Raw genomic sequence first — 144,179 nt, 5'->3', positions numbered from 1 at the left:
CCATGGCGGAAGTACGGCCCTGCATATAGCCGTTGAAAGGCAAATTAAAGACTTAGTAAAATATATTCTTGGAAGAAATCCTGAAATTAATAAGGAGTCCGATAGCCATCAGAATACACCTCTTCATGATGCAGTTACATTGGATAGTGTTGAAATAACGGAAATCCTCCTTGAAAATGGTGCCAACATTGAGGCTAGAGATATCAAAGGACAGACACCACTTCATTGGGCTCTTGATCATAATAACTCCTTTGATCAAGTCAGGATGTTAGTTATGAACGGCGCAGATGTCAATTCAAAAGACAATGGTGCAAGAACACCATTACACACACTATGTTGTAATGGCTTGCCTATAAATTTCGCAATATATGAACTTCTACTTCAGAAAGTGTCTGACATAAATGCGGCGGATGAAAGAGGGTCTACACCGATACTGAATTTGATATGGACCCTAAAGCCAGATTCACCATCGGACAACGAAAAATTAATAAATTTATTATTACAATGTGGCAGCAATTTGAACCAACAGGACCATGTGTTTGGTAGCGCATTACATGCTGCCGCTTTCTTCGGACGTTCTGTCTCTTTTATCAGATTCCTAATAGAAAAAGGGGCAGATACGTCTTTTTTGAATAGGTTCAATGAAACATTCATAGAGTGTATGCTGAATCGGGACAGTAGTTCAGAAGTTGAGGAGCTGCTGAAGTGGATGTTTCTTGAGGAGAGCAGAAACAAATTCGAATTTCCTGGATCTCTCTTAGATTTAATTCGATCAGATGAAGAAATGTTGGAATTCGCGGAGTTGTGTAAACAGGAATTGCGCAGTATGAAGGAAATAAAATTAAATAAAGATGATTATTTCTCATTATACACAGTTATGACCGTAAATGAGAGGGTCTTAGCGAAGTTTTTCCGCATCGACCCATCTAGAATCAGACTCTCTTCGGAAACGGAAAGATTTCCAATTTACGGGACTGATTTGGAAAGAAATCATTTATTGGGGTGGAGGAGATATAACACAGAAATTTCAGTTCGCAATTTACTAACAGAAATAAGTGATGGAATTTTAGATTATGATGCTATTGACGAAATACTGAAATTTTTGTCAACTGAGGATATAATTCTATTTCAGTGAAGGAACAGATTTGTTTTTATTTTACAGAATAAAAAAGCGTTATATCAACAAAAATTTGTACAGTATTCTTTTATTATTTATATTATCCTTTGTAAATAAACTATAAAAGCTCCGATATTTTCGCCTACCTGTATATTTTATTTCGCACAATTTTGTATGATATTTATTTTCGTATAGTAGAATTGTAATATTTGTAATTTTTCATATCATATTATTGTGTTAAAAATAATAGAAAATAAACTCTCTAGTCATCGATGAATAACTCCTATGGTTTCATTTAATTTTTTTTTTCCACACAAGTTGCAACCCTGGAAATTGTCGTCAATTTATTATTCTTCAAAAACATTGGAAATTTTTACTGAAATATGTGAAAAATTTGGGCCTCTGCGTTGACAAATTATGTAAGGAGAATACGAATGAATACAGAAGAAAATATACTTTGACTCGTACAAATATTTTAACAGTAGATTCTTGATGTCAAAAGAAACACTGTTATAGAATTTCGTTAAATAGTTTTTCATTTATTTTGTGGTTCTTTTTCGAAAACAAGGTATGACCCACGATTTCTAGTTTTCCCATTATGACCGTATCGTACCAAAAAATACCAACAATTCAAAGAACCCAACTGCTGAAACTAAGTTGGACGCTATCTAATGAATATTTGAAAGTTTTGTAAAGTAAAGTAAAATATTTTCTTGTACAATCCGCTGTTTTCGAGTAATTTGATGTTCAAAAATTAAAAAGTATCTGTGAAATTTGAAAAATTGGGTATTTTGGCTGAAAACAGCTCTGTTCAAAAGATCCAAAAATGTGTAGTGTCACAGATTTAGCTAGTTATTCTGAACGTAATTTCTGTTTCTCCAGGGCTCATTATGAAAATATAAATGACTAATTATTTTTATCAGGGCCGAATCGGAAAAATGGTATAGGAAAAAAAGTGTTTCCTTCGACCTCAAGAATACACTGTTGAAATATTTTAAGGAGTCAAAGACTCACCCTGTTTATAGTTCTCGATTTATTGCTGATAGAATCAGAGATGAGCTATATTACCTTAAAAGGTAATCTGAAATTTGAGATTCGGTAAAGGAATTTAAAAAGTTCCCAATTAAGGTTGATCTCCACTATACGTTCAGTATCCTTTCCATATCCATACCATATAAGTTTCACTATACCTTCCGTCTTCTTTCCATATCTACACCGTAATATAGCCAATATATTTTCGACGGCAGAATCGCTAAGAATAGTGGAAATAGTCAAACTACAACATGAATGAGTAAAGCAGATGGATATTGGAACGATGGCCTTACTCGGATCTCAGTGTGGATATCAATATATTAGAAAAAAAAAATTAGCAATACCCATGAAAGAAGGAAAAAATGAAGAACCTTATGAAAACATTGGGATACACGGTAGTTTTTAATAGTGAACATGAATTGAATAGTATTTGTACAAGAATTAAGGATAAGATAAATGGGATCAGCAAAATTCGGTTTCTTCAATTCCTTGTAAAACCTGCGATCTTTTATATGTATATACAATATATATTGGAACAACAAAGCAAAAGTTGAGAAACAGAATATCTGCACATAAAAGCACGATTTGGACAAATAAGGAGGAAAATATGGCTTTAGAGAAACATGGATTTCGAGCAAATCAGCGTTCTATATGAAGAGAGAAAATGAAGACCAAAAGAGAAATAGCTGAATTTTTTTATAAAACGATAAACTAACTCAATGAACAGAATGACAGATTGTGCGAATTTCAGTTCAATTCATTCAAATTTGATAAAGGATAAAAATAAACGAAGTAGATAAGCTAACATACAAGAACGACTTATGATTGTTGATTAAAAACTGAGGGAAGATGGATTATTTTTATCTGACATTTGACAGAAGATCGATTTGTTCATAGCTTAGAGAATGAAAGTAGATAAAATAACAAACCGATTCGAAATAGTCCAGTTTGTATTCCCCTCATTTATAAATGATTAGAAGAAATAATCGGAATCAATAAACGTTCAGAACCATCCTGCAAAATCTTGGAGAGCTTTGCGTGATCTCATCGAAGAATTTTGGTAATTTGGCAGAGAAATCTTTGACAATACCTACCAGACGAAGCCAAAACAACGGCGAAAACGAACAGTGAGACGTTAACATGATTATCATTTTTTTATATTATAAATGTTTGTTTGATTTTAGATGTCCAATTAAGAATTTTATATATATACTCAAGGAGGCGGATGCGCCGAAACGTTTATACAAAATAAATTTAGAGTATTTGAATCTAACATAGATACCCAATTCATTGAAAAAGTAATTTTGTGAACTTGGATTTTGACTTTCAATAGTTATCGATAACACCCAAGATAACAAGGAAACTTGTCTTCGACATTCATTGTCGCCCTTTAAGCCCGTTTGCAACAGCCGAGAATTATCTGTTCTCTGCAGAATTCTCTACAAAATTCTAGCAAGAAAACGGCAGATATTATTTTGTGCGTATGCAACGGTAAATAATTCACGGCGCATGAATTTTCGAGTAAATTCTCTAGAGAATTCTCGGCTGTTGCAAACGGGCTTTAAACATGAGAATCGCAGTGTAGTTTAAGCCATTTCTTTACTGAATGTAATTTGATAACAAATTTTATTATTATTATTAAATTACAGTAAGAGTGGAGGTAAACCTATGCACTCAAAATATAAAAAAGGAAAACAACAATTCTGCTATCATACTAGTTAACTGAACAGAAATAATAATATGAGAAAAAAAACAAACAACTGATGCTCACACCTTTTGATAATTTTAGAATCACTACTGATTTCATATGAGGTATATTTAATTTTCATTCATAATGAGAAAATACACGATTGAAATACAGAAATGCAAACAATGCCTGTACAAAAGTGAGCACAAATGTGGTACAAATTTGAAAACGTTTTCATTAAATCCGTTGTCATTGTGAAAAAAAAGAAAAAGTTCTGGACTAACATTTTCCCTAATGGTTCATTTTCAGCGGTACAACATGGTACATCTATATAATGTCTACATCGGCAGTGGAAACCCACTTTTTCAGAAGTATTGGGCTTGCCCATTTTAAGCAATTTCTGAAATATCCTGAGAAACGCAAACAAATAATATATTTTTTATTTTCGAATACATATGAAAATGTTAGATCTACAATATGTTGTTTTGGTATCCGAAAGAGTGGGGATAAAAATGGTTTTTGAAATATAAAAAGAGTGCCACGAAAATTGCACAGAGTTTGGTCACGTTTGTAATAAACTTTGCTGATAATTTTATTAATTCATAGCGTGAAAAGCAAGTGGAAAAAGTCTTGATGCGGAGTACAGGAAATCGCATACAGACAAGCATCTAAAAATGCGGCACTTCAGTTCATCCCTTTCGAGAGGGTTCAATTTTTGACCACTTTTATTGTTCCTTAAATTATAATTTTATAATGTAGTACTTTAAATTGCACAAATAAGATTTTTTATAAGCAAGTAGAGCCAATAAATCTTGACGACCGCCTACCCTGTACCGACTAGTCTTTTCGGACAAGAGTATATGGGATGTGCAACTTATTTTTTCAAAAAATTTTCAGCCATCAAAATTAATGCCCAGTGGATAAACCAGCACTGAACTACCATCATGCATAGGTATATGATGCTCAGGTATCGTGAGTGTGATGAAGCGATATTGAACCCATCATTTTGAAAAGGACTTGCGTACAGTAATAAAAACTTTTCAGGAGCAACAAAAATATATTTCTTATGAAAAATACAATGGTTATAACGGAACTGAACGTGGAGGATGATAAAGAGAAAACATAGGCTTATTATTTTGTTGGGATACATTTATTAAACAAAAACTTCAATCATAATGATTTTAAAAAAAATGTGACTCGTGCGCTTTTCGAAATTAAGGGTTCAATTATTATGCTTTATGCTTGTGGATGCCAAAGATGGAAAAAAACGGAAAGGCTGCAAAATAGTGATCTGACTGAATAATATCAATAATGAAATATTTCATGAATGGTAATACTTTTCTAATTTATGGGTAATGCACTTTACCTTATCTGCCTCTGAATACAAATACAATTAAACAAATGAATCGATTTCTCGTATTGACGTAGACTACTCTAAATTTCTTTAGAATAGCCCCCAGAATAATAGTGTAAGAAACAAATCGTCTTTCACTTTTGACATCAGTATGGCAGGTATTCACAATTACCTACAAGGACGTTGATGACAAATTCTCGGAACTTATTCGCAAATCGTTAAGGGCTCTACCTGAAATATTTAAGTACCCTTGTCATACTGGATGTTTCAGTTGTGAGTCATGTGACTAGCTTAACTTTATTCTTCCATAAACTGTCCAGTGCCATTTCATTTCTTGAGTTCGTCAGAAGTAGTTAGAAGTCATGGAGAACAACACAAAAGTTTCATTTATCGCATTCGTCGAAAATGTTAGAAATCATTGGTCGGTCGAAACTGTGGCCGATTTTCTGAAGAATCAATTGCCACATTTAGATTTTCATATTGATACCTTGAATCGTCAAAGAAAAACTGTCCTGGAACTGTTGGTAGGTGATAAGAAATTTCACTGCTCCAGGGACAAATTAGTGATGTGCCTTCTTCTTGAGCATGGTGCAAATCCATTGCATGAATGTGGAGACAATCAAACCATTATGCAGAAAGTTTTTCGGAACAAAGGTGAGTTCGTAATATTTTTCATTCAGGTACTAACAATAAGTTTGTCATCGCTATGTAAAATGCTCACCTCTTGAACAAGTTTATCAAGTTTGAAATAAAAACGTGGTTTGTAATAAGCGAAAGAATTAACTCTCCTACACTCCTACACATAAGTTTTGTGCTATTTTGTATTTAGGAAGACATATTATATCCCTTAGCTTAGCTTATTGTTTGTTCATTTGAATTACAGCGAAAGAAGTTGAGGGTGGCATATGTTTCACCACGTGGGTGGAATCGACTTCTGCGCATGTGCGGAAATACTAAGAATTAAAATACCTGATTAGCTCTGTCTCTTTCTGATACATGGTTTTATGAACTGACAGGAATGCTATGATTTTACTTCACAACCATTCGAATCAAAGATTATAATCTTTGATTCGAATATTTTCGACCTTAACCTATCAATATGTTGATATTGGATTGAATCAGGTTCAAACTCAGATTTGCATTACTTAGTAATTTCTATTTCATCGTTGACTTCAAATAATTAGAAGTCAAAATTCATCAATTTGCACACTAGACGCTCGGATTCATAACAATAGTGAAATATTATGTGTTTTCCACAGAAAACCTGCGGAGTGCGGAGATTAACAAGAGGGACGTTGAATCAACAAAATTTTAGGACTATGAAAACATTTTTCTAGATTGTTCACTATCATATATTATCTGCATTTCTTCTAGATAAGTCTGTTATTATTGTCTTGAAATTCAGTTGGCAGTTGAGATAATAATTCTATAATAGTTCAATTTATGATTGTTTTTTTCAGCACTGAAATAGTGAAACATCTAAATCGACATCTTTATTTATAAAGCTCAATTGTAGTTACTAATATCTACCAGTTTCTCATCTTCTAAATATTTCTATTGCCAAATTTATTATTGTATTGCTTCTATTGAAGCATGGCTCTTTCAATGAGCACTCTGTACTTTTATTTATAATATAACTACAACTCTTACATATTACAGTAAATGTTGACCCAAAAATATTTTTCATTGAGTATTGAGTAGATTTACAAGAGGTGAGATGAGTATGATGTTTACAGTAGGTACACGCTATATTGAAACTGGTATGAAACAGTAATATAAAACGAACTTATTATTATATCACTCTTGTGTTTACTGAGTACACAATACCATTTCTATTCGGCACTTATCATTTCACAAATCATAATAATATTGGGTGAATTGTTTTTATGCACTTATTCGGTTTGATCTCTTTTCGTTGATTCATCTGAATGTTGAAAAAAACGGATACATTCTCGATGAATTTAATATTAACTTTCGCCTCATATGAAATTCTTCCCAAAATTTGTACAAGAGTTTGAAATAAATCATCATTCGAATTCATTCAATATTCAACGTCAAATATGAAAACAAACTAACCAATATCTTGATTGTCATTTTCGAATTTCTAATTCTCGCATGCGTACAAGTGTATTCCTTCCAACGATTTGGCTTCACTTTTTGTCGTAGTCTAGAACGCGTGTTATCAATATTGGTATAATATATGGGGATGGTGTCATCTGGTGAAAAACTAGACAGTACGCATCTGACAATCGACGAGTAGAGATTCGCTGTTTTCCGCAATATTATACAGACACTTCTCAAAAAAAGTAAATGTGCACGCACAACATTCGATATCTTTTAATAACTTCCGCGACATATGACGTGATTCTACAAAGGAGTTAGGATAGGAAAAGGTAACCGGGATATTACCGTAAGCAATGGAGAAATATTACTCAATCCTAAATATCCAACTGATATACTTTAGAAGCTGAAAAATGAGCGATAATTTCATTGAAAAATAATAATTACCAGATATCAGAATAAATCACAATCACCGAATGAAGAGTCCTTATAACATTTTTGCCGTGAAACTTGTATGAAGTTTGAGTACAAATATTTGAAAGAACTAGTTATTTCGCATTAGCTTTCTGAAGAATTCAGAGTATTCAGGCCCGGTATTTTCACCATAGAATAAATTTTATTCAATGTGAATAAGTATCTGTCAAATAATTTCCTATTAGTCGATTCTTGAGGTGAGGTTTTTTCCAATTTTCTCTCAAAAATGCTCTCGGAAATTCTATCTCTTCTCCTTTTCTTTCCGATGCCAAAAAACTCTCACACTAGCGCATGCTTCAACATTTCACCATGGTCATTTTATTTATTTAGCTTATGGCGTATATAAGATGTCTAAAATACTGGTGTGTGCACTTGTCACTTTTTGCAAGCATCAACATTTCAGAAAATCGGAGATATGGGATCAGTCATTTGCTTCGTTCTATCCTTGTTCTACCAAAGGAAGTCCAATGATACTCTCTCGTTTTATTTTGTTTTGGGTTTATATCGAATATCGATCAACGAGTTCAAAATATGAACTGGCCCATTTTGTCAGCTGTTAAGGAATATTTGTGATTTACAGTTTGATTTTCGTGGTAAAAACAAATCTGTCAATACTTCAACACTATCGAATAAGGGTTCGAAGGGGTATTTACTATTCTTAAAGATAATTTCCGTTTGATAAATTGAATTCATGAGGGGGTAATTCAATATGATTTCAATAAAACAGGTTTTTATTAATGGATATTAATATATCTAATATATTCAGTTGACGGAAAGGGAATTTTCACTATATCTACTTATGAAGAATATTTGAAGAACAGACTAGAATAGATTTACAATGTATTTCTGTTTCTCGATACATGCCCACAATTCACATTACGTATTTCCAATACAGGTCCTTTGAAATATTGCCATAAACCTTAGCTACCTATATACGTCCCGAATGTTCGTTCATCTGATTTGGTTCTGCCCCTAATTCCAACACTGAATTCTTGGCTGTAGTTCTTGATTGTACATATAGAAAACTGAACTTACTGAACGACATGTTGAATGAATTAATGTTCTACATCCCTTTCTCAAGACTAATACATTTTTAGACACCAATAATCGCTTATATAAATACAACATATTCGTAAGTCGTAGGGATGTATTCAAATTATTTTCAAATGTCAATTGATAATGCTCTGTCAAATTCTACACAGCGCTAACTACAGTGGGAAAAACTAAACTGATCCCATATCCCCACGAATTTAAAAACAAAATCGAATCAGTGAATACACCAGACACCAGACATCTTAGGCGTATACAAACATCCACAGAAGTTAAATGCACAAACACAAGAAAATATAGAAATATTGTAAAAAAAAACAAATACAGTGTACAGACAAAAAACCATGGTCATATGTTGTTCTCTTATCAAAAATCGAAAATAATAATATTCTTATCATCTGTCACCAGGAAAACTCAGCCAACTTCAACTAGTTTAAATCAAAATTTCGCCATCAAGTGATGGCCAGCGCGCCTATTGGCAAAAACATGAACTACCATATTGGAACATATTTTAGGGGTCAAAAAATCTATGGTCTCAAAGCAGCGATCGTTCTCCTTCTCTCTACTCCCTACTGAATGTGAAAAGACTGCTTATTCACTCAAGGCGGATTTAGACGGACGGATCTTTCTATACATACTTGAACTCTTAAAAATGAAAGTGAAGTTCATTTCCCACAGTTACTGTTGATTTTTTTGCTCGTCTGCCGGTTGTGCCCCCCCAGAAAAAAATCCTGGATCCGCCCTTGTATTCACTTATACTAAGAATAAGATTTATCTAATAAATTTAGTTATTCGCACGTGAAAGTACCGGGCCTCAGACGCATATCAACGACTGATATTTATGTGTGTGAATTTGGCCCAGCACTTTTTGATTTTAGAAAAAAAAAAATTTGTGCTGAATTGTGCTGATTTGTGCCGTTGAAATTTTTTCTTTATTCCACACGGTTCTCAAAATATTTCACAAAATGTATTGAATGGGCCAGCCCAGCACTTATCGAAAAAATTAGTTTCGGCAAACGCGACGCGACCCGACGAAACGTGATACGTGTTGAGTAGAATCAAATGTATTGTTTTCTATAGACAAGAATCATACTATGAACACCCGACGGATGCCACTCGCGTACAATTTACGCGTCAGCTCGTGTCGCGTGTTAATAATGTGCTTCCGCCTTTATTTCTGTCAACACACATCTATTTACTTGTAATCTCTGAGTGTTAAAAATACGCTATTGATCCATTAAGTGTATAAAAACTATTCAATTAACTAGTGTATCACTATTTATTACTTATTAAATATTTGACATTGTTTCGTTACAGATTCAAAATTGATCATCAAGTTCCTGGAATATGTAGAAGATGTGAACATATTCCTTGGGGAATTCACTGTACTGATTATAGCTGTCAGAAGACATTTGACAGACGTGGTAGAGTATACCATAGGCAGGAATGCGGAGATTAATAAAAAATGTAGCCTGAGCCAGTCAACCGCTCTACATGAAGCGGTTCAATATGACACTGTGGCTATAACGAGAATCCTCCTTGAAAATGGGGCTGACCTAGAGGCAAGAGACAGAACCGGTCAAACACCGCTGCACTGGGCCCTCGGAAATAGTCTTGATCAAGTCAAGATATTGGTCGAGAACGGTGCAGATATCAACTCAACGGATATATTCGGAAGAACTCCATTGCATACACTCTGTTCTGAAGGTTTAAGTACAGATTTCCATACATGTGAATTTCTTCTACAGAAAGTAGCCGACACAAATGCAGCAGATATTAATGGAGCTACACCCCTACATACCTTGATGAGGTATTTTCCCGTAGCTTGCACATCCAGGAACGAAAAATTGGTTAATTTGTTCCTGAAATATGGTGCCAATTTGAACAGACGAGATAACTTCTTTGGTACCATATTACATGCTGCCGCATTTCGCAATCATTCTGTCCGTTTTTTACTATTCTTGATACAGAAAGGGGCAGATACGTCGATTTTGAACCGAGCAAACGAAACCTTCATAAATTGTTTGGCACGCTGCACCCGTTCTGAACTAATAAGATGTTTATTTGTTGAAGAATTCAAAAAGAATTTTGAATTCAATGAACATCTATTAACTGAAATTCGATCAGACATACAGAATTTTGAACTTGAAAAGTCATGCAGAAAAGAATTAAGCATTCTCAAGGATCAAAAATTGAAACCCGAGGATTCGTTATCATTATTCATGGTGATGTCTGCAGATGAAAAGGTTTTAGCGAAGTGTTTTCGTTATGATCCTTCTAGAATCGAAATCACAGATTTGCAGACGAACCAATTTCCAATTTACGGGCTTGATCTAGAACGTAACCATAAAACTGGTATAGAGAGATTCAAAGCAGAAATTTCAATATGTGATTTTCTATCCAAACAAAGTGAAAATATTCTGGATCTTGATTCAATTGACGAAATCGTGAGGTTTATATCAACTAAGGAAATGAATCTATTCAAGAAATTGAAAAGGTTACTTTGATCTTTGGGTATACAATACCGTTTATTATCAATATAGAGGGTGGGTCAAAAGTGGAGAAATCAATTTATTCAAGGAAATGAACAGCATGTGTATTATAACTAAATAGAACTTTTTTATCCAATGAAATGTGTCTCCTGTCTGAGCTAAAGAATATTTTATTAGAAAATTTAGAAATTTTTTTGTCCAGAATTGGACAACTATTCGACTTTTCATTGCCATATCCGCTAAAAGTGTACATTCTACAAACCCCAGTAAATTATGTCACATTTACGTTCACTGTTCAATCCTTCCCAAATTCCAAGCCACTGGCGGAATTGCAATTTTAGTTCTAGATTGTTTATGACTTTCGTTGTGAATATTATACACACATCCTTTCACAGAAATGGAATACTAATTTTTCGAAATATATATACCTATATATATATATATATAAATATTAATTGGAATATAGGATGAATCTGAGTTATTTTATATATGTATTTTGAATATTTTGAAGTGAAACACCCTGTAATTCGGACAGAGTGATTTCTGTTGAATTTTCATATTCTTAGGTAAGGATTCAACTGTTGAAATATCTTTAACTTATAATACACATTGATGTTGCAACTAAATTGCGATGATATTTCTCAGTGAGAATTGTATTATCAGCAAGAAAACTCGATTATCTCTAAAATATGATATTTTTGTAGTCGAGTATTCCTCTATGTCAGAAATCTCAGGTAATTCGTTAAACTGCTATTCAAATGTTGAAAATTGATATTTTATTTTCACATCTATACTTTGTGTCTCATAATATTGAAGTTTGCACAGTTTTTGTTTTGCATTATGGAATTTATTTTTACTTATTCACTATCTTTTTCTTTGTATATATTATTGTTATATGTAAATGTAAATAAAATTTTATGTCATCCAGAGATTATTTCATTGCTGCAGGTAATCTTTGGTTCTTTTTACATCACACAAACTGTTTACCATATTTCTCCTGATATTCGGTTCACATAAGAATAAAAAGTAGCTCAATTGTGATATTTTCTGAAAGAAATATTGTCTTTTCAACGAGACGGCTGGACTTTCGACTGTAACAATAATTGCTGATAAACGTATAGTTGCACGAAAGTCCATTAAAAATTGATGCCCCATCAAAATTTAAAATTGTCATTTTTGCATGGAAAAATGGAGGATTAACATTTTGATGGAGTATTAACACTGTGTAGCGGTGTTACAAATTATATATTCGCCATATAGGGCACATCTAAGTAGCATTTTGAACATAATCAGTTCAAAAATGTGAAATTTTTATGATTTACTTCTGATCTTGATAAAAGTATGCTAATTTTGATAGAAAAAGTAATAAGTTGGTCAAAATAGTTTCGTGGTTGTGACGTCACTAATAGGCACTGTAACAAATTGCATAATTCTCAGTGAAACATTGTTCTTTAAGAATGACTCATCTAGTTGGAAGTTGGCTGTGCTTCTAAGCCGCCATATTCTTGCCAAATTTCCAATTGTCGCCGCTGTCTCGTTAGAGTCACTATACGACTAATTACAGTGACTCTATCAAACACAGTGGCGACAATTGGAAATTTAGCAAGAATATGGCGGCTTAGAAGCACAGAATTCAATGCTATGATCTCTAATTCGGAATGCGGATTGGCTCACGTCACGTCACGTGACCAAATTCGCCATATTCTTGCTAAAACGATGAAAAACGAGACCACAATTGTCGCCACTGTCTCGTTAGAATCACAGTACGACTAATGTGATGTGAGCGCCATTTGTGTTCCAAAAGTGTTTTAAGGCCCTAAAACTGTTTAAAATATTAATTCGAGAACATTTGCAGAAACATATGAAATTTTGTGAGATTTCAGATGGCCATTTTGATCGAAGATTTTCCGAATGTTTTGAATGATTCTCGTACCGCCTTATGATCATCAAACTCATTCTAGTTGGTGATTATTGAAATTTTCGTCTTATATCTTGGTGAAAAAACATCGTTCCAAAATTATTGTATGGTGAAGAACTGTGTATCAAATAAAAAGAAAAATGGGAATGTAAGTATCAAAACTGGTAACAAGTGACTCAGTCATTCATTGATTTGTATTTTCAGTGCTATGGAGTGGATACAATTTTCAGGGCATAAAGACCTGGAAACACTACTGACTGAATCATATGCAGTGAACATTTCACTGCAGGACCTGCAGGTCAATTGAGAACTGTTCATCCACGTAAATTGTTGTATGCAGGAAGCATCCCTTGCATGAAGGGCCTATTGAAGGGAAATTATGACTTTTATACGTGCATTCAAAGATTCTCAATTGATACTCCTTCAATATATTCAGAAATGCAAAGGTTTTATTGATTTCTTTTTGGGCATCGAGACTGTCAAATTGTTTGGAAAGTCAAAGTTTTATGAAACCTCCTAAAAGTGTTTTGTTCATTCATTAATCAATTTGAATATTGTGTCATAAAGAGACTATATCAGAAAGAAATTATAAAGAAACTATACTGACGGGCTAACATACAGGTCTTGTATTATACTTCTTTAAGTTTTAATTGCGATTCCGAATAGTTATATGAGTAACTGAAATGTGTATGCTATATGACGTTATAATGATTATTGGTTCATATTGATTTCTGATACAAATTGTACAAATTCCACTAAATTTATAATATCTTAAAAACGTATTTCGTAGAAATAACACCTTTGACGTATAGCAGATCACAAGTGTGGTCCTAGTCAAAGATCTATTCGTTGTGAATAATTTCAAATTTTTGTGAATGTTTGAAAATTGCAAATAAAAATATAGCATTGATCTCAATTGATTCCAAACAATGTTCATATGAAAACTAACATCCTAGTCACAAAAAAAACCATACTTTCATCTATGCATATTATAATAATAATAATTTATTACATGAAATATATCGCCAAAGATGCCTCAGCGGCGGATGATAGCTGTCTTTATGGCTGTGCGACACATGAAACTATCCAGCACATCACCGTGGGATGTCAGAAGTTCGCGGGCACGGAGTACAAAAACAGACATGATGCCGTTGCCAAGATTCTTCACCAAGAATTGGCACTAAAACACCAACTTCTAAGTTCGAAAAAGGTTTCTTATTACAATTACCATCCGGATGCTGAGTTGGAAAATGAACATCCCAAGCTCTACTGGGATATCGCACGGTTCTCACAGACCGGAAAATAACCCACAATAGACCAGACCTCATATTGCTCAATAAGGATGAGGACAGAGCACTATTCATCGACGCGGCCATTCCAAATAATAACAATCTTCTAGATAGGCACAGTGCACACTGAAAAAATTCCAAAATACAGAGATCTCGAGGAACAAACCAGAAGACAGTGGAAGGTATATAGACCATCCTTATTGTCATTTCATCTACAGGCCTTATACCGAAGAAACTACTGGAGAACTTGAGGAAACTTCAGTTGGACGAAAATATCTATAGAGTCATGCAGAAGGCGGTACTGCTCAGAACGGCGAGAACTGTACGCAAGTACATGGGGAATGCAGAGGAACACCGTCTGCGCCGACAGGAAGTGCGGGTGGAGCAGGAATCCAACCTACAGCAGGGAGGCGAGGAGCGACCCGGACCCGACCACCACCACGAGCCCGAAAACCTGGCAAGGGCTCCAACAGAGCTTAATCCTTTTGATATCTGAGATATCTGGGATAAGTGAATTTTCCTCTGGAGAGGAGTGTGAAAGCCGCAAGGCTAAAGTCATTTATTGATCCTGTAGACAACACAGTGTATAGGACAAGTCTTTGTACAAATTATTCAATCCTCATTAATGATTAGAGGACAATCCTGATAAAATTCAGAATAATAACATTTGGATATCAGTATGTTCTTGACTTTTATTTTGAATGGTGTTAAACTGAGGGACTTCAAAGTTTTAGGCAGGCAGTTGTACATTTTGATACTCTGATACAAAGGAGAGTACTCAAACTTACGAGTTTTATGCTTCGGTAAAAGTAAAATATCTTGATTTCTAGTGTGATAATCATGGTAATCAGATAATTTGGTCCATTCATCAATATTTTCTTTAGCATAGAGCAAACATCTGAATATGTAAATACATGGCATTGATAGTAAGTTATGTGCAATGAAAGTTGGTCGACAGGATGTGCGTGCAGACAAATTGAAAATTCTACGTATAATACGTTTCTGAGCGACGAAAGCTCTGTTGAAATCAACACAGCTACCCCAGATTAAGATATTATAGGAAAGATGACGGAAAACAAGGCTATAATAAACTTGAATTAACGAACTGAGGGGTAGCGTATCCCTTTCTCTTTTGATTGCATAAAATGAAGAATTTAGCTTACTGACCAGCTCTGAAGGACTGTCATATTTCACTCCATCCACCCTAATAACTACTGGGTCATAAGATCTTTTTTTTCCACTAGTGAATGACTATACTCCACTGTGCTTCACTTTTATTATCCGATTTCTCAATAACTGAACTGTAGTACCTCAATTTAGCAGATTTTATTGATGAGTTGTGAAGCAGTTTTGCATTTTTATACTTGATTGAAGTGGACGGTGAACGCACCAACGTATGGATCCAATATAAATTGTCTAAATTTCGTTTACTTTGTTGAATTTCAGCCGTGAACCAACTTTTTTGCGCATTAGTGGAAAGGATTTTCTTAACGGGACAACATAAATCTAAATAATATAAAATTTCATTACTGAAAGCTTGAAAGCATATGATTCAATGACTCTGAATGGAAAAGATCGAAAAGTTTTATGTTTTTTTTTGACAATTTCTCCATTGTTGAAATCCTAATATGATAGACGTCATATTCTCCTGTATCGAATTAATGCTGACTGTTTTCTTAATCAACAATACTCCAAATGAGAAGATGCAAAAAGTCATACTACAAGCAGCGATTTCAATATCTTATCCTGAAAAATGCGAAGCCATAAGTTTGAAAGAGAGAATTGTCGGTGGTACGGAATGTTCGGTCGAGGGGATACCTTTTATAGTTTCAATACGTTCTACAAGTCGTTTAACACATTTTTGTGGAGGTTCTCTAGTAACACCCCAATGGGTTCTTTCGGCCGCCCACTGTTTCACCCAACCAGAAAGACCCTGGGAAATCACAGTTCTCGTTGGACTATCGAAAAGACAGAGACATAAAACACAGGCAGTTCAAGTGGAAAAAATTTTCAAGCATGCAGATTACGATGAAATAGAGATCATCAACGATATTGCCATGGTTTTTCTCGAAAAAAGAGTTATCATGTTTATTGGGGTAATTGCGCTAGTCAAATTGCCCATAGAAGGGTTGGAGGATGATCTATCCCAGTACTGCAAAAAATTTATGGTTGCGGGTTGGGGATCAACCCTAGCCTGGTTCGCGAATCCTCCTGTTTACAAGCCATCCGTGTATTTGAAATGTGTCGATTTACCATACATTCCCAACCATGCATGTATGCGATATGGGTATGCTGCGAAAAATCCAGATATAATCTGCACACTTGTGCCAGAAGGAGGTAAGGATGCGTGTCAAGGAGACTCCGGAGGACCTCTTTATTGCGGTAGAACTCAATATGGCATTGTTTCTTATGGGGCCGGCTGCGCATCACCTAACAGGCCTGGATACTATACAAGAGTTGATAAATACTTGGCTTTCATAGAAAAAACTATAGAATCTTATAGAAGTAGATCTGATGAGCAGTGTTCCATTTTGTTGGGTCCAATTCTATCGATTATTATATTTATTTTCTTTAAATACAGAATTCGGAGATCGTATATCACCATATTCTGGCAGTCACCTAATAATTATTAGTATAGTATTAGGGCGATCGGCCACCGAATGCGAAGTTGCGCGAAGCTGTGCATTTTCAGTACTAATATAATTGACAAGCTACAAATCAAGTGACGTAGCTCGTGATTTAGCATTGAAAAAGCACAGCTTCGCTCAACTTCGCATTCGGTGGCCGATCGCCCTTATACTTCGGAAAAGCAGAGCTTTATTACGATACTAGATATCTACTCAGTTCTGTTGCAGGCTTATATATTAATTGACACAAGTATGTTTTCAATTCGTACGATAAACAGCTGTACAAAATTCAAATAACCGTCGGTAAGCGCATAGATTCACATATAATAAGTCTATAGCTTTATTCGGGTTCGGCTTTCGGACAGTCCGAGAATGGTTCTAGAACTGCGCAGAGGATTCGATACTAGGGCGCAACAGTTTTGCGCAGTCCTAGAACAATTCTCGGACTGTCAGAAAGCCGAAGCCGAATACAGCCTGTAGATCAATGTTCATTCGCAATACCAACCTGAATTCCGCAACACAAAATCTGAACTTATGGGCTATTACCAACTTAAATTCGATTTTCCACAGCTACTCGAGATGTCGATCATTCTTGAATGGACTATACCATACCTCATAATTGACTCAGTATTCGCGAAATACTCTATCCTCAATTCTTTCTCACTATTATAATAATAATAATAATAATAATAATAATAATAATAATAATAATAATAATAATAATAATAATAATTTTAGATTATTCCGGCCTGCAGATCTTGGGCCGAGATACTAGCGCACAGAATGCAGAAGGCGGTGTTGCTTGGGTCACTGCATATCATCAGATCCCATGAACTCTAGATGCCACTTGCAGCTCATCTCTTTTGTTAAGGGACGCTGCAAGGGCCGGACGAAGAACTTCTCCGTCGAAAGTGTGAGGGGTTTTTAGTGAGTAGCCAAACAAGATCTCGGAGTCTCACACTACCTAGAGTGCGGACCCTCTGGGCGCCCATAAAGGGTTTTCCCCTCACACGAAGGAAAAAAAAAAAATAATAATAATAATAAGATAATAAAAGAAGAGGAATCTTGCAGCGGTCTCAAGAGCAAGGAAGGTTGGAACAACAAGCTGAGGAGCAGGTGACAGATGCTTTGAGCCAACATCAGCAATTGACGGTTGACATAACTCAAGAACAAGCTGTAGCCCTTTTGAGTGATATCGCGGGCCGAACAAGGACTGGTACACGCTCCAACAGGCCAACAACGGAACATGTGAGAGATGTTCCAGATATAGAACGCGCTGAAGAGCAGGTGACAGATGCTCCAGGCCAACAACACCAAGCGATGACTCACAGAGGTGAAGCTGTAGCCCTAGAAGCAAGGCCAAGAACGGAACAAGTGAGAGAAGTTCCAGAGATAGAACTAGCTGGAGAGCAGGTGACAGATGCTCCAGACCGACAGCAACAAAGGCCAAGGACAGTGAGAGATTCATCAGAGTTAATCGACAATACGAAAGAGGCATTTGAGGCTGCCGTTAGAGACCCACTGATCAAACCCACCCGGATAAAATCCAGACACAAGGCTGAAGATCTAGCCGTTTTGAATAGCATCATTCAAGATCATCTTAACGAGACCTGTTCACTGGAAGAGGTGGAGGCTGCAGTGAGAGCAGCCGCTTATCTACTATGTCCACCGAAAAGTACAGCTCCGAATAATAATAATAAGCATAGGAAAAGGCTAAATCAACTTGACATCAAAATAAAATCGATGAGGCAGCAGGCATCTTGGTACCAATGTGTCATAGATGTTCTGAAAGGAAAAACTAAACCGAGCAAGAGAATGAAGGAGATGATTGAGGAGCTTCGTGCTACGCATGGTACCGTTAACTTGCCCACAGTCCATCTACTGAAGCAGAAAGCTGTAGATAAAATAAGATCACTTGCAGCAGCACGAAAGAAATTGATAAGGAGAAAAAGATGGATCGAAGATAACAACACCTTCACCGCGGAACCATCGAAATTATTTCAACCTCAACAGCAAGAGGTGCAAAACCCACCATCACCTCAGGACGTCGAAGAGTTTTGGAAAAGCCTGTACGAACAACCAGCAAAAACCAGGGATACTCCAGCACTTCCCAGATTCCAGCAGATGTGTGATCAAACCCTACAGCAGAACGACGAACTTTCTGAAATATCAGCCGAAGATATTAGACAAGCCCTTAAGAACAAGAATGATTTCACAGCACCCGGACCAGACGGTATTCAGAACTACTGGTGGAAGAGCTTTCCGGCTACACATAAACACCTGGCAAGATTATTCAGCGGAATGCTGATTCGCCGTGAGCCCATTCCTTCATGGTTAGTGGAGGGTAGGACAGTGCTGATACCAAAATCAGGGGACTTAGGGCAACCCAAGAACTATCGCTCAATCACTTGCCTCAATACACTGTACAAGATACTCACAAGTGTTATTCAAGATCGAATTCTGAGGGTCATTGGACCAGTGTGGGACAGTATCTACGAACAGAGGGGAGCAAAGAAAGGAGTACAAGGATGCAAGGACAACTTGCTGATCGACAAGAGCGTATGCCTAGACGCCAGACATTACAAGCGCGACCTACATACATCATGGTCAGACTACGCGAAAGCATTTGACACCTCGCCGCACGACCTGATCATACGGCTATTAAAAATGCTGAAAGTCCACCCTAACATCATCCATGCGATAGAAAGCATCATTGCGTTGTGGAAAACGAAATTTGCCATCCGAGCAGAGGGACGAACCGTTTATACGGGATGGGTGAGGTACAGAAGAGGAGTGTTCCAGGGAGATTCGCTAAGCCCGTTATTATTCTGCATAACACTCATGCCACTATTAATTGAGCTGAGGGCAAGCAAAATAGGATACAAGGCCGGTCCACCAGGCAGAAGGAACCACCTGATCTCCCACCTTATGTACGTGGACGACTTGAAACTCTACGCTCCCTCCAGGACCGCACTACAGCAACTATTGAATATCGTTTCCGACTACACCTCTGCAATGGGAATGTCATTTGGCTTGGACAAGTGTGCTGTTTTTCATCTCCGCAGGGGAAGGGTTGATGATCCAGGAGAAGATATCCAACTGGAAGATGGAATAACTTTTCGATGTCTCGAAGAGGGAGAAACTTACAAGTTTCTCGGGATGAAACAGAGGGGAGTACTGGAGACAACCCAAATAAAGGACGCCTTATCAGCCAGCTACAAGAAGAAGCTGAGAGACATCTGGAAATCACAGCTGTCAGGAAAGAACAAAGTATCAGCTACAAATATGCTAGCCATCCCGATACTTACCTACTCTTTCGGGGTGGTAAACTGGACGGTGAACGAACTCCTCGATCTTGATAGGTCAACAAGAAAAACGATGAACATGAATCGTAGCCTTCACCCAAATAGCTCGATTCAGAGGATATACCTTCCCCGAAGCCAGGGGGGTAGAGGATTGCAATGTTTGGAATACCAACACTATCAACAAACATTGGAAACAGCAGTAAGGGTCCTAAGAAGTGAAGATCCGCTTCTGAAGTTTGTAGCTCAGCATGAACTCGCGAATCACGGAGCCTTCCTATTCCGAGCTGGACAGAGAGCCCTGGAGAAGCTCGGTATAACCGGCGTGTCGATTGATCCTGAGCGTGCTGGAGCACCGATCACTCAAGCGGACCAAAGAAGGCTAGCAAGACTGATCCGGAAGTCTCAGTCGAATACATTACTCGAACATCATATGAGTAAGAGCCAGCACTCCATATTTTTCAGGAGTTTAAAAGACCAAGATCTGTCGGAAGAATTGTCTTTCGCCTTTCTAAATTCGGCTAGCCTTAAGTCAGAGACGGAGGGATTTGTGATGGCGTGTCAGGATGGAGTAATAAATACCAGATGGTATAAAAAGAACATCATGAAAATGGACACCCCAACAATGTGCAGAGCGTGCCATAGTCAACAAGAAACGATTATGCACATTCTTTCCGCCTGCAGAGTCCATGCTCCATCGGGGTATATAGAGAGACACAACGCGGCACTCCGAGTTCTCTACTTCCATCTGAGGGCGGCATATGAGATAGACAAAGAACCGGTGCTACCATATGTGCCTCTGGAGATTGAAGCGGTGGTCCAGAACGAGAAAGCTCGAATATACTGGAACTACCCTGTCTCAACAACACGGCAGATCACTGCAATAAAGCCAGACATACTTCTTTTGGACAAAGAGCTGAAGGAATTGTTCGTCGTGGAATTCTCATCCCCTGCAGAAAACAACATAGTGATGAAGGAAGAGCAAAAAAGGCAAAAATACAAAGATCTTGTTTTCGAGCTTGGAACTATGTACCCGGGTCATAAAGTCAGGATGGTTGTACTGATCATAGGATGTCTCGGAGGAATGAGAGCCAACTACGTGGAAGAATTGAAGATTATTCCGGCCTGCAGATCTTGGGCCGAGATACTAGCGCACAGAATGCAGAAGGCGGTGTTGCTTGGGTCACTGCATGTCATCAGATCCCATGAACTCTAGATGCCACTTGCAGCTCATTTCTTTTGTTAAGGGACGCTGCAAGGGCTGGACGAAGAACTTCTCCGTGGAATGTGTGAGGGGTTTTTAGTGAGTAGCCAAACAAGATCTCGGAGTCTCACACTACCTAGAGTGCGGACCCTCTGGGTGCCCATAAAGGGTTTTCCCCTCACACGAAGGGAAAAAAAAAAAAAAATAATAATAATAATTTATTCATCCTTTCAGATACCGCAGAGGTATATAGGAAATGTCAATACATAAGTAAGCAATACAAAACTATTATTCTAATACATCAGAAAAGAATTCCTTCAAATCATAGTATCCCCTGGAAGATAACATTTTTTTGATCTCCCTCTTGAACATTCTCTCATTCATGGACTTAAACCTATTCGGCAGATGATTATATAATGCGATACCGGCATATCTGGGGGATGACTCGTATTTGGCCGTCGAGTGCCTTGGCACACAAATCATATTTCGGTTCCTAGTTCCATAACTATGGAAATCAGAGCATTTCGTGAGACAATTAATATTAGATCGCACATACAAAAGACAATTTAGGATGTAAATGCAGGGTAGTGTAAGTATTTGATAGTTCTTGAATATCAGTCTGCATGAATCTCTAGGTTTCAAGCCGAATATAAGACGAATGATCTTTTTTTGAGTGATGAACACACGATCGCATTCCGACGATCCGCCCCATAGGATGGTATTGTAGTTTAGGTGACTGTAAACAATAGAATAATATATATTCAATAGGGTTTCTGTGGACACAGACCCCCTCAGACGATGCAGAGCATAATACGAGCTATTGAGCTTACGGCATAAATGGTCAATTTGAAAATTCCATCTCAAAAACCTGTCAACGTGCAGTCCCAGAAACTTGACATATTCAACAGTGTCAAGAGAATTACCCGCAACTGTCACCGCAAGTGGAGTAGACCCACCGAAATCGCGGTTTTGAAACTTAATTATTTGAGTTTTCGCCAAGTTTATAATAAGCGAATTTTTACGACACCAGTCGAGAAATCGCTGAATAAGTTCTTCACATATATGTTTCAATTCTTCAATACTTTTCGCCCTTACCGCCAAAGAAACATCATCCGCAAACATCACTAGAATAGCTGTAACGAGATAGTCTGGTAAGTCATTAATGAACAAGAGAAAAAACAAAGGTCCCAGAACTGACCCCTGGGGAACACCTAGCCCTGAGTGATATTTTTTAGAAAAGTTGCCATTGAGGTCGACGAACATAGTACGATCGGACAGGTAACTGGAGATCCAGTCAAGAAAAACACCCCTGAATCCGATCTGGTGCAATTTGTCGATTATGAACTTGTGTTGCAAACAGTCGAATGCACGAGAGAGGTCAAAAAATATTCCTGCGTCATGATCACCCTTGTCCAAACAGATATAAATAGACTCCATAAACTCGGAACACGCAGTTTGTGTGGACCTACCGACTCGAAAACCGTGTTGACAATTCGAAAGTATCGAAAATTTTGTAAGGAAATCACTCATTCTCTGGTACACTATTTTTTCGAATACCTTAGACAGTTGGCTTAGGATTGATATGGGGCGATAGTTGGCTATGTTTTTTGTATCCTCCCTTTTGTGAACGGGTATCACCTTTGCCAGCTTCAAAATTGATGGAAAACATCCAGAACTGATGGAATTGTTGAAGAGATGGGACAAATGTTCAGCTATAAAGGGAGCGATGGATTTCAGTAACCTAGCAGTTACCTATTATACTTTGACAATGTTCTTATGCCAAAACTGATTTTACTTATTCGTAGACAGACTGCGGTTATGAATTCCTGGAATAAATTCCAATCCTATCCCGACTCGTTCCCAATTCTATCCTATATTCCAAGACTGAAGTCGCGTAGACCTTTATGGGTCAACTCTTTTCTTAATTCGAATATAAGGGACAAAGACCTTTGGCAATCTGAATGCAATAGGTGCACTATTTTCAACAAAGAATTAGTTACTGATCACTCGAATAGAGTTCCTGGTTTTGATCTTCCCAGGAAAATATAGTGTATTCTGAATCGTATAAGAACAGGTCACGGACATTGCACTAGTATGTAACAAAAATAAATCGGAACAGACGACTGAATTTCATCAATTATGAAACATATAGATGTGACAGAATTACAAACACCGGAGGAGGGGTAGCAATATTGGTGAGAACAGATCTGAAACACAACTTCAAAGGTAGATCCGTCGAAACACAAGGAAAAACAGAAAAAATGACGATTGTTGCCGAATTAAATCGTCAAAGACTCGAAATTACCTCGGCATATAAGCCACCACAAAACAATTTATTGGAAGAAGAGATAAACAACATGTTGGAAGGAATAAACCCGAAAATCTGCATCAGAGATTTCAACTGTAAATCCCCATTATGGAACAGCATAACAGAGAATAGAAATGGCAAAAAACTCAAGGATTTCGCCGAAAAACAAAATGCCATAGTGATTGTACCAGAGTTACCGACATATCTTGCTTTTGGTAGAGGAATACCAGATGTAATAGATATCGCGATACTGAAAAATATAACTCAAGAATTCTCGATTGAAACTTTGGAAGATGGAACCTCAAACCACAATCCCGTGGACTTGACAATTGGAGAAGAACCAAGAGAAAAACTGCTGGAAATAAGAGAATATACCAATCGGGCTAAATACAGCCATTTAATACAATCGGAAATAACAGAAATTCCAACAATAAGCACTCAAGACGATCTGGAATGTGCGGTTAATAAACTGGAAGAGATTATATTGAAAGCTTACGAAAAAAGCACGAGGAGAGTGAAGAGACCAGCACCAAGTCATCCGCATGGCGATACGCCTAAAGAAGTAAAAGATCTTAAACGAGAAAATCGAAGACTCAGAAGAATATATCGGATGAATAAAAATTATCTGAATAGAAGGAACTTCAACCGACATAGCCAAGTTCTGAAAAATGCCCTGAGAGATCTAAGAACAAGCAGATTGTTCAAAAGGGTTCAAGAACTGAATACAATCGATCATTCTGCATGGAGAATGCAAAAAAGCCTACGAGGAGAAAAGACTAAAATTCCACCCCTACACGGAGAAAGGGGAATGGCGTATACCAATACTGATAAGGCAGATGCATTGGCGGACTCGATCGAACGAGAATCGAGAATAAATTACAGGATAGACGACGATAATGAAGATTTGGAAGAACTGGTTGGAGAAAATGATGAAGAAATGGATGAATTACCAGCTACTGCTGTAATAGACAAGCCCACATCGCCAAATGAAATCAAGGAAATAATTAGAAGTTTGAAGAAGAGGAAAGCTCCCGGAAGCGATAAAATAACGAATGTTATGTTAAAGAAATTACCTAGAAAAGGTATAGCCGCTGTAACAAATATCGCGAATGGAATTATGAGGACAGAACACTACCCAGAAAAATGGAAAGAGCAGAAGTCATAGTATTCAATAAACCATTCAAAGAGAAGAAGTTCCCACAAAACTACAGATCGATAAGTCTACTGTCGGTGTTAGGAAAATTAATAGGAAGAATTATCGCCACGAGGCTAAATGAGGAAACCGAAAATCTGAAACTAATTCCAGTTCGGATTCAGAAGAGAGCACTCAACAGAGCAACAATTATTAAGGCTCACAGAATACATTATAGAGGGATTCCAAAATAAACAAGCTACAGGTCTTGTTTGACTAGACGTCGCCAGAGCATTTGACAGAGTATGGCATGAAGGATTAATATATAAGATGAGATGTGCTGGATATTCGATCAAAATATGCAAGTTGATCAGGAATTATCTCAAAAATAGGAGATTTTACGTGAAAGTGGGAGGAGAATGCTCCTTAACAAGATATATAGAGGCTGGAGTACCCCAAGGGTCAGTGCTTGGGCCACTTCTGTACAACATATACATTCACGATATTCCGAAGAATCCAAGAACCATGCTAACGTTATATGCTGACGACACAGGCATAGCAACTCAACACCGCAACCCAGAAGTAATAGAACGAGTTCTACAAGAAACGATTGACGAAACAAATGACTGGTGCATAAAGTGGAAAATCAAGCTCAATGTACAAAAGAGCCAAGAAATATTACTACAGAAGAGAGAAGTGCGACCCACAACGTAACTGGAAGTTGACGGCGAAGAAATCGACTGGAAAAATGAAGCCAAATATTTAAGAATAACGCTTGACAAAGGACTTACTTGGAAAAGTCATATCAAACAAGCAATCGACAAAACGAAAGCAGCGATGAATAGACTCTGATAGGAAGAAGAAGCCACATGTCTAACGAGGCAAAATTGTAGATAATCGAAGCCGTTGCTAGGCCTCAACTGACTTATGGATCAGTTGCCCGGGGTTTCGCGGCAAAGAGCCATATCAAAAGAATTCAGGCCACTGAAAACAAGCTGCTTCGATGTGCAATAGATGCACCTTGGTTTGTCAGGAATAGACAGATTTATAGGGACCTAAAATGGGAAACCATAATGGAATTCGTGAACAGAAAAGCAGAGAAATTATTCGAAACAGCGAAAAACCATCCGAATCAAGAACTCAGGAGACTAGTGGACTACGACCCAGAGGAAGACAAAAGGAGAATGTGAATTTACCGAAGGGGACCAAGAGATCAATTTAAAAGAGATCAAAATAACAACAGAAACTTATTGAAAAATTCAATAAAGTGTTAATCCAATAGAGGATAAACACATAAATCCGAGCACGATAGTGGGCGAGAAGAAAACCGACTAAGAGATGAACGGTTTATAAACAAATGCCCGGAACCAAAATTCAAGAAGCAGTTGAGGGTTTTTAGTGGGTCTCGAGCTCAGGAGAGTGAGAAACCCCACACTTGTTCCCCCTCAGGAGAGGGTGGTTCGTCTGACTTGCAGATTTTCCCCCTGATACAAAAAAAAAAAGCACTAGTATGCTTTTATGGTGGAATTCAGTTGAAAGCTCTAGTTGTGAATGCGGGGAACCAGAAGAAACCATAAATCATCTGGTTAATTATTGTCCGATGTATAAATTTCAGGATGGTTTTAGAGCTATACATGCAGTTTCCGAATCTTTTTTGAATTGGGTTGTCAATTTTAGTTCAATCTGACATATTGAATCTAATTTTATTATTTTACCTTTTTCTGTTTTTTTTTTCTCTCTATTTCAAACAAAATCTTGCAGAAGACTTTCTGGATTTTCCTTTTTGTTGGAGAAATTGTTGCAATTTTTGCGGTGCGAGATGCTTTTCAATATGGAATATTTCACCTTATTTCGTGAACAATTACACAACACTCACGGGGTTTTTACTGAGGTGTTTCCCTAAGTTCTTGTATCATACACCAATGTGTATTGTACCCTGTTACGCTAACCTCTGCTAAAACTGTATCTCGTACACATGCTATAATTATTGTTTGCTGTTAAAGATTGTAATGCTCTATATCAAAAGAATATATATTTATACTTAGTTATAGTTATACTTAGATAAGATCTCAATGTGGTCGTACCATTTCAAGAATCTATCAACATATAGACCCAGATATCTTATTATGAAACAATTGCGGTATGATTTCGAAGGTATTCCATCTGAAAATTCAAGAGGAAATTTGAAATTTAGGTTATGTTATGGCGAAAACATATTCCACCTTTTTCTACTATAGCGCTATTTCACACAATTAGTTCCATCTACTGCTGGACGGGGCGCCACGATCAGCATTTTGAACGACCAATGAGAGTTGTTTATCTTTCCTTCCTTTGTCTATGATAGTCCTAAGGTAGGTGAATGGAATATGCTCATGTTGGTTATATGCCCACACCCCATAATTTCTATAAGCTTGCGCTAAAGACTATCAGATGGCACCGCAGATATTAACCAACACCATTTGTAGCCGTGTGCGCATGATCTGAAATTACTTTGAGATTTGGACTCGAGGGAGATGAATTAGGCTCATTTGCTACGCGTGTGTTATAAAAAAAGCGAAAGTTTCTCACGTTGTCACTCTTTATGATGAACTATTTTTGAGACGGTAAGTCTCACATCACATCTTAAAGTGTGTTCCCTTGCGATAATTTTAGTGTAATTTTTTTTACGAGTACTTGAAAATTAGTGTATGAATTAGAGGAAATACTACTTCATTATGCCCATGCTTAGATAGAAGTAATATGTACAGGGTGGGCAAAATTCGCTGTCTACTGAAGGGATCTCGGGAACTATAGCAGCTAGAAGAAAACAGATGACACATTCTCGAGCTCTTTTTTCCTTACTATTCCAAATCTGAAAACAGATCCAGCCTAACGGTCATAGATTTTGAGTTATGAACGAAAATTGAGAAATTGTCATTTTCAATGAAGCTGAATAACTCGCTTATTTGAACTCGTATTCGAAATCCGTTGATACATTCTACAGGCGCTTTTTTATGAGGAATTCAAATATGATATTAAAAAAATTTTCGATCCAGTCATCGAGATACGAAAGGGATTTCTGATTTTTCAAATGTAAACTATAGTTGAAAGTTCTTTCATCTTGCTGCAATTTTTTTGCTGATTTCAAAAATGTATCATATGTTGCTATTCACATGAATGTTACACGAGAAAAAAATTCAATTTTTTCCCTGCTTTTCGATTCTTTGTTGAATTATAAGTGGGCTGGGTTACCATAGCAACCGTTGAATATGCATTATATTTTGTGAACCTGAGCCTCTATGATTTGAATCGGGGATTGCTGAATAAAAATTTCGATGATTAATTTGCCATCGTTTGTTCTCGCGATGTTTGGCATGCTTATCTTACGATGGTTCACAATTCGAATACTACCGTTGACAGAAGTACCTATTTTTCATCATCTTATTTCTTCAAAAATTATAATTATAGATAGCTATCGTATTTTATTACTGACTCCTAAAGTTTCTTTCATAAATAGAAAAACGATAATTGAATAAATTTTCTTCTTTAATAATCAGACGAAAGTCTTTTACTCTGTTTAAAAAAATATCGATCTCGATGATATCGATATATAAAAAAAATGATTATTAGTCAGTCGGTGATTCCTACGGCAGAAGGTTGAGTTCATATGGGATTATGTGGAGTTTACGAACTACAATGCATTTTCAACGGTCGCTATGGTTACGCCGGCCTACTGAAAATTCAACAGTGAATCGAAAAGCTTGAAAAAGTATTGGATTTTATATTCATGTGAATAGCGATATATGATACATTTTTGAAATCAGCAAAAAAATTGAAGCAAGATGAAAGAACTTTCAACTATAGTTTACATTTGAAAAATCAGAAATCCCTGTCGTATCTCGAAAATGACTGAATCAAAAAATTTATTGATATCATATTCGAATTCCTCATAAAAAAGTGCTTGTAGAATGTAACAACAGATTTCGAATACGAGTTCAAATTAGCGAGTTATTCAGCTTCATTAAAAATGACAATTTCTCAATTTTCGTTCATAATTCAAAATCTATGAACGTTAGGCTGGATCTGTTTTCAGTTTTGAATTAGTCAGGAAAAAAGAGCTCGAGAATGTGTCGTCCGTTTTCTTCTAGCTGCTATAGTTCTCGAGATCCCCTCAGTAGACAACGAATTTTGCCCACCCTGTACACTGGGCGTGTTACCGCTACATGCAATAATTCATGTTAACATTTTTAAATTATTAATTTTTTCAGATGTCGCCTTACAACAGCGGTTTGTGATCCAAGTTTACCGAGAAAAATCTTCAACAAGCTTAACTGGCCATTCAAAATGTAGAGTTATATGAGTTTTGTTTCATTTGCGTTTCAGTTGTTATAAAGTCGGTAGAATCATGTAGGCATTTTGAATAAATATAAAAATAAAATATAAAGAATACTTACCTACTCTTGTTTGCTTTATACTGTTAGAGTTATGAATGAGCACAAAAAAAACAATGGGCATATTACCAGCTTAGAAAGAAAGATTTCAAAAAAATAAAAGAAAAACATATAAATAGATTTTTTATTTTTTTTTCTCCCAAGAAATTTATTCTATAGAACTATGAGAGTATTTCTGGCGATTTTTTCTGTGTTTTTGGAGGGATCTTCTTAACGTGGGCATATTCCATGTATTTGAAAAATTTTGGTGTAGATTATTGAGGAAACCAAGAATATAATTTTTTACAGCGAATCCCTACTCACTAAGTTCTACCTAATCTAAATCTGGTGAGAGCATATATAGTAACTTCCGGGACACCTGTACATTCATACCATCACAATAGTTTCAAAATATCTAAAGCTAAACTACTAATGGAATTCGCTATTAAAGCAAATTTCATTGGTTAAACTGATGCGCTTTGAATGTAAAAAATTTCAAGAGGATTGAATCTTTCGGAATTATTGTAGTGAGTTCGAAATATGGATACAGTGCTCACCAATTATTTTATGTGGAATTATCTCCCTTCAAATTCTTATAATTCATTCAAACATTTCAAATATGCTTTGGATAATGCAGAAACGCAGGGGCATAGATAAACTCAACTATTCTATGCATTTTGGCACAGACCACATGAGTAGTTTCTTTAATACGAGCACTTCGACAGGTTATCTATGCACTTCTGCACTTGTGACATTATTCTGATATTGTTGCCATGATTTTAATCAAATAACATTGGCATAATATAAAAATATCGATTCATTGAATGGTTTGCTGCAGAATTGTATGTTTGATTGAAGCAATTATCTACCATCTCATTTCGTCAATGGAATATCTAAGCGCTCATTTCGTCGATTTAAATATTAGCGTATGATTCAACAAGGAATCGAAGTCAACAGGAATAGAAATTCTTTTCCGTAGAAACTACTCAATGATACGCTAGTGAGCGTCAGTCACCTATTTCATGGCAACTGAACTCGTTTCCATCGAAACAAACTCAAACAACGAAATATTTTATTTTCAATATTACATACATTTATATTCAGAAGAATTTTATACTTATTTTTCGGTTTTAAATAAAACTTTTCGTATTTACATTTATATTTTGTTCATTTGAGTGATGGATTTTCGTCTTGAGTGGGTCAAATCGAAGGTAAAGAAATATTTTGGTCTGAAATCTGATAAATATTTCCATGATATGCTTTCCAACGTCGATGACCTGGAGGACCAGTTATATTCTTTTCTGGACGATGACATTGTGGCTCAGGACGAAAGCCAAAAAAGATTTTTTTATGTTTATAAAGAATCCTTCGAGACACTTGTTGAGGAGGAAATTTTAGTGCCTGAAATCGGTGAGAAAAAGGTTTACATTAGTTAGAATAAATTAATTTTTTCTGAGCAAAAACTTACCCATTAACGAACTTGACCACAAAACCATCACCTAACAAATAAACGAAACAATTGAAAAGAATTGGTATCCTAGTGAACAATCAATATATCACCATTGCTACCAACATTGAATTTTTCAGTGAGGAAGCCGAAAGCCCCTGCAGTTGAAGATTTACCCCCCCCAGAACCAGCAAAAGGAAAAAAGAGAAAAGGTAAAGGAAAGGAGAAAAAGGGAAAAGGAAAGAAACAATCTTTGCCGAAGGAAAAGAAGGAGGAACAATCTCCGAGAACAGTCATAGATGCAGGTAAACTACCAACAGATTGTAAAGAAAACTGTGTTGTTGCGATTTTTGGACTATTTTCTTATAATTGATGTTAGTTTTGAGGAATAGGTTCTCAAAAATGCTCCTTTCCCGAAGATCCAATTGAGTTCAGTTTCTCTGTTCGAATGAAGAGGATACCTATTTATCGAGCAACATATTTTTTGATATATCAACTGAAAAATTTTGAGAAACTCATTCCATTCAAACATTTGATAGATGAAGATTTGAGGGCCCTACTGAAGTCTTTTTTTTTTGAAAATTTATATTACTTGATAATTTCCCGTAATGAATATCCATTAGTATACCTGTGTTGTGAACTGCACTTACTGATAACTTTTGAAGTTGTGCAAGTCACTAGAATAATGGTCTGAAATCTGTATCGTAAAAGACGATATAAGGGTTCCCTTCTTTCATTTACGAATGTTGATGAATTCTTGTACGTAGTTTTGAAAAGTTTTCAAATGGTAAATGAAGGAATAAGTGTTTCAGTTGTTTGCTTTATTTTGGAAAGATTTTACTCAGTTGTAAATTTGACTGTACCTGAATATTTGCCTACGTTGTAGCTTCGATTGATTTGAGATTTGCATTCATCAACATTTATTGTTAATTGTCACATATATTAACATAACCTAGGTTGTTACTATCATGGTGAGATCTCCTTTTTGAATTACGATACAGCATGCTTTCTTTGCAGTCAATTGTTAATTAGGACTGCAAACAGAATCTCTTATTATACAGCCTGATATCCGTTAGTGTCGGAGGAATAAAATCAAACGTGGTAGATACGTGTAAAAAAAATTGTTTTATAGAATTCACAAATTCCGATTTTTGAGTTATACCGATATTTGGGTACCAAAGGCATTGATAGGTATGGAAAATTTTGTTAAGAGGAAAAACATTAAATGGGTATAACTCGGTCAAAACGACGATTTGACTCATACCACTAATAAGAAGAATAATATGCAACCTTTGGTACCCAAATATCGGTATAACTCAAAAATCGGAATTTGTGACTTATACCACTTTTCCTCTGACCGGCTCATATTATGATAGAAGAAAGTGATCTTTTCCTGAAATCTCGTTATCTTTATGGATTTACTATAAATGGGATATGAAATGAAGTACTGAGTTTCTTTCATTGGAAATCGAATAATGAAATATGGAATTGTTCTACTCTGGGAAAGTTTTGATGCGCTGAACTCTCAAAATAAGAAGTATGCATTGCTACAGCAATTTTGCTCGTCTTGCCCGGTTTAATATACATTACAAATAAAAATATATAACTGTTTTCCTACTGTGAATGTGCACATTTGGACTATGAATAAATCTTATTACCATCACGGGATGAAAGTAGATTAACAGAACACTCATGTTCAGATTTTTATCATTTTGTTTGGTATAATTTCAATACCTATTTCAATATTTGATAAATTTGAAAATTTTTGAAATTTCTATGAATTTTGTAGCGTTTTCATCACCATAGCCGCACTAATAATTCTTTTTCTCCGAATAATTTCGCCTATGGGTAAAAATAGAGTATAAAGGCAAATATCGTAGTAGTCTTAGTATTTCTTTTTCTGATGTGCTCAGTTCAAGTTATTGTTCATAACGATAGATCTTGTTATGTTTCTCTGTAGTGGCCCCAGCTAGAAGGAAAATTTCACACCATGGTTTAAGTGTTTTTACGAGTGTTTTTATGTCGAGTTATATCAGGACACTAGCCTACTTTTAGCATTGCAGATTAATGCTCAATGGTGATATTCACGCTTTCATCATCAGCAGCCTTTTTGACGAGTTTGTGTATCACTAACTCAAATATCAGTCAGGGACAAGTATCTTGTTCAGTTTTTAAGGACCAAAATTGTTAATTCTTTACTTCACATTCACTTCTTTCGTATTGTTTGTAACTCCTTTCAAAACAGACATATGGGATATTGGTTAGATGATTTGAATATGAACTTGAATGAAGAATTTGAAATAACTTTTTTGTTTCAGAAACTGGAGAATCAGTACAAAGACTGGGTAAGAATATAACATATTTTTCATAACAAAATAGTCTCCATTTAGATGACCTCAACTTTTGAATTGTTAATCGAATCGAACTAAAAATTCATTTTCAACCATACGGATGAAAACCATTATTATTCAATACCATACACCCATTCAGATTGAGTGGAACAAGATTAGGATATAACACTGCACTTATAACCATATGTTGCTTATAATCATATGTTGCTTATAATCATATGTTGCTATTCACATGAATGTTACAAGAGAAAAAAATTCAATACTTTTTCCTGCTTTTCGATTCTCTGTTGAATTATAAGTAGGCTGGGTTACCATAGCAACCGTTGAATATGCACTATATTTTGTGAACGTGAGCCTCTATGATTGAAATCACGGATTGCTGAATAAATATTTCGATGATTTGCCATCGTTTGTTTTCGAGATGTTTGGCATGCTTATCTTACGATTGTTCACAATTCGAACACTATCGTTGACAGAAGTAACGATTTTTCATCATCTTACTTCTGTAAAAATTATAATCATAGATAGCTATCGTATTTTATTTATAATATTACTGACTCTTTCATAAATAGAAAAACGATAATTGATTAAAGTTTCTTCATTAATAATTAGACGAAAGTCTTTTACTCTCTTTAAAAGGATATCGATCTCGATATCGATATATCGTCGTTAAAACCCGAAAAATGTTTAACTCCATTTTAGCTGATTTGACAGGAGAGACAAAAAACTTTTTATTATAACCCGTACTACCTAAATATTCACCTTTGTTTTCACAGCAAACCAGCACTATTTTTCCACTACTTCTTATGTTATCCACTGATGTGATGTGGATATATGCACTGACGCCGTGCTAGTGTAAGGGAGGTACACGTATTTCTTTTAAACAATTTCAAGCACGGAGATACACATTATTCTATTTTGCGCGGGAAAAATATTTAACTGTTCGATGGAACTACACAAATTTCTGAGCATGTAGATGTTGATAACCGCTAAGGGATGGCATCAAAATCTCTTTTTTGATTAAATTGGGAGTTACACATTTTTCGGGTTTTAACGACGATATAAAAGAAATAATTATTCGTCAGTCGGTGATTCCCATCGCAGAAGGTTGAGTTCACATAGGATTATGTTGAAGTCACGAACCATAATGCATTTTCAACAGTCGCAATGGTTACGCCAAAGTATTGAATTTTTTTTCTTACGTTATATTCATGTCAATAGCGACATATGATATATTTTTGAAATCAACAAAAAAATTGCAGCAAGATGAAAGAACTATCAACTGTAGTTTATATTTGAAAAATCAGAAATCCCTGTTGTATCTTGAAAATGACTGTATCAAAAAATGTATTGATATCATATTCGAATTCCTCATAAAAAGTGCCTGTAGAATGTAACAATAGATTTTGAATACGAGTTCAAATAAGCGAGTTATTCAGCTTCATTAAAAATGACAATTTCTCAATTTTCGTTCACAACTCAAAATCTATGAACCTTAGGCTGGATCTGTTTTCAGTTTTGGATTAGTCAAGAAAAAAGAACTCGAGAATGTGCCGTCCGTTTTCTTTCAGCTGCTATAGTTCCCGATATCGCCTTAGTAGACAACGAATTTTGCTCACCCTGTATAAAACTCTAAGATACGATATAAGAAATATATAATACCCTCATCTGTTATTTGATGATGACAAATGTTATAAGTTAGACAATATGTACATATTGATAGATCGCAAATGTGTTGCCTAGCTAAATAATGGGGCCAATAGGGTTAAATGTTAACTTTCATCAACTTTTTTTGATCCACTACCCTCATTTCTTATTAATGAAAATCCAGCATAAGTCGGCAGAATATCACACGAGCAATCGGGAAAACATGGCTTGCCTAGTTTCCATTGTAGTACGAGATACGATATAATAAATATATACCCTCATCTGTTATTTGCTGATGACAAATGTTATAAGTTAGACAATAGGCGATTTTTAGCGTGTTACCGGTTACTTGTGGTTATGTCATCTGAAGTTACCGTTGTATTTTAGCGTGAAACCGGTTATGGAGGGGAAGTGATATGACGTCATATCCTACGTCACTAGTATTTACCGCAAATAACCCAGCTCGCGATCAGAGTTATAAGCGGTGACAAGGGATTGTTTATTTGTCAAATGTATGACACTATTGAATGAAAAACGTTATCGAGAAAAAATCGCATTTTTAATTTATTATATTGTGTTCAAAGTGCTATTCTGTCTAGTTCTATTCCTGCCGTAATATACTTTTACGAACGAGTCCATGGACTTTACGGAATGTGGAAAGAAATAAACCATGAACCAGTGGAATGCAAGCAATGCTTTCTTGGAGGAACTGGATGTTGGCCACCAAAATATACCATTCGTTCATCAAAGAGAAGAATATTGATCTCCGCCAGTGTAGAACCTTATTCTTGGTAGAAAAAACATCAGCTGCTATAGAACCCATCGCTGTTTTTTTGAAAACGATTCCAGAAATAGTTCCGAGCATATACCAAGTTTCACCAGTATAACAGAACAGTCCAGAAAATGTTCTTATTAATGCATGTGCTGAAGAGTTCTTTTTTTTCACATTACTTGAGCGAGTACCATTGTACATAAGTATGAATAAATTATTCAAATATCTATTGTTCAGAACCAAAATATTCAGAATTTCACGAAGGTGTCCTCTTTTAAGCAGAAACGTTGAAAGAATATCATAGATTCATGATTCATGGTATTGTGTCCAATGTTCATTTAGGAATGGACGGTCTGTAATATTCTTTTCGTATCTCAAAATGAGGGCTTTTACTTATATTCAATCTACTATTCGTTATTTTAGAATACATTCGATCGTAATATCGGACATGGTATCCATGTTGAAGCAAACTTGTTCCGATTCCATTTCATAATATAAGAGGAAAAAGTCTCAACTGAGTATTGAGTTGAGGTTATTTTTGTTTTGACATTGTCGCCGACTGAGGCGCAACGATATTTTAGTGGACTTGTATGAAAGAAAAACGAATTTGACAAATCGAATATTGGCCAATTCCACCTACCTTTTAACAGCTGAATTTGTAGATCTCGCTGGGTAGTTTGGCTTGGCAGATCAGATTCACTGATTTTCTTGTTTGTGAAGACACAACAATGAGAATTGATGAGAATAATTAAGATTCGCTCGATCGAAATTTTCACTCTTCGGTTCAACAACATTCCAAGCATATGTCTTCTTTCTTCGCACCAGGTATTATATGAAAATTGGCCAACACACATGCGCGAAAAACTGAATGAACCGCGAAGTACGTACACTACACGCAACAAACACTTTAATTTGGAAGGAAAACAGAAAATAAATGAGGCGTTACAATAGTTCCATTGTAACAATAACAAAAATATATTGTATGAGAAAAAATTAGAAAGCAACCCATACATAAACAAAAAATGATGCCCGAACATTCCGCCCACCTAAAATAGAATTATTTTACATACATGATTATGATTGTCCTGGGAGAGGACATAATTTGACCAACGGTCTTTGCAGAATACCGCTAGAAGTGCGAACAGTAGCCACTCGTGCTATACCGTCCTTACCCAGATGAACATCAACCACGCGAGCTGTACGCCAACGTCGAGGAGGTTGCTGTTCATCCTTGATCAATACAAGTTGTCCTATAGATAACTGAGAATCGGCTGGTGTAAACCATTTTGTTCGTTGTTGCAAAGTATTTAGGTATTCAACATGCCACCGTTTCCAAAAATCCTGATGTAACCGAGTTAGCAGTTGCCATCTGGATAATCTGTTCATGGATAAATTGGATAGGTCAGGTTCAGGAAGGTCGGAAAGAGGAGAGAGGGTAAGAAAATGACCTGGAGTGAGCACAGATAGGTCATTTGGATCTGTACTCAAAGGACAAAGTGGCCGTGAATTTAATACCGCTTCTATTTGAACGAACACAGTATACAACTCTTCGTAGGTAAGCACCTGATCACCAACTAACTTGTAGAGATGCGTTTTAACGGATTTGATTCCGATTTCCCACAACCCTCCGAAATGAGGAGCTGAAGGAGGATTAAAATCCCAATCCATCTTCTCAGCTTCTGCGGCGTACTTCATATTATTGAGAAGTTCTCGTTGAGCACCTTTGAAATTAGTACCACCGTCACTAAATAACCTATTGCATCTACCTCTGCGAGCAATAAAACGTTTCAGAGCAGCCAGAAAGGCTTCACTAGACAAATCTGAAACGAGTTCCAGATGCAGTGCTTTGGTCGTGAAACACACAAAAAGACAGAGATATGCCTTGAGAACCTTTGCACCTCTACCTCTGGACATGGTAATGCGAAATGGACCGCCAAAATCGACACCCACACATTGAAAAGGCTTCAATTGATTAACGCGACAAGATGGAAGATTGCCCATCATCGGTTGTAAGGGTTTTGGATTAGAACGAAAGCACGTTAAGCATTTTGAAGTGACTCTTCGAATATGCTTTCTTGCAGATAAAATCCAAACCTGCCGAGAGAGAAGGAATTGTAATGTTTGTGAACCTGGATGAAGATATAATTGATGGAAATGCTTGATGAGCAGATCAGTGAATTTATTGTTACCTGGCAATAACGCTGGATGTTTATGGTCATATTGAAGGCCAGAAAACGATAATCGACCACCCACACGCAAAATATCATCATTTCCGATGAAGAGATTCAGTTTCTGAAGATATTTCATTGTGATAGGACGATTTGATCGAAGATTTTGAATTTCCTCACCAAAAACTCTTTGCTGAACGCATTTAATGAGAAAGTTGAGAGATTGTTTTCTTTCCACGGATAGGATGCTACCGACTCTTTTAGATAAAGGAGTTCTAAGATTGAAAATGAAACGATGTAAATATATTACAACTTGGTTGAGTTTAGAGAAGGAAGAATATTTAGCTATGAGCTCGTCAAATATATCAGATGAAGTGAAGGTACTCAGAACAACCCGACGCTCTTCATCAGTTGGAATTTCTTTGATTGGTGGACCACAAGTCTTCTCAATCGGATCCATAGACTGAAGCCATGGAGGTCCCGCCCACCATAAGGAATGGTCTAACAAACCGGAAGGAGACAAACCCCGTGATGCACAATCTGCTGGATTATCTTGGGATTTAACATAACCCCATCTATCTGGAGGAACCAATTCTTGGATTTGTGCAGTACGATTACTCACGAAACTTTTCCAGCGGTAAGGAGATGATCTAATCCAATGAAGTACTACGGTTGAGTCTGACCAAGCGAATACTTCATCCACCTTTAATGAACCTTCATAGGATTTTATTACAATAGAAAGCAATTTTGCAAGGAGGAGCGCTGCACATAGCTCCAACTTTGGTAGAGTCATGCGTTTGATAGGTGAGACTTTTGACTTTGCACAAATGAAAGAAACATTTATTGTACCATCAACATTTAAAAATCGGAAATATATGACAGCGGCATACCCCTTTTCGCTGCTGTCCCCAAATCCATGAACTTCACATTTAGAAAATGATTGCGTGAATATTCTGCGCGGTATTCGCAGAGTGGACAGAATGTGCAACTCTGATTTGCACTGACTCCAGCGATTCAATATATCCGTAGGAGGAACGTCGTCCCACTGTAGACCGAGTGTCCAGAGATGTTGAATTAGATGTTTGACAAAGAAAGTGAATGGAGTTAGAAAACCGATAGGATCAAAAATACGTGCCAAATCCGACAGAATGGTCCGCTTTGTAACTGGTTTTTCGTTAATATCGATAGAATACGAGAAATGATCTCCAGATGGAAACCACCTTAATCCAAGAATTTTCAAAACCGAATTATCATCGAAATTCAACGACTGTTGATGTCGATGATCTGGTGGTAAATGATTTATTAGCTCTGGAATATTACTGGACCATTTTCTCAACTCAAAGCCGCCTCGCCTCAATAAAGAAATTAACTGTTCCTGTAAACCTCGAGCTCCCTCCAAGGTATCACTACCCGATAAAATATCATCAACATACGATTCCGATTGAAGAACCGTTGCTGCTAAAGGAAAGTCTATCTCTTCATTTGAAGCCAACTGCTTGAGTACTCGAAGGGCAAGATAAGGAGACGAACCAACACCATACGTAACAGTGTTCAATTCGTATACTTGAACCGGATCAGAAACCGAAAATCTGAACAAAATTCGTTGAAACCGTCTATGAGAAGGGTGAACCAGAATCTGCCTATACATTTGTTTTATATCTGCGGTTAAAACAACATTATGAAACCGAAATTTCAACAGAAGAACCATCACATCTTTCTGAAGCTTCGGACCTGTCAAAAGAATTTCATTGAGAGAAACGTTTCCCGAAACCTTCGCAGAAGAGTCAAAGACCACTCTGAGTTTTGTGGAAGGACTATTTGGATTGAAAACAGCATGATGTGGCATATAATACTCATCAACAGAAGGACAAGCTTCAGGAAGTAACGTCATATGACCACAATCAAGATAATCGTGCATGAACTTGTTGTACTCGCAATGAAACTCGGGAGAATTTTTGAATCTACGCTCTAGTGAAAATAGACGACGTAACGCCATGGAGTAGGTATCTCCGAAGGAACTGGAAATCGCTTCTTTGAAAGGTAACATAACCATAAAACGACCAGTAGAATCTCGAGAGTGACTTTCGACAAATATTTGCTCACATAGAGCATCTTCTGCCGAAGACTGTTCGAAGTTAGGAATTTCTTCGATTTCCCAAAATCGCTTGAGAGTTGCATCAATCGAAGAATTAGTTGTGAGATGAAAAGAGTTAATTTTTGTTGATGGGCTAGAAGTATTTCCCATAAGTATCCAACCGAATATGGTTTCTAACGCCGAAGGTTGAAATAGGTTTCCTTGTAAACGACCTGATTTCAGAATTAAAGGAAAAATAGCTGCTCCCACAAGCATATCTATAGAACCAGGAGAATGAAATGATGGGTCAGCCAAATTAATATTCGAAATAGAGTCCCATTTATGATAGGGTACAAAACTGTTGGGCATATTAGAGCAAATTTTTGGTAATACCACAGCTTCGATGGTATAAGACGGATTTATAGATCCAACAGGACGAATCGTACAGGTAACGGAATCAGAAACAGATGATGATGTCTCACCCAAGCCAAAAATACAAAGTGGAGTTTTGAAACATTTAAGACCTAACCTTTTGACGCATTTCTGTGCAATTATATTCGTCTGGGATCCTGGATCCAAGAGAATGCGAATGGTTTGATATTGTCCTCGAGCATCTAAGATTTCAACTCTAGCAGTAGCTAATAAAACCGTAGACGGTGAAACAGAGGTGTTTGTTAAAACTTGAGGACCATATGAAGTGGAAGGAGATGAACTATCATTGACAGAATCATTAATGTTAGAAGATGGATCAATTGGTTTCAAATGTAACAATGTGTGATGATTCTTATGGCAATGGCGACAAGTTGACTTTGACGAACAATCTGATACTCTATGTCCCGAATGAAGGCAGTTAATACACCAGTTTTTATCTTTAACTATCTGTAACCTAGTTGAAGGAGATTTTTCCATAAAAGAAGAGCATTTATAAATTGTATGTTTATCGTTACAATAGCTACATGACAATTTGTTCATTGAATTCGATTGAGTGAAAAATGCTGAGCTTTTCTTATGAGGCTTATCATTTTGTTTCGATGTTAAATGCGCGCGTTGTGAAACTGCAAGCGTTAATGACTCTAGAGAGATGCACTGATTTTTAAGAAATTTAGTAAGAGCACGATAAGAAGGAATTTCTGTGGAACATTCCTGCAGTTCGAACCTCTTAATTGTAGCTGTATCTAATTTCTGCAAAAGTGAATGAAATAAAACGAAGTCCCATTGTTCAATGGGTAATTCCATATTCTTCAAACATGCTAAATTTTCAGAAAAAATAGCTAATAAATTTCTAAGACCATCTACTGACTCATTATTAAGTTTAGGTGCATTGCATATTTCCTGCCAAAATGAATTTGCTAGAAGCCTCTTATTTTGATACCTTTCAGTTAATGTTTCGAAAGCTGAATGATAATTTTCACTCGTTAATTGAAATCCCTTTAGAAGATTTCGCGTTGCAGGAGATAATGAACCGAGTAAATATTGGAATTTATCAATATCTGACAATGTGGCATTCTTGTGAATAAGACTATTGAAAATATCGAGAAACGTAGGCCAGTTTGTATAATTTCCATCAAATGTTGGTAAGGAAATTTTCGGAAGTTTGACATTTGGCGTTGTCGATGTTGTATCATTATTCGAAGCAGTTTCATCGGAAAATATGTTCGTATAAACAGTCTTAACAGTGAAGAAATTCTCCATGAAACTTGTTCTTATTGTTTTTTCAGCAGCCATATCCGGATTTTCGGTAGTTGACATTATCGAGATTATTGAATTATGCATTGTTTTGAATTCTTCGAGAATGTCATCTAAATTTGAACATCGTAATTTAAATCGAACATGCAAACTCTCATCAGTCACAGCCACATGAGCGAGTGCGAGAATTTCCTCAATCTCATCTACCTGCAGCTGACGAATCGCTTTTGCCTGCTTCAACTTATTACTACTCATTTTATTCGTAGGAATCAGGAATGAATGAACTTTGATATTCTGCAAAGATTCGAAGGAACAAATACAACAGATGAATCTCTATTATAGGTGTGTTCAATTACCCCCAGTTAAACCCGAAACTATTTACGAAATTAAGAATTAAATTGAATGACAATTTTATTTTCAGAACGAAAATGAATATGAATGTGCGAATCGATGACGTGAATGAAAATAATCAGTGATGAAGGAAACAGATTGTGATGTTTACGATAAGCAATCGAAATGTGGGATAGAGGTCTGATGCTCTCTCCGCTTCTTATCGGAAACAACACGAGAAAAAAATGAATTAGGTGAAACGAATATTTATGAATTGAAATGAATGAATTTCAAAATTAAAATGTTTGTTGGAAAGAAAATTCGGCTCCGTAAGGACCAATGTCGCCGACTGAGGCGCAACGATATTTTAGTGGACTTGTATGAAAGAAAAACGAATTTGACAAATCGAATATTGGCCAATTCCACCTACCTTTTAACAGCTGAATTTGTAGATCTCGCTGGGTAGTTTGGCTTGGCAGATCAGATTCACTGATTTTCTTGTTTGTGAAGACACAACAATGAGAATTGATGAGAATAATTAAGATTCGCTCGATCGAAATTTTCACTCTTCGGTTCAACAACATTCCAAGCATATGTCTTCTTTCTTCGCACCAGGTATTATATGAAAATTGGCCAACACACATGCGCGAAAAACTGAATGAACCGCGAAGTACGTACACTACACGCAACAAACACTTTAATTTGGAAGGAAAACAGAAAATAAATGAGGCGTTACAATAGTTCCATTGTAACAATAACAAAAATATATTGTATGAGAAAAAATTAGAAAGCAACCCATACATAAACAAAAAATGATGCCCGAACAGACATGTAGGTACGATCAATCATTTTATATAACCGATCTTATTTTTGCGATTCATACTGGTTATTCAAATCATTCTTCCCGTGGAAGAGTGGGGGGTAACCGCAAGATACCGCTAGTAACATAACCGGTAACACGCTAAAAATCGCCTAATATGTGCATTGATAGATCGCAAATGGGTTGCCTAGCTAAATCAGGGGCCAATAGTGTTAAATAATGTTAATTTATCAACTTTTTTCGATCTACGACCCTCATTTGTTATTTATCGAAATCGAGCATAAGTCGACAGAATATTACACGAGGAATCGGGAAAACATGGGTTTCCTAGTTTCCTCTTGGTACTCCTATGAGGTTGCCAGGTACAAGCAGGTTTACAACCGTCATTTATATACCCTCATCAGTTCTTCAATTAGTTTTTTTTCAATGAAAGGTTACTTTATCCCCTATATCACAGTATTAGGTTGCCTGGTCAAAAGTGGGGCACATCCATGGTTGCCTAGATTTTATATGTTAAGGTTTAAACGGCAGCAGGGAGAGCGACAGAGAGTCGCTTCATTGATCGAATGCTGGAATTAAAACAGATTGAATATCAACAATAATTCCAAATGTTTTTCATTCAGTCATTTATTTATCAATACTATAATACAACGATACATAAGCATGAAATTTTATTCTGATTGTGAGTCATCAGAAGAATCCACCTCAAAATCAATATCTTCTTCGTTTTCCTTAGTTTTCAAGGTGTCAAGTATATCCTGGACTTGTAAGGGTGTTGCATCCCCTACGAAGCATGTTGGCTTCAAATAGCTATCGAAAAACCAACCGTATTCTTCCGGGTTCAGTTTGACGCAACATTGATCAGTTGCATGAAGCCACATTGTGTTAACAAAAATTATACGCAAAATTCTTTATTTCAGTGGAATCCAGCATAGTGGGATCAAATTTGAGTAGATGGCCCTCACCTTTTTAATAAATATGTCTTTGTTTTCCTTGTCCATATGTTTTTTGAAACACCCAATATCCAGCATCATTAACGCTATACACTGTTTGATGCCATAAATAAAAGCAGTTTCTCTCCGACGAAAAAATCTGCTGGATCTGTCAATGATGCGAATATTTGCATTAATAGACTAATTGAACAGTTAATCTATGTTTCCATTCCGTAAACAAGCGTGCTCTCCAAGTACAGAGTTTCTCAAAAATATTGATTGTGACCAAAAAAAACCTGATGTAAAAATGAAGAAGTGTTTCGTGTGTGGTTTGAAGAGAAAATCGAATGCGTGCAGGAGTTTACTGCTCTTATTTATGGCATCAAACAATGTATAAGCATCAATGATGCCAGATATTCCAAAAAACATATGGAACGAGGGAGACAAAGATAAATTTATTGAAAAGGTTAGAGGCATCTACTCAAATTTGATCCCACCATGCTGGATTACACTGAAAATAAAAATTTTGCGTACAGTTTTTGTTACCGCAATGTGGTTTCATGTAACTGATCAGTGTTGCGTCAAACTCAACCCGGAGGAATGCGGTTGATTTTTCGATGGCTATTTGAAGCAAACATACTTCGTAGGGGATGCAACAACCTTACAAGTCCAGGATATACTTGACACCTTGAAAACTAGGGAAAACGAAGAAGATATTTATTTTGGAGATGGTTCTTCTGTTGACTTAGAATCAGATCAGAATAAAATTCCATGCTTATGTATCGTTGTATTATATTATTGATAAATAGATGTGTGAATGAAATAAATTTGGAATTATTGTTAGTATTCAATCTGTTTTAATTACAGCGTTCGATCAATGAAGCACCCTCCAAAGATCAGAAAAATCGTTTCTCTCTCTGTCGCTCTCCCTGCTAGCGTTTAAACCTTAACTTATAAAATCTAGGCAACCATTGATGTGCCCCACTTTTGACCAGGCATGTGAGATAGGGGATAAAGTAACCTTTCATTTAAAAAAAAGTCTATTAAATAACTGATGAGGATATATAAATGACAGTTGTCTATCTGTTTGTACCTGGCCACCTCATAGGAGTACCAAGGGGAAACTAGGCAACCCATATTTTCCTGATTCCTCGTGTAATATTCTGTCGACTTATGCTCGATTTTGGTAAATAACAAATGAGGGTAGAAGGTCAAAAAAAGTTGATGAAAGTTAACATTATTTGACACTATTGGCACTATGAATAAGAGCAGTAAACTAGGTACGCCTGTAGGTACGCATTTAATTTTATCCCCGATGAAAATATGTGCTGGATCTGTCAGTGATGCCTGGAGATCGGGTGCTCCAAAAAAATATGGAACAAAGGAAAACAAAGATAAATTTATGAAAAAGTTCAGAGGCATCGACTTAAATTTCATTCGTTAGTTTTGATTAATGCGAGTATGAGCATCTACAGTGGACCCAGGAGCAAATTATGTTGTTCCTGGAAACACTGCAAACGGAAACAATCATTTGGGATCCCAATGACAAATGTCATGTCTGTTTAGGTGCGCATCTGCGACACCTTGGGAGTCTGTGTGCCCGTTGAAGAATTGAAAAAAAAGAAGGGTTAAGGATTCGCTATTTGCAACATACAGGGGCCATTGTAGAAAGATACAAGCGTCTTTAAAATCTGGTGCCAGCGTAGACGATGTATAGGTATCGACCGGTTTGGTTTGCTTTTGATTTCATGGACAGCTATTTGGGATCGGTATTCAAATGCAAGCAAACAATTTACAAAGTACGCACGCTACTCAAAGCGAAAATGAGCTTCGCGAAGTTGAACGAGTGTGTAGCCTCACACTTCGGACTTCGTCAAACTTTCTAGGTTACTTCGCCGAGGAGCCATAACATATAAAATCTAGGCAACCATGGATGTGCCCTACTTTTGATCAGACAACCTAATACTGTGAGATAGGGGATAAAGTAACCTCTTAATTAAAAAAAAAGCCGATTAAATAACTGATGAGGGTACTTATATAAATGACGGTTGTACCTGGCAACCTCATAGGAGTACCAAGGGAAAACTAGGCAACTCATGTTTTCCTGATTCCTCGTGTAATATTCTGTCAATTCATGTTGGATTTTCATAAAAAACAAATAAGGGTCGATCCAAAAAAATTGATGAAATTAAACATTATATAACGCTGTTGGCCCCTGGTATAGCTAGGCAAACCATTTGCGATCTATCAATGTACAAATTATCTGACTTATAACATTTATAATCATCAAATAACGGATGAAAGTATATATTTCTTATATCGTATCTCGTACAACAAGTAAGGCTTTATTCAATAACGTTAACCCCAAAATTGTCTTTCAGAAGAAGAAGGTGGAGAAATTGGAGAAGATGTCTTTTCCACCCCGAAGGAAGGTGTCACAGAGACAAATGGTAAGGATTCAAAACAGTAATCGTTTATTGGGAAATTATCGTTTTGTATCTGTTCAAGTGTCTGAGGAAGAGTACGATGAAGATGGAGAACTGCTGTCGGTAGAGTGGGAAGAGGAAATTGTTATGGTTCCCGTAAGTTCCCACTGTTTTTTCATATGGCCATACATGTAATTTCCGAAATTATTGTTCTACAGGATTAGCCATTTTTATAACTAATTCGTAACCACGCCAGAAAGGCTTTTTTCCTCCATTTTCTTCCACTCTCTTATGCAGGTAACTCATGAGGCATGTTATCGGGACCTTCTGGTAGTCTGCTTCGATATCGATGCCGAAAAATACCATTTGGCAAACCCCATTCTGCTCGAGACTGGGAAGTCTAGCATTCAGCAAAGCTCATAAAATTATTATCATTGAGCATTCTGTTCAGCATCCGCATTCAAATAATATTTATTTGGTAAGAAGTGCAAAATGGACATATGAAGTGACACTTTTAAATTTATTGATGTTTTGAAATTTATTTTTCAACTGTTGTTAAAATGATACATGCTTCTATAGCAACGAAGGAAAAAATAAATATCCCCGAATTCAGTATGAATTCAAATAATGAAAATATTTAATTCAAGGACTCTCTGCTAACAAGAATAATAGGGGTAGAATTCGTCACAATACAAATACAATCTAAAACATTATTCATTTCTTACAAAAGCAAAGAATAAGACTCACAATGGACAATTCTTAAAGATTTTCAAATCAGATGTCAATCTTAGTCCCTGAGTCAAAGCATTAAAAATAACTTTAGACCCATGTATAAGGGTGACATTTCTGTTTGTGTCAAAGAGTGATGTCGGTAGTAGGTTTTTCGTGTCTGGTTCTTCGTGGTAAGAACATGAAAACTAGCACTTTGTAAACATATAGAATATAGACCATATAGTTACGTCCAGTTTCATAATCGAATTTAACGTCACATTAAGCTTAAAGCTTCCTTTACTGTTATGTTTAGTAGGGTTAAAAGAGGCTTTAAAATTAAAAGGACTTTAGGTTTGATTATGAAACCGGCCGTTAGTGGCCTCTACATGACTCTCTGAACCTCAATCGCAGTAAAATTCTCAAAATTAGTTTGTTTTGAAAATACATTCAAGAGCTCCTACCCCAAAATATTATCCCATATAAAAAAGAGAATGAGAATTTGAAAAATATAAAATCTTCAATCAATCAACCCTAGTCTTCAATACGGCCATTGAATATATTAAAATTCAAAAAAATATTGTATGAAACATGTTTGGAAACACTTTTTGTCGTATGTCGCGTAATTTTGCGCAACGAGAGAAGCGAATAACGCTATAATTACGAAAAATAATGCATTTCCCAGCTAGTTGCACAAATAACAATTTTTCCACGACCTTTGAATTTGTGATAATTTTCCTTCAATTCAGTATTGTAGATAATACCTGTCGAAACTGGAATTAATACGAGAAAGCGGGTAAAAATTAACTTTTTTAAATCATTTGAACTTTTCAGAAAATGATAACCAAAACATCCCAGGATTATACGTTGCATGCGAATTTTGGCCTCGTGAAGGAGGCGCTGCAACCGCAGTGTAACAAACGATTTGTATACTTTTATCGGAAAACTGAGGAGGGCATACCCAACTATGACTATGCCGAAGATGCAGAAGCAGAGATGTCCTATTTGTTCATCATTGGATGCTGCAATGGTAATTTTTTGATCAACGCCAGTCAGCTCATTCAAAATGTAAGTTTACAAAGTGTGCCGTCAAAAATTAGTGGGTTTCTTCGAGGAAAATATGAATGACTACTTATACAGTATACGCTAGGTACCTATAGTAGTATATGGTTGCGCTTCCGCGTTTTATATAAGTTATTGAAATGGTTTTTTTATGGAATACGGAATACCTAAAAAAATATTGCATAATGCTCTACCTACTTAGCCAATGAATCATAAACCTGAACACGTATGATCAAGAATATAATTCACAGGATTTGTTTGACGATATATTCAAGCCAAAAAAGCTTCCTTCATTCGTGGGTAAACGAAAGCAACTTACATGACTGTCCTTCTTTGTTGAAATATAATTTACTTTTACAAGAATTAACACAACATTTCTCAATCATAATTGGAAATAGTTTCTTCACTGTTCACAAGTTCAAAGGCTGTGTACTTACGGTTAAAAGGAAATCCAATATGAAAACAGTATTATTACCATATTCAGAAAAATGAATCACCAAATAAAAAAATCGAAAAGCCCCAAAATTTCACGAGTTTCACACATGTTTGTTAACCTACAACCCCACGCCGGCGCATAAAATAACCTACTAAACTAACCGCAGGCCAAGGGTATGATACCATAGGCCCTACTGCGACGTTGCATTTTAATCGTGAACAAGGCTCTGTGAAGACGGCTGTGGTTTGGCTAAGCTCCTCGTCACGTCCCGCACAAGAATCTTAAAAAGGCTGATTCTTCGATAAATGAATAATCCTTTTACTTACTCAAACAGAAAACACGACACCTCTACCAGCTGGGAGAGAAATGATGATGTTGCAGTCATTTTACCAACATTTATTACTGTGGAACACAATTGAATATATAAATTTTTTGGCAGACGTTTTGGCTGTTCCTAAATGCCTGACAGAAGCCATTTTTTTACGAAACATAAAGTGAAATTTCGAACCATTTCAGGAAGGTTGAAATTTTAATATTATATAATTTCAATATTTAAAAGTAAAACATGAAATTGGTTGTCAATAATTCGGTAACTCAATTCTTTTAGCAACTTATACACAGCAGGTTTCATAAAATTTCGATTGTCCGATCAACGATTTGACACTCACCCGATTTCTAAAACGAAATCACCGAAACCATTTCATTTCTGAATATATTGAAGAAGTAGCAATTAAGAATAATTGAATGGACGTATGAACTTTTAAATTTAAAGCGAGAATGATATTCTGAATGATCATGACTGAATTATCGATTGAAAACAAATTGACGTCTATTCTTCAGTTAAGCGTTGATTCCCCGATCAAGATTTATGATACCCGGGGTTAATCTGCCTTTTGGCAGACGCCCCCAAGTTTTCGCGATAGGTACTACGTTATCGGACAGAGCAATAATCACAAAAAAGTAAGTGAATACAGACAAAAAGCAATATATTAAAATAAAAAAAATCCGATGTATTTGAATTATCAGGATTTCAATGACACATATTTTGAAATTTAGAAAAACAACCAATCAGCCAGGGTGTTCTGAAAGTAAACTGCCGTACATTAACTTTATATTCACAATCGAAGAATAACTCTTCTTTTCTTAATAATTTATAAGCCGAAACGGCTTCATTTCAGAGTTTAATGAGAAAAACGAAAAAAAAGCCGAATGAATAATTCGAAATAGTAATTTCAAGTTTCAAGTAACTTTTAATACAACAGTCATCCCTACAAAAACTGCTTCAAATTCTGTCCGTTACTTCTGATACGCGCTTCTGAGCGTCTAACTATTGAGCATTCAGGAGAGAGTGTATGTAGACAATTTGTCCATTAAACTTTAACTATATAGACCGAGAGCTGGCAGCAAAAACAACTACCTCATAAGTTACCAAAGGTTTGGTTCGGCACTTTGGTTCAATTTTATTACGAAAACTTGAACCCGCCCGTCTGCAGGTCTCATTCATGCATGAGAATGTGTTTTATTTTTTTAACCAGAAACGGTGCCTCGTACAGCAAAAAGTCAAGAGACCGAATTTGCTCCAAATTGAAAAAGGATTTAAAAAGTAATTTTTATTGTCGGAAAAACCAGTGGCGTATGATTTTTTTTAACTGAAAATATTCAATCTCGCTGCAGTACGGACGCCACTGGTAGAATAGAAAAGAAATGATATTATGCAAAAAGTGCTCCTTTACGCTCAAAACCTATGTCTCAAATTTCATAAAAATATTTCAAGCAGTGTGAAAGTTATTAATAAAAAACATTTTTTTTTTCTATAATTTTAACACCACGTATCTCGGAGAGGAAACATTTCTCGACATATGTTTATATGACAAACTAGGGCTTATTTTTGATGTAGAATACGTGGTCTGTTTCGAAATAGCGACCACCCCTGTTGGCAGACGCTTACGATTTCAATTCAGTTAAGATCCTATACCATTTTGACACAACATTCATCTTGGTAACTTTTAGGAAGTTCCAATCGATTTTTTCTCATCTTTTCAATTTTTTTTTCCATAAGGAGGCGACCACTCACGCCCGGCAGACGGGCGGTTTCAAGTTCTCGTAATAAAGTTGAACCAAAGTGCCAAACCAAACTTTTGGTAACTTATGAGGTAGTTGTTTTTGCTGCCAGCTCTCGGACTAATAGTCCATTGAGAAAAATAAGGTTATTTTTCGATTCTGAATTTATGATGGTATAATTATGACGGGAATTACTTTCTATGCCGCCTGTGAAAGTACTTCATTAGAGGGTTGAATAATACGGCAAACCCAAAACCCAACAAATATAATAAGGTATATCTACTTGCTATGGCCGCTAGGATTTCATGAAGACCTCCTAAGAACTAAAACTTAAGAAACTGACCAATCTAATTATTATTATTATTATTATTATTAAATTACAATAAGAGTGGAGGTAAACACCTATACACTCAAAAAAAACAGCGAAAAAAAAAAAGTATTCTGCTTATAAACTAGTAGTAATAGGCAGATAACAAACACATTAACGCCGTCTACCAATTAGATTGGTCCTTTTCTTAGGTTCTGATACTTAGTAACGCTGTGGAAACCTACCCCGGTTTAGCATACGGGCATTATTGACATAGAAATCGTACGGATATGGTATTTCGGGTATGGCCAAGAAAATTCAAATTGCTTTGAAACCATCATTCATACAAAAGATGATGATGATGATCAGCAAAGTCGCAGAGTACCGGACCACAATCGGCTGTTGAAGAGGTTTTCATGTTTTCATGTCCCTGAATAATTCCGGATGAAGAATAATAAAAAATCAACAATATTTGTTGATACATTACTTAATTATATTCCGTTCGCAGGTTTTCCACCCACTTTTTGAGGGATACTTTCAAGAGCCAGTAGTTAAGCGTGCTATCCCACAAAGACCAGAGGAGCAAGGAGACTCATTTCGTGTCTCGATTAGTTCAGTAGAGGCTGCAGATCTGAAGAGACCATCTGATTACAGGAGGATGTCCTTGTCAGTTAAAAAGGCTCGGGAGAGGAATGAATTGAGAAGTATAGTTGTAGGACATGAGGCAGCCTCTAGGCGTAAGAGGAAGGAGGAGACCATAAGTAATACTCCCATTAAAGATGACTTGATCACGGAAGTAACAGCTTTTGGAGAAAATTTGGACTGGTAATGTTTTCATATTCGTCAGTTTCTTTTTATGAAAAAGACGAAATTGTTTTCGGTCTGATGATGATCCGCATAAAAATGGGGAATTCCCCTCAATTTGGGTTATCACTTCATATGCAAGTTTAAACTGAATAGTAATGAGTTTCATTCATGATTTTTTCAAATTCAACTCGGAAACTATTCAAAATCATTCTTCAAATATGGTGTTTTAAAATCCAAATCGCTTGGTTTCGAGTTTACGATTTGGCAACAGCGCCTACTAGACAATGAAAAGAACAATGTCCGATCAGCTTGTTTATAAAATAACAGCTGTTAATTTACAGGCGCGTACTTACTGGCGAGCTTCAACTGCAACCGGCCATAAAAATCCCATAAAATTTTACGACCTTCCTCGTTCGTTGCAGACTTCATAGACAGCCATCTTTGTCTATCTCATCAAGATAATACATTTGTTGTCCTTTATTATCAAGGCATATTTCAGTCGATGTTACCAACTTGTGCAATCGAGATAAAACGCTTTAAACTTTAAATATCCATTCTCATTTTTCATTTCTAAGTGCTTAAAATAATTTTTTTTGGGAAACGGTTGAAATGGTTATTTCAAAATGAGACGTTTCAAAGATATTTCATAAAGAATACACAATTTTCGTCAGAAGGAGTATTCCCTATTATATCTACGGTAAGTCAGTACGGATTGACGTATATGAACGTTAATGAATGTCGACAAGATCCTTTTACTGTTCGAATAATGTTTTTTTTTTTTCGTTCTTGTGAGATAATCTCCAAGGAGTGTGCGACTCCAAGCTCTTGTTTGGATACTCACTAAACCTCTCATAAATTCTGGATATTGTTTTTCATCCAGCCTTCGTTTTGGTTTTTTTCCTCTTTTGTTTCCCTTTTTTCTCAGTTGGTTGTTCATCATTTTATTGACTCTCGAACTGTTAATTTTCATTCATTATAATCATTCACACACCCTTTCATTTTGTTCTTGATATCTGTAGGCAGAGGCCTGATCTCTTTCTGTTTGTATGATAATATTAAACTATAGATGTTTCCGACTTTTGTTTGTTGGGATATTGCCCTTTCGAACGTTTGTTGATGGTATCGAAAAGGATTCATGCCACGATTCATGTTCATCATTCTTTTGCTGAATCTGTCGATTTTGAGAATTTTATCCACTGTCCAGATAACTCGGAAAGGAAACAGCAGGGAGCAACTGCCAAGAAGTGCGTAGCAGAAACTTCGCTCTTACCAGATAACTATGACTTCCTTATGTCTTCGAGCATTTTTTACTGATTGACTGTCAAGGCGTCCTTTATTTAGGTTGTCTGCAGAGAAACTGTCGTCTCCTTTCAAGAAATTTTTAGGTCTCTCCATTATCGGGATATCGAATGATATTTCTCTCTTCTAGTTCTATTTAATCTATATTACATATTATTTTATCAGGGAAATCTATATTGCCAGAATAGTATATCAGGCAGAAGGTAAAGTCGGGATTGGGAGTTATGTAAAGACAAACTACCGAACACACGAATATTTATATTTATAATATTAATTAAGGATGATTTGGGCTTCAGGGAGACAGTTTTTTTAAAGGAGAGACTTCAAACTGAGCAATATTCTGCTTCAAATGAAATTCACTGCACTGATTCGTGATGTATTATAAATGAATGAATGAAGTATTTGGACCACTAAGCCATAAGTCAACAATTTCGTCTTAAGTAGATTATCCTCCTGTGTACATTCTCATTCAAGATTGAATGACCCTGTAGGTAAATTCATCAAAATGTTGCAAAAATATTTCATTAAGAGGGTTCTACACCGTCTTAGAGGTCAGTTAAAAAAAAAAAAATATCTTACGTCAGAAACCACTAATTTATATCGAGTTTTAATTATAATTCAATTCAATCAGTTGATCACCTCGGGAAGTCAGAAAAAAAAAAAAAATTTTTCATTGAAGAACAAATATTCATTCATGTTATTAACTTTCCGATGTGAAATTATCTTTTCCATGAATTTCCACATGAAATAATTTCTCGAAAAATCCCGCCATTGGCTACAATTCGTATCCGGGTGAAATTGAAAGAAGAAGTTCGTTAAGAGCTGCCATCTTTTCCACGAAAGTGAAAATTATTTTAATATTCGTAATTTCTAATTATGGTCCAACTGTTCTGGCAATACCCCACATTTCCCCATTAATTCACGCCTTATACAGATTTTTAGAGTTGAAATATTTCAAAATGATGAATTTATTGTCATAATTCCAAATGAATAACATCATCCAACATTATTGTCGAGTATTTTGTTTATTTCTCTATTATCGAGAACCTAGATCGTAATAATTTTTTGCTGACCGCTTCAGGTAGCCATTTTTACACTCAAATCGTTATATTTTAATGAAAACTGCGAATTTCGGAATATAGTTTTTCCTTTATTTGATTAATCTTTTCCGAACACAAGATATCACCCACGTCTTCCAGTTTTCTTATTATGACCATTACGTACCATAAAAATACCAAAAATTCAAAGAACCCAACTCTTGAAACTAAGTTGGGCGCTATCTAATGAATATATGAACATTTTTTAGAATATTAGTATTCCTCGGATTTTCTGGTATAATGGGCTGTTTTCGAGTAATTCCATATTCAAAAATAAAAAATATCGGTAAAATTAAAAATTGGGTACCTGGCCGAAAGCAATTCTTCTTAAAATATCCACAGATTCAGCTAGTTATTCTGAAGGTACCTCATTTTGTTTTTCAAAGGTTGGCACAGCTCCTTATGAAAACTGAAAATGGTTATATCTTTTTATCAGGGCCGAATCAGACGAAATGGTATGGGAAAAAAGTGTTTCTTTTGACCTCAAGAATCTACTATTGAAATATTTGTACTAGTCAAAGACGCACCCTGTATGTTCAACGCTGTAACTTATAAGTTATTATTTGTAAGGTGTCTTTTCATTTTTCCACAAACTTTAAGCAGGCAAAGCCACAGCAATAAGATTATTTTCAGGATCTGATACTTATTATTAATTATTTTATTATCTTCCATTCATCCGATATAAATCATGATTCAGAATAAATTTCAATCGATATGATTCAGTAGGACTAGATAAATAAATATTTTCTTGCTTATAGGGCTATGGAGCATATTGAAGATGAAATAGACCTCCCAATGAGTCGATTTCCTGAAGTTTTATTCAGTGACAAATCTGATGATGAAATTTTGCAAGAACCAGATATTGTTGAGGCTCTAGAGGCATTGGTGATGGAATGGGAGAGGCACATACTAAGGGTCATAGAAAGTCTGGAGAATAAGGTGAATTTCAACAGTTTATGGCACACCATATCACACTTTCTGAGTCAGCAGTCGCATGAATAAAATAAAAACAGATTCTTACAATTCATTACCTTTCTACTATCTTCAACCCTCCCTGAAGATTGCTCTACAATAAATTATGTTTCAGAAACCTGACGGTCCCGGTCCAATTGCTGAATACACTTATTGGCATGAGAAAGAAGCTGCACTAAGCGTAATGGTTGAACAACTCAAAAAACCAACGTTTTTGAAAGTATCGAAATTATTGGAAAAAACTAAGTCTCCCATTATAGACGCTTTCGTTCATTATCAGCTGGACTTGAAGAAGAATTATATACAAGCCAGGGACAATGTGAAATTCTTGTACACCATTCTGCGATATCTCAATGTGAGTATAGTATTGATCACTAGAAGCAGTTAGAGCAATCTTATGTCATGGTTCGGTTTTTCATCAAAAACGAAGGCTTGGGTTCAAGGTTCATTACAAAAATGGGAATTTTTTTTCAACAGTGCCAAGGAAAATTTCAGAATGAATTCTGATTCACTTTTTACTATCACAATACCCAATACGTGAAACATACTGTTTATGGCACCTATGGCGCACCAGTAAATGAGCCGCTTATTTTGAAAGTGGCCTAACTCCATTTATCTTCAAATCGAGATATTGAAAGTTTTGCTTTTCAATGAATTTAAAAATATACGTATAAGATACTAAGGAGTCATACTGCTTAAGCGTATGTAAGGATGTTAAATTTAAAGATCCTGTCAAAATAGTGGCAATTATTAAGTGAATAACGTGCGTTTTCTTATCAAAAATGGAGTTGGGCCACTTTCAAAATTAACAGCCAGATTCATTATAAAATTTGAAGGTGCCCAAGTCCATTCAACATAATTTGAGATGTTTCAAATTGAAAAAAAAGAATACGGAATTTGTTTTGCATATGTTGAAAACACTTCGGAAACATAATTTATGCGATTCAAAACATTTTTTAATTACAGAACATGGAAAATTACAAACATAAATTTATTACAAAACAATTTACTATTCATCTACATTTTGAGCGTGTGAAAGGGATTTGAAAAAATCATGATATTCTGGTGGTATGTATCGTAATAGGTCAATCATGTCCTTAAATTTTGCTGTTGTAACTTGCCTAATATTTTTATACAATGGTGCCAATACAATATTTTCGAACCTTTTTGGTCTACTTCGACGTGGTAATAAATTCAGAACTGCAAAATTTTCATTTTCATTCATGGATGTCTTATAAAAAATTTTAAATGGTTCATTTCTGACAAAACGCATCCAACATATTCTTAACCAGTTTACTGATTCTCCATCAGAATTTTTTACTTTTTTAAAAATTGCGTCTTTTAATAATTTTGTCGATACAAAATCTTCCTGTCTCATTTCATTTAGAATGAAATTATTGCCCTTCCGACACTTTTTAATAATCTTGTAATAATAACATTATTTTTTTTTAATGCCATTTCTACCACGGCCAAATCTCTATCATTTGGTAAAAACGAATGTCCTGATATTAAAAATTTATGATCTATAATTTCTACATTATTATCCAAAGCTTGGACAATTTTCAACCACATTAAAGCTACTTTAATGTTTCTATTTTGCCCGGTGCACATGTCACTGTAAGCTATGATGTGTTTTTCACTTCTTAATTTTTTAATATGTTTTAAGATGCATGAAACAACTTCTTGAGCACCTCTGGATGCAATAGTTTCATCCCAAACGTACATGTCAACATTATTGTTAGGAAAATTGTGAATAACAAAATTTAGAAGATACATATTGCGTTTGAGGTAGTCAGCTTGGGATACGGTAATGCTTTTTGTAAGTCGAACGAGAAAGCAAAATAATAATTCGAATTACGTGATACTTGCTCCTGAGCTTGTTTTAGTGAATTTCTAGCTGATTCTGCTAGTCTTAAATGGACATCGTGTTCTTCGGTGAGTTTATTCTTTTCGTCTTCATTATTCGATGCTTTAATTTTAATGTTTAATAAGTCGCATTTTTCGCATGTAACTATAAATGGAGTTGGGCCACTTTCAAACTACACGGCTCAGTTATTCAATTAATCAGGAAAACTTATGTGTAAAAAATGTATCGTATTTTCTCTGAATATAAGCAATCTGAAGTGCTTCACTGATAAATAACATGAAGTTGTACATGTAACCATGGTAACCGGCAAAAAATTGAAAAACGGAGTTAGGTCACTTTCAAAATAAACGGCTCAAATATTTTTTGCGCTATTTAAACAGAAGGTACTACTCTAGAATTTCAGACCGTTTTCACCCCCTTTCCTTATTTCTGAAAACGAAAAATGATGCAGCACCGTCCTAAACATCATTAATTTGTAGATAATCGCGTTTTTGTTCGTCAATGCTGATAATCCAGAAAGAAGACATTTTCCCTGGCGGGAATTTCAACATTTTTATCACATGTGAGACATTGTTTTTCCTCAACACTCAGGTATGATATAAAAGGGGAACTTCCTCTGACAGCATCATTATTAATTGAATATTGAATTGATGTTAATGATACAATGGCTGAAAATCCATAATTGAACCTGAAACATATTCTACGATTTTCACAAAATTGAGTTTCTTTAGGCCTGGTTGTATAATTTAATTTCGAGCCCAGTTAAATATTGAACCTAGTTTAGAATCAAGAATAATCTTGAACTGTACAACTGAGCCTTATTTTCTTTCCTGAGCCATTGCAGATAGCTTCTTACAAGTGATTGCGAGTGTGGTAACTTCCTATTGTCAAGAGTTGTGTGTTTCATTTGTGCGAAAGTCTAAAAACACTTCTGAGGTAAGACCCCGTACTGTTAAATATGAGCCTCACATTAACCGATTACTCTTCCTCTGCGAAATCTCACGAAAAGACCAAAATGAACTCATCCCGTCCTGTCCGAGTTCCCACGACATCGGAAGTAGTCAGTTGACTGACTGGTGGAGCCCGAGCTGTTCAAAAGACGAAAAGAAACGGTCAACTAATTCCGACCTGTACGAGGTCTCATGGTACCAGAAGTAGCTTGACTTGCAGAGCGCGTGCCCCTGGAAAGGCGAAAAGGAACGGAGAATCGAATCCTGTCATTTTTTGGTTCTCCGACCTGTTACTCTCTTATTTTGGAAGCTGAATTCCGTAAACATTTTCCTATAACTGAAAGTCGAAATCGAATCGGGAACAACCAAGACTAGTTCGAGATTGAACTCTGTTTCTTTTCGTTCATTTCACTCTTTGAAAAAACCATTTCTCTCAATGCTGCACATCATTTCCGCAGAATCGTGTGTGAGATAGTGTTTCCATTTATTGAACTGAGCTTTTATTTGACCTATACCTATTTTAATTTTGTTCAATACACTTCTTAATACTTTCACTATTTCTTCCTTGCTTTGGTGTATATTATGTGCCATTAAGATATTGAGTAAATTTGTGAACTAAGATATTGACCTTCAATTGTAATTTTCAAAACTCAAAACACATAATACGATTTTCACAAAATGGGTTTTCAAACCACGACACGTGTTTCGCTATCAAAATAGCATCTTCATTAGAAGATAGCAGAGAACCTTATCTTTCACTAGAAACCACCAGGGTAGGTTAGCTATTTCCCCTATAAAGAATAGCTGGTGCTCAAGTATTCCGAGGAAAAACCATCATAAGTTATATATGAGGAAAAGGACAAGCTCCTGTAAAGGTTGGGGAAAACATTTCAAACATTTGGTGCAATTTAGTTCCATTCTTGTGAATGTCAAATGCGTTGTAGCATCATAAGTTGCAGTTAAATAACATTATTATCCGTTTTTTCTCAGTTACATTTTCTTTTCATGAGTTCTTCTCAACTTTCGTACCACAGATCGGGAAAAACAAATCATAGAAACAAACATTCTTTCAATAGGGGAGACTGGGGAGGGTTGATACGTTTTTTGGAATTTTCATTTTGGAAACTGAATTATATGAAGAAGCAGGACTTTTCTCATATTATATAAGTCTTCTTATGATTTCTTCAATTAATCGTTCAACAAAATAAATATAGAAGTCTCAAAACATAAATATCTTATTCTGTACAGAACGTTGAACACAACAACATGCAAACTGTCTCAAGCCTCCCCACATGTGGGAGGAATGATACGATGTACTGAGAGGCATGAGACACAAATTGAAAATATAAGTCCCATTGGCATATCTTGCAAATGTCACATATAAACATTTTTGTGCCTTTTCTAACACCGGCAAGTTCTTCGTCGCGCCATTGCGAGCACACATGACACCTGATCCAGAATTCGTTTGATCTAGAGTATGAAAATGAACCATTGTAATATATATAGGCTATATCTTCGCCCTCTCAGTCATATTCTTCAACCGTGTCATCCTCATTATCCGAAATACCCCGGTCTACATACCCTTTTTATTCGTATACCCCTTTTGTTTGATTTTCTTGGTTCTTGTTCTGCCTCGGCTATGTATACTGCTGGATGTACTAGGATTATTTAGCTCAGTAGGTAGGTCAGCAATGATACTGGTTTGTTTTGGTCCCATAGGTGTAGAAAAATCAGGAAATGGTCGGTTAGTCACTTCCGCACAAGAAAAGTCGGCCTCGTTAAATACATTGGGATTGTACGGTTAAATTCTACTTGTTAAAAATCCCCTTGATATGTTGGATGGTGAAAACGCCTTCATGTTGGCCTATCCAACTAGCTACGGAATATTTTTTGAAGATGATACATGTATCAGGCCTCCCCACGAGAAATGTCTCAAACCTGAAAGAAATTTTTATAGTGATTTATGTTTTCATCTTAATAATAATAATAATAACTGTTCTTTAATGGCCATCGACCGAAGTCCTTCAGCCTAGTGAATTATACGAATACAAAAAAAAAAATTCATTCTATTTCAGTTTTTTCACTGCAGCTCAGATAGTCTGTCCATCACACTTCGAGTTGGAAATTTTCTGTGTGGGTTAGTTACCGGGGGGTCCTTGTGGAACATGATTTCATATATTTTGAAAACCGAATTAAACTGTAGATTGAATAGTTTTGTGCATATTTCCCAGTGAAATGTTTGTTTATGCCGAAGAATTGATGCATGATCATAAAACCCTTTTTTTTTGAAAAACTTAGACTTTGAGGGGCCCCGATTGTGATTTTCATTCTTGATGTCATCCAAGTAATTATCCTCCATCGTTTCAAAGTTTTCAAAGTCAATTTAAAAATATCATATAAAAAATTATTGATTCTTCTCTTCACATAACAAAAATATTCCACTTTATACAGTCTATAGAAGAGGAGGATATATAACAAATATATTGAGTGTTATAATAATCAATATCCATTTTTCATTTGAATGTCGAATCAAAGAATTAACTTTTTTCAGATTGTAACCCACTGCGACGATTTCGCTACTGTTAAAGGAATATTGATGGAACTGATGGATGGCTTACAACTTATTTGGGTTTTGTCAAGGTATTATTGTACAGATGAGAAAATGATACCCCTGATGGAGAGAATTGCTTACTGTCTCAAGGACAAAGTTAAAAGAGCCCTGAATCCTGAATTCTTGTTCAGGTGAGTGCTGCGCTTAGTAATATTGTGAAAAAACTAAAATTTCAACCGTTTCAGAAATCCTATATCAGAAATAAGATGTCAGACAGAAACCGCAAAGGATATGTTGGAAATGTGGAAGACTGCCTATCTTACCATCAGGCAAAAAATAGAGGATTCTGGTAAAGGACAGCGATGGGAGTTCGATAAAATAAGATTATTTTCTGAATCGGATTACATAGCCAAAGTGTGCGGCGATTTGAGAGATGTAGCGATGGTAAGTTTTGAATATTCAGTTACACAACGAGCTGCGTGCGGGCGAGCATTGTTTTGCATCAAGAGAAAATCTGCCACGATAAATGGGGCAAAAAGTATCACATGATCTTGCAGAATATTCCTTAGTGCCGTTAAAGCGCCGTCATCAATAACCACCAACCCTGTGCGTGCCCCTTAACATATGCCACTCCACACCATAATTGAGCCTCTACCGAAAGAGACAGTAGTAGTAAAATCAAATTGTTCGTTTTGTTCTCCTGGACGATACAATCTTTTCCTCCCATCTATCGAATTTACACAGAAACGGCTCTCATCCGTGAACAAAACTTTATCCCAGAGATCATTCCAATTTTGGTGTTCTCGAGCAAAAGTTAGTCGCGCTAATCGATGACGTCTCTGGAGTTGTGGTTCTTTTTTTGACCCATATGCCTTTAAACCAACTTCTTTGAGTCTTCTCCTCACTGTACGCTCACTTATAGTGGTTCCACGAACTTTTTCCAATTCGTTTCTTGCTTGAACTGTGGTTCGAAGTCTTTTGCAGAGTGTTCGCAATGTGATCTGCCTTGACCTCGTCTCCTCACACACTCTCCATCGTATAACACTACGATGGATAGTCGATTTTGATTTCCCAAACATGTTGGCAACATCATTGTAAAATCGACCATTTTCATTTTCGATTATTGCTACTGCCCTGGCGATTTCAGGTGCTGCTAAAGCACTCATTATTTACAGTTTCACAATCAAAGTGATGATTGTGAACATAAATCAACTAAACTCAAAACAATTACTCAAGAAAAAACTAAGAAATTCTACTTGGTTGGAGAAAATGCGCGTTTAAAATGTAATGTATCAATCGACAGATATTTTCGCTTTGATTTGGCTTTGACCTTGACTAAATTGATAAAAATGTGCAAAATGAATGACAATTGTATAAGAATGGCATGGCTTCTAGACATATATAGGCAGCACAAAAACCAAATATAGCAAAAATACTTTCCATTTGCGAAATTATATCTCTGTTCTTTTAAATTTGCCGGTGTGTGTATATTCGAGAGGGTTGATTTCACAGGGAGTTTTTTAATTTGAATTTATCATCTTCCTAGTGGACTCGATTTTTGAACACTCTGTGATTTAGTTGTCAGGGCTTAATACAGGATCGAAAATATAATGGATGAATAAAAGAGAAAATTCAATGTTCCGAAACTATTTCAGATTAGAATTTGTGGAATAATTTCACTCGTTTAGAATTTCCTGGCAAAAAATAACATTCACCTCTACGCTGGTTCTTACTGAACGATGAAATATACAGGGTGGCCATTTGAAAACGAAACAGACGAGATTACAGACGAAATAAATTTTTTCGATAGAAATGCTCGGACAGGTCGATTTCTGTTTCGAGGGGGACAACTTAAGATGTAGGTTACGGACGCATAGCGCTTCAACCCTTGCTACTACAACCCTCACCCCCAATTTTTGAATAGGGAAGATGGGGTGAGTGATACCTCATTTGAAAGGTATTTTTATACTGATTTCAGCACAGTAATTGTTTTTTCATTTTATGCATTAGTTCTCGAAATATTCTTAACTAAGTATTTGAAAATGAAGTGGTGTTTTCATGGCACTTGATCGATAGAAATCTCCAAAAAGTCCAAATACGTACATATCTCTAATCAGATTACCAGCTAAGAAAATCAAATCATTAATGATGCCACAGAAATATTCCAGTCCCAATTCGTGAAACGATTTCCGACTTAATTATGAAGTGTTTTCTCAGTTGGCTTCAATAATGTTTTCATTTTGTTGATTATTGAATTCATATCTTTTTCAAAAAAATGAGAATCGATATTTCTTTATTCATTACGAACAGATCATTAAGTTGGCTTACTGGTTCTTTGACATGTGAATTATTCTTAGTTTTGAATCGAGACTTGTATGTGTTCTAATACATTGTTCGACATGGTTTATTCAATTACAGAGCGGGTGGAAATAATTTCACTTTTTTTGCAAACAATCAATGTGCGAATGGAACCGCAGAATTCTTCAATCAACGAAATTTAGATGAACATGTTAATAGGAAGTATGTTTTGAAGCTCAAAATGTCGATTTTTCACAAAAAAAAACTACAAGTGCCATGAAAACACCACTTCATTTTCAAATACTTAGTTAAGAATATTTCGAGAACTAATGCATAAAATGAAAAAACAATTACTTTGCTGATATCAGTATAAAAATACCTTTCAAATGAGGTATCACTCACCCCATCTTCCCTATTCAAAAATTGGGGGTGAGCGTTGTAGTAGCAAGGGTTGAAGCGCTATGCGTCCGTAACCTACATCTTAATAAGTTGTCCCCCTCGAAACAGAAATCGACCTGTCCGAGCATTTCTATCGAAAAAATTTATTTCGTCTGTAATCTCGTCTGTTTCGTTTTCAAATGGCCACCCTGTATTTAAAAAACTGTATTAAAAAAATCACTTCTTATTGAATTGAAAAAAATAGAGTTTATTGAAATTTCGGCCTACTCGGTTAAAGGACCACGAGCCTCCACTATACGAAATGATGCATAAAATAAACATTCAAAAATCTTACACTATATACAGGGTATTCCATTTGAGAAACCGTAGTTTTCAGTTTTCCGTATGGCTACTTGGCAGAGCTGTATAAACATAACAATGTTTGATGAGCATTCACGATATGAGGGGTTCAGAGCTGAAGTGAACCAAGTCCATTCAGCCTTATTTTGATATGAATGGCTTAGAAGTTGTTTATCACCAATTAATTCAAAAGTGACTTCTTTATTTATTATTATTCTTATGTAAGCATATGCTTACATTCTAACCTTTTAAAATCTAAAGACGTCACTTTTGAATTAATGGGTGATAAACAACTTTTAAGCCATTAATCTCAAAACTAGGCTGAATGGACTTGGTTTACTTCAGCTCTGAACCCCTCATATGTAGGACATGGAAATACTTTTGAAATATGTGTGCAAAAATTTGAACAAAAAATAACCACATTACATGATACTTGTCTTCAATCAAAAATTTGAGCAAAAAATGTCAAAAGTAAGAAACAGGATGAATTGAAAGAAAAAACCACCTCTCCTGAGTGCGAAAATGCCATACCACCAAATTCATTATTTCCTGTTTTCAGGCGATGTTCCACTTTTACAACATATTTGGTCCGGAACTTCGTTCCATAGTCGTAGATCCACAGAGAATAGACAGCGTGTCCAAAAGAGTCGAAAAATTAGTTATCCAAATTGAAAACACCGACTTTGATATATTCATGGAGAGTTCCAAAGAAAACTGGGATCAAGTAATGGACAATTTTTATCATGAGGTGGAAAAGTTAGATATGGAAGCTGTTAATTTCATTGATCAAAGTTTCAAAATACTGAGGTGAGTAAAGTAGCTCGAACTATTCAACGGCAAGAAGTCTGCTTTAGTATTCATAGAGCATATTTATGATGGCTCAGCACAGATGATGTTTGTAAATCATCCAAGTGACTAAAAGATAAAATATGCGAGTGCAATACTGTACTTTATCCACAATTATTATGAATGAGTTATTTCCAAAGTAAATCATTTTCAATAATAACTGTATTCATTCAAATACCTCAGTACTCGCTAAGGAAACTTTTCATATTTGACATCTCACAACTATATATAGTATATTTCTATGTTCAGGGCTCGCTTCTTGTTGAGTCTTGGGTACTCCCAGTTGAGTTTTCTGTGACTTTGAGACGATTCTGTGTTTGTGGTTATAACCAGTGAATAATATCTTATTAATTACAAGTGATTATTGAATGTAGATAGACAATTAATGAATCCTTAATCACAAGAATTATTATAGTCAATATACATGATCTTTTTATGTTATAGCCGCACGAATAAAAATATGATATAATTTTTTTTTTCGCTCTTCATCAATTTGAATTGGAATATTTCAGATCTTCCGAAATAGCACTTGAAATGCTGTTAAAATTCAAGCATATGGAGACACGTCAGGTTATTCTTGATAGGCTGATGTGCAAATTCGATGTTATTTTGGATCAGTTCATGAAAGAAGTGTTAGAAGTGGACAATATTTTCACTGTGAGTATAATCCACAGAGATTTTTTTCAACGTCTGAAAATAAATTTGAAATTTTTTTAACGGCATGTAGATTGCAGATAATTATGGAATTCTGGAAAGAGTAACCCTCTCGGTCATCGAGCGGCAATCAGTAGTTTTATAAGAGGTTCAAGTCTTTCTCGAGGAGGTACTTTTTCCAGAATTCAATGAGCATGCCTTTAAAAAAAATTCGGTTCTATGACGAAGTCGTCAAAACTAAGAGGGCTTGTAAACGTTGAACTTGGTTTTAATCTGATCTGCACAAACGGAACTTAGTTTGGAATGTTTGGATATTATTGTAGAGAGTATTGAAAAAATTCATGAAATAACTTATGGTAGGTATTAGGTATAAACAACGCTTGCTTGTCTGATTTTCATAGTATAGTGCTCAGGGGGAAGTATTGCCTCCCTAAACAACTACATGTGAAGCGAGGATGTTTTCTAGGAGCACTAGGACTATGCCTATCACTCCTACCTAGAAACTAGGTGGGGAAATATCAGGTCATAGGAACTTGAGCTCTTGGCAAAACCCTCGCAGGTGTAATGCGAACTGTCTCAGTACTACGATTGAATATTGCTAAAAAACTGTTAGCTGTATCTAAGATGTCTAAAACACTAGCTGTTGTATGCAATTGTCACTTTTTGCATGCATCAACATTTCAGAAAATCGGGGATATGGGACCAGTTTCGTGGCGGCGCCACCATGTCATATGCTTCGGTCTATCCTTGTTCTACCAAAGGAAGTCCAATGATACTCTCTCGTTATATTTTGTTTTGCGTTGATATCGAACTCATGAAAAATATTTGAAGAACAGTCTAGAATAGATTTATGTATTTCTGTTTCTCAATATATGCCCACAATTCACATTACGTATTTCCAATACAGTTTTTTTGAAATATTGCTGAAATTGCCATAAAACTTAGCTATATTCATCCCGAATGTTCGTTCGTCTGATTTGGTTCTGCCTCAAATTCCAGCCACACCGAATTAGCCGTAGTTCTTGATTTTCCATACAGAAAACTGAACTTACTGTTGAATAAATGAATGTTCTACACCCCTTTCTCGAAACTAATACATTTTCACACACACAATAATCGCTTTATAAATACAACAATTCATAAGTCGTAGGAAAGTATTCAAATTATTTTCAAATATCAATTGACAATGCTCTGTCAAATTTTAAACAGCGCTACACCTACACTGGGAAAAACGAAACTGATCCCATATTCCCACGAAATTAAAAACAAAATCGAATCAGTGAATACATCAGAGTTTTAGACATCTTAGCTGTATCCGTCCCAAACTCCAAATTATATTCATCTATTACACAGACACAGAAATCTGTTGAAGAAATGAAAGTTTTTCACTCTTTCTCCGAACCTGATACATTGTAATACACTAAAAATCGCTTATAAATCAATAAGATTTCTTCAACATGTCGTTCAGTTTTCTGTATGGATACAGCACAGTCGTAGGAATGTAGGTATTCAAAGTATTTTCAAACATCAATCAACAATTTCTAAATAGCGCTCTACTTCGGCTCTATCTACAGTGGGACAAAAAACTTATCCTATGTTTTCCAAATTGGAAAAATAAAATCTAATTAGTGCATACTTACAACATGGTTTTTAAACAGAATAATAATAATTTTAACTGTTCTTTAATGGCCATCGACCGAAGTCCTTCAGCCTAGTGAATTATACGTATACAAAAAAAAATCATTCTATTTTAGCCATTATTAACTTATGTCGTCCTCGTTTTCAACTATGATCACTGCGTCGTCATAATATGATATTTATTAATTTCGCCGGTAGTGTGTATGTAAGCTCTGCTCACCTGCTTGACTTAAATTTTTTTATAGAGAAACCGTCGTCATCCGATACTATGTCGGAATTTTCCGCCAAAAGGAGGTTCCATCTACTGGGTGAGATTGATGTTCCACAAACTCAAGAAGATGATTATGAAATTTCAAAATGTTCCCGAATTGATCTCTTCAAGGATGAAAGAGAATGCCTTCAGAAGTTATCTTAAAGTAAGCAAGGCATTAATGGCTTTCGAACAGAGTAAATTTGATCAATGGCATGATGAATGCGCGAATGCCGTAGAGAAGGCTATGCAGATGGATATTTTGAAAGTTTCCAGTCTATTGTTCAAGAAGGGAATTGACGACGGTGAGAAAATTGCCGTTATTACCTAATATATCTTTGTTTTTTAATTTAACGAAAATTAGAGAAGGATTATTGTGGGCAAACTATTTGTGCGATATGTAAAGCGCGAAGCTTGATCGGGGAATCAACGCTTCAACGCTTGATCGACGAGTAAATGTCAATTTGTTTTCAATCGACAATTCAGTCATGAGTATTCAGAATATCATTCTCGCATCTATAGTCCAATTTTTGACACCCCAGTAAGCCCCGAAAGTTCATACGCAGCTTAATATCTGGTCACAAAAGATAATTTCTGTACTTTTATTCAGAGAACTATATGTATATGTTACCGGCAATGTGTATCATCCGGCATTCTACTATACAATACCTAGTTTTGGACTGGTGAAGAGAAGGTTCACTTAGTTAATCAACTTTAGTCACTGTTCTGCACAATGGAATAAATGATTGGTGAACGAATTAAAAATACAATGGTTGAAAAAGCTAATGAGAATTAATATAATGTATGTCAACGTAATCAACGGCGCCCTTAGGCTTAGATCCAGTTTCTCTTCATTTCATGGAAAGAGCGATGTTCTTTTACGCTGTCAGAAATCATAGACGTACCATGAATTTGTTGCACCCCAACACCTAGGTATTGTATAGAATGCCTGCAAACTTAAGGCAATGTATGAAATATTATTCATTTCATACATTGCCTAGGTATTCTATAGAATACCTGATGCCTAGCAGGCAGTGTGTTAGGTAAGATCTCATTGATGAGGGAAGATGTTGACGATTTAAGGAGCGCATTCGTTATTTGCGAATTCATTGAAATAGTGGCCGATTAAAGATTGCCTCTGATATTCATTTTGAATACAGAGGAATTATTGAACATATCATCTAGGATCTGAAAACTCAGTAATTTTTGTTCAGAATAGCTTTTCAGATATCTCTCTCTCTATCTCTTCAAACCTCTATCAGTAGAGGAAATGAAAAAAAAAAATTTTAATCATAAAATAATATCAATTACATATTACAAAACATAATACATAGAACAGGGTGGGGAATATTCGTTGTCTACTCAGAGTATCTCGCTTGTGCGCCATTTTTCGGGCCCAACTTTTCGTTAAAGGAAGACAACGCGCTCCTACACCGAACTAGAATCGTTACAGCCTATTAAAATGGAGTCGGGATTACACGCATGGACTGGCCAGCTCGCAGTTCTGACCTCAATCTCATCGAACATCTTTGAGATCGGCTAGGAAGATAGGTGCGAGTGCAGGTCCTCAACCAAACAACTTGGTAGAGGTTGCTAATGAGCTTCAAGAAATATGGGAGCAAATTGATAATGAAGACCTTAGGACCTCAATCGAATCTAAGCCTAGACGTTTGAAAGCAGTCATGAGGGCCCGAGTTGGAAATACCAGTTACTAATTTTGACGGATAACATCTGCTCATCACGATTTTCCCCTCAATTTTATGCGTGAATCGAATAGCACCTCTTTATTTTGCAAACACTGTATTTTGACCGAATGAAATGAAAAAAATTCTACAGCTGTTTATTCAATCTAATACAATGTTTGAGATTGTTATTGTTGCTGATTCGAAAAGAATTGAAACATTTGCTTTGTAAATGAAAATATGAATACGATTTTTTGCACCTGAGTGTCTGTCTGATATCTTTTCTGTCATGACAGTTTGGCAGCTAAAATAATGCTTCCATAATTGGTAACATTATATTCTTATTAGGTTTCTCTTTTAAAAAGTTTCGATTCTCTCGAAAATCGAAAAATAACTAAAATTGTATCTTTAACAAATGGAATCAACGTTCAGAAATACGTAACTGTTTGCAATCAAGTAATTGGATGATGTTTTTTCCAATAGATCTCAAAATGGAGGATATGAAAGCCAAAACTTCTAAGCAGAGCTCTAGCATTCAACCGACGAAACCGCCATCCAAACCAAGTTGGGTTCAAAATTCTGCATCTGCTCCCAAAGGTGAGAATTTTTACACAAGTTGACGTTTATCGAATTTATCAAGGTTTCCTGGTACAATATTTATGTGGAATATACCAATAGAGATGCACAAAATCATATGAAAAGCTTTTTTGTCATTATTCAGGAAAAAAACCAAAACTCGAAATTTCATGATAAAACGTGATGAATAGTTCATGTTATGAAAGCTTGAGCTCTCGTGATGAAACAAATATATGTTTGGCAGTCCAAGTGGCGAACTACTAAAATATTTGGTTTTTCCATGCAGATTTAAAATTGATACAAAATGCATCTTCATAACTTGTGTAAATACGATTTTCTTGCACAAGATATATAAACAATAAAAATTCACAGGTACAAATAATTTTCCATCAAATAATTTCATGGCTTTTCAACATCTATACAGAACAACACTCAACGTATACTTAAATAGTGTTTTCTGAAAGAAGATATGTACTCTCATACTGAATTCTGCCAGTGCCGGACTCAATTTCTTGATCTCTTCTGGCAATTAGGCAATTTATTGTTGTCCTAAAAATATAGCCTGCAAGTATGTTGTAATCCAATTCTAGATAAATATAGTATTAGCAGTTTGGCAAAGCTTGCAGAATCCATTATTTTTAAACGCAAACAAGCAAAATCCGTAGTGGGTTCCAATAGGAGACTGAAATGGGCCTTAAATTATGATGTTATTCGATATTCGATAAGATTCTGGATTTTGCTAGCAGAACCCAAAATTTTTTCACAAATTGGTCACGAAAAATTTTTCATCAGGGTAGTAAATCGGTCTTAATCAAAATGAGAACGTTTAAGGAGAAATGATATGACTTCACTATTGTTTTTAAATGTTCCCTCCACAGGTTTAAAATTTTCAATCGTTGCTTCTACACTAAAATGGTTGATGTCAGCGAAGACCACCAATATGCTTATGGATAAAATGAAATCATTAAAAAGCCTGACCTGGCATGAAGTTATGGGAGACAATATAATGGCAGAGCAAAATTTAGAATTCTCTTTGAATTTCGACTGGGAGCTTTTCAATTCTATAAGAGAAGGATGTTTCATGGAGTACTTCGGCTACGTGCTACCTGCTGATATAAGGATGGTTGCCATCCAAAAAGACAGATTACAAAGTGATGTGCAAGCAATAACTGACATGCTCGAAGCGTACAACGATATTACTTTGAAATTAACAGCACCACAGGTATGCAAAATTGTTGTTATTATAGTAGCTGATACCTACGGCTTTTGCACTCGTATATATAGATCAGAAAAGTTAAATGCTTATCACATAACGCAAACAATGAAATATCACCTGCTTACTATTAATACAGAAAAATTAAGTGTCATTCCTCAGCACCTTTCCATCTGTCTGAAGCATAAAGTAAAACTGTTTATCGATTAGAGCCTCTATACTCTATATATTTTATTTCTCTTTAATCATAAGTTTATTTTGTATATATTCTGATTCTTGATTTATTTCAAATTTTTCCAGATGAACTTGCTCAAGGAAGAAATAAAGGAGGTAGAACTTTATGTTCAGCAAGGACTGAGTAGAATTAATTGGAGGTCTCTTGGAATAGCAGATTACGCCAAAAACTGCGTTTTGAAGATCAACCACCTCAAAACGTTATTCTCTCAAATTGAATACATAGAGGCAGATATCGATAAACGGATCAAGAAACTCGGCAATTTCAATTTGTTTGATTTCGTCACTGAGGAAGAAAACTCCAGTCGTCTTCCTTGTAAGCTATTTTTCGGTGCCGTAGTTGACCTGCGCACCGAACGCCTCAATGAAATGATGAATATTTATGGAACTTTTGGACCCATACTCATAAAAGTGGAATATTTAGTTCTCAAATCGAACACCGGGATGGCACCCCAAATGGCGCCGTACTACCATCATTGGGAGAACGAAATCTTCCAATCGCTTATAACAATGGTGGTCAGAAATTTGGAAACGTTTACCGCTAAACTTGCTGCGAAAAATTTGTTGTTTCGAGTGGATGCTGTAGTACAATTACCTGAGGTCGTATTGTATCCCACTGCCCCTGAAATTTATAACACTATAGTCAGAAATGCCAAAGATTTTCTAGATACTTTGAAATCTTTCACCAGATGGATGGATAAAATGTGTAAACCTTGTAAGCCCATAAAAATATCAAAAATGGAGGAATTCACATACACATTTTATGACGATATAATCAAAATTCCTGACATCACCGATTTGATAGCCAAGCTTCAAGAAACTGCCCATAAAACAATCTACCAAGTACATAGATACGTCCAGAAATGGAGGAGATATAAGAGTCTGTGGGGTTTCGACAAAGAAGTGACTTGCTTGGGTTGGGTTCAGAAACATAATCTTCTAGAAGATTTCGACGATAAATTCAGTTTTTATCAGAGTATCCGAGCAAAGATGGAAGAGCAGGAACATCTAATACCTATTGGGGCCATTCAGTTGAATCTACATCCTCTTTTGATTGAAATAGGTAAACATTCTCTGGAATGGAAGACGATATTGGGTAGGCAACTCGAAGAAAGAACTTTCGCAGCCATGGAAGAACTAAGAGATTCAATAGTAGAGTTGAAGGCGCAGGTGAATCAAAACATCAAAGGATTAGACAAATTCAAGTCAGTTATGCAGGCCATCGGAGCCATAACGAAGAGAAATTTGCATGCAGAATTGGAATACCTCAATTTTCAAGAAACTTACAGTGTACTGAAGCAACATCAGTTACCGTACGATCCAGAACATGAGGAATTAGCATATAAGCTGGAGAAAGATTGGAAATCCCTTTTCATAACGGCACTTTACCGAGAACAGAAACTTGAGAGTACCAAAGATAGATTTGCTTTGATAACCTTGAACCAAATAAACGATTTCTGCAAATTGCTAGCAGACTTTGTGAAACGGTTCAATGAAGAAGGTCCCGGTTCTGTAGGCGAAGACCTTGACAGGGGCGTAGGGCTCATGGAGGAATACGAGAGGCTCTTTTTTGAATTCGAGGAGAGACGCCAAGAACTGCTTCAAGCTGAAATGTTATTCGATATTCCTTTGGCAGATTACAGTGAATATCTCAAGGCCAAAGATGTTTACGATGGTATGGAGTTGATATATAGGATATACAAAAATCAGAAGCACGCACGTGAAATTTGGGGAAAAACATTATGGGCGAATCTTAACCCTCAAGCTCTCGTCGACGGTATGGAAAACTTTGTGAAGGAATTCAAGAAGCTACCAAGAGTGGTAAAAAATTTACCGGTAGGAGCTACGCTCGAGAATAAGATGAAAATGTTCAAAAATAGCGTTCCCTTGATGGTCTCATTAAAGAATGAAGCATTGAGAGAACGGCACTGGAAGCAATTGATGTTGAAGACAGGAATTGAGTTTGATATGGCACCTGACAGGTTCACTTTGGATAATATGTTCTCAATGGAATTGCATCGATATCAAGATATAGCTGAAGAGATTATAACGAATGCAATAAAGGAATTGGCGATAGAAAAAGGGGTTAAGGAAATTGTAGATACATGGGCAACCATGTCATTCATCATCGTGAAACATTCGAAGGGCAGCGAAGACCGTGGATATCTTTTGGGGCCAGTAGATGAAATAATGCAAGTTTTGGAAGATAACTCGATGAATCTACAGAGTATGGCTGGTTCTCAGTTTGTCGGTCCATTCCTACCGATAGTTCAGAAGTGGGAAAAAAATTTATCGACCATCGGGGAAGTTATCGATGAATGGTTGCAAGTCCAAAGGAAGTGGTTGTATCTAGAAGGAATTTTTGTTGGGGGCGACATAAGAGTTCAACTTCCGGAAGAAGCTAAAAAGTTCGATGACATCGACAAAAACTTCAAGAAGATCATGGCGGATTCTGTTAAAAAACCACTGGTCTGTGATTGTTGCTTAGTACAAGGACGTTTATCGGAGTTTCAAATGTTGAGCTTAGGTCTTGATAAATGCCAAAAGTCTCTGAACGATTATTTAGATTCGAAACGAAGACGTTTTCCTAGGTTTTATTTCATTTCCACGGAAGAACTGCTATCAATATTAGGCAGTAGTGATCCTAACTGCGTACAAGATCACATGATCAAAATGTTCGATAACATCAAATCCTTGCGTATTGCTCCAGACAGTCAAGACAGGCTAGTCGCAAGTGCCATGATATCGGCAGAAGGTGAAGTTATGGAATTTAGAACAGCGGTGTTTGTAGCAGGGAAAGTTGAGGATTGGATGAACGATGTGCTGTTGGAGATGAGACGATCCAATAGGTTCATAACAAAAGCTGGCATTTTCTACTACGGAAAAATCCGAAGACCCAGAACAGAGTGGATGTTGGAATATCTCGGCATGGTATGTCTCGCTGGAAGTCAAGTATGGTGGACTGCAGAAGTTGAGAACGTATTTGTGAAGATCAAAAAGGGGAACAAAAGAGCCATGAAGGAGTATCTGACGCAACTGAATTCGCAACTGGACGAAATAGTAGTGAGCGTCAGAGCAGATCTGACTCCAAACACGAGGTCTAAAATGAGGACCATAGCAATTATCGAAGTGCACGCAAGAGACATCATAGAAGGCTTTGTGAGGGACAGTGTGACTGATGCCCAAGAATTCGAATGGGAGAGTCAACTTCGATTCTACTGGATCAACCACTTGGATAATCTCTATGTAAATCAGTGCACAGGTTCGTTCGAATACGGTTATGAATATATGGGATTGAACGGCAGACTGGTGATAACAGCTCTGACCGATCGTATTTATCTAACAATAACACAGGCACTTATCATGCATATGGGCGGGGCCCCAGCAGGACCTGCAGGAACTGGAAAAACCGAAACAACAAAAGATTTGGCGAAAGCCATGGCGCTTCTTTGCATAGTTACAAATTGCGGAGAAGGTATGGACTTCAAAGCCATAGGCACAACTCTTGCCGGCTTGGTACAGTGCGGAGCATGGGGATGTTTCGATGAATTCAATCGAATTGACATATCAGTTTTATCGGTAATATCAACACAATTACAGACAATAAGAAGTGCCTTGATGAACAAAGTGGACAAATTTATGTTCGAAGGCGCTGAAATTCATCTAGATCCCAAAGTCGGTATTTTTATAACTATGAATCCAGGTTATGCAGGACGTACAGAGTTGCCAGAATCTGTAAAAGCATTATTCCGACCTGTTGTTTGTATAGTCCCTGATATGGAAATGATTTGTTTGATATCCTTATTTTCCGATGGATTTTTGGAAGCTAAGGTTTTGGCAAAGAAGATGACGGTTTTATATAAATTAGCTAGAGAACAACTTTCCAAACAATTTCATTATGACTGGGGTCTCAGAGCCTTAAATGCTGTCTTGAGAATGGCTGGAGTTCTGAAGAGGGCGTCGCCAGATATAAAAGAAGCTTTAGTACTCATGCGAGCTCTGCGAGATATGAATCACCCTAAATTCGTGTTTGATGATGTTCCTTTGTTTTTGGGTCTCATCAGAGATCTATTTCCTGGAATGGATTGCCCCAGAGTGGGTTATCCGGATTTCAATGCAGCAGTAGAAACTGCTCTAGCTAGAAAGCAGTATATTATTCTGCCTTACCAAGTGGACAAAGTTGTTCAGTTCTATGAAACGATGATGACAAGACACTCGACAATGCTAGTAGGGCCCACTGGGGGTGGAAAGTCTGTGGTTATTCATACGTTAGCAGACGCTCAAACTATCATGGGGCTACCCACCAAGATTTATACATTGAACCCTAAGGCGTGTTCAGTTATAGAGTTGTATGGGATTTTAGACCCAGCTACTAGAGACTGGGTGGATGGACTACTCTCTAACATATTCAGGGAGATGAACAAACCTACTGAAAAACAAGAGAGGAGGTATATTTTATTCGATGGAGATGTTGATGCGCTCTGGATAGAAAACATGAATTCAGTAATGGATGATAATAAACTCCTGACTTTGGCCAATGGTGAAAGAATTCGACTGCAAACCCCAATATGCGCGCTACTATTTGAAGTAGGAGATCTGCAGTATGCTTCACCGGCTACAGTATCAAGAGCTGGCATGGTGTATGTAGATCCCAAGAATTTAGGTTATCAACCTTATTGGGACAGATGGATAAAAACAAGAACACACCCGCCTGATTTCGAAGCATTTCAGGAGCTATATGAGAGATATATTCCTGATCTTTTAGCCTACGTCATAGAAGGAACCCTAGCGAATCGACAAGTAGCCCCTTTGAAAACCGTCATTCCTCAAACAGGATTGAACATGGTGACTCAACTATGTTTCGTGATAGACGCCATTTTACCTCAACCAGCTGAAGACACCAGAAATCCAGAAGAACCTGCAGATACCGAACTGATTGAAGCCGTGTTCGTTACAGCCCTATACAATTCTGTTGGTGCTGCACTCTTACTCGACGGGAGAAAAGAGTTCGATGAGTTTATGAAAAGTTTGTGTTCAATGTTGAAAGCGGAGGATACAAAGGATCAACCATGTGATATACGTAAAATGCCAACATCTTTTCCGACTTTTTATGACTATTATTTAGACATAGAAGAAAGGAAGTGGATCGCTTGGGACTGGTTAGTACCACAGTATATTCACGAGCCCGAAAAACGTTTTGCCGAAATTTTAGTACCCACAATTGATACTGTCCGGACAACGTATGCTTTGAAGCTGATGAATCGCGTGAAAAGACCAATTATACTGATAGGAGAAACAGGTACATCGAAAACTGCTATTATACAGGATTTCCTGAGGAATCTGGATCAAGAATCCTATATTATAATGAATATAAATTTCTCATCACGAACAACCTCAATGGACGTACAAAGAAATTTGGAGTCATCTGTTGAGAAGAGAACCAAAGAAATTTACGGTCCACCAATGGGTAAAAAATTGATTTGCTTCATCGATGATATGAACATGCCTCAAGTCGATGAATATGGTACCCAACAACCCATAGCCCTGATGAAACTTCTATTCGAATTGGGAGGATTTTTTGATAGGGGAAAAGATTTGAACTGGAAATCTTTGAGGGATATATTCTATTTTGCCGCGATGGGTGTCGCTGGTGGCGGTAGAAATGAAGTAGATCCAAGATTCATGTCGATGTTTACTGTGTACAATTTGATATTTCCGACGTCTGAAACGCTGCAGCATATTTACAGTTGTATATTATCAGGACACCTTAGCACATTTGTTCCTGAAGTTCAAGTTGGTAGTAAGTTGATAACAATGACGATCAATCTTTACAACATATTAATTATTCAGTTACCCCCAACTCCCAAGAAGTTCCACTATATATTCAACATGAGAGATCTTTCAAGGATTGTAGCTGGAATGTGCATAACAAAACCTCATCTTTATACTACTATCCCACAAGTCGTTAGGGTATGGAGGAATGAATTCACGAGAGTCATTTGTGACAGACTGATAAACGAAAAAGACCAGGAAATGATGAGAAACTATATCATAAAACAAATTCAAACTGAATTTCCTCCGCCAGTCAAAGAAGTTGCTGCAGTTCCAGAGGATGAAGACGAAGATTTCACATTTGTAGCCGAAGAAGAAAAAACGCAAGAACAAGAGGAGGAACAGATTGATGTCACCGAATATGCAATGCGAGATCCATTACTTTTCGGAGACTACAGAAATGCCATCAATGAAGATGAGGCAAGATGTTATGAAGATTTGTTAGACTATGAAGCAATATATTTTCTCTTTCAAGAGATTCACGAGGAGTACAATGAGGTGAAAGAGAAACTTCCCATTGTTCTTTTCGATGACGCTCTGGAGCACTTGACAAGAATTCACCGTAGTTTGAGGTTACAGAAAGGTCATGTTATGATCGTTGGCGTTGGTGGAAGTGGAAAATTAAGTTTAACCAAACTTGCAGCTTTCACGGCTGGTTGTGATCTCTTCACCATTACCCTCTGCAGAGGTTACAATGAGACAATGTTCAAGGAAGATTTGAAAGTATTATATAACAAACTGGGTGTAGACAATAAGCCCACTGTCTTCTTCTTCGCTGCCGCTCAAGTTGTTGAAGAAGGCTTTCTCGAATTCATTAACAATATTTTAATGATTGGTATTGTTCCCTCACTTTTCACCGACGATGATAAAGACGCCATTATTGGCAATTGCAGAAATGCTGCAACAAAGGCTGGCTATGGAGTCGCTAAAGATAATGTCTGGCAATATTTCGTCAATACCTGCAACGATAATTTACACGTAGTGCTTTCAATGTCACCAGAAGGAGAAATTTTGAGCAAGAGGTGTAGAAATTTTCCAGGCTTGGTCAACAATACAACAATTGATTGGGTATTTCCTTGGCCAGTGCAAGCGTTATTCGCTGTTGCTTCCGTATTCTTGAAAGAAAATCCGAAGATACCTGAAGATTACAGAGCAACAATTATTGAACATGTTGTCAACTCACACAGGGATATTATGCATTTCACTGTTGAATATGCTTTAAGACTGAGGAGAAAGAACTATGTCACTCCTAAACATTACTTAGATTTCATACAAACCTACCTCAGATTACTGGATGAGAAGAATGCTTTCATCAAAAGCCAGTGCGACAGATTGATGAGTGGAATGTCTAAAATCGAAGAAGCTAGTGGCGAATTGGCTGTTCTGAATGAGAAATTGGAGAAACAAAAAGTAATTGTCACTCAAGCAACTCTTGAATGTGAAGCTATGCTAGTTGAGATAGATGCAGGTACGAAGAAAGCCACTGAAAAGAAGAACATAGCATCAGTGAGGAGTACAGAAATTGAAGAACAAGCCAAAGTAATCAGTGTTGAACAGGGAGAAGCAGAAGAAGCCTTGGCGGAGGCAATGCCTGCGCTCGAAGCAGCCAGAATTGCTCTAGAAGATTTGGACAAATCCGATATCACAGAAATCAGATCCTTCGCAACACCTCCTGAAGCTGTCCAAGTGGTGTGCGAGTGCGTTGCCATTATAAGAGGCTACAAGGAGATCAACTGGAAAACTGCAAAAGGTATGATGGCTGATCCGAATTTTTTGAAGACGCTGCAAGAAATGGACGTAAATAACATCACACAAGCTCAGCAGAGAGCCGTTAGAGCGCACATGAAAAAATCTTCTAAACTGAACGATATGGCATCTATATCGAAAGCAGGTTATGGTTTACTCAAATTCGTGTTGGCAGTTTTGGATTACTGTGTTGTTTACCGTGAAGTGAAGCCGAAGAAAGAAAGGGTAGAAGAGCTACAAAAAGAATACGATACCGCGAAAAGGAATTTGGAGAAACTTTATAATGAAATTGCAAAACTCGAAGAGGATCTAGCAAAATTGAATGAAAAATATGAAACCGCCCTAAAGAGGCGTCAGGAACTTCAGGAAGAAACCGATATCATGATGAGGAGATTAATAGCAGCGGACAAATTGATCACAGGATTAAGTTCCGAAAAAGCTAGATGGACTGAAGATTTGAAACAATTGCACCTGGAAAAAGAAAGACTCATAGGAAGTTGTTTATTGTCTTCTGGTTTTCTAGCTTATTGTGGACCCTTCACTTATGAGTTTCGAAGAGATATAGTATACGTTAAATGGTTGGAGTCCATAGTAACAAGAGAAATTCCATTGACACAGCCTTACAGGATAGAAACGAATTTATCAAGTGATGTCGAGGTGAGCGTATGGAACTCCGAAGGTTTACCTCCAGATGAGCTTTCGGTTCAAAATGGCATATTGACAATAAGAAGCTCAAGGTTTCCTTTATGTATCGATCCACAACAACAAGCCATAAACTGGATAAAGAAAAGAGAAGAACAGTTCAATCTCAAAATTCTCAATTTTAGCGATAGCGATTTCCTGAAACACTTGGATATGGCTATAAAATATGGATCACCTGTTATATTCCAAGATGTCGACGATTATATTGATCCAGTGGTCATCAATGTTATTTCGAAAAATATCAAGACTGTTTCAGGAAGAGTATTCGTGGAACTTGGTGATAAAGAAGTTGACTGGGATCCGAATTTCAGATTGTACATGACCACCAAATTTGCTAATCCTTTATTCAATCCATCTGTTTATGCCATAGCTAGTGTTATCAATTATACCGTTACGTTATCTGGCTTAGAAGATCAATTATTGAGTGTGGTAGTGAGGAATGAGAGACCTGATTTGGAGGAACAGAGAGAGATGCTCATATCGGAGACGAGCGTTAACAAAAATTTGCTGCAACAACTTGAAGATTCCCTGCTAAGAGAATTGTCGACTACAACTGGAAATATGTTAGATAACGTGGAACTTGTGGCCACTTTGGAAAACACCAAAAGTAAAGCAGGGGAGGTAATGGAGAAATTGGAATTGGCTGTGGAGACATCGAAGGACATCGACAGATTGAGAGATGGTTACAGATCTGTTGCCAAAAGGGGTGCTATCTTATTTTTCGTCATGGCCGACATGGCAGCTGTGAACTCCATGTATCAGTACTCCTTGGGCTCATATCTTGAAGTTTTCGCATACTCCTTGAGAAAGGCTTTACCTCACACTGTACTCTTGAAGAGATTGGGTAACATCATCAATAATCTAACTAAGAACGTATACGATTATGGATGCACCGGTATCTTTGAAAAGCATAAACTTTTATATTCTTTTCAAATGACATCAAAATTGGAACAACATGAAGGAAACATTACTCAGGCTGAGTTGGAGTTCTTCATCAAAGGCTGCGTCAGTTTAGAAAAGTCGGAAAGGCAGTGTCCTGCAGCATTCATCTCTGTTCAGGTAATATTTTTGTAGTAATTATGTCGTAGATATTTTTTTTGGTGCTTGAATTTTATTTATCTTTATGTTATGGTGGCCCGAATTACCCATTCAGATATTTTCACAGTGCTGACCTTCAATTTGATCGTAGGTAACGCTTTCGTTGTCTGTATTTTATTTTTTTTGGTGAGAACAAGAGAATCAATTTATTTGATCTTAGGCGTGATATCCAAATCGAATTTAAATAACTACCAGGTGTTTTTCGCAAGTACAAAGAAGTATCTAGAGAACAAAATGGAATTTTTTTATGGATCATTATAAATGGCAGAGATCTATGGATCTAAAATTGAAAAAAGCACTATGTCTCCGTAGTCCAAATATTCCAACAAATTCAAAAAAAATTAGTTGATCTATTTTTCTTCAGTTATGGTGTCGAAACGAAAATCTGGTACTGAAAGATGCTGAAATATTAACCCATGATGATACATATTATTTGTCCCCGCTTAATATCAATAATCGGTTATATTAATTAATTCGAGTAAAAATAAGCATTGTTGGCATTTCTGAAAAAAAAAATTTTTCAGGGTTGGGAAGATATTATGAAACTCTCCGGGGATTTTCCAGTATTCAACACCCTTCCAGATGATATCTCCAGAAACGTGTCCGAATGGAAGGAATGGTACGATCTGGATGCTCCAGAAACTTCTCCTTTTCCCAACGGCTATACAGATAAAGTCAACGCTTTCCAAAAGTTGCTACTCCTGCGATGTTTCAGAGTGGACAGAGTTTTCAGAGCTGTCGGAGATTATATAACAGATACTATGGGGGAGGAGTATATCATGCCACCTGTGATTAGTTTCGATAATATCTACGAACAAAGTAATCCTACAACGCCAGTTATATTCATTTTGAGCCCCGGTTCTGATCCAACTGCCGAATTGATGAAATTAGCGGATAGATACGGTTTTGGTGGAGGCAAATTCAAATACTTATCTCTTGGACAGGGACAAGAACCCATTGCTGTCGGTTTACTCGACACTGCTATCAGCAGAGGGCAATGGTTGATGTATCAGAACTGTCATTTACTCCTTTCTTTCATAAGACAACTAGAGAAACATCTAGAAAAAGTTAGTAAGCCACATCCGGACTTTAGGTTGTGGTTAACAACAGATCCAGTGGGAGCTTTTCCTATCGGTATGTTACAACGGTCACTAAAAGTTGTAACAGAGCCACCCAATGGTTTGAAACTGAATCTACGAAATACATATTTCAAGATGAGAGCCCAGACACTGGAGACCTGCAGTCATGAAATGTACAAACCTCTCGTTTACGTTCTGGCATTCTTTCACGCCGTAGTTCAGGAAAGAAGAAAATATGACAAGATCGGCTGGAATATATCTTACGATTTCAACGAATCCGATTTTAACGTTTGCGTGACCATTTTGGACACTTATTTGACCAAAGCGAAAAATTTGAAAGATACGAGAATTCCTTGGGGAAGCCTGAAATATTTGATAGGGGAAGTGATGTACGGAGGAAGGGTGATTGACGATTTTGACCGCAGAATAGTTAAAATGTATATGGACGAATATATGGGAGATTTCCTGTTCGACACTTTTCAGCCTTTCCATTTCTACCACGATGAATTTGTCGATTATGTGATACCCGAAAGTGGCTTGAAGGATGATTATATAGGTAAGTGAGTGTTCGACAAATAAGGCATCATTTTTATTAAAATTTTCGAAAAACAAATTTGGAAGGAATTATTTTTCTTATTTTCAAAATTATTTTCTATACAGAATTTTGCAGAATGAGAAGTCGATTCTTAAGGATGTGACTATTTAGGGGGTTTTCTAAGGAAAAATTCAATTTAACCTAATAACTTCAGGGCTACAAAGTCTTGGAATTCTTAAACAAAGTTGATTTTTAGCTTAACTCTGATGCATTCCCTGATACATCCTCTGAGCATCAATAGCTATTTTCAACTAGCTTTTGTTTGACCTGTACCTTTGGCATCGTGTATGGAGTCTTTAAGCGTAATTTATACCCATCTCCTATATATCTATGATTTTGAATTCGTCATGTCCTAATAATTCTGACAATGCATTATGGAATATTTTCGTATGAAAAATAACCCAAAAATAGGTGGAGATTTTCTGTGTCTCATAGAACATATTGTCTTAATTTCAAATTTTTAACATAGAGAACCGAGAACTAACGTGCGTTCAAAAAACTTCGTCGTCAAGTAGGCTATAGAATTTTGAAGGTTGATATGTTCTGTGACTGAACGTATGTCTTATGTTTTTCATCGAATCCAAAATGTATTAACAATGATGACATTAACTTAACCTAGCGTATGGTCCGTATATACACTTTGGTTACTTCTGGTTAGTAAGTGGGCGGTCCGTATATGTCGAATTCCTGACAATTTGGTTCAATATCAGTCACCAGAGTAACCGCTCTGGTAACTTGCGGTTACCAAATGTGTATATACGGACCATACGCCTATATATCGTAATTTGGTATGGAAAGTAGAATGGCACTTGTCAGGAAAAAGTTACTATCAGATATCAGATTTCCCCCAAAGTGCGAAAAGACTTGTATTGAGTCAGATCACAAGAATCTGAAGCAGTTGGAAAAATTCTTGGTAAAAATTGTAACCGAAGATGCAAATTTTTTCATACGTACATAAGAGTCCCGAATGAAGTTATTATATAATTATATATATTATATTATATTATATAATTTTTCTCTACTTTCAATTATGTAAAAGGGTTCAGTAACATGAATAAATCACACGAAGAATATTTATATGTTCAATTCACTATAAATATTGATATTGTGCGAAGAATACTCGATGAGAATCCATAACTCAACTAATGAAAATGAAAAACATGTTTTCTATAATGAAATTTGTTGCTAGAAATGTCCTCTTTGCTCCTTACACCTCTCACATCTTCTGACATATTCGAAACGTTATGTAAAATGGAAGAATCTTTGTTAATTTGATTCAATTTCTTCAATGATCCTAGCCTAGATATTTGAAGGATAGAATTCCTCAAATGAGACACTGTAGTAAACTTTAACCATGATGCTTTTTCAAATATTATTTGGCATATGCCAACGGAGAATCTTATTATTTGAAATAAAATATATGGTATCTGCTAGATGGGGATGGGTTATTATTATGATTCCAAATTCCAAGCATCTACTGGCATCTAGTAAGAGTCCGTCGGGTTGTGTTGCTCTAACGAGGTCAAATTTGACCAAAACCGTAGTCATCTCTCTACCCCTCAGCAGATTCTTAATTATCACGGCAAAGCCTCTTGCTTATCAGTTCCCATATGATACCCGTCGTGCAGATTCTGATTCACAATCAAAGTTGGTATCTATAATACATAATAAAAACAGCCACAAATGATTCAAAGCTTCAATAAATTTTCAAAATGAACATACAAATTAGTTTTCTTATTTGGATTTCATTCACACTGGAATTGGAGTTCTAATCCATTATATTTCTGCTTCATCTTTTCCAATTATGTATATTTTCTTCTGATTTCAAGAGTCTATATTACAATGTACTGCTGAGAAAACACCAGGAATGGATAAAAACAGCTCGCTTATGATAGGGATTGTCGAAATTCTACATTTTATTCTATATTATAATAGCAGAGTCTCTGATAATAGTTCCTTTTGTAGCTTTCATAGATGAACTTCCACTGACAAACAGTCCGGAAGTCTTCGGATTACATCCAAATGCTGAAATTGGATATTACACTCAAGCTACCAAAGAAATGTGGAAAATTCTCATTGAACTTCAACCACAGACAGGTGAGCGAAAACTATAAATTATGTATTTAGGGAATGGTCCGCAAGTTGAACAGATTCAGGAAAACGGTTGGCAGCGGTTATGTGTCAACCGATCTCGGTAACCTGAAAACTGGTATATGAGAGGGTAGCGGCGGTTTAAAAGTAAGCGTCCGCAGTTCCGCATCGTACGCAACGCACGTAGATATCACATTAAAATAGTCAAGCGATGCATCCGGCAGTACGATGCGTATCAATGGACGCACTTCTATGAGTTTTTATAAAAAGCATTCTAAAATACTTTCGATGCGATACGTGCATTGCGTACGATGCGGAACTGTGGACGCTTACCTTAATTATAGTGCACCAATATTTTCTGGAATTACGGACCACGCGATCAGAATTCTGCGTACGTTTAGTTAACTTACAGATCATAAGCTTACAAATACCCCCCAGAAAAACTGATCGTTATATCAATATTATATAAAAGATATAAATAAAGAATACTGAAAGATTATGAGGAAAAAACTATGGAAAAAAATATAACATTATCTGTACCTACATTCAGATAATCAATAACTAGAAAGCGTAACCTCCACCACCATCCAAATACAGCGTAGGTTGACTAGGAGAACGAAGAAGAAAATGTCAAAAATCACAAATACTCCGTACTGTTGTCACGACATTGAGAGCACCTCAATCAAGCAAATAAAGTGAAGTCGGCGACATTATTCAATTCACCAAAAAAATCGCAATCATGCGATAGAAAATTTAGGGATTAGAGGAAATCAAATGTCGTTTTCTGATCGGTTCCAAAACCGTCGTAGATTCAGCAGTTCAGCAGTGACGCGTGAAGTCAGAAATGGCTCGAAAAACATCGTTTTACTCGGATCATTAGAAATATAGAATTCATTTTTGTATCAAAAACAGGTTTCTTTCATTAGATTAAATTGTTAATATCATCATAAGTTTCATTTGAACTTTCCCTATAAAAAAAATTAGAAAGAAACAATTCCTGTCTTTCGTGCGAAGGGCCAAATCCCCATCCTTTCTAGAAATGAATCAATTTTTTGTTTCAACATCTTGAAAATAATCACCTCTTGTCCAGTAGAAAGCTTTTTCATTGATCACGAAGGGGGTGCATTTTTAAATATGGCTTCAAAAAGATATGAGACGTTTTTCAATTAATGCTCACTCTATTTTCAGCTGCTACTGGAGAGGGTATAAGTAGAGAAGAATTCATCGAAACCGTTGCGAATGACGTACTCAAAAAGATACCCGAGGAATATGAGATATGGAAGGTTCGGCGAGCATTCCAGAGAGTCATGTCGCCCACAATCATCGTTCTTCTTCAAGAATTAGAGCGATTCAATAAATTAATAACAACGATGAGAAGGACACTGCAACAATTACAAAAAGCGTTAGCTGGTGAGATTGGTATGGACAGTATCCTGGACAATGTAGCCTATTCCCTCTTCAACGGTCAGTTGCCAGAAGCATGGAGGAAGCTTGCACCTGCAACATGTAAGAATTTAGGAGGCTGGATGGAGCATTTTGAATCGAGACAAGCGCAGTATTTCCAGTGGGTAAGTATTAAGGCGGAAACACATTATGAACACGCGACGCGAGCTGACGAAACGTGATGCGTGTTGAGTCGAATCAAATGTATGGTTTTCTATAGACCCGAATCATACTATGAACACCCGACGCGACGCCACGCGCGTACAATTTACGCGTCAGCTCGCGTCGCGTGTTAAAAATGTGTTTCCGCCTTTAATTTCCTTTGTATTTTGTGAGAATAACCTCAAAATTTTCACTACAATGCGGTGTTCTATTTTACATTAATCAGTTAAAACTAGTATACCGTGTTTTCATAGAATTGTTATTCGTCAAATAATTTCATCTGAAAGCACCGAAATAAGGTATCCTTGAGATAAGATGTCTAAAAATATGGTGTATGCACTCGTCAATTTTTGAATGGAATGACATTAGTCTAAATCGAAAATAAGAGATTCGTTTCGTGGCGGCGCCACCATGTCCTTGTTCTATGAAAGAAAATCTAATGATACTCTCTCGCTTTTGTTCTGCGTTTATATCGATCACAGATTACAGTTATCTCTGTGTTCCTGATCCATCAAAGAATGAGCTATTAACGAATATTAGTGATTAACACTTGTATTTTCTTTGTGAAAACGAATCTGGAGATATTTCAACACTATAGAAGGATTCGAAGGAGTACTTCTATTTTTCTTCAAAATAATTTTTGTTTGACAAATTGTATTCTTGAGGAGGGCAATTCAATATGATTTCAATAAAACACAGTTGATTGGCGAAATATTCAATATATTCAGTTGACTGAAAAGCAATTTTCACTATACTTGCGAAGAATATTTGAAGAACAGACTCGAACAGATTAACATATTTCTGTTTCGTAATACCTACATGCTAACAATTCACATTACGTATTTTCAATACAGTTCCTTTATTGCTTAAATATTGCTGAAGTTGCCATAAAACTGTTAGCTCTATCCATCCCGAATGTTCATCTGATTTGGCTCTGCCTCAATTTCCAACAACACAGGGTGATAGTCCAACAACACCGAATTCTTAGCTGTAGTTCTTGATTGTCCATACAGAAAACTGAACGACATGTTCAATAAATGAATGTTGTACGACCTTTCTCGAAAGTAATACATTTTCATACACCAGTAATGGCTTATAAATACAGCCCATTCGCAAGTCGTAGGAATGCATTCAAATTATTCTCAAATATCATTTGACAACTGTCAATTCCTAAACGGCGCTACCTACAGTGGGAAAAACGAAACTTATCTCTTATTTTCGAAGCGGGAAAAACAAAATCTAATCAGTGCATACACCATGTTTTTAGACATCTTACCTTCAGATAGGAAATTATTTGACAGATACTTATTGTCATTCAATAAAATTTATTCGAAGGTGAAAATACCGGGCCTTACGGCCGTTTTCAATAAACCTATCTATCCATCGTTTCTCTTACTGACGATTAGTAAACATTGGTAACCATTCTAAAATATATCTACAGATAGATCATAGAAACGAAATCACATGCATTTTCTATCTTCAGTAACTGAAACAATGGATAGATAGGATTATTGAAAACGGCCGTTAATCGATAAAAGGATATGAACGTCTGTTCCTCAGAGATGAGATCTTTGTTCATTACACAGCATTTCTACACTCCATGTGAACATTAATGAACATACTTACTTGTTAATCCAGTAGCAGATGGGAATAACAATAACAATAATTTATTCATTATTGAATGAAACACAAACAAGTCAAAAAGTATACATAAATGACAATGAAAACAGAATGTAAACCCTACAAACTGCTCCCAATCAACAAAAATTCGGTCACAGAATATGGTTCCGAATCCATTAAGAAATTGAATATTTTCCTTTTGAAGGTTTTGAAATCTTTTATTTCGCGAATATTATTAGGAAGCAGGGGGTATTCTTTGTGGGAATAAGGACAAATACTTGAGAACTTTCAAAATATATTTGGCGACTTACTTCAGATTATTAGGAAGGCTGTTGTATAGTTTCACTACCATGTATGAGCATCCCCTTTCGGTAGAAGATAGTCTATGCACTGGATACACCAACATATTGTGACGGTCCCCAGATAATCAATCCGTATGGACTGAAAATTCGCATAATGAACAGCCATCAGAAAAGATTCAGAAGAGTCAGATCTCAATCCCCTTAGAGCATAGATCACTGATCTAAGTCTGGCAATTACATTCTCTGTATGATGCTGCCAACTGAGCTGTGAGTCGAGAGTAAGACCCAAAAACTTGGTCTGTCCCTTAGACAAAAGAAACTCTTTCTTTTGTCTAAGGTCTGTCCAACAAGTTCCTCAGGGGGGAAAACAGACACATCGACTGATCGGGAACGGCAATGAGAAAACAAAATGCGGTTGGTCTTTGATATGTTAACTCGCAAATTATGGGCTAGACACCACTCATCCATTGAAAAAATTATATCATGTGCCAGGGTCTTCAATGATAGTGAAGATTTGGCTTTTATCAGGACATTAGTGTCGTCTGCAAAATTGATGAAGAATTCTTTCCACATGGGAATGACATTAGGCACATCATTAACATTTATTGAAAACAAAAGGGGTCCAAGAATACTTCCCTGCGGAACACCCTTATTTATGATGACGCTTGATGAGCGGTATGTTTTTCCATCAATAGTTACCGAAACAATTTGTGGTCGATCCCTCAAATAGCTTCTAAGGAGATCAAGCTGTTTATCTCTAACACCGTAATGTTCTAATTTACTCAGTAAAACTTCATGCACAACAGAATCAAAAGCTTTTGTAAAATCTATAAATATGCCCAATGGCATAGACTCATCTTCAAAGGAGCTGATGATATTCTCAAGAAGCTCAAACATTGCAGTCTCCGTGCTTTTGCCCTTGATGTAACCGTGTTGTCTTTGATTGATCACTTTGAATTTTTTGAAGAAATGCAATAATCTGACACATAGAATTTTCTCGAAGACCTTAAAAAATTGTTAAAATGCTTATAGGACGATAGTTTTTCAGTTCGCTAGGATCGTCCTTCTTATACAGTGGTATGATTATTGCAGTTTTTAACAAATCAGGAAAAAATGCCTTCTCTGAAACTGTTGTTAATTATGAATTTGAGAGGTTCAACTATGAAATGAATTGATTTTTTTATCACATTTATGTCTATATCATCAATGCCATATATAAACTATTAAAATTCATGATATACTGTAATTTCGGTTCCACCACTACAGATCTCATTTTCCTTTTAGTCAACCACTGGAGAACCGCCTGTTCTATGGATATCTGGACTTCACATTCCCGAGACTTATTTAGCAGCTTTGGTGCAGATAGCTTGTCGCATCCACAACTGGCCGTTGGATAGATCCACACTATACACAAATGTTACTCAGTTTGTTGAACCGTCTGAAATCACCATGCGGCCACCTGCTGTGAGTATGTGAAACCGCGTATACACTAGATTAGAGGGTTGAATCAGTTTTTTGCTTTGAGCGTAGACGAAGGAGAATAAGGAGATAATCACACAGCTCGAAATGATTTCAAAGATGTCCATCAGGAAAGAAGATATACAAAGGAGACGAAATTCAGTTCAGCGTTTGTTGGAAGGGCGATGATATAGCGTCTAACTTCTGATCACCTATTGCGTCACCTTTCTATATCTTCTCACATCAAGGGGATGTTAGCTCGGTTAGTCCGTGATTGCACCGTGTCCGAACTTATTGATAGAGTAAAGAGCAAATCAATAAATTAGCACCGTTGTTAGATCAAATCAATAAAAGTTTTGAATGGTGTTCGTCCGCTAATTTTTTGTGACTGCTCTAACGTATACGAGGATATATTGAAAAATTATTAGCCTACTACAGAACCAAACAAAATTTCATTGTCAAAATATTTTATTACTCAACATATTCTCCTCCTAATTGGATTCATTCATTACAGCGAACCTACAACGTCTACAGACATTTAAAAAAAATGTTTCTTTCTGCTCTGCAATCCATTTATTACCTTCTCGGTGGAAGAAAATTTACGACCTTCTAAATTTTTTTTTCAGTTGAGGAAATAGATGATAGTCGAATGGAGCCAAATCTGGTGAAAAAGGGGGGTGTTCTAGTAATTCAAACCCTAAATCACGAATTTTTTGCATCGGAACATGAGATTTGTGTGCAGGGGCGTTGTCCTGCAAAAACAAAATACCTTTGGATAGCTTTCCGCGTATTTTCTCTTCAATTTTTTCCAGTAGAGTGGTCAGTAATGTCGAATAGAAATCTCCGATTATTGTTCTACCCTTATCCAAAAAATCAATCATGATTACTCCATGGCAATCCCAAAAACCTGAAGCAAAAACTTTCCCAGCAGATTTTTGGTCACGAAACTTCTTAGGACTTGGAGAACCAGAGTGTCGCCATTCCATCGATTGTTGCTTTGTTTCTGGATCGTAGAAATGTACCCAAGTCTTATCTATAGTCACAATTCGATTTAAGAAGTCTACATCGTTTACAAATCGAGCACAGATCGAACGCAATGCTTTTGCCCTTACACGCTTTTGGTCAACATTCAAACATTTGGGGATCCATTTTGCAGAATTTTTTCTCTGTCCAAATTGACGCGAGCTATATGATCAACGCGTTCGTATGAAATATGCCATGCTTCAGATATCCGTTTTAGCCCAATTCGACGGTCTGATAAAATTATTTCATGAACTGCATCGATATTTTCGGGGACTGACACAGAAACTCTGGCCTTCAAGATCATCTTCAAGGGAAAATTTACCTCTTTTGAAGCTTGCAGTCCAATTTTTAACGGTAGAATACGAAGGACATTGATCATCAAGGGTATTAAGCGTATTTTCGTAAATCTGCTTACCTCTTGACCCTTTTAAATACAGGTACATACTTGATGATGGCTCGATACTCCAATTTTTAGATTTTCACAATTTCGGTGGACATCTTCTTTTGTTTAAATTTATTGCGTAACTCTGGTTTAATTTTTGATCTCAAACTTCTCATTGACACTTCTAATGAGTTATTGTTCGTTGCTATGGTAACCCATTTTTTTTATGCATGGAACTGGTCTAGGCTAACTAGATATCAATTTATCAATACATCCTCGTACACCGCATGCCGCAGACGGTCAGTTTGTGAAATGACTAGTCAGTTTGTAAACTAACGAACGTTTCCTGAAATGCTATTGAAATACAAATATTTTTACAATGGGCTTGAAATTTTCAGTTAGTTTGTAAACTGTGAACAACACGTCGGACAAATCGTCAAATCATTAAATCAGTCTTATTCTTAAACGTTTTGTGTCTTGAGGTGACTGGTGAATTGAACTGTTAAGGCAAACGCGACGCGACCCGATGAAACGTGATGGGTGTTGAGTCGAATCAAATATATTGTTTTCTATAGACCAGAATAATACTATGAACACCCGACGCGACGCCACGCGCGTACAATTTACGCGTCAGCTCGCGTCGCGTGTTAATAATGTGTTTCCGCCTTTATCCATTGGCATTACCAGCTGAACTTTATTATCCTAGACCCAGAGAAGGAAAAAGAATAACCACACTTAGTTTTTCAATATTTTATTATCAGAAAACAACAAAAGGCAAAAGTTATGAAAAGGAATGCAACATCTTTCTGTTGATTTTGAAATTTTACCATTTTATGATTAGCTTTCGGATTTGGCACAGACTATCAAGTTGAAGTGACGTACGGTTTTACAATCGATGGTTAAGGATTCCAGTTAGGTTACCACCAGCCGATAATCAACTTATATCATTCGTTTTACAATAATTTTACGATGAAGGGTTCCGTAACCCTTGGATCCATTTATATATCATAATGGTGTTAGGAATAAATTAGTGATTATACCTTAAAGTAGGTCATTTGAATGATTAGTTTCTCTGTGGAAGATGTGACATTTGTTTGGACGTGGAAATGCACTTCCCACATCTCGTGTCAGATCAATTTGAACGCTTCCGCGCAAAACCCTAAGTTAGATAATGCGCATTATCGACGTGGTGCCACGTCACGTCAGAGTAATCTGTATGCACCTTAAGCCACCCAATTTTGGATGCATGACAAATATGACCTCAAATTGCATTCCTGATCAGGTTTCTGAAATTCTAAGGATTATTCAGGTGAATTTAAAATAAAAGATTTTTTTCCTCTCCTCAGGGAAACTGTTTCGTCCATGGACTGTTTCTGGAAGGTGCTGGCTGGGACGTGGAAAACAGTTGCTTGAGGAAATCCCATCCTAAAATTTTGGTCGAGAAGCTTCCAGTACTTAGCGTCATTCCTATAGAGGCTCACCGGTTGAAACTGCAAAACACATTGAGAACTCCAGTCTATACAACATCGCAAAGAAGAAACGCTATGGGCGTCGGTCTTGTTTTCGAAGCTGACCTTTTCACTACCGAACATATAAGTCATTGGATATTGCAGGGCGTTAGTTTAATGTTAAACACTGACTGATTATACCTATAGAAATATACTTGATATTTTTTCATGTGTTTCACTTCTTTTGGTATATTGGAAGAGTTTCCCACAAGTACCTGATTAACCTTGGAACATAGATACAAGGAATGGAAACAAAACATTTGTTTTTTTACAAAGACTGGAGTGAGATAGTTGCTCAGTGTCGCCAATCACAATTGAGATAGTTGAATCTGACATCATTTTTTTTTTAACCTTTATTCAGAGAGTATATATACATTTTAAAATATCACATTCAAAGCATTACAGAAATCAAAAGGCACTCCTCTCGGGTGGTCAAAGAATTAGAAGCAGAAGATTTCTCGTGAAAAAAGCACGATTTTTCCCCTTCAATTAGACGGACTCTTTCATTTCTCAGGATTTCCTCAAAATCCACTGTTGAAGTTTTCAAGCGATTCATATTATAGTGGACGAGGGCTGATATGAACCATACCCATGTTTTCCTCTCTTTTTCCCGCTCGGTGCGTCGGCCATTAATTCAAAGTGATTTCTCTCTTGAATGTCAATGGAGAACTTGATCATCAATTTCCTTCTAAGCCAGGTCCATGCCTCCTTTCCGGTTTCACAATTCTTCAATCGGTGCATTATTGAGTCATCTGGATCTCCACAAATTTGGCAGTTAGGTTCTGATACGACTCTATGATTGAACATCTTGCTCTAGACTGGCCAAGTTTCATTAATACATCTATAGAGGTCCGATTTCCACTCAGTGTTTATTTCCGTTTCGTTTAGGACCTTCCAGATTTTTTCCCAATTCATATCCGGGAATTTTTTTTCGATAGTACTCATAAGACTAGTATAGATTTCTTTGCATTTCATTTGGTGATCAGTTCTGAAATATTCCTTGTGTCTTTCATAGGTCGTCATTGTCACCTCAATTTTCCGTACAAAAAGGTAGGAGCGATATAAATTTATTTATTTTACGCCACTGCCTTAGTGTCGCGCTAGACAGAGAAGCATCGAATGTTTTTACCACAAATACATTCATAGCACGTCAATGTCCATTCCATGTATTTATTTATGTTCCAAGTGATTAACTAATTAGTAATGTGTTCCAACAAATACGCAACACACGGCCTCCATAATTGACAGAGTAGCTGACCTTAAATATGATTCAATTCGAAATTCTAAACTCAACAGATGAAGAGAGAGTTTATTCCTGCGGAAAAGCAAATGAATCAGTATTAAGTTGACCGCGCGCGTGGTCGGAAGTGTGTATTTCTGTAATCGAATTAATCGATTAGTAATATGTTTTTTCGTGATAAACTGTACACTAATCGTTTATTCCTGCAGAAAAAGTGTTTATTGCAGTGTTGTGTGAATAATTGCCAGTCATAATGAAACAAAAAATTCTGGGCGAACAAAGGATAATTATTGAATTGTTAAGTGTAAATTCTTTATAAAAATAAGCGGTCGTTTTTGATTCTAACCCGAATATTGTTGATTCACGCTTTTATGTAACTACGTGACGTACCTGTGGTACTCAGGGTGATCACATCAATACACTTATCAGCGATCCAATTTATTAATTTAACAATTCAAATAATCCCAAAATAATAACTTAACTAACACTTATAAATTCAGTGGTGAACTCAATGTATCTACAACCGCTGTCGTTATCATACTGCTTTTTCTTCACTGTTCACATCTCCTTCAACACTTGTAGTGAGTCATCGCTTATGACTATTCCTGACTAATCGCCGGTCTCCACAGTACCGATATTATTCAATTTACCCGTTCGGTGAGCAAATAAATCAGTATTAAGTTGACCGCGCGCGTGTTCGGAAGTGTGTAGTTCTGTAATCGAATTAATCGATTAGTGATATGTTTTTTCGTGATAAACAGTACACTAATCGTTTATTCCTGCGGAAAAAGTGTTTATTGCAGTGTTGTGTGAATAATTGCCAGTCATAATGAAACAAAAAATTCTGGGCGAACAAAGGAAAATAATTGAATTGTTAAGTGTTGATTCTTTATAAAAATAAGCGGTCGTTTTTGATTCGAACACGAATATTGTTGATTCACGCTTTTATGTAACTACGTGACGTACCGATATTATTCAATTTACCCGTTCGGCGAGCGAATAATTCAGTATTAAGTTGACCGCGCGCGTGGTCGGAAGTGTGTATTTCTGTAATCGAATTAATCGATTAGTAATATGTTTTTTCGTGATAAACAGTACACTAATCGTTAATTCCTGCGGAAAAAGTGTTTATTGCAGTGTTGTGTGAATAATTGCCAGTCATAATGAAACAAAAAATTCTGGGCGAACAAAGGATAATTATTGAATTGTTAAGTGTTGATTCTTTATAAAAATAAGCGGTCGTTTTTGATTCGAACACGAATATTGTTGATTCACGCTTTTATGTAACTACGTGACGTACCGATATTATTCAATTTACCCGTTCGGCGAGCGAATAATTCAGTATTAAGTTGACCGCGCGCGTGTTCGGAAGTGTGTATTTCTGTAATCGAGTTAATCGATTAGTAATATGTTCTTTCGTGATAAACAGTACACTAATCGTTTATTCCTGCGGAAAAAGTGTTTATTGCAGTGTTGTGTGAATAATTGGCAGTCATAATGAAACAAAAAATTCTGGGCGAACAAAGGATAATTATTGAATTGTTAAGTGTTGATTCTTTATAAAAATAAGCGGTCGTTTTTGATTCGAACACGAATATTGTTGATTTGCGCTTTTATGTAACTACGTGACGTACCGATATTATTCAATTTACCCGTTCGGCGAGCGAATAATTCAGTATTAAGTTGACCGCGCGCGTGTTCGGAAGTGTGTATTTCTGTAATCGAGTTAATCGATTAGTAATATGTTTTTTCGTGATAAACAGTACACTAATCGTTTATTCCTGCGGAAAAAGTGTTTATTGCAGTGTTGTGTGAATAATTGGCAGTCATAATGAAACAAAAAATTCTGGGCGAACAAAGGATAATTATTGAATTGTTAAGTGTTGATTCTGTATAAAAATAAGCGGTCGTTTTTGATTCGAACACGAATATTGTTGATTCACGCTTTTATGTAACTACGTGACGTACCGATATTATTCAATTTACCCGTTCGGCGAGCGAATAATTCAGTATTAAGTTGACCGCGCGCGTGGTCGGAAGTGTGTATTTCTGTAATCGAATTAATCGATTAGTAATATGTTTTTTCGTGATAAACAGTACACAAATCGTTTATTCCTGCGGAAAAAGTGTTTATTGCAGTGTTGTGTGAATAATTGCCAGTGATAATGAAACAAAAAATTCTGGGCGAACAAAGGATAATTATTGAATTGTTAAGTGTTGATTCTTTATAAAAATAAGCGGTCGTTTTTGATTCGAACACTAATATTGTTGATTCACGCTTTTATGTAACTACGCGACGTACCGATATTATTCAATTTACCCGTTCGGCGGGCGAATAATTCAGTATTAAGTTGACCGCGCGCGTGTTCGGAAGTGTGTATTTCTGTAATCGAATTAATCGATTAGTAATATGTTTTTTCGTGATAAACAGTACACTACTCGTTTATTCCTGCGGAAAAAGTGTTTATTGCAGTGTCGTGTGAATAATTGCCAGTCATAATGAAACAAAAAATTCTGGGAGAACAAAGGATAATTATTGAATTGTTAAGTGTTAATTATTTTTTTAAAATAAGCGGTCGTTTTTGATTCGAACACGAATATTGTTGATTTACGCTTTTATGTAACTACGTGACGTACCGATATTATTCAATTTACCCGTTCGGTGAGCGAATAATTCAGTATTAAGTTGACCGCGCGCGTGTTCGGAAGTGTGTATTTCTGTTATCGAATTAATCGATTAGTGATATGTTTTATCGTGATAAACAGTACACTAATCGTTTATTCCTGCGGAAAAAGTGTTTATTGCAGTGTTGTGTGAATAATTGCCAGTGATAATGAAACAAAAAATTCTGGGAGAACAAAGGATAATTATTGAATTGTTAAGTGTTAATTATTTTTTTAAAATAAGCGGTCGTTTTTGATTCGAACACGAATATTGTTGATTTACGCTTTTATGTTACTACGTGACGTACCGATATTATTCAATTTACCCGTTCGGCGAGCGAATAATTCAGTATTAAGTTGACCGCGCGCGTGTTCGGAAGTGTGTATTTCTGTAATCGAATTAATCGATTAGTAATATGTTTTTTCGTGATAAACAGTACACTAATCGTTTATTCCTGCGGAAAAAGTGTTTATTGCAGTGTTGTGTGAATAATTGCCAGTGATAATGAAACAAAAAATTCTGGTCGAACAAAGGATAATTATTGAATTGTTAAGTGTTAATTATTTTTTAAAAATAAGCGGTCGTTTTTGATTCGAACACGAATATTGTTGATTTACGCTTTTATGTAACTACGTGACGTACCGATATTATTCAATTTACCCGTTCGGCGAGCGAATAATTCAGTATTAAGTTGACCGCGCGCGTGTTCGGAAGTGTGTAGTTCTGTAATCGAATTAATCGATTAGTGATATGTTTTTTCGTGATAAACAGTACAATAATCGTTTATTCCTGCGGAAAAAGTGTTTATTGCAGTGTTGTGTGAATAATTGCCAGTGATAATGAAACAAAAAATTCTTGGCGAACAAAGGATAATTATTGAATTGTTAAGTGTTAATTATTTTTTAAAAATAAGCGGTCGTTTTTGATTCGAACACGAATATTGTTGATTTACGCTTTTATGTAACTACGTGACGTACCGATATTATTCAATTTACCCGTTCGGCGAGCGAATAATTCAGTATTAAGTTGACCGCGCGCGTGTTCGGAAGTGTGTTTTTCTGTAATCAAATTAATCGATTAGTGATATTTTTTTTCGTGATAAACAGTACACTAATCGTTTATTCCTGCGGAAAAAGTGTTTATTGCAGTGTTGTGTGAATAATTGCCAGTGATAATGAAACAGAAAATTCTGGGCGAACAAAGGATAATTATTGAATTGTTAAGTGTTAATTATTTTTTAAAAATAAGCGGTCGTTTTTGATTCGAACACGAATATTGTTGATTTACGCTTTTATGTAACTACGTGACGTACCGATATTATTCAATTTACCCGTTCGGCGAGCGAATAATTCAGTATTAAATTGACCGCGCGCGTGTTCGGAAGTGTGTAGTTCTGTAATCGAATTAATCGATTAGTGATATGTTTTTTCGTGATAAACAGTACAATAATCGTTTATTCCTGCGGAAAAAGTGTTTATTGCAGTGTTGTGTGAATAATTGCCAGTGATAATGAAACAAAATATTCTTGGCGAACAAAGGATAATTATTGAATTGTTAAGTGTTAATTATTTTTTAAAAATAAGCGGTCGTTTTTGATTCGAACACGAATATTGTTGATTTACGCTTTTATGTAACTACGTGACGTACCGATATTATTCAATTTACCCGTTCGGCGAGCGAATAATTCAGTATTAAGTTGACCGCGCGCGTGTTCGGAAGTGTGTTTTTCTGTAATCAAATTAATCGATTAGTGATATTTTTTTTCGTGATAAACAGTACACTAATCGTTTATTCCTGCGGAAAAAGTGTTTATTGCAGTGTTGTGTGAATAATTGCCAGTGATAATGAAACAGAAAATTCTGGGCGAACAAAGGATAATTATTGAATTGTTAAGTGTTAATTATTTTTTAAAAATAAGCGGTCGTTTTTGATTCGAACACGAATATTGTTGATTTACGCTTTTATGTAACTACGTGACGTACCGATATTATTCAATTTACCCGTTCGGCGAGCGAATAATTCAGTATTAAGTTGACCGCGCGCGTGTTCGGAAGTGTGTAGTTCTGTAATCGAATTAATCGATTAGTGATATGTTTTTTCGTGATAAACAGTACAATAATCGTTTATTCCTGCGGAAAAAGTGTTTATTGCAGTGTTGTGTGAATAATTGCCAGTGATAATGAAACAAAAAATTCTTGGCGAACAAAGGATAATTATTGAATTGTTAGGTGTTAATTATTTTTTAAAAATAAGCGGTCGTTTTTGATTCGAACACGAATATTGTTGATTTACGCTTTTATGTAACTACGTGACGTACCGATATTATTCAATTTACCCGTTCGGCGAGCGAATAATTCAGTATTAAGTTGATCGCGCGCGTGTTCGGAAGTGTGTATTTCTGTAATCGAATTAATCGATTAGTAATATGTTTTTTCGTGATAAACAGTACACTAATCGTTTATTCCTGCGGAAAAAGTGTTTATTGCAGTGTTGTGTGAATAATTTCCAGTGATAATGAAACAAAAAATTCTGGGCGAACAAAGGATAATTATTGAATTGTTAAGTGTTAATTATTTATAAAAATAAGCGGTCGTTTTTGATTCGAACACGAATATTGTTGATTTACGCTTTTATGTAACTACGTGACGTACCGATATTATTCAATTTACCCGTTCGGCGAGCGAATAATTCAGTATTAAGTCCAATCTAGTCTACCAGATCCCCTGCTTTAACTGTGATAAATCATACATTGGACAAACAAAACAATACCTTAAAGATAGAATAAGACAACACAAAAATGATACCAATAATCTAACCCATGACATAAAAACAGCTTTAGCCAATCATACACATGTGACAGGTCATAAATTTAATTTTGATAATGTAAAGATCTTAGACTATGAAGAAAAAAGATATGCAAGAAACATAAGTGAAATGATTTTTATAAAAAAGAATAAAACGGTTAACCATAGAGAAGATGTACAGGGCCTAAGTATTTTATACAGCCAATTGTTGTAGATGTCTTTGTATTGTCCAAATCTGTTGATGATAATTTGTTACTGTCAACTTAGATATAATCTAGATGACAACATACTATTCTAGTCTACATTCTGTGATCATAGAGGAGGGAGTTCAAGGATTCTAACCTCACGACCTCGTGTCTCGCGCCATTCACTAGTTCCACTCCAAATGTATCGCACGATTAATGCTTCCTTAACTCTACTTTTGAATAATTTATATGACTTCAACTTTTAAGGAATTGACTAGGTAGGTGCTGATAATATTGTGTATACTCTCCCATTAATTATTTTATGAAAATTTTTTAGCCTTGAAAAAGAGGTAAACTTCCTCGAAACGTCGGCATAGTTGAGAAATAAAAGTTAAAAAAATAGTCCAATTTCCCGATATTTCATTTCCAAATCTAAAGAAATGGACGTTAACCCACCAAATTCAGTATTGAGTTGACCGCGCGCGTGTTCGGAAGTGTGTAGTTCTGTAATCGAATTAATCGATTAGTGATATGTTTTTTCGTGATAAACAGTACAATAATCGTTTATTCCTGCGGAAAAAGTGTTTATTGCAGTGTTGTGTGAATAATTGCCAGTGATAATGAAACAAAAAATTCTGGGCGAACAAAGGATAATTATTGAATTGTTAAGTGTTAATTATTTTTTAAAAATAAGCGGTCGTTTTTGATTCGAACACGAATATTGTTGATTTACGCTTTTATGTAACTACGTGACGTACCGATATTATTCAATTTACCCGTTCGGTGAGCGAATAATTCAGTATTAAGTTGACCGCGCGCGTGTTCGGAAGTGTGTATTTCTGTAATCGAATTAATCGATTACTGATATGTTTTATCGTGATAAACAGTACACTAATCGTTTATTCCTGCGGAAAAAGTGTTTATTGCAGTGTTGTGTGAATAATTGCCAGTGATAATGAAACAAAAAATTCTGGGAGAACAAAGGATAATTATTGAATTGTTAAGTGTTAATTATTTTTTTAAAATAAGCGGTCGTTTTTGATTCGAACACGAATATTGTTGATTTACGCTTTTATGTAACTACGTGACGTACCGATATTATTCAATTTACCCGTTCGGCGAGCGAATAATTCAGTATTAAGTTGACCGCGCGCGTGTTCGGAAGTGTGTATTTCTGTAAGCGAATTAATCGATTAGTAAAATGTTTTTTCGTGATAAACAGTACACTAATCGTTTATTCCTGCGGAAAAAGTGTTTATTGCAGTGTTGTGTGAATAATTGCCAGTGATAATGAAACAAAAAATTCTGGGAGAACAAAGGATAATTATTGAATTGTTAAGTGTTAATTATTTTTTTAAAATAAGCGGTCGTTTTTGATTCGAACACGAATATTGTTGATTTACGCTTTTATGTAACTACGTGACGTACCGATATTATTCAATTTACCCGTTCGGCGAGCGAATAATTCAGTATTAAGTTGACCGCGCGCGTGTTCGGAAGTGTGTATTTCTGTAATCGAATAAATCGATTAGTGATATGTTTTTTCGTGATAAACAGTACACTAATCGTTTATTCCTGCGGAAAAAGTGTTTATTGCAGTGTTGTGTGAATAATTGCCAGTGATAATGAAACAAAAAATTCTGGGCGAACAAAGGATAATTATTGAATTGTTAAGTGTTAATTATTTTTTAAAAATAAGCGGTCGTTTTTGATTCGAACACGAATATTGTTGATTTACGCTTTTATGTAATTACGCGACGTACCGATATTATTCAATTTACCCGTTCGGCGAGCGAACAATTCAGAATTAAGTTGACCGCGCGCCTGTTCGGAAGTGTGTATTTCTGTAATCGAATTAATCGATTAGTAATATGTTTTTTCGTGATAAACAGTACACTAATCGTTTATTCCTGCGGAAATAGTGTTTATTGCAGTGTTGTGTGAATAATTGCCAGTGATAATGAAACAAAAAATTCTGGGCGAACAAAGGATAATTATTGAATTGTTAAGTGTTAATTATTTTTTTAAAATAAGCGGTCGTTTTTGATTCGAACACGAATATTGTTGATTTACGCTTTTATGTAACTACGTGACGTACCGATATTATTCAATTTACCCGTTCGGCGAGCGAATAATTCAGTATTAAGTTGACCGCGCGCGTGTTCGGAAGTGTGTATTTCTGTAATCGAATTAATCGATTAGTAATATGTTTTTTCGTGATAAACAGTACACTAATCGTTTATTCCTGCGGAAAAAGTGTTTATTGCAGTGTTGTGTGAATAATTGCCAGTGATAATGAAACAAAAAATTCTGTTCGAACAAAGGATAATTATTGAATTGTTAAGTGTTAATTATTTTTTAAAAATAAGCGGTCGTTTTTGATTCGAACACGAATATTGTTGATTTACGCTTTTATGTAACTACGTGACGTACCGATATTATTCAATTTACCCGTTCGGCGAGCGAATAATTCAGTATTAAGTTGACCGCGCGCGTGTTCGGAAGTGTGTAGTTCTGTAATCGAATTAATCGATTAGTGATATGTTTTTTCGTAATAAACAGTACAATAATCGTTTATTCCTGCGGAAAAAGTGTTTATTGCAGTGTTGTGTGAATAATTGCCAGTGATAATGAAACAAAAAATTCTGGGCGAACAAAGGATAATTATTGAATTGTTAAGTGTTAATTATTTTTTTAAAATAAGCGGTCGTTTTTGATTCGAACACGAATATTGTTGATTTACGCTTTTATGTAACTACGTGACGTACCGATATTATTCAATTTACCCGTTCGGCGAGCGAATAATTCAGTATTAAGTTGACCGCGCGCGTGTTCGGAAGTGTGTAGTTCTGTAATCGAATTAATCGATTAGTGATATGTTTTTTCGTGATAAACAGTACAATAATCGTTTATTCCTGCGGAAAAAGTGTTTATTGCAGTGTTGTGTGAATAATTGCCAGTGATAATGAAACAAAAAATTCTGGGCGAACAAAGGATAATTATTGAATTGTTAAGTGTTAATTATTTTTTAAAAATAAGCGGTCGTTTTTGATTCGAACACGAATATTGTTGATTTACGCTTTTATGTAACTACGTGACGTACCGATATTATTCAATTTACCCGTTCGGCGAGCGAATAATTCAGTATTAAGTTGACCGCGCGCGTGTTCGGAAGTGTGTAGTTCTGTAATCGAATTAATCGATTAGTGATATGTTTTTTCGTGATAAACAGTACAATAATCGTTTATTCCTGCGGAAAAAGTGTTTATTGCAGTGTTGTGTGAATAATTGCCAGTGATAATGAAACAAAAAATTCTGGGCGAACAAAGGATAATTATTGAATTGTTAAGTGTTAATTATTTTTTAAAAATAAGCGGTCGTTTTTGATTCGAACACGAATATTGTTGATTTACGCTTTTATGTAACTACGTGACGTACCGATATTATTCAATTTACCCGTTCGGCGAGCGAATAATTCAGTATTAAGTCCAATCTAGTCTACCAGATCCCCTGCTTTAACTGTGATAAATCATACATTGGACAAACAAAACAATACCTTAAAGATAGAATAAGACAACACAAAAATGATACCAATAATCTAACCCATGACATAAAAACAGCTTTAGCCAATCATACACATGTGACAGGTCATAAATTTAATTTTGATAATGTAAAGATCTTAGACTATGAAGAAAAAAGATATGCAAGAAACATAAGTGAAATGATTTTTATAAAAAAGAATAAAACGGTAAACCATAGAGAAGATGTACAGGGCCTAACTATTTTATACAGCCAATTGTTGTAGATGTCTTTGTATTGTCCAAATCTGTTGATGATAATTTTGTACTGTCAACTTAGATATAATCTAGATGACAACAAACTATTCTAGTCTACATTCTGTGATCATAGAGGAGGGAGTTCAAGGATTCTAACCTCACGACCTCGTGTCTCGCGCCATTCACTAGTTCCACTCCAAATGTATCGCACGATTAATGCTTCCTTAACTCTACTTTTGAATAATTTATATGACTTCAACTTTTAAGGAATTGACTAGGTAGGTGCTGATAATATTGTGTATACTCTCCCATTAATTATTTTATGAAAATTTTTTAGCTTTGAAAAAGAGGTAAACTTCCTCGAAACGTCGGCATAGTTGAGAAATAAAAGTTAAAAAAATAGTCCAATTTCCCGATATTTCATTTCCAAATCTAAAGAAATGGACGTTAACCCACCAAATTCAGTATTGAGTTGACCGCGCGCGTGTTCGGAAGTGTGTAGTTCTGTAATCGAATTAATCGATTAGTGATATGTTTTTTCGTGATAAACAGTACACTAATCGTTTATTCCTGCGGAAAAAGTGTTTATTGCAGTGTTGTGTGAATAATTGCCAGTGATAATGAAACAGAAAATTCTGGGCGAACAAAGGATAATTATTGAATTGTTAAGTGTTAATTATTTTTTAAAAATAAGCGGTCGTTTTTGATTCGAACACGAATATTGTTGATTTACGCTTTTATGTAACTACGTGACGTACCGATATTATTCAATTTACCCGTTCGGCGAGCGAATAATTCAGTATTAAGTTGACCGTGCGCGTGTTCGGAAGTGTGTAGTTTTGTAATCGAATTAATCGATTAGTGATATGTTTTTTCGTGATAAACAGTACAATAATCGTTTATTCCTGCGGAAAAAGTGTTTATTGCAGTGTTGTGTGAATAATTGCCAGTGATAATGAAACAAAAAATTCTGGGCGAACAAAGGATAATTATTGAATTCTTAAGTGTTAATTATTTTTTTAAAATAAGCGGTCGTTTTTGATTCGAACACGAATATTGTTGATTTACGCTTTTATGTAACTACGTGACGTACCGATATTATTCAATTTACCCGTTCGGCGAGCGAATAATTCAGTATTAAGTTGACCGCGCGCGTGTTCGGAAGTGTGTATTTCTGTAATCGAATTAATCGATTAGTAATATGTTTTTTCGTGATAAACAGTTCACTAATCGTTTATTCCTGCGGAAAAAGTGTTTATTGCAGTGTTGTGTGAATAATTTCCAGTGATAATGAAACAAAAAATTCTGGGCGAACAAAGGATAATTATTGAATTGTTAAGTTTTAATTATTTATAAAAATAAGTGGTCGTTTTTGATTCGAACACGAATATTGTTGATTTACGCTTTTATGTAACTACGTGACGTACCGATATTATTCAATTTACCCGTTCGGCGAGCGAATAATTCAGTATTAAGTTGACCGCGCGCGTGTTCGGAAGTGTGTATTTCTGTAATCGAATTAATCGATTAGTAATATGTTTTTTCGTGATAAACAGTACACTAATCGTTTATTCCTGCGGAAAAAGTGTTTATTGCAGTGTGGTGTGAATAATTGCCAGTGATAATGAAACAAAAAATTCTGGGCGAACAAAGGATAATTATTGAATTGTTAAGTGTTAATTATTTTTTAAAAATAAGCGGTCGTTTTTGATTCGAACACGAATATTGTTGATTTACGCTTTTATGTAATTACGCGACGTACCGATATTATTCAATTTACCCGTTCGGCGAGCGAACAATTCAGTATTAAGTTGACCGCGCGCGTGTTCGGAAGTGTGTATTTCTGTAATCGAATTAATCGATTAGTAATATGTTTTTTCGTGATAAACAGTACACTAATCGTTTATTCCTGCGGAAAAAGTGTTTATTGCAGTGTTGTGTGAATAATTGCCAGTGATAATGAAACAAAAAATTCTGGGCGAACAAAGGATAATTATTGAATTGTTAAGTGTTAATTATTTTTTAAAAATAAGCGGTCGTTTTTGATTCGAACACGAATATTGTTGATTTACGCTTTTATGTAACTACGTGACGTACCGATATTATTCAATTTACCCGTTCGGCGAGCGAATAATTCAGTATTAAGTTGACCGCGCGCGTGTTCGGAAGTGTGTTTTTCTGTAATCAAATTAATCGATTAGTGATATGTTTTTTCGTGATAAACAGTACACTAATCGTTTATTCCTGCGGAAAAAGTGTTTATTGCAGTGTTGTGTGAATAATTGCCAGTGATAATGAAACAGAAAATTCTGGGCGAACAAAGGATAATTATTGAATTGTTAAGTGTTAATTATTTTTTAAAAATAAGCGGTCGTTTTTGATTCGAACACGAATATTGTTGATTTACGCTTTTATGTAACTACGTGACGTACCGATATTATTCAATTTACCCGTTCGGCGAGCGAATAATTCAGTATTAAGTTGACCGCGCGCGTGTTCGGAAGTGTGTATTTCTGTAATCGAATTAATCGATTAGTAATATGTTTTTTCGTGATAAACAGTACACTAATCGTTTATTCCTGCGGAAAAAGTGTTTATTGCAGTGTTGTGTGAATAATTGCCAGTGATAATGAAACAAAAAATTCTGGTCGAACAAAGGATAATTATTGAATTGTTAAGTGTTAATTATTTTTTAAAAATAAGCGGTCGTTTTTGATTCGAACACGAATATTGTTGATTTACGCTTTTATGTAACTACGTGACGTACCGATATTATTCAATTTACCCGTTCGGCGAGCGAATAATTCAGTATTAAGTTGACCGCGCGCGTGTTCGGAAGTGTGTAGTTCTGTAATCGAATTAATCGATTAGTGATATGTTTTTTCGTGATAAACAGTACAATAATCGTTTATTCCTGCGGAAAAAGTGTTTATTGCAGTGTTGTGTGAATAATTGCCAGTGATAATGAAACAAAAAATTCTGGGCGAACAAAGGATAATTATTGAATTGTTAAGTGTTAATTATTTTTTAAAAATAAGCGGTCGTTTTTGATTCGAACACGAATATTGTTGATTTACGCTTTTATGTAACTACGTGACGTACCGATATTATTCAATTTACCCGTTCGGCGAGCGAATAATTCAGTATTAAGTTGACCGCGCGCGTGTTCGGAAGTGTGTAGTTCTGTAATCGAATTAATCGATTAGTGATATGTTTTTTCGTGATAAACAGTACAATAATCGTTTATTCCTGCGGAAAAAGTGTTTATTGCAGTGTTGTGTGAATAATTGCCAGTGATAATGAAACAAAAAATTCTGGGCGAACAAAGGATAATTATTGAATTGTTAAGTGTTAATTATTTTTTAAAAATAAGCGGTCGTTTTTGATTCGAACACGAATATTGTTGATTTACGCTTTTATGTAACTACGTGACGTACCGATATTATTCAATTTACCCGTTCGGCGAGCGAATAATTCAGTATTAAGTTGACCGCGCGCGTGTTCGGAAGTGTGTAGTTCTGTAATCGAATTAATCGATTAGTGATATGTTTTTTCGTGATAAACAGTACAATAATCGTTTATTCCTGCGGAAAAAGTGTTTATTGCAGTGTTGTGTGAATAATTGCCAGTGATAATGAAACAAAAAATTCTGGGCGAACAAAGGATAATTATTGAATTGTTAAGTGTTAATTATTTTTTAAAAATAAGCGGTCGTTTTTGATTCGAACACGAATATTGTTGATTTACGCTTTTATGTAACTACGTGACGTACCGATATTATTCAATTTACCCGTTCGGCGAGCGAATAATTCAGTATTAAGTTGACCGCGCGCGTGTTCGGAAGTGTGTAGTTCTGTAATCGAATTAATCGATTAGTGATATGTTTTTTCGTGATAAACAGTACAATAATCGTTTATTCCTGCGGAAAAAGTGTTTATTGCAGTGTTGTGTGAATAATTGCCAGTGATAATGAAACAAAAAATTCTGGGCGAACAAAGGATAATTATTGAATTGTTAAGTGTTAATTATTTTTTAAAAATAAGCGGTCGTTTTTGATTCGAACACGAATATTGTTGATTTACGCTTTTATGTAACTACGTGACGTACCGATATTATTCAATTTACCCGTTCGGCGAGCGAATAATTCAGTATTAAGTCCAATCTAGTCTACCAGATCCCCTGCTTTAACTGTGATAAATCATACATTGGACAAACAAAACAATACCTTAAAGATAGAATAAGACAACACAAAAATGATACCAATAATCTAACCCATGACATAAAAACAGCTTTAGCCAATCATACACATGTGACAGGTCATAAATTTAATTTTGATAATGTAAAGATCTTAGACTATGAAGAAAAAAAAGATATGCAAGAAACATAAGTGAAATGATTTTTATAAAAAAGAATAAAACGGTAAACCATAGAGAAGATGTACAGGGCCTAACTATTTTATACAGCCAATTGTTGTAGATGTCTTTGTATTGTCCAAATCTGTTGATGATAATTTTGTACTGTCAACTTAGATATAATCTAGATGACAACAAACTATTCTAGTCTACATTCTGTGATCATAGAGGAGGGAGTTCAAGGATTCTAACCTCACGACCTCGTGTCTCGCGCCATTCACTAGTTCCACTCCAAATGTATCGCACGATTAATGCTTCCTTAACTCTACTTTTGAATAATTTATATGACTTCAACTTTTAAGGAATTGACTAGGTAGGTGCTGATAATATTGTGTATACTCTCCCATTAATTATTTTATGAAAATTTTTTAGCCTTGAAAAAGAGGTAAACTTCCTCGAAACGTCGGCATAGTTGAGAAATAAAAGTTAAAAAAATAGTCCAATTTCCCGATATTTCATTTCCAAATCTAAAGAAATGGACGTTAACCCACCAAATTCAGTATTGAGTTGACCGCGCGCATGTTCGGAAGTGTGTAGTTCTGTAATCGAATTAATCGATTAGTGATATGTTTTTTCGTGATAAACAGTACACTAATCGTTTATTCCTGCGGAAAAAGTGTTTATTGCAGTGTTGTGTGAATAATTGCCAGTGATAATGAAACAGAAAATTCTGGGCGAACAAAGGATAATTATTGAATTGTTAAGTGTTAATTATTTTTTAAAAATAAGCGGTCGTTTTTGATTCGAACACGAATATTGTTGATTTACGCTTTTATGTAACTACGTGACGTACCGCTATTATTTAATTTACCCGTTCGGCGAGCGAATAATTCAGTATTAAGTTGACCGCGCGCGTGTTCGGAAGTGTGTAGTTCTGTAATCGAATTAATCGATTAGTGATATGTTTTTTCGTGATAAACAGTACAATAATCGTTTATTCCTGCGGAAAAAGTGTTTATTGCAGTGTTGTGTGAATAATTGCCAGTGATAATGAAACAAAAAATTCTGGGCGAACAAAGGATAATTATTGAATTGTTAAGTGTTAATTATTTTTTAAAAATAAGCGGTGTTTTTGATTCGAACACGAATATTGTTGATTTACGCTTTTATGTAACTACGTGACGTACCGATATTATTCAATTTACCCGTTCGGCGAGCGAATAATTCAGTATTAAGTTGACCGCGCGCGTATTCGGAAGTGTGTATTTCTGTAATCGAATTAATCGATTAGTAATATGTTTTTTCGTGATAAACAGTACACTAATCGTTTATTCCTGCGGAAAAAGTGTTTATTGCAGTGTTGTGTGAATAATTTCCAGTGATAATGAAACAAAAAATTCTGGGCGAACAAAGGATAATTATTGAATTGTTAAGTGTTAATTATTTATAAAAATAAGCCGTCGTTTTTGATTCGAACACGAATATTGTTGATTTACGCTTTTATGTAACTACGTGACGTACCGATATTATTCAATTTACCCGTTCGGCGAGCGAATAATTCAGTATTAAGTTGACCGCGCGCGTGTTCGGAAGTGTGTATTTCTGTAATCGAATTAATCGATTAGTAATATGTTTTTTCGTGATAAACAGTACACTAATCGTTTATTCCTGCGGAAAAAGTGTTTATTGTAGTGTGGTGTGAATAATTGCCAGTGATAATGAAACAAAAAATTCTGGGCGAACAAAGGAAAATAATTGAATTGTTAAGTGTTAATTATTTATAAAAATAAGCGGTCGTTTTTGATTCGAACACGAATATTGTTGATTTGCGCTTTTATGTAACTACGTGACGTACCGATATTATTCAATTTACCCGTTCGGCGAGCGAACAATTCAGTATTAAGTTGACCGCGCGCGTGTTCGGAAGTGTGTATTTCTGTAATCGAATTAATCGATTAGTAATATGTTTTTTCGTGATAAACAGTACACTAATCGTTTATTCCTGCGGAAAAAGTGTTTATTGCAGTGTTGTGTGAATAATTGCCAGTGATAATGAAACAAAAAATTCTGGGCGAACAAAGGATAATTATGGAATTGTTAAGTGTTAATTATTTTTTAAAAATAAGCGGTCGTTTTTGATTCGAACACGAATATTGTTGATTTACGCTTTTATGTAACTACGTGACGTACCGATATTATTCAATTTACCCGTTCGGCGAGCGAATAATTCAGTATTAAGTTGACCGCGCGCGTGTTCGGAAGTGTGTTTTTCTGTAATCAAATTAATCGATTAGTGATATGTTTTTTCGTGATAAACAGTACACTAATCGTTTATTCCTGCGGAAAAAGTGTTTATTGCAGTGTTGTGTGAATAATTGCCAGTGATAATGAAACAGAAAATTCTGGGCGAACAAAGGATAATTATTGAATTGTTAAGTGTTAATTATTTTTTAAAAATAAGCGGTCGTTTTTGATTCGAACACGAATATTGTTGATTTACGCTTTTATGTAACTACGTGACGTACCGATATTATTCAATTTACCCGTTCGGCGAGCGAATAATTCAGTATTAAGTTGACCGCGCGCGTGTTCGGAAGTGTGTAGTTCTGTAATCGAATTAATCGATTAGTGATATGTTTTTTCGTGATAAACAGTACAATAATCGTTTATTCCTGCGGAAAAAGTGTTTATTGCAGTGTTGTGTGAATAATTGCCAGTGATAATGAAACAAAAAATTGTGGGCGAACAAAGGATAATTATCGAATTGTTAAGTGTTAATTATTTTTTAAAAATAAGCGGTCGTTTTTGATTCGAACACGAATATTGTTGATTTACGCTTTTATGTAACTACGTGACGTACCGATATTATTCAATTTACCCGTTCGGCGAGCGAATAATTCAGTATTAAGTTGACCGCGCGCGTGTTCGGAAGTGTGTATTTCTGTAATCGAATTAATCGATTAGTAATATGTTTTTTCGTGATAAACAGTACACTAATCGTTTATTCCTGCGGAAAAAGTGTTTATTGCAGTGTTGTGTGAATAATTTCCAGTGATAATGAAACAAAAAATTCTGGGCGAACAAAGGATAATTATTGAATTGTTAAGTGTTAATTATTTATAAAAATAAGCGGTCGTTTTTGATTCGAACACGAATATTGTTGATTTACGCTTTTATGTAACTACGTGACGTACCGATATTATTCAATTTACCCGTTCGGCGAGCGAATAATTCAGTATTAAGTCCAATCTAGTCTACCAGATCCCCTGCTTTAACTGTGATAAATCATACATTGGACAAACAAAACAATACCTTAAAGATAGAATAAGACAACACAAAAATGATACCAATAATCTAACCCATGACATAAAAACAGCTTTAGCCAATCATACACATGTGACAGGTCATAAATTTAATTTTGATAATGTAAAGATCTTAGACTATGAAGAAAAAAGATATGCAAGAAACATAAGTGAAATGATTTTTATAAAAAAGAATAAAACGGTAAACCATAGAGAAGATGTACAGGGCCTAAGTATTTTATACAGCCAATTGTTGTAGATGTCTTTGTATTGTCCAAATCTGTTGATGATAATTTTGTACTGTCAACTTAGATATAATCTAGATGACAACATACTATTCTAGTCTACATTCTGTGATCATAGAGGAGGGAGTTCAAGGATTCTAACCTCACGACCTCGTGTCTCGCGCCATTCACTAGTTCCACTCCAAATGTATCGCACGATTAATGCTTCCTTAACTCTACTTTTGAATAATTTATATGACTTCAACTTTTAAGGAATTGACTAGGTAGGTGCTGATAATATTGTGTATACTCTCCCATTAATTATTTTATGAAAATTTTTTAGCCTTGAAAAAGAGGTAAACTTCCTCGAAACGTCGGCATAGTTGAGAAATAAAAGTTAAAAAAATAGTCCAATTTCCCGATATTTCATTTCCAAATCTAAAGAAATGGACGTTAACCCACCAAATTCAGTATTGAGTTGACCGCGCGCGTGTTCGGAAGTGTGTAGTTCTGTAATCGAATTAATCGATTAGTGATATGTTTTTTCGTGATAAACAGTACACTAATCGTTTATTCCTGCGGAAAAAGTGTTTATTGCAGTGTTGTGTGAATAATTGCCAGTGATAATGAAACAGAAAATTCTGGGCGAACAGAGGATAATTATTGAATTGTTAAGTGTTAATTATTTTTTAAAAATAAGCGGTCGTTTTTGATTCGAACACGAATATTGTTGATTTACGCTTTTATGTAACTACGTGACGTACCGATATTATTCAATTTACCCGTTCGGCGAGCGAATAATTCAGTATTAAGTTGACCGCGCGCGTGTTCGGAAGTGTGTAGTTCTGTAATCGAATTAATCGATTAGTGATATGTTTTTTCGTGATAAACAGTACAATAATCGTTTATTCCTGCGGAAAAAGTGTTTATTGCAGTGTTGTGTGAATAATTGCCAGTGATAATGAAACAAAAAATTCTGGGCGAACAAAGGATAATTATTGAATTGTTAAGTGTTAATTATTTTTTTAAAATAAGCGGTCGTTTTTGATTCGAACACGAATATTGTTGATTTACGCTTTTATGTAACTACTTGACGTACCGATATTATTCAATTTACCCGTTCGGCGAGCGAATAATTCAGTATTAAGTTGACCGCGCGCGTGTTCGGAAGTGTGTATTTCTGTAATCGAATTAATCGATTAGTAATATGTTTTTTCGTGATAAACAGTACACTAATCGTTTATTCCTGCGGAAAAAGTGTTTATTGCAGTGTTGTGTGAATAATTTCCAGTGATAATGAAACAAAAAATTCTGGGCGAACAAAGGATAATTATTGAATTGTTAAGTGTTAATTATTTATAAAAATAAGCCGTCGTTTTTGATTCGAACACGAATATTGTTGATTTACGCTTTTATGTAACTACGTGACGTACCGATATTATTCAATTTACCCGTTCGGCGAGCGAATAATTCAGTATTAAGTTGACCGCGCGCGTGTTCGGAAGTGTGTATTTCTGTAATCGAATTAATCGATTAGTAATATGTTTTTTCGTGATAAACAGTACACTAATCGTTTATTCCTGCGGAAAAAGTGTTTATTGCAGTGTGGTGTGAATAATTGCCAGTGATAATGAAACAAAAAATTCTGGGCGAACAAAGGAAAATAATTGAATTGTTAAGTGTTAATTATTTATAAAAATAAGCGGTCGTTTTTGATTCGAACACGAATATTGTTGATTTGCGCTTTTATGTAACTACGTGACGTACCGATATTATTCAATTTACCCGTTCGGCGAGCGAACAATTCAGTATTAAGTTGACCGCGCGCGTGTTCGGAAGTGTGTATTTCTGTAATCGAATTAATCGATTAGTAATATGTTTTTTCGTGATAAACAGTACACTAATCGTTTATTCCTGCGGAAAAAGTGTTTATTGCAGTGTTGTGTGAATAATTTCCAGTGATAATGAAACAAAAAATTCTGGGCGAACAAAGGATAATTATTGAATTGTTAAGTGTTAATTATTTATAAAAATAAGCGGTCGTTGTTGATTCGAACACGAATATTGTTGATTTACGCTTTTATGTAACTACGTGACGTACCGATATTATTCAATTTACCCGTTCGGCGAGCGAATAATTCAGTATTAAGTTGAACGCGGGCGTGTTCGGAAGTGTGTAGTTCTGTAATCGAATTAATCGATTAGTAATATGTTTTTTCGTGATAAACAGTACACTAATCGTTTATTCCTGCGGAAAAAGTGTTTATTGAAGTGTCGTGTGAATAATTGCCAGTGATAATGAAACAAAAAATTCTGGGCGAACAAAGGAAAATAATTGAATTGTTAAGTGTTAATTATTTATAAAAATAAGCGGTCGTTTTTGATTCGAACACGAATATTGTTGATTTGCGCTTTTATGTAACTACGTGACGTACCGATATTATTCAATTTACCCGTTCGGCGAGCGAACAATTCAGTATTAAGTTGACCGCGCGCGTGTTCGGAAGTGTGTATTTCTGTAATCGAATTAATCGATTAGTAATATGTTTTTTCGTGATAAACAGTACACTAATCGTTTATTCCTGCGGAAAAAGTGTTTATTGCAGTGTTGTGTGAATAATTTCCAGTGATAATGAAACAAAAAATTCTGGGCGAACAAAGGATAATTATTGAATTGTTAAGTGTTAATTATTTATAAAAATAAGCGGTCGTTGTTGATTCGAACACGAATATTGTTGATTTACGCTTTTATGTAACTACGTGACGTACCGATATTATTCAATTTACCCGTTCGGCGAGCGAATAATTCAGTATTAAGTTGAACGCGCGCGTGTTCGGAAGTGTGTAGTTCTGTAATCGAATTAATCGATTAGTGATATGTTTTTTCGTGATAAACAGTACACTAATCCTTTATTCCTGCGGAAAAAGTGTTTATTGCAGTGTGGTGTGAATAATTGCCAGTGATAATGAAACAAAAAATTCTGGGCGAACAAAGGAAAATAATTGAATTGTTAAGTGTTAATTATTTATAAAAATAAGCGGTCGTTTTTGATTCGAACACGAATATTGTTGATTTGCGCTTTTATGTAACTACGTGACGTACCGATATTATTCAATTTACCCGTTCGGCGAGCGAACAATTCAGTATTAAGTTGACCGCGCGCGTGTTCGGAAGTGTGTATTTCTGTAATCGAATTAATCGATTAGTAATATGTTTTTTCGTGATAAACAGTACACTAATCGTTTATTCCCGCGGAAAAAGTGTTTATTGCAGTGTGGTGTGAATAATTGCCAGTGATAATGAAACAAAAAATTCTGGGCGAACAAAGGAAAATAATTGAATTGTTAAGTGTTAATTATTTATAAAAATAAGCGGTCGTTTTTGATTCGAACACGAATATTGTTGATTTGCGCTTTTATGTAACTACGTGACGTACCGATATTATTCAATTTACCCGTTCGGCGAGCGAACAATTCAGTATTAAGTTGACCGCGCGCGTGTTCGGAAGTGTGTATTTCTGTAATCGAATTAATCGATTAGTAATATGTTTTTTCGTGAAAAACAGTACACTAATCGTTTATTCCTGCGGAAAAAGTGTTTATTGCAGTGTGGTGTGAATAATTGCCAGTGATAATGAAACAAAAAATTCTGGGCGAACAAAGGAAAATAATTGAATTGTTAAGTGTTAATTATTTATAAAAATAAGCGGTCGTTTTTGATTCGAACACGAATATTGTTGATTTGCGCTTTTATGTAACTACGTGACGTACCGATATTATTCAATTTACCCGTTCGGCGAGCGAACAATTCAGTATTAAGTTGACCGCGCGCGTGTTCGGAAGTGTGTATTTCTGTAATCGAATTAATCGATTAGTAATATGTTTTTTCGTGATAAACAGTACACTAATCGTTTATTCCTGCGGAAAAAGTGTTTATTGCAGTGTTGTGTGAATAATTTCCAGTGATAATGAAACAAAAAATTCTGGGCGAACAAAGGATAATTATTGAATTGTTAAGTGTTAATTATTTTTTAAAAATAAGCGGTCGTTTTTGATTCGAACACGAATATTGTTGATTTACGCTTTTATGTAACTACGTGACGTACCGATATTATTCAATTTACCCGTTCGGCGAGCGAACAATTCAGTATTAAGTTGACCGCGCGCGTGTTCGGAAGTGTGTATTTCTGTAATCGAATTAATCGATTAGTAATATGTTTTTTCGTGATAAACAGTACACTAATCGTTTATTCCTGCGGAAAAAGTGTTTATTGCAGTGTGGTGTGAATAATTGCCAGTGATAATGAAACAAAAAATTCTGGGCGAACAAAGGAAAATAATTGAATTGTTAAGTGTTAATTATTTATAAAAATAAGCGGTCGTTTTTGATTCGAACACGAATATTGTTGATTTGCGCTTTTATGTAACTACGTGACGTACCGATATTATTCAATTTACCCGTTCGGCGAGCGAACAATTCAGTATTAAGTTGACCGCGCGCGTGTTCGGAAGTGTGTATTTCTGTAATCGAATTAATCGATTAGTAATATGTTTTTTCGTGATAAACAGTACACTAATCGTTTATTCCTGCGGAAAAAGTGTTTATTGCAGTGTTGTGTGAATAATTTCCAGTGATAATGAAACAAAAAATTCTGGGCGAACAAAGGATAATTATTGAATTGTTAAGTGTTAATTATTTATAAAAATAAGCCGTCGTTTTTGATTCGAACACGAATATTGTTGATTTACGCTTTTATGTAACTACGTGACGTACCGATATTATTCAATTTACCCGTTCGGCGAGCGAATAATTCAGTATTAAGTTGACCGCGCGCGTGTTCGGAAGTGTGTATTTCTGTAATCGAATTAATCGATTAGTAATATGTTTTTTCGTGATAAACAGTACACTAATCGTTTATTCCTGCGGAAAAAGTGTTTATTGCAGTGTGGTGTGAATAATTGCCAGTGATAATGAAACAAAAAATTCTGGGCGAACAAAGGATAATTATTGAATTGTTAAGTGTTAATTATTTTTTAAAAATAAGCGGTCGTTTTTGATTCGAACACGAATATTGTTGATTTACGCTTTTATGTAACAACGTGACGTACCGATATTATTCAATTTACCCGTTCGGCGAGCGAATAATTCAGTATTAAGTTGACCGCGCGCGTGTTCGGAAGTGTGTAGTTCTGTAATCAAATTAATCGATTAGTAATATGTGTTTTCGTGATAAACAGTACACTAATCGTTTATTCCTGCGGAAAAAGTGTTTATTGCAGTGTTGTGTAAATAATTGCCAGTCATAATCAAACAGAAAATTCTGTTCGAACAAAGGATAATTATTGAATTGTTAAGTGTTAATTATTAATAAAAATAAGCGGTCGTTTTTGATTCGAACACGAATATTGTTGATTTGCGCTTTTATGTAACTACGTGACGTACCGATATTATTCAATTTACCCGTTCGGCGAGCGAACAATTCAGTATTAAGTTGACCGCGCGCGTGTTCGGAAGTGTGTATTTCTGTAATCGAATTAATCGATTAGTAATATGTTTTTTCGTGATAAACAGTACACTAATCGTTTATTCCTGCGGAAAAAGTGTTTATTGCAGTGTTGTGTGAATAATTTCCAGTGATAATGAAACAAAAAATTCTGGGCGAACAAAGGATAATTATTGAATTGTTAAGTGTTAATTATTTATAAAAATAAGCGGTCGTTGTTGATTCGAACACGAATATTGTTGATTTACGCTTTTATGTAACTACGTGACGTACCGATATTATTCAATTTACCCGTTCGGCGAGCGAATAATTCAGTATTAAGTTGAACGCGCGCGTGTTCGGAAGTGTGTAGTTCTGTAATCGAATTAATCGATTAGTGATATGTTTTTTCGTGATAAACAGTACACTAATCCTTTATTCCTGCGGAAAAAGTGTTTATTGCAGTGTGGTGTGAATAATTGCCAGTGATAATGAAACAAAAAATTCTGGGCGAACAAAGGAAAATAATTGAATTGTTAAGTGTTAATTATTTATAAAAATAAGCGGTCGTTTTTGATTCGAACACGAATATTGTTGATTTGCGCTTTTATGTAACTACGTGACGTACCGATATTATTCAATTTACCCGTTCGGCGAGCGAACAATTCAGTATTAAGTTGACCGCGCGCGTGTTCGGAAGTGTGTATTTCTGTAATCGAATTAATCGATTAGTAATATGTTTTTTCGTGATAAACAGTACACTAATCGTTTATTCCTGCGGAAAAAGTGTTTATTGCAGTGTTGTGTGAATAATTTCCAGTGATAATGAAACAAAAAATTCTGGGCGAACAAAGGATAATTATTGAATTGTTAAGTGTTAATTATTTTTTAAAAATAAGCGGTCGTTTTTGATTCGAACACGAATATTGTTGATTTACGCTTTTATGTAACTACGTGACGTACCGATATTATTCAATTTACCCGTTCGGCGAGCGAACAATTCAGTATTAAGTTGACCGCGCGCGTGTTCGGAAGTGTGTATTTCTGTAATCGAATTAATCGATTAGTAATATGTTTTTTCGTGATAAACAGTACACTAATCGTTTATTCCTGCGGAAAAAGTGTTTATTGCAGTGTGGTGTGAATAATTGCCAGTGATAATGAAACAAAAAATTCTGGGCGAACAAAGGAAAATAATTGAATTGTTAAGTGTTAATTATTTATAAAAATAAGCGGTCGTTTTTGATTCGAACACGAATATTGTTGATTTGCGCTTTTATGTAACTACGTGACGTACCGATATTATTCAATTTACCCGTTCGGCGAGCGAACAATTCAGTATTAAGTTGACCGCGCGCGTGTTCGGAAGTGTGTATTTCTGTAATCGAATTAATCGATTAGTAATATGTTTTTTCGTGATAAACAGTACACTAATCGTTTATTCCTGCGGAAAAAGTGTTTATTGCAGTGTTGTGTGAATAATTTCCAGTGATAATGAAACAAAAAATTCTGGGCGAACAAAGGATAATTATTGAATTGTTAAGTGTTAATTATTTATAAAAATAAGCGGTCGTTGTTGATTCGAACACGAATATTGTTGATTTACGCTTTTATGTAACTACGTGACGTACCGATATTATTCAATTTACCCGTTCGGCGAGCGAATAATTCAGTATTAAGTTGAACGCGCGCGTGTTCGGAAGTGTGTAGTTCTGTAATCGAATTAATCGATTAGTGATATGTTTTTTCGTGATAAACAGTACACTAATCCTTTATTCCTGCGGAAAAAGTGTTTATTGCAGTGTGGTGTGAATAATTGCCAGTGATAATGAAACAAAAAATTCTGGGCGAACAAAGGAAAATAATTGAATTGTTAAGTGTTAATTATTTATAAAAATAAGCGGTCGTTTTTGATTCGAACACGAATATTGTTGATTTGCGCTTTTATGTAACTACGTGACGTACCGATATTATTCAATTTACCCGTTCGGCGAGCGAACAATTCAGTATTAAGTTGACCGCGCGCGTGTTCGGAAGTGTGTATTTCTGTAATCGAATTAATCGATTAGTAATATGTTTTTTCGTGATAAACAGTACACTAATCGTTTATTCCCGCGGAAAAAGTGTTTATTGCAGTGTGGTGTGAATAATTGCCAGTGATAATGAAACAAAAAATTCTGGGCGAACAAAGGAAAATAATTGAATTGTTAAGTGTTAATTATTTATAAAAATAAGCGGTCGTTTTTGATTCGAACACGAATATTGTTGATTTGCGCTTTTATGTAACTACGTGACGTACCGATATTATTCAATTTACCCGTTCGGCGAGCGAACAATTCAGTATTAAGTTGACCGCGCGCGTGTTCGGAAGTGTGTATTTCTGTAATCGAATTAATCGATTAGTAATATGTTTTTTCGTGATAAACAGTACACTAATCGTTTATTCCTGCGGAAAAAGTGTTTATTGCAGTGTGGTGTGAATAATTGCCAGTGATAATGAAACAAAAAATTCTGGGCGAACAAAGGAAAATAATTGAATTGTTAAGTGTTAATTATTTATAAAAATAAGCGGTCGTTTTTGATTCGAACACGAATATTGTTGATTTGCGCTTTTATGTAACTACGTGACGTACCGATATTATTCAATTTACCCGTTCGGCGAGCGAACAATTCAGTATTAAGTTGACCGCGCGCGTGTTCGGAAGTGTGTATTTCTGTAATCGAATTAATCGATTAGTAATATGTTTTTTCGTGATAAACAGTACACTAATCGTTTATTCCTGCGGAAAAAGTGTTTATTGCAGTGTTGTGTGAATAATTTCCAGTGATAATGAAACAAAAAATTCTGGGCGAACAAAGGATAATTATTGAATTGTTAAGTGTTAATTATTTATAAAAATAAGCCGTCGTTTTTGATTCGAACACGAATATTGTTGATTTACGCTTTTATGTAACTACGTGACGTACCGATATTATTCAATTTACCCGTTCGGCGAGCGAATAATTCAGTATTAAGTTGACCGCGCGCGTGTTCGGAAGTGTGTATTTCTGTAATCGAATTAATCGATTAGTAATATGTTTTTTCGTGATAAACAGTACACTAATCGTTTATTCCTGCGGAAAAAGTGTTTATTGCAGTGTGGTGTGAATAATTGCCAGTGATAATGAAACAAAAAATTCTGGGCGAACAAAGGATAATTATTGAATTGTTAAGTGTTAATTATTTTTTAAAAATAAGCGGTCGTTTTTGATTCGAACACGAATATTGTTGATTTACGCTTTTATGTAACAACGTGACGTACCGATATTATTCAATTTACCCGTTCGGCGAGCGAATAATTCAGTATTAAGTTGACCGCGCGCGTGTTCGGAAGTGTGTAGTTCTGTAATCAAATTAATCGATTAGTAATATGTGTTTTCGTGATAAACAGTACACTAATCGTTTATTCCTGCGGAAAAAGTGTTTATTGCAGTGTTGTGTAAATAATTGCCAGTCATAATCAAACAGAAAATTCTGTTCGAACAAAGGATAATTATTGAATTGTTAAGTGTTAATTATTAATAAAAATAAGCGGTCGTTTTTGATTCGAACACGAATATTGTTGATTTACGCTTTTATGTAACTACGTGACGTACCGATATTATTCATTTTACCCGTTCGGCGAGCGAATAATTCAGTATTCAGTTGACCGCGCGCGTGTTCGGAAGTGTGTTTTTCTGTAATCAAATTAATCGATTAGTAATATGTGTTTTCGTGATAAACAGTACACTAATCGTTTATTCCTGCGGAAAAAGTGTTTATTGCAGTGTTGTGTGAATAATTGCCAGTCATAATGAAACAGAAAATTCTGGGCGAACAAAGGATAATTATTGAATTGTTAAGTGTTAATTATTTATAAAAATAAGCGGTCGTTTTTGATTCGAACACGAATATTGTTGATTTACGCTTTTATGTAACTACGTGACGTACCGATATTATTCAATTTACCCGTTCGGCGAGCGAATAATTCAGTATTATGTTGACCGCGCGCGTGTTCGGAAGTTTGTATTTCTGTAATCGAATTAATCGATCAGTAATATGTGTTTTCGTGATAAACAGTACACTAATCGTGTATTCCTGCGGAAAAAACGTTTATTGCAGTGTTGTGTGAATAATTTCCAGTCATAATGAAACAAAAAATTCTGGGCGAACAAAGGATAATTATTGAATTGTTAAGTGTTAATTATTTATAAAAATAAGCGGTCGTTTTTGATTCGAACACGTATATTGTTGATTCATGCTTTTATGTAACTACGTAACTAGTAATACGTACGACAACTTATTTCGATCAACGTGACGCCTCTGTCGCCCTGAGTTAGTTTATTTCGAAGTTCTCTTTCCTTACGATAAACACGCTACACGCTAGGTCGGCCAGCCGCAGTAGCCTAGCGAAACCCTTCAAGATATGGTACTATACAGCACCTACGTCGCACGCAGTTATCGCCAAGTTGAACATCGTATTACGTCGCTGCTAGATACATACACGGTCGGCCAGCACGAGTTGGGCCTACCTTGCTATGGTTTGGGCGTTTCGCTTTCATTTTTCATATTTCTAGATTTCCTCATTGTCTATTCCAAGATATTATATTATCAAATGAATAGTTAATCATTAAATATGATGTCTATTTTAGAAAAGAGCGTATTCGAAGAGTAGTTTAGTCAATGAAAATATAATATATCCCTAATTATAGTCAGATTTTTTGATTATTAAAGAACTAGTTAATTTTTGAAAAAAGGTATTCCGACCGTATAAGAGTAGTTTAGTGATTTTTTGACCATAAAAATTCGTAATTCCTAGTGAATTTATTAGGGCACGGTGATTTCAAAGCTTCTTGAATACGCGTAGATCGGCCGGCCGAGCCTCGGAGTGGGGATATAAGAATCGCATCCGCATCGCTGTTCCCATATTATGAATTGAATTAGGTCAGTGTCGTAGAATAAGAGAAAGGGGTGCACGTGTTTATCAGTTTTCTTCGATTCATTTCGTAAATTTTGATAATCTGAGTGGATTCTAAATTTCTTTAATTGTTGAATAACTGGAGTAGTAGCAAATCGAAACAAACTTTGCATCCTGTCACAAGATCATGTGACAGTAGAAGGAAGAATGGTGAAATAAAGAAAGGAAAAATTAGTACATTTTCACTTAAAATCAAAATTGTAGATGTGTTTCAGTGAACTTAAAATTTTGATTCGTATTGACGTTGATGTTTTGTGTTGTAATAAATTTGTTATCGGTATTCACAGAGAGACCCCGAAGAAGAATAAAACTATTATTCAAAAGCTGGGCAAGAACAAAGAAGTGTAGTACATTCTTTTTCCAAAAACAAGCCTTTATATCGCATTGAAATGAAACTTTTATATACTGTTGTATAAAAAAAATCAGACTATATCTACAGGATGGGGCAATAAGTCTGGAATAAAATTAATATTTCTTCAATATTAATCAACCACTCAAAATGAAGACGCTGAAACCCACCAATTGCTTTTCAATTACCTTCTTCTTCTATCAATGAGTAGTTTCTCAACCAATAACTTAACATCAAGATGCTGAAAAACATGTCAATTGATTTCTGATTGCATTTATTTTTGGAAAATAAAATTGAATGTTTTTTTCCACCTCTTAGCCGCAACCCTATTCAACTTATCTTTAGAAACTTAATCGACAAAAAATATATCAATATTTAATTTTAGAAAAACAGAGATTATGGTGGGATTCCGCGTTTTCATTTTCAGTTATTGGTTGAAAAAATAGATATTAATTTTATTTCGGGATATTCCCCTGTATATCCTGGGTCTGGCCGACCCACGCCTTATGGGCACGAGCCGTCACTGGATTAGTGTATTGTGAGTTTTTTCAAACCTTCTGCTGCCTGCCGATTAAACGAAAATAATGTCTTGATCCTATCAACTTTCACTGTCTCCATGTTTTTTCCTCGAGGTTTCTGTATCTCGAAATCTTTTCGACGTGTCATATCTAGTAGATGGTGTTATTTGGAATCGCCACGTCGATTAATTGTGCTCTGTTATCATCGTTATTTAGTAAAGTATTAGTTAGGTGTTATTTTCTGATATGTGACAACCGTGCGATCCCAGTTCTGATGATCATTTTCCAATTCAAAATCTGGATGGTGGCTGTAGTAAGGAGTAACTTTTTTTTACCTTAGAAGTTTGTATTTTATTGCCCAATCTTGGTCAAAAATCTTGGCAGCATTATATTGCTGGCATCTTCACGCTACTTATGCAGAAATAGGTATATGGAAAAAAGTTGTGACGCGGATAAGCTTTCATTTTAGATCATTATATAAATATTTTTCAATTTTTGAATCTCAAAATCTCAATTAAATTTTTAATACCTAGTAAAATTGTCAACTGACATGAATACAGGGGCGTTATGAAATTACGATAATTTCAATTTCCCATATATGTTCAGTTCGAATCAATATGAGGTAATCACAATAAACTCCTTGACGTTGCCTAGCAGCCCATCGAAATGACATGGGATAATGAAATCTCTCAACATCAAACATAAACAAAATTCGAGAATTTTTGACGGATTAACTGGATCCATCAGGATGTTACACAAGCCGTGTTAGTGGTTTCGTAGGTCTCTAATGAAAACACAAGTATCGGTCTGATCTTTTCATCGAAATCAAAAAACATCATAGAGGGATCATTGACGTATCCCTGAGGTGTGGAACTGTTTGCGCTTATTCATTAGCATTAACAGATTGAGAATTTTTTAATGGAACACATAAAAAAATCCGGTTAATTGAATTTATTTTTCAGAGAAATGTTCCCGGTGGACAATGAGAGAAGGACATTCATCGACAGCACAAAGTTCAAGTAGTAGATAGGATTATTGCTCAAAATAAGGCCCTTCAATTCTCACTTTGAACAGCTTGAAGTAGACAGCGCATTGAGAAAAAGAAAATAGATTGCACAGAACTTTCCCAGTCATAAAAATCATTGAGGTACAACAGTGAGGTAATTTTGATATTTCAAACATTTTGAACTGTCATTCTGACAAAACTTATAGGACACCAATACACTGCTCCAAAATTTGAGTGGATATTCGAGAGGAAACTCACTTTTTGCACTTGAATCGTAGTTTCAGTATTGCTCTACTCACAGGCAGTCCAAATTTCGTTGAATGTTGGTGTGGTAAGATCGGGGCCAACAATATATCGAACAATTCATGAAGCCAAAACTTCTTTTCGGTGGTGGCTCAGTATGCGTTTGTGATTTCAATATTTCCATTAATACAACTATGGACGGAGTAAGGTATCTTGATTTGATAGAATAGTCTATTATTGTTGCCTTTGCGAAAGCCATCAGCAGCAATTTAATGTTAATGGACGATAATGCTCGTCCACACCACGCCACAATTGTTAACGACAATGCTAAGAAATACCAATCAAGACATTAACCGAATGGATTGACTCACTGCCCCTCCAGATCAATATTGTATTGAGCATGTCTGGTCTGCAATATCACAGCAATTACAGCGGCTACCTGACCCACCTCAGACAATACAACAGCTCACCAATACTAAGACGGACAGTTGGCAAAATATTTATTGAATAACTAATTGACGATGGACATATGCCGAACAGAGTAAGAGTACTGCGAAGAGTTATACTCGATATTGAAATGTATGAAAGATACCTATATTATGTAATAAAAATGAATCCTTTCAACTTTAGGATTCAATATCCAAATGAATTATTATGTTTATTTGAAAAATTTTGTTATTACAATTCAATGAAGAAAAAAACAAAAATGTATCTTCCTTTGTTGTTTTGAAATATTTTCGGAACTGGCTTTTTCATCCCCCTTGTCTTCTTATGAAATACATACAACTTCGTTTCTATAATGGTTTCGGTCAATACAAAATAAAGGTCTATGTTTCAATTACGAAATGCCTAAATGATATCATCGCCACGGTCCCCTGGATAGGCCCCATTAGCGATCAAGGCTTGATCGCTGATTCACATTTACATCTGGATTTGAGGAATTAGAATTTGACGGCTTAGGCGCCTATGGTGCTTTGATGTATGACACAACAGATAAAAAAAATGATATGAGCTGGGGAACGCTGTGCATTTCACTCAGTGGTACATAATTTCCGCAGAGTCTCTTCTTCACATGTATTTCTTTCAATTTTCATATAACATGCGCATCTCTATTATAAATGAAAAGTATTCGCATCAAGACACCATACCTAATTCGGCACTTCTGAAGTAAGTGCTATTAAAAGGTTGACAAAGGAAAATATTTTCTAAAATTTGCTGAAACATAGTCTGTTGAATCTTTTTTCATTATTCGACCTCCTCCTACTATTCATTGAATTTTCATATGCGGTCATTTTACTCTCATCTGCTGACTGAAGACATGATTTGAGTAGTTCCACCATGAAAAAATTATAAATGTGAATGTTCAATTTTATATTGATATGGTCTAGTATATGGAATGAAATGTAATCCTAACTTTCAGTTCTTTGATTTGATTCGATTCTAAAAATTAAAAAATCTTTTTATTATTCATTCATATGCGTTGTTACTCAACTAACATGTTCCTTCCTCTTGTTCCCTATAATGTATAGGCTGATAAAGCCTGTTTTTCATCGTCCGCCTGCCTGGGCTCCAATTCCCGGAAGATTGTCACCCCATGGTTTTCTGGTTCGTCCAATGCTTCGGCAACCTGATGGTGATTTGTCCCTTGTTATTTTAAATTTTAACCATTCATTCTGATGATATTTGACTGATATGGTCGTTCCGTTCCATCTTTCTATGCAGTATCCAGTCGCCGATACAATCCCCCCCACACATTCTCCTGATGTTCTCGTTTCTTTCCCTGTCTAACAGCGTTTTGCCTGCCATCCTGCGCGCTACCTTCATCTCTGCTGTTTCGAAAATTCTTCTTGTTATTGATGTTTCCGTTCTGGTTTCGGCTGCCAAGGTCATCATGGGTCTTATGAGTGTTTTATAGATATGCGATTTTGCACATGTTTCTCTGACAAGAGTATCTCTTCAGAATTAATACATCAATCATTAAATTTATATTTCCATTCAAATAATACCATAAGAATATAAAATCTTCAAACGAACCAGTACTTCAATCCTAAGAATTTTTTGGGTTCATAAAATGAACTAATGAATTATATATATGAATGAATATTGAACAAGTGGTTTTAAGGCAAAAATGCCTTCATCAGCATGAATCCTGAACAGAACAAACATACGAAATTTTGGATGATTATATTTCAGCACAGTTTCAATTGAAAATATCCATGATAGTTATCGTTTTAACATGAATTCAGTTGGCTCTTTTTTTGTGAGCCTATAAAATAAATTTACCCAAAATAATCAAGAAAAAATTTCGAATTTTTCGTTTCATGATTGATAGATATTTGGAAATATATCGTTGAGGAGAATAATTATTTTTACTGAATGTAGAGAAATGCAATAGCGTTTTTACACCCTTACAACTCATGTTTTTTTTCCTGACTATTGATGGTAACACTCCCTGGTTCAGGAATTAACTATTTCTGACTTTGTGAAATGCCATTATGACAGGAAATTCGATTGACTGCAAAAAATTATGATATCTCAAAAATGCACAATTCCAGACATAAAAGAAAAAGCAAACAATATTATAAATTTTCAGGCCCTCGTCTCTCAAAGTCCAATATTTCAAAACGAATTATCAAACTTCAAAAATTCATTCGTTATAGTCCGAACAAAAAACAGTTCATTAATGTATAGCCACTTTTAATTCCTCATTTGGGACTGAAATGGCACTTTTGATCTCTCATGAAAAAAGAACACATATTTATTTCAAATTTGAGCCTAAACTTCTTCTGTTATTTTTTGAATGTTCATTTCTAATTGAATTATGTTTGAACAACTGAGTTTGCACCGTCATTCTTTCTCAAACGCCATAGCAACGATTGACACAGAACTTTTCGATGCTAACAACTCCCGACAAAGGGAGGAATTGAAATTGTCACTATATAATCCCTAGGTTTATAATATACTATTTTACTATGTGAAAAGCCAAATGCATAGAAAATATCCAAAGACATCAAATCTGAATTTTATGTTGACCTTCGTCAACGTTCATCCCCCTTTGAGTAGGTGTTACTTAAATTTCCAATTTTTTTAATGGAAGGTATACTTTGTGATATATCCACAAAAATCCAAAAGATCCAGATATTTTTCAGAAGTTACTAAGTCAAGGTAACCGAAATTCGCTTCTATATATAATTTATATGTAAAATATTGTTGCAAAGATTTTCACGGTGGCATTCATACTACTGGGTATTTAAATTGAGTAGGTATTCAAAATTGGCCTAAGTAGGTAATATCTTCGATTATTCAATACAATAATTTAATATAATATATACGGTGAGAACTTTTTAAAGAGAAAATACAGGAATATCGAAAACCGTTAGAAATACAGGGTGGCTTCAATTACAGAAGAGTAGTAGACTAGTAGAATCGCTATATTAGATAATGACTAGGTACAAACCGAAGTTTATGTAGTTATCTATAAAAACAAATTAGTTGAGATATCTCGGGAACCCACAGAGGTATTTGAGAAATATTTAAACCAACACACTCATCCTCAAATGAAGCAACTTTTTTGTAATCCAAGCCACCCTGTATTTCTAACGGTTTTCGATATCTCTGTAGTGTAGTCTCCCCCCTAAATAGTTCTAACCCTGATGTATACATGTAACACTTGTTATAATATACTCAATAGCAGGTAATAATCGCTGGTATCACATATTGGTTGTATTATACGGAATTTCGATAATCAGATGCTTAAATTTTATATGTTTTGTTACCAGAAACGCAAAAAGGACAAGATTTTCGGATAGAGAATAAAGCTATTTCTCAAACGATATCACAAGCCCATACTTTGCATTCGGTAATTAGGAGTCTTAATCGTCACTTCCAGAGGATTGGAGATAAAGATCCCATATTTTCACATTTGAGAATATCAATTTATAATTCGAATTTAACTTGTTTCAAGATATTCTATAAATATGTACACACAAATAATGAATTCAATCCATTTAGCTTTTTCACACTGCCTACTCGTACTACATGCGGGGATGTCTTTTGGAAACGAAATATTTCGGTCCTTGATTTTCGAAACTCAGTTTTATGTAGCCAAAAACAGCGTGTTCTTTATTGCTACAACTGTATTTTTTTTAAAATCGTTCACTCCAAAACGGTATGACAATAGAATAGAGTCCTGAAAATTGTACTTTTTTAATAATCTCATTGTTTTATCTCTTTGTCTTCAAGTTTTTTCTAACCAAATTTCCTAGAATTATGCTACAGGCAATTTGTAACAAAAAAATCCTCCTCAACTTTACTACGGGAAATAATGGCTTGTGTGTGGTCAACACTAAATTGATTACAATAACAATATTGTTCTAGTTGCTTTCGATTTACCGCCTATCAAAAATTCAATTCTAGGATTTAAAATGATCTTACTTAGGTTTCTTGTTATCGATGAAAAATCTATTTTCAATCTATTTTTATATTGCCTTCCCAATTCATTGACTCCTGAATACAAGTTTCCGATATTAACTAGAATTGATTGATATCTAATGAAGATTGAAATGAAACCATACGGAATAATTATATGATTTTTATATTTGTTTTTGTTCAGCTGAAATATTACATTGTTTTATCGATAAACGGGTAGTGATTCGTGCATCTCTATTCAGTGAAAATCATGTGTTAGGTCAGTGTACATAGTTCAACTTAACTCTCTCCTAGCAGGTACATCCTGTAAGGAGCTTATTCCAAAACAAAATTTTCAGTGATTCATATTTGTTATTTTGCTCGTATTTTTTTTCAATGAGCTTCACAATACGACGTCATTGTTGACTCTTCAGAATTGTGGATGCCATACTGTTTCTATATACTACTATATTTTTGTTTACACAAGAATTACTCAAAGCCATCTTTTTTCGAAACTTAGTTTGTAAATATTATTCATGTCCAATCTAGTTTGTGCATTACATTTTTCGTTTTCGATGTGTTCTCATCTGAATTATATATATATTATCGTCTGATACATATATTATATACAGGAAGATGAGAATATTTTGTGGGCGAATAGGTGATGCTCTACTACCTTCGATATTTATGATATGAAAAAAAACTTATTTCGAATATTGAAAGCTAGAGGTGAATTTCGATGATATCTCTCATATACTCAACCGTCATGTAATAAAAAATACTTCAGTGTATAAATAGTATGGCATTCCTAACTCACATAAATCTACGATGATGTTGTGTTAGGAGGCCTAAATGTTCAATAAAGAATAGAAAAATAGTGAACATTAATCATTGAAAATTCTTTTTCAATTCACCTGCCGATAACACAACTTAAATATACAATGTACACTGACTTAATACTTTATTTTCACCGAATAGAGTGTGATGAATCACTACGTGTCTTTCGATTCAAAAATATAAAATTGCAGTTGAAGCAAAAACAAACATAAAAATCATATTATTGTTCTGTATGGCTTCACTATAATCATTTATTTGATTCGTTCAAATCTGGTTAATATTGAAAAGTTTATTCGGAAATCAATGATTTGGAAAAAAAATATATAAAAATGAATTTTTCATGGATATCAAAATTTTTAATGGTTTATATTCATTATTTTCCATTTGGTTTTTCGAATAAGCATGATACGACATCATGGTGGGCTTATCAGAATTATGAATGCCATACTGTTTTTATACTACCATATTTTTATATACATAACTGGTCGAGATTATGAGAGATATTGTCGAGAATTACTCAAAGCTATCTGTCTTCGAAATGAAGTTTTTAAATATTATTCATGTCATATGGAGTTTGTGCATTAAATTTCTCGTTTTCGATGTGTTCTCATCTGAATTATATATATTATCGTCTGATACATATATTATATACAGGATGATGAGGATATTTTGTGGGCGAATGAGTAATGCTCTACTCTGTTCGATGTCTATCATGTGAAAAAACTTATTTCGAATACTGAAAGCTAGAAGGGAATCTCGATGGTCTTTCATAAACTCAGCGGTCATGTGTAAAAAGAAATATTTTAGTATATAAATATGGAATTTATAACTAAGATTGCTGTTTAGAGCTTTAATATTCAGATTAGAATAGGAAAATAATGGACATAAATCATTGAAAATTTTCAAATTTCATGTCAAAAACAGAGTGAAAATATACTGAAAGCAACAGCCCTGTTCCAGGAGAGTTGAAATTTCTGAAAACAAATTTTTCATCGATAACAAGAAATCTAGTTAACATTTTGAACCCAAGGATTCAATGTATGATAGGTGGTAGATTGAAAGCAACCAGAACCATCGTTATTGTGATCAATTCACTGTGTACTATACAGAACCCCAAAGTGTATGGTCCCATTATTTTCCGTTTCAAAGTTATGCAAGATTCCATCTTCCACTAAAAACATAACATAACTTGAAAACTTTCATCTTCATAAAAATTCATTTCACTATGGAAAATATTTCCGATAAGTATTGAAGTTTTCAAGATATGCTTTGTTTAAGGTGAAAAAATTTGAAAACGTCAGAAAATATTGCAATATTGAATAGCTTCACAATGTGAGATAATAGTACCATACTCTATAGGAGTTCTCTGTTGTTTACAAATTGTCTTAGAATAACTCTGTGAAATTTGGACAGAGATAGCTTGCAAATCCTGTAAATAAAAGAAACCAATCATGAAAATGATGGAGATAGTATAATTTCCCGGACACCATTATCATATTATTTCGGAGTAAAGTGAAGGTTAGCTTTCCTTGTCAACAAATACACAGATGTTGCAATAGAATATGTAATTTTCGGCTACCTAAAACTGAGTTTCTAAAATCAATGACGTAAATATTTCGTTTCCAAAAAACTTTCCCGCATCCATAGAAATTTCAATTATTCATTATTCTTAAATGTGAAAATATGGGATTCTCCATCTCCAACCCTCTTGAAATGACGATAAAGACCCCTTATTTCCAAATGCGAAGTATGGGGTTGTGGTATTGTTTGAGAGGTAGCTTCATTCTCTATCTAAAAATCTTGTCTTTTTTGAGTTTCTGGCAACAAAACATATAAAATTTAACCATCCGGTTATCGAAATTCCATACAATACAACCAATATTTAATACCACCGAGTATTACCATTGAGTATCGAACACTGAGTGTTATCTATATACAGGGTTAGAACTATTTAATTTAGAGGGGAGACTACACTACAGAGATATCGAAAATCGTTAGAAATACAGGGTGGCTTGTATTACAAAAAAGTTGCTTCATTTGAGGATATTGTGTTGGTTTAAATATTTTTGAAATATCTAAGGGTTCCGAGATATCTCAAAATAACTGAAAATCAACATCATCTTTTTTATAACTAATTTGTTTTTTGAGATAACTACATAAACTTTGGTTCGTAGTCATTATCCATTGTAGCGATTCTACTAATGTACTACTTTTCTGTAATTTAAGCCACCCTGTATTTCTTACAGTCTTTGATATCCCTGTAGTCCCTCTCTAAATTGTTCTCACCGTGTATATTATATTAAATTATGAATATTGAATAATCGAAGATATTACCAACTTTGGCCAATTTTGAATACTCAATTTTAATACTCAGTAGTATGAATGTCAGTATGTATATGAATGCCAACGAATGTTCAAAATGCGAACAGTGAAAATCTTGGCAACAATATTGTGCATATTAATTCCAAGTTTCGAATATCGGTTATAATTTTTTCAGTAACTTCCAAAAAATGTCTAGATCATTTGTATTTTTTTGGATATATCACAAGCTATACTTTCCAATCAAAAAATTTTGGTTAGTTAAGTGATAATGTCTCAAAGGGGGATGAACGGTGACGAATGTCAATATAAAATTCAGATTTGATGTCTTCTATGAATTTGACTTTCCACATTGTAAAATAGTATATTAAAAACCTATACTTCATTCAAATTTATTTTAGCAGTCGGTTGGCCATGAAATAATTTTCTCAAGTTTTGTAACTAGAACGAAGTTAGGTTGGCACTCATGAAATGTCGTTAATGTCATAACGACGTTGCCACAACTAATATCAATTTTTATTACGAAAATTTGAAAGTGATTAAAAAAAAAGCCAGGGTTTCAGGAAGTGCTATTTAGAATTCAGGTCCGCTCATTCAAATAGTTATACCCTGATATTCTAAAATCCACAATACGTCAGACGGTAGCGAACATATTCAATGTAAGAGAATTTATATAATGTTTCATCTGAATCTAAAAGACTTATATTTCAGCTGAATATTGCCACAATCAGAAAGATTGTGAATGAAGAGACAAAGAATTTCCTTCTATTGGGAGACCCAAAAAAGTGGTGGCATTTGAGAATTTTATGTTTGAGTGAATTAATCATAGATTAAATAGATGGAACATAAGCTATTTCCAGACTGTTCATTTTTCCAATAATTCCCACTCTATGCAACCACCAATGAAATGAATTTTCACTTGTATTCCCCTCCTGATCGTTTCAAAATTTCTAAGACGGCGTGTGTATTTGTAATTGTCAAAATATTATTTCAATCATTCACGTCGTAATATTTTGGAAAATATGCAACGATGTGCAGTAAAAAAGGGTTTTTGAAATAAAAGTGCATTTATACATGGAAGAGGAATGCGATTCACTTATTCCGGTAAGTTTTGGATACTTTATTCTTGTTTGAGTACACGACTTTATGAAATCAGGGGAGGGAGTTAGGGGACGCCAGGGTCGAATTCTGTTTGAATACGATCTAATGATTTGTGCTTACATTGAAATGATGAGTTTGTACATTAAAATAATTGATTTAAATTTTAGTTTTCCAAGAAATAAAACCAGACGACCAGACCAGACTGGGTCTTGAAAACAATTTACACTCTTCTCTTGTAATTTACACTCCAGACTTCAGTATAATGAGAGAAATCGACTTTTACTGTTAATTTCAAAAAGATGCCATCCCGAGTGAGGTAAGATAGGTACATTACCACTTTTTTAACTCGCTTTCTTGTCTGAATATCACTTTGTTTGGAATTTTGCAAGTGATTTCTGACAACTTCTAGTTTTGAGGTGAACTTGAAATTTGGTAGATTCTCTTTCTCCTATAATGAATCATGCTTTCTTATATAAACATCCTTCCTGGTTTCAAGATGAACACCCACCAAGGGTGGTACAAAAAATTCTCTAAACTACTATGGTTAATAGAACTCGTCTTAGGAATGAAAATCCATAAAAATGAGTAAAGGTCATGTTTTGAGGCACACGGCGTTGAACCTTTTTTGATAATCAAAAAAGTTTTCTTCATTTGTAATATGTATTTCAATGGCAATGTAAAAATTATGCTACTACTGTAATTATGAACACAATATTATGACTCAAATCGAGCTCGGATATTCCCATTATTTTTATGAGTTATTGAATGAAAATGTCTGTTATCAGGATATTTCGAAGTGAAATTTCAGTTGAAAAATTTTTGCAGGAATAAACACGCGGAGAACAGAAATTGAAGAACAGCTAATTGAAGTCGAAACCGATTTAAGACGATGAGTGTGTCGTCAGTACTTCAAGAAATAATTTGCTACCCTACAAGCCGTTGTCTAGTCATTGGGAGGAAAAATTGAAGATGAAAGCTTGAAAAGCCGAGGCAAATACCTTATAAATAATTTCTTTGAAGACAGCTGCATGCATAAAAAACATAAATATGGCAATGACCTCAAACAATTTGCTTTAAAGTAACATTATTATTCAGTTAAAGCTTACAGTTTCGTTGAAATTGCTCTTAATTATGATGCACTTCAACACCTAGAAGCACTTTTGAGGTGGTATGAAAATTTGAAGGGGGAAGCAGGTTGTTGAAGTATTTGAGTTGCCGAAAATGAAAGTTTAAAACACTGCCTATTAGTTGATATGCAATATAACTTAATTGAATTTATAACTACCCATAAAAGAAAAAAATGATGCTTTATCACGAATTTAGGGATTCTTTCATGGCTAACTCTATGCAATAAGAAATCATTTCTTTTTGATTGCACAATCATTGGTAGATGTTCATAGTATAACGTTACTTTTTCATGCCGCCTAATCTGTTCAAAAGACTTGAGAATTTCTTCAATGAACAAACTCTTTCAGATTCTCATTATACAAATTCCATAAAATTCAGCTGCTTCCACTTCTATTGATCTGAGAATTGACCATTTTGAAGGGAATTAATTTGATGAAAGTAATTTTTAGTTTTTAGTATATACTTAGTGAATAAAATTTCAAATAATCTGTATGGTAACATTGTATTCAAAATAAATTCTTTTTCACACAAGGTGTTTTGCTATTACTAGTTCTATATCCCTTTGAATAGTTGTCATGAAAAAAATACTCGAAATCTTTGCATTAAAACATTACTTATTTTCCATTCGATATAAAATTATTGCCGACTATCTGAAATATTCAGTATCACTAGTTCTGAATCAGCCCCTGTCCAGTTCCCCCACCCAAAGAATCCAAATTCATATTTATGGCAGTATTTTGGGAATGCGTTTTTGTCGAAATGCTCTATCTCCTGTTTTATTAATCTATGGAATTAATGCGAAAAGTTTACTACAGGATTTTCGATAAATGTCATCGGAGAGTTCCCTAAAATGGATTTTTCTATTTTTCATTTGACTTGTCCTAAACAATGTAAATGTCTTAAGGTACTAATAAATACCTAATTATTATTACATCAATGTATTAAGATAAATAGCCACAAATACGCGCAAGTTGCCCTGTTACTTGTTCATTCATGTGAAATTTTTGTTCAACGGTGAAGTTGCATCTTAACTTGAAACTTCCTTCAATTCCTTTTACTTATATTGATGCAAAATGATTTTTGTTGAAGAATTTAACATTCTTGTAATTATCTGTTAATTCTTTCGGGAGATACCCATTCCCACTAGATCATATGCATTGTATCTTCGGGTTAATATTTTTGAAATCTACAAATGATGTAAGCCAAAAAAGATAACGAACATCAACTCTCCTCAAGCTAGTGCATATTATGATATTATACTGATTTTTTGTATTTTCCATGCAAATAACTGGATTTGGTATGCCTTCAAACATTTTGTATAAACTTCAATTTTGTTCGTCACATATTTTCCGAAGAGATTCGACATTGTGATAAAATACGTAATAACAGAAACTTTTACGTAGAACGGGCAACATAGCGTTGATTTAAAACCCAAAAATGTTTTGACAAGCTTCATAACCCCACATTTTCGTACTATACAGAGTGAAATGTGTCAAATTTCCATGGCCAACCGACTGCTAAAATAAAATTGAATGAAGTATAGGGATTAAAGTGACACTTTCAATTCCTCCTTTTTTTGGGAGATGATAGAATCGAGTGCTGTGTCAAGGGTTGCTATGGCGTTTTAGAAAGAATGACGGTACAAACTGAGGTGTTTAAACATAATTCAATTTGAAATGGATATTCAAAAAATAACAGAAGAAGTTCAGGCGCGAATTTGAAAAAATATATATTTTTTTCTTCATGACAGATCATTAGTGTAATTTCAGTTTCAAATAAGGGATTGAAAGTGGCTATTTATTAACGAACGGTTTTTTGTTCCGACAATGACAGGTTTTTAAATTTGTTAATTCGTTTTGAAAAACATAGTGAACTTTGCTAGTCGTGGGCCTGAACATTTATTTTTGTTTGCTTTATCCTCTATGTATGAAATTGTAAATTTTTGAGGCATCATAAAATAATTTTAGTTGTCAATTGAATTTCCTGTCATAATGGCACTTCACAAATTCAGAAATAATTATTTTCTGAACCAGTGCGTGATAACATCAATAGTCAGGAAAAATCCACTAATCAGATTCCGGGCAAATACTGAAATGGGTGCGGGGGAGGGGGTAAAAACGCAATGGCGTTTTCTACCCCCACATTCAGTGGAAAAAATTATTTCCCTCATCGATATATTTTCGAATAACTATTAATACTGATTCGAAAAATTTCTAAATGCTTTTTTTTTATTTCCTTCCTTTTTTTGGATATATTAATTTTGTTCGACACACAATGAGTGGTAAATGAATTCGTGTTAAAACGATGATCATCATAATTTTCTTTCAATTAAAAATGTGCGGGAATATAATCATTAAAAATTCTTATATTTTTTCTGTCCAGCATTCATGATAATGAAGGCCTTTCTACATTGAAACTACTTGTTCAATATTCATTCAAATCTCTAATTCATAAATACATTTCATGAACTTAAAAACTTCTAAGAATTGCAGATTTGAATTTGAAGATTTTATATTCGTATGGTATTATTTGAAAGGAATTATGAGTTTGATAATGGATGTATTGATTTTGAATAGCCATTTTTTTCACAGCAAGTTGTAAGTTAAGCACCAATACATATAAATGAATAATAACAATCTTTTTCAATTTTTAGAATCATATCGAATCAAAGTTAGTCATTTTTTTTTCTATTTATACCATATCAATAAAAAATTGAACAATCACATTTGTCATTTTTTCTTGGTGGAACTCATATCATTTTTTATTTAATGAGTGAAAATGAAATGATCGTTATGAAAATTCAACGATAGTAGTATTGGAGGTCGAATAATAATGTCTCAGCTAATTTTCCTTTGTCACTTCCGTGGGCTTATTTTCTCAACAAACTCTTATACCACAATTCAGTCAGATAATTTTGTATATAAAATTTGCTGGGTTAACTAGGTATATAAGGTGACTTGATAAGAATAATACTTTTCATTTATAATAGAGATGCGATTTTATGAAAAATGAAAGGAATACATGTAAAAATGAGACTCTGGAAATAATGTACCGATAAGTGAAATGCGCAGCGTTCCTCAGATGATATCATGCTTTGTATCTGTTGTGTCATACATCAGAGCACCATATGGCGCTTCAGCCGTCAAATTCTAATTCCTCAAATCTCAAATACTGATGTAAATGTGAATCAGTGATCAAGCCTTCATCGCGAATGGGGCCAATCCAGAAGACCGTGATGATTATATCATTTAGGCATTTCGTAATTGAAACATGGTCCTTTGTTTTGTACTGACCTAAGCCATTATAAAGACGAAGTTGTGTGTATTTTATTTGGTGACGAGGGGTATGAAAGAGCCAGTTCCAAAAAAATTTCACGAACAACAGAGGAACATATGTATATCTTTGTTAATTTCTTCATTGAATTGTAATAACAAAATTTTTCAAATTTACAAAATAATTCATTTGTATATTCAACCCTAAAGTTGAATGGATTCATTTGTATTACATAATATAGGTATCTTTTATACATTTCAATATCGAGTATAACTCTTCGCAGTACTCTTACTCAGTTCGGCATATGTCCATCGTCAATTAGTTATTCAATAAATATTTTGCCAACTGTCCGTCTTAGTATTGGTGAGCTGTTGTATTGTCTGAGGTGGGTCAGGTAGCCGCTGTAATTGCTGTGATATTGCAGACCAGACATGCTCAATACAATATTGATCTGGAGGGGCAGCGAGTCAATCCATTCGGTTAATGTCATGATTGGTATTTCTTAGAATTGTCGTCAACAATTGTGGCGTGGTGTGGACGAGCATTATCGTCCATTAACATTAAATTGCTGCTGATGGCTTTCGCAAAGGCAACAATAATAGACTATTCTATCAAATCAAGATACCTTATTCCGTCCATAGTTGTATTAATGGAAATATTGAAATCACAAACGCATACTGAGCCACCACCGAAAAGAAGTTTTGGCGTCATAAATTGTTCGATACATTGTTGGCCCCGATGTTACCACACCAACATTCAACGAAATTTGGACTGCATGTGAGTACAGCAATACTGAAACTACCATTCAAGTGCAAAAAGTGAGTTTTCTCTCGAATATCCACTTAAATGTTGGAGCAGTGTATTGGTGTCCTATAAGTTTTGTCAGAATGACAGTTCGAAATGTTTAAAATATACCCTAATAGCACACAACGTCCATGGGACGTACAATTCATGTCCATTTAACGTCGGAACGTCCATGGACTTGATTTGTATGTCCTTTGGACGTCCGTTTCCGGACAGTTTTAGGACGTCCAAGATGGATATCCATTGTTAGTCCAATTTATGTACAATGTCCGTATCGGATATCCATTGGATGACCGTGATGGACATAATACGGACTATATGACATATGTCCGTATCATATAGTTCCAAAATAGTCCCTGACCGACTCAATACAGGCAATGTCAAAAATATGTCCTTACTGGATATCCATTAGGTGTCCGTGATGAACATATTACGGACCATATAACTTATACATATATATTACATGGTCCGTATAACGTCCATGACGGACACCTATTGGATATCCGGTAGGGACATCTTTTGAATGTCCATACCGGATATTCACTAGGAGTCCGTAATGGACGTAATATGGACCAAATAACATGTATATATTACATGGTCGCACGTTGATCAGTTAGTGCTTTCTGTCTCGAAGGTTTATGGTTTCATAATACGCAACTGCAGATATTTTACTCACACATCAACCTTTTTGTGCCTTTTCAATGCATTAATAAGAAGCAGGTTGGACTATGGCTCTGTAGCTTGGAATCCCATCTACAATTGTCACAGACAGCGCATTGAATCAATTGAGAAGCGCTTCCTGAAGTACCTTGTTTGGAGGGAGGATGGTGTCTACCCAGTGAGGGGTTCAGAGTATGGCTTGCTTTTGAACAGATTTGGGGTCTCCTCTTTGGAAGTTAGACGGAAAGTACTGGCGGTGAAATTTTTGTACAATGTAGTGAATGACATAACGGATTGTCCATCGTTACTAGCTATGGTCAACTTCATAGTGAGAAGGCAGAATTCGAGATCACAAGAACTTTTTTACTTGCGTACTCCCAGGACCAATCTTCTCCTGCAATCTCCGATTGAGTTTATGTGCCGGACCTTCAATACGATCTCTGCGGTTTGTGATATTAATTTTGACACTTTACCATGTATTATTGAAGTACTTTTATGCAGTTTGGAGTGTGAACAGTAGACTGAGTTTTCTTTGTTACCATCGAGTGGTGTAATGATCGGTTGTGAGTTTTTTTTTGTCTGGGTTCAGTTCATATTGCTTTAATGTTTAATTTTTATTCATTTCCTGTAATTGGGTTCTTCCTGTAGGAAATAAATGGCTTATTATTATTATTATTATTATTATATTATTATTATTATTATGGTCCGTATAACGTCCATGACGGACACCTATTGGATATCATCTTTTGAATGTCCATACTGGATATTCACTAGGAGTCAGTAAAGGACGTAATATGGACCAAATAACATGTATAAGTTACATGGTCCGTATAACGTCCATCACGGACACCTAGTGGATATCCGGTAGGGACATCTTTTGAATGTCCTTACCGGATATTCACTAGGAGTCCGTGAAATGGACCAAATAATACATACATGTATATCAATGAACACCAAAATTTAATATTATTTTTCACTAAACTCCTTCTTTTCCGCTTTGTAGTATATGAATATCTTATGAATATTATATTATGTATAACGTTATGATGAACGAAGACTAAATACTTGAGTAATTATTATTATAAAATAATCTATGTTTGAGTTTTAAGACTTTAGTTCTTATTATATGGTATTTCTGTATTGATCGACTACCATTCCATAAATCAGTTAACAATATAATGAATATGTTCCTACAAGTAGGTATATTGTATAGTCTCGGTAGCTAGAACGGTTGCAGCGAAGGCTCAGTAATACGATGTCCCCCACGTACTCGCGAGTTCGAATCCGGGCCAAGTGTAAAAACTTTCTAGTAAGTATGGATGGAAATGGGAACAACACAGAAAATACCATCTGCGTCTGAGTGTAAGACATTGGGTTCTAGGACATTAAAATATCTAATAGATAGACGTCGTGCTAAATTTTTGTACCGTTGAGATAGCTAATGATGGTCCCAACGGGATGTCCATTGGACGTCCGCGATGGACGTCCGAATTCGGTTCAAAGTTGTGACATTTGTACGTCCCTCGAATGTCCATAGAACGTCCATTGTACCAGAAATGGACGTCCCATGGATGTCCGTAATGTCCGAAGAGGACGTCCTATGGATGTCCATAGGACTACTTTGTGCTATTAGGGTAAAAATTACCCCAATGATTTTTATGACTGGGAAAGTTCTGTGCTGTTCTATTTTCTTAGCTTTTTTTCTCAATGCGCTGTCTACTTCAAGCCGTCCAAAGTGAGAATTGAAGGGCCTTATTTTGAGAAATATTCATGGAAAAATCGTACTACTTGAACTTTGTGCTGTCAATGAAATGCCCTTCTTTCATTGTCCGACGGAATCACATCACTGAAAACTAAACTGATTTGTTTATCTGTTCTATTCGAAAATTCTTGATATCTTAGCATTAAGATATACACTCACTTTCAAAAGTTTTGCACCCCCCCTGTAGTGGAGATAAAATAATCAAGATTCACAACAAATTGTTACTGACAACAACAGAAACTTGTTGACCACCAAATAAAACGATAACATTACGAAACAAAAAATTTTCTTGTGTTTAAATATCTATTTTGTCAAATGTGTGCCTTTCTGCGGACCAGTAGTTTTTCGTTTTAAGTACCGGTTAGTTCAAAAACTGTGTAATATGCCTAGAAACGAGTTGTCTGAGTATGACAGAACTAGAATTATTGCTCTCTGGCAAAAAGGGCTCTCACGCCAACAGATAGCCAATAGACTAAACATTATTCGAAGCACGGTTAGCAGAACGATTAGGCGCTATGAGGAAACTGGTGGAGTGCATAGTAGACCTCGAAATGGTCATCCTCGTGTTACCATGATTCTAGAAGATCGGTATATTGCCCAATCAGCCCGTAGAAATAGGTCAGGGACGGTACCAACACTCAGGTCGGAATTCCAAAAAGCCCACAACCGTGTAATTTCATGTGCTACAATTCGTAGAAGAATTTTAACATCAGGATTGCGGCCCAAAAGGCCTCTAAGAGTTCGTTTATTAACAGTTCGTCACCGAACCGCTCGTCTGCAGTGGTCGCGAGCTCATCAAAACTGGCTTTTAGAAGAATGGAGGAATGTGCTATTTACAGATGAGTCACGGTTTGGGTTAGTAAGTGATGGCTACCGCTTAAGAGTTTGGAGGGAACCAGGATGTCGAAATAGACCTGAGAGAGCTATTCAAGTTGCTCCTTTTCGCGGTGGCACTGAAATGTTTTGGGGAGGCATAATGTTTGGAAGAAGAACGCCACTAATTCACATATCCGGGACGATGACTGGTGCATATTGCCTCGAAAATATCATAAATCCTGTAATTATACCCATGGGTAATGAATTAGTTTCTCAATTTATCTTTATGGACGATAATGCCAGGCCACATCGCACTAGAGGTGTTCAAGAAGCCCTGGAAAACCAAAACATTTTCAGATTAGAATGGCCCGCGATGTCTCCTGACATAAATCCTATAGTGCATATATGGGATCATGTCTCCAGAGCCGTTTTCCGTCGAAATAATCCACCACAAAATTCACAAGAACTTATTGTACCTGTTACCGAGGAATGGATGAATATTCCGCAGGAAATAATCAATAATTTAATTTTTGGAATGCCTAGACGAGTGAATGCATTGCTGAGCAACAGAGGCTCAAATACTGCATATTAGTTTGCTCTTTTATTAATTAACTTTTAATTTTCCGTTTAAATTTAATTTTTGTTTTTGCAATTTTTGATTCCTAATTTGTATTTGTTGTTTCAACTTCATAATTCTATGAAATGAAATTGATTTAATTTTATTTCTGTAAAAGCCTTTCATTATCCTTGAACCCGAGGGTATCATTTTTTTTTCAAAGTTTGAGATAGCCTTAATAATTAGGGGGTGCAGGACTTTTGAAAGTGAGTGTATTTTTGAATAGAACATTAGCATTAATGAACTAGCGCAAACAATTCCACCCGTCAGGGAATCGTCAATGATCCCTGTATGATGTTTTTTAATTTCGATGAAAAGATCAGGACAACACAAGTGCTTTTTTTTAGAGACACGGCATGTGAAATATCCTGATGGATCCAGTTAATCCGTCAAAAATTCTCGAATTTTGTTTATGTTTTATGTTAAGAGATTTCATTATCATTTCGATGGGCTGCTGGGTAACGTCAAGGAGTTTATTGTGATCACTCTATGTTGTTCGATTTGGAGTGGAAAAAAAATACAAATAGGCAAATGCCATTTTCGTCATTTAATAACGCCCCTGTATGCATGCCAGTTGACTGTTTTACTAGGAATTTCATACGATATTCAGAATTTAATGGAGAGTTTGATAGATAGATTTTGAGATTCAAAAATTGAAAAATATTCATGTAAGAATCTACAGTAAGAGCTCATCCTCGTTACTACTTTCTTTTCCATATAATTCTGCATAGATAGCGTGAATATGCCTGCATGATACTGTTGCCATGTTGCCAATATTTTTCACCAAAGTGGCTCCAACATAGTTCAATCTTTTCGATATCTGAGATATCTAGGATGAGTGAATGTTCCTCTGGAGAGGAGTGTTAGAGCCGCAAGGCTTAAGTCATACTGATAATCCACTTCTACAAGAAGTGAGGGGAGATCAGGAACCTAATGTGCGCCAATGAGACGAGGAAGAAACAGGACCCGACCGACATCAGGAAACCGAGAAGTATGCTCTATTGGACCACCACCATGAGCCTAAAAACTAGGAAAGGGCTCCAACAGAGCTCAATCCTTTTGATATCTGAGATATCTAGGATGAATGAATGTTCCTCTGGAGAGGAGTGTGAAAGCCGCCGCAAGGCTTAAGTCATACTGATAATCCACTTCTACAAGAAGTGAGGGGAGATCATGTACCTAATGTACGCCAATGAGACGAGGAAGAAACAGGACCCGACCGACATCAGGAAACCGAGAAGTATGCACTATTGGACCACCACCATGAGCCTGAAAACTAGGAAAGGGTTCCAACAGAGCTTAATCCTTTTGATATCTGAGATATCTAGAATAAGTGGATGTTCCTCTGGAGAGGAGTGTGAAAGCTGCAAGGCTTAAGTCATACTGATAATCCACTTCTACAAGAAGTGAGGGAAGATCAGAAACCTAATGTACGCCAATGATACGAGAAAGAAACAGGACCCGACCGACATCAGGAAACCGAGGCGTATGCTCTATTGGACCACCACCATGAGCCTGAAAACTAGGAAAGGGCTTCAACAGAGCTTAATCCTTTTGATATCTGAGATATCTAGGATAAGTGAATGTTCCTCTGGAGAGGAGTGTGAAAGCCGCAAGGCTTAAGTCATACTGATAATCCACTTCTACAAGAAGTGAGGGGAGATGAGGAACCTAATGTACGACTATGAGACGAGGAAGAAACAGGACCCGACCGAGATCAGGAAACTGAGAAGCATGCTCTATTGGACCACCACCATGAGCCTGAAAACTAGGAAAGGGCTCCAACAGAGCTTAATCCTTTTGATATCTGAGATATCTAGAATAAGTGAATGTTGCTCTGGAGAAGAGTGTGAAAGCCGCAAGGCTTAAGTCATACTGATAATCCACTTCTACAAGAAGTGAAGGGACATCAGGTACCTAATGTACGCCAATGAGACGAGGAAGAAACAGGACCCGACCGAGATCAGGAAACTGAGAAGCATGCTCTATTGGACCACCACCATGAGCCTGAAAACTAGGAAAGGGCTCCAACAGAGCTTAATCCTTTTGATATCTGAGATATCTAGGATGAGTGTATGTTCCTCTGGAGAGGAGTGTGAAAGCTGCAAGGCTTAAGTCATACTGATAATCCACTTCTACAAGAAGTGAGGGAAGATCAGAAACCTAATGTACGCCAATGATACGAGAAAGAAACAGGACCCGACCGACATCAGGAAACCGAGGCGTATGCTCTATTGGACCACCACCATGAGCCTGAAAACTAGGAAAGGGCTTCAACAGAGCTTAATCCTTTTGATATCTGAGATATCTAGGATAAGTGAATGTTCCTCTGGAGAGGAGTGTGAAAGCCGCAAGTCTTAAGTCATACTCATAATCCACTTCTACAAGAAGTGAGGGGAGATGAGGAACCTAATGTACGACTATGAGACGAGGAAGAAACAGGACCCGACCGAGATCAGGAAACTGAGAAGCATGCTCTATTGGACCACCACCATGAGCCTGAAAACTAGGAAAGGGCTCCAACAGAGCTTAATCCTTTTGATATCTGAGATATCTAGGATGAGTGTATGTTCCTCTGGAGAGGAGTGTGAAAGCTGCAAGGCTTAAGTCATACTGATAATCCACTTCTACAAGAAGTGAGGGAAGATCAGAAACCTAATGTACGCCAATGATACGAGAAAGAAACAGGACCCGACCGACATCAGGAAACCGAGGCGTATGCTCTATTGGACCACCACCATGAGCCTGAAAACTAGGAAAGGGCTTCAACAGAGCTTAATCCTTTTGATATCTGAGATATCTAGGATAAGTGAATGTTCCTCTGGAGAGGAGTGTGAAAGCCGCAAGTCTTAAGTCATACTCATAATCCACTTCTACAAGAAGTGAGGGGAGATGAGGAACCTAATGTACGACTATGAGACGAGGAAGAAACAGGACCCGACCGAGATCAGGAAACTGAGAAGCATGCTCTATTGGACCACCACCATGAGCCTGAAAACTAGGAAAGGGCTCCAACAGAGCTTAATCCTTTTGATATCTGAGATATCTAGAATAAGTGAATGTTGCTCTGGAGAAGAGTGTGAAAGCCGCAAGGCTTAAGTCATACTGATAATCCACTTCTACAAGAAGTGAGGGGAGATCAGGAACCTAATGTACGCCAATGAGAAGAGGAAGAAACAGAACCCGACCGACATCAGGAAACCGAGAAGTTGATTATGGCCATACCAGGTTAGCTGCGTTTTTTCGATGTCTTCCATTATGGTTCCTTCAACACCCATCATGTTTTTTAAAGTGTCATTCCTTACCCTATCTCGCCTTGAAATCATCAGTGACCTCCGTATAGCGTCCATTTCAACCGCTTCCAATCTTCTTTTGTATTTATCGGTTAATCTCCAATTCTCAGACCCATATAATAGACTGGACTTCACTAACGTCTCGTATATATTGAATTTTCTTCTTTTGGAGATATTTTTATTCCATAGTATGCCATTGAGACAGGATCGTGCTTTTTTCGCTGTTGTTATTCTTCTCTCTATTTCCTTGTTGTCCGTTCCAGTCGAGTCGAAAATTACTCCGAGATAGTTGTAGTCCAGGCAGTAAGTTATTATCTCACCACTATTCAATGTTAGATCACGAGGTTCCCCACCGACCCAAAGATATTTGGTTTTTCCTAAGTTGACGTTTAAACCCCACTTTTCGTATTCTTCAATCAGCTTGCGTATCATGTATTCCATATCATCCTTATCACCAGACACAACAGCTTGGTCATCAGCAAATTGCAAAGTATAGAGGGTCATGTTACCGAGCTCTATTCCCATACCACGGACTTTCTTCTTCCATTGTTTTAAAGCTGCAGCTACATATAATTTAAACAATGTTGGGGACAAACAACATCCCTGCCTCAGACCTTTATTTA

General features: G+C 35.6%; 4 protein-coding genes and 1 long non-coding RNA gene across 5 annotated transcripts in view; 3 read left to right on the top strand and 2 right to left on the bottom strand.

The window, feature by feature from the left end:
• The window catches only part of LOC123307122 (putative ankyrin repeat protein RF_0381), a 16,492-nt gene extending 4,304 nt beyond the window's left edge, over positions 1–12,188 (top strand). Inside the window, exons 3-5 of the mRNA XM_044889339.1 lie at positions 1–1,131; positions 5,693–5,844; positions 10,093–12,188. The exon at positions 1–1,131 is cut by the window's left edge and continues 52 nt beyond it. Of these exons, the coding sequence (XP_044745274.1) occupies positions 1–1,131; positions 5,693–5,844; positions 10,093–11,282 (2,473 nt within the window). The 3' untranslated portion in view covers positions 11,283–12,188. The remainder of the gene's footprint in view (positions 1,132–5,692; positions 5,845–10,092) is intronic.
• Positions 12,189–16,102: 3,914 nt separating this feature from the next.
• On the top strand, positions 16,103–17,107 carry LOC123307120 (anionic trypsin-2-like). Its single transcript, XM_044889338.1, has one exon. It carries the CDS (start codon positions 16,103–16,105, stop codon positions 17,105–17,107), a length of 1,005 nt encoding a protein of 334 aa, XP_044745273.1.
• A 13,407-nt stretch (positions 17,108–30,514) lies between these two features.
• On the bottom strand, positions 30,515–31,053 carry LOC123306448. The gene is made up of 2 exons (XR_006536913.1): positions 30,925–31,053; positions 30,515–30,857 (listed from the first exon to the last, which is right to left on the bottom strand). It is a non-coding gene; the product is annotated as an uncharacterized LOC123306448 (long non-coding RNA).
• On the top strand, positions 30,635–91,565 carry LOC123306447 (dynein axonemal heavy chain 10). The gene is made up of 22 exons (XM_044888453.1): positions 30,635–30,866; positions 31,044–31,208; positions 33,222–33,248; positions 46,065–46,133; positions 46,192–46,265; positions 47,652–47,885; positions 51,192–51,508; positions 54,645–54,825; positions 54,974–55,213; positions 60,227–60,417; positions 60,472–60,670; positions 63,822–64,069; positions 64,621–64,765; positions 66,646–66,955; positions 68,816–68,929; positions 69,787–70,130; positions 70,422–79,694; positions 80,258–81,368; positions 83,373–83,504; positions 84,687–85,066; positions 88,310–88,489; positions 91,235–91,565. The coding sequence occupies exons 1-22, from the start codon at positions 30,635–30,637 to the stop codon at positions 91,529–91,531; spliced, it is 14,463 nt and encodes a 4,820-aa protein (XP_044744388.1). The 3' UTR covers positions 91,532–91,565.
• A 45,675-nt stretch (positions 91,566–137,240) lies between these two features.
• The window catches only part of LOC123307119, an 8,664-nt gene continuing 1,725 nt past the window's right edge, over positions 137,241–144,179 (bottom strand). The window contains exons 2-3 of the mRNA XM_044889337.1: positions 143,569–144,179; positions 137,241–137,390 (exon numbers count right to left, since the gene is read on the bottom strand). The exon at positions 143,569–144,179 is cut by the window's right edge and continues 706 nt beyond it. Of these exons, the coding sequence (XP_044745272.1) occupies positions 137,241–137,390; positions 143,569–144,179 (761 nt within the window). The remainder of the gene's footprint in view (positions 137,391–143,568) is intronic.

The sequence above is a fragment of the Coccinella septempunctata genome, chromosome 2, assembly GCF_907165205.1.
Source record: "Coccinella septempunctata chromosome 2, icCocSept1.1, whole genome shotgun sequence".
Taxonomy (NCBI): domain Eukaryota; kingdom Metazoa; phylum Arthropoda; class Insecta; order Coleoptera; family Coccinellidae; genus Coccinella; species Coccinella septempunctata.
Note: the sequence above shows the minus strand (reverse complement) of the source record. Positions and strands in the feature narration are given on the sequence as shown.

Bases quoted from the DNA above. Each gene is read 5' to 3' on its own strand.
- LOC123307120 (XM_044889338.1), top strand. From the start codon at position 16,103: ATGATAGACGTCATATTCTCCTGTATCGAATTAATGCTGACTGTTTTC.
- LOC123306447 (XM_044888453.1), top strand. From the start codon at position 30,635: ATGGATTTTCGTCTTGAGTGGGTCAAATCGAAGGTAAAGAAATATTTT. The intron at 33,249-46,064 runs GTAAGAATATAA...ATTGTCTTTCAG, and splicing joins AGAATCAGTACAAAGACTGG to AAGAAGAAGGTGGAGAAATT. The intron at 60,418-60,471 runs GTGAGTGCTGCG...CAACCGTTTCAG, and splicing joins AATCCTGAATTCTTGTTCAG to AAATCCTATATCAGAAATAA.